Genomic DNA, 144179 nt, shown 5'->3' on the forward strand with positions numbered 1-144179 from the left:
ATGCCCCCAAACTTATCTTTCAATTTCACTCTTACACAGATTTTTTGAAGCACCCTCATGTGTGTGTGTGTATGTTAATTCAGTTTGACAGAATGGTCTGTCATGACTGTGTTTATAATCTTACACATAGTCAATATTTATTCTTTGTGCCAAGGACATCTGCCAATCCTACAGATTTTAGTGGTAAGATTAGCATCCAGGTTTTGTTCTTTAATTTCCTCATTTAGAGCCTGCCCACACTCACAAGATTTGTACGGTGTAATAACTGGGGAACTGCATGGCCAGTGGTTTCAGGGCATGTCAAATTTTGAGACTTGCAATGGAAAAAAACCAGACACCAATCTCTCTGGAAAGTGAATTTGAAAAAGACCCTGTGGGTAGCAGGGAGGGAGGGAAGGAGGAAGGGAGGGGTTTGAGGAATGTTATTGTGTTTTTATGCTTGTATCTGTAAATTATATTGAATTTGTTTAAAAAATTTGCTCAAAAATTAAAATGAAAATGAAAAAAATAGAGACCATGTAACAAGAAATTAGTAGACCAAAGCCCCATGTGCAAGAGACAGCATAAAGATGTTAATTTTTTGATAATTCTTTTACATGTGTCATGTTGTTTTCCATTGTCTCATGAATAAAAATCATGGCAGTTTACCTTTGGATTTAAGTTAAATATAGTCTCTTAACTGAAGGAAAAGTAATATGCAAAACTGATTCATCTTCTATAGGATTCTAAAACTGCATAAGTTATATCATTTTGCCTCATCTGTCTCCATGAAGGCTTTTATTATGTGCAAATGGCCAGATTCCAATATCAGAAGCTTATGGAATATGTGCCAAACCAATGGCTGAGGGATTCTTGGTGCATTGCCTTCTTTTTCTGGAACTTTGCTGAATACTGGTTTCAGTGAGATTCACAACTATCACATATGCTTGGCAACACTGTGGTTATGCCCTGCATAGATTCACATTCTTCATCCTATGTGTTTAGAGCAGCAGTAAATATCATTAGGATATAATAGAGGTTCATTCTATAGTGCACAGTATGATCTTTGCACTACAATCTAACTTCAGCTAATTCTAGCCCACAAAAATGGCAAATGTTAAGCTTGCATAATTCCGTGTATACTACATGTTAATATATAATCTATTTACTGAGAAATGAATATATGAAGTTTTTGATTCTTTATGGATCATCTAGTATTTTTTAAAGTTCCACAGATCATTCTGATGGGTGAACTATCGTTTAACCAAGCAGACTAGCCATATATCTAAAGTGATTTAAACCTACAGAGAAAGCTCATGTTGTTGCTTTCATCTGCCAGCATATTTTCACAATTATATCCACTCAGTAAGAGCCTTCTTGAGATATTTGTGTATTGTAAGCAGATTAAGTTGCTTTTTATTTAAGAGAAGTAACATATAACCTGTTTTTTATACCCTTTTAATTGATTAGCATATCAGTAGTAAATTTCTCCTAAGGACCACAGAGACCTGAGAGGGTAACAGGAAGCTTAAATTTGTTTGATTTTACTTTATTATTTATGGAGCAACTATTCTGGGTTAGATGCCATACTGGGCTTTTGGAAGGAAATAGCTAAGATTAAACAACATGACTTTTCCTCATAGAGGTGCTCACAATCTAGCGAGGGAGACCCGCTTGCCTAAAAATTGTTTTGACAGGCAGAGGAAGAAGGATTTCTGGAGCCAGGATTACTGCTGGCAGAAATTGGTTCATTACCATTTTCTCGCAATAAACAATGGAAGAAAATCATCGTCAAAATAAAGACATCGTATCAGAGCCAAGAGAAATGAGACATCTATTTCTGATATGAAGGCACACATCACTTTCATCAGATTGCAGTAAACTTTCTCACATTTTCTAAAGTAAAAAAATACATTTATTTTCTTCTTCCTTCCTTAATTTCATTGAGAAATATCCAACTGAAGAAAAACAGATGACAATGTCATGATGCTGATAGGAACTGAAGGTATTGGACCTTGACGAATATTCAATATAACCATTTGTGATGTTATTGCTGCTCCTCCGCGTGCGGAGGAGCCGCACCGGACCGGGCGCTTGTTGTTCCCTTTTTTTACAAGTCCTTTCTATAGTAAAGTAAGAATAAGTAAACAGCAAACTCCCAAAGCAAGAATGAGTAGAGAGAAATGAGAAAGAACGAAGTAACGAACTTCCCCGCGAACTCTCCAACGCACTCTCCAACCAACCCACACCACCATGCCGTCTCTCTCCTCCTATATAGTCCTCTCCACCAATCCCAACTCGGCTGCCCACACGCCGAGCACGCCGCTCTCCTCCAATCAGGAGCAGCTCCTGCAGCTTGTCAAGTTGGTGAGAGGCAGCTGGGTAGAAGCTGTTTACTTCTCTCCCAGCGCCATATTGTGGGAGAGCAGATGCATAGAATAAATCTTAATTCCAGTAACAGTATAGTCCGAATTGCTCCCCACAGTTATATTCACTTCTCTAATTGTTCATGCCTCATATAATTAAATCCATATCAATTTGTTAATTTCATAACTTTACTAGATCCAACTAAAAGTTTATTCTTGCTTTTTTTGTGCTAATGCATTTTGCAGAGTGAATATACCATCAGGCATACTTTGTCTTGACCAATGCCTTTCCTGACCACTCCTATCTAAATGACGTTTTAGATCTATTTAAATTACCTGAGAAATTAAAATCTATAACACTTGAACAATGATTCATTGTATGCTACCTAGTATCATTTTATATTTTTCTGAGTAAAGTGCTTGGCTTCCAAGTAAAACTATAAACTTTTACAAAGCTGTGTTATAGTTATATGTAACCTTTCTACATTGCTTTCAGCATTCAGTTCAGGGTAGATTTATAGCAGAGTCCCTTTCCTCATTTCATATTGGCTAATTAACCTGATTATTTTATATTTTCAAGAAAGAAAGTCAGAATGTACACAGTTCAGTATAATATGAAGTCCTAATCCAACTTTAACTAAATAAGAAATTCCATAGAAGACCAGCACAAGAGACCCAAGTGCTACAGGTTTGAGCCAAAAGTTTCCCTTTCCTCTCTCTACAGATTCCCTCCAGTACAGGAGTAGATCACTGGAAATAATGTTAGGGTAGTTTAATCTTGAGAAGGTAGTTCTGCCTACTGAAAACTACAGATGACAATAGGCTTTATGTGTTACTAGCGCCTCACAAAGACATTTCTAAGAAGAGACAAATTAGTTTGGACTCCTTAAATTCAAAAACAAAACTCCTCGAGTTACTATACTGACATAAATCCTTCCATCACAGGTCCAAAACATCAACCCAAATCCCTCCGTAACCCTCTCACTCTATACTGTGTTGACCAAAGTTTAACCAATGGGAAAAATACACTGTTTCACAAACAATGCTTCTCAAACTGTAATATATGTTTCAGATCAACTGGAGGTCTTGCTACATGCAGGTTTTAATTCACTATGTCTGGGATGTGGCCCAAGATGCAGTGTTTCTAATGTGTGATTAGGTGATATTAATGCTATTTCCCCACCGACCACACATTTTTTTTTTTGTTTTCAACCACATATTTTTAAAGTCAGGTTTATTAAGCTATCATTTACAGTGAATAAAACTTATACTTTTTGTTACACAGTTCTGAGTCTTGACAAATGCATAAGGTAGTGCAAACACTATTTTAATGATCAAGACAGAGAACACTTCCAGTATCTAAAAATTTCCCCCATATCTTTTCTTAGTCAATTCTCCTGATCTCCAGTGCTAGAAGCCATTGATTTTATATAAATACACACACACACTTTAAGACAATTGACACACACATGTCAATTGTCTTAATATTTCATGAAGTCATGTAAATTGAATCACAGATAACAGTATGTAAACTTCAGCATTTGACTGTCATTAGAATAACTGAGATTCAATCATGTTGTTTCATGTACCAAAGGTTTTATTATTGTTTATCACTAAATAGTATTCGATTATATGAATGTACCAGTTTATTCATTCATTGATGATAAAGAATTGAGTTGCTTTATAATTTTGGCAATTATGAATGAAACCAGTATATTCATATCTTTGTTTTCATGTAGACTATATTTTCCTTTCTCTTGATAAATACCTAGTAGTGGGATTGTTGGGACACTGGGTAAGGGTATACTTAAATTTATAAGAAACAGCTTAACTATTTTCCAATGTGATTCTGTCTTTATACATTACCACCAGCAATACATGAGAACTCTATTTGTGCTGCATCCTCTTAAACGGTTGCTATGACAAGGGCTACATGTTTGCTCATTTTGGCCATTCAATACATCTTGTTAGGGGTTTTTTTGTAAATTAATTTTTATATATCCCTAATGGCAAATAATATTGAACACCTTTGTCTGTGCTTATTGTCATAGTTCTATGTCCTTCAGTGAAATATCTGCTCAAATCATTTGCTTACTTTATTACTTTATTAAAACACTAAGTTTATTTCACATGTATATCTGTCTCCCCACCATTTCCACATACAACAATTGCTACTATTGTGTCCTATCATAACATTGCATATATACTTAAGCCAAACAATATTTGGAGCTCCATTTTAAAAACTAAACGGGAATTTTGGACAACACATTCTTGGCAATGGAACCTGGATGATATTTATCAAACTCAATAGGGAGGGGCCAGCCCTGTGGCCTAGCTGGTAAAGCCACCCCCCTGCAGTGCCGGTATCCCATATAGGCACCAGTTCAAATCCCGACTGCTCCTCTTCCAATCCAGCTCTCTGCTATGGCCTGGGAAAGCAGTAGAAGTTGGCCCAAGTCCTTGGGCCCCTGCACCCGTGTAGGAGACCTGGAAGAAGCTCCTGGCTTCAGATCAGCATAGCTCCGGATATTGTAGCCAATTGGGGAGTGAACCCAAGGATGGAAGACCTTTCTCTCTCTCTGTCTCTCTCTCACTCTCTTTCTCTGTGTGTTACTCTGACTTTCAAATTAATAAATAAATCTTTAAAAATACTCAGTAGGGAAAGTTCATTTTGCATTACATAAAAGTTCAGACAGATAAACTGTTTCAACTGTTACAGAATTAAGACAGAAAATTTTAAGAAAGCATTTAAACTATTTTTCTTAAAGAGACTACCTCCTCAGGCATGGAAAGCCAAGAGACTCTGGCAAAAGATCTCTGTGAGTGAGATCCCAGTGGAAAGAACAGGTCTTCAAAGAAGGAGGTACCTTTCTCTGAAGAGAGAGAGAGAACCTCCACTTTGACTATGACCTTGTCTAAACAAGATAAGAGTCGGAGAACTCAGAGGGCTTCCATAGCCTTGGAAACTCATGACTGGAGCATAGGGAGATTACTGATGCCATAGACAGGAGTGTCAATTGGTAAAGTCAACAACAGGAGTCACTGTGCACTTACTCCTCATGTAGGATCTCTGTCCTTAATGTGCTGTGCATTGAGATTTCATGCTATAATGAGTACTCAAACAATATATTTCACTTTGTGTTTCTATGGGGGTGCAAACTGTTGAAATCTTTACTTAATGCATACTAAACTGATCCTCTGTAAAAAAAAAAAAAAAAAAAAAAGAAATTATCAACTCCCAACTTGACTCTCACTGGGATTAAACATGACAATGAGGTCTGATCTGATTTCCTCATCATTTAAAAAAATCATCTATTATTTTTCACTTTATGTTTCTGTGTGGGAGCAAACTGTTGAAATCCTTACTTAATGTATACTAAGCTGATCTTCTGCATATTAAGATAATCGAAAATGAATCTTGATGTGAATGGAAGGGGAGAGGGAGTGGGAAAGGGGAGGGTTGTGGGTGGGAGGGACGGTATGGGGGGGAAGCCATTGTAATCCATAAGTCGTACTTTGGAAATTTATATTCATTAAATAAAAGTTAAAAAAATTTAAAAAAAATTTAAAAAAAAATGTGAAAAAAAAAAGAGACTACCTCCACTGGCAAAGATCTTGAATAGACTCTTGGTCAATTATCTAGAAGCATTTCTCTACATAATTGATGAATTTGGCTTCCACTTTGGGAAGAAAACTACTTTTTCTATACTTTCTTGCATTTTTGCTTTAACTTCTGCAAAACTAGGCCTTTTAGGAGTTTTTTTTTTTCCTCTTTTGTTGAAGGATTCTTGACCTTTTGATCTTGGTGGTGATGGTTTTGAATCTTCCATTCTGGTTTGATTTTTGTGAATTTTTGACTGGGGATTTTCTAAACATCTAACTGCCACTTACTTCTACTTATTTCTCCCTTTGTGATAAAATAATATTCCTTGTGTGATTTCAATTATTTTATGTTTTCAAATGTCTGTTTTAAAATCTACAATATGATATATTTTGATGAATGATCCATGCGCACCTGAAAAGAATGTATTTTCAACTATTGTCTTGTCATTTGTCTAAGAATGTCAGTTAACACAGGTTGGTTGATAATGTTGCTTCCATATCTTTCAAGATTCTCTACCTAAAAGTCCTATCAATGTAGATTTGTCTATGGTATATATTTTCTCATCTTTTTTTATTTTAACCTATGTGTTTATAAATGAAACATTCCTTGTAGACTGTACAGGACTATTTCTGACATTTAACTGGTGTATTAGGCCATTTATATTTTATATATAATTATTTTTGGTCAGATTATTGTTTACTCTCTGTTCTGTCCTTTGCTTGTTTTCCTTATTATGTTTTCATTTCTTATTTTCCATAAATATATTTTGCCTCTACCACAAAAAGAGGCATTTTTCAGATATCCCAATTTATCATGAATATTCATTGGTCATTCATGGAAAAAGCTTATAGGTGTATGAAAACTATCCTTCTATCTGTGAATCTCAAGGGTTCTACTCTTTCAAATTAGCCCAGACTAGGCCTTTGGCAAGCCCTTAAAAATTTTATTTTTCTACTCACTGGTATGACATCCAACATATTTTTTCCATTGATTCCATACTTACATTCCATATCTCCTATGAATACATTTTCTTAAGTTCCAGGTTGTTTTTCTTTCTTAAACCACAGTTATATGATTGATTCAAGTAAATTTATGATTTAGTAACTTAGCTATTTTTTTTAATTTTTAGGTTACAAGCAAAACTCTTCTGGCTTTCTACATTCTGCACATAAGCAGAACTCTTCAAAGTCCACCTTTTGAATAGTAAGCTCATAGAGAAATTCTCCATCCTGGAAGTAAATATTCATAATAGTTTTTCCCCAAGATACTTCTCTACCAATATTTAATCTTAGTTCATATAGATATCTATATGATTTTCCTACTACAAGTTAATTTAAAATGAATTTTGAGGATATGACAATTCTCTGATAAGGTCATTGTTCATCTCTGACAAAAAGAAGCTAGGAGAGCTGCCTCCTTACCATGGCAAATTGTGACTTCTGTTGAATGAATGAATACAAAACATGACACCGGTCCTAAAGTGAGCTAATCAAAATGAAATCATATCCTTAGTTTAAGCTAACTTTTCCCATTACCATAGGACATGTTAATACTACACTTGATTGCATTTCTGACAATAGCTTTGATGATGGAATACACACACACACACACACACACACACACACACACCATGCTGCTGACTGATAAATCCAGCTCAAACATGGGTACACTGAATGTTTAAGATTGATAATAGGCTGGCGCCACGGCTCACTAGGCTAATCCTCCGCCTGTGGCACTGGCACCCTGGGTTCTAGTCCCGGTCGGCACGCCGGATTCTATCCTGGTTGCTCCTCTTCCAGTCCAGCTCTCTGCTGTGGCTCAGGAGTGCAGGGGAGGATGGCCCGGGTCCTTGGGCCCTGCACCCACATGGGAGACCAGGAGAAGCACCTGGCTCCTGGCTTTGGATCAGCGTGGTGCGCCGGCCACAGCGCACCAGCCACAGCGGCCATTGGGGGGGGTGAACCAGTGGAAAAGGAAGACCTTTCTCTCTGTCTCTCTCTCACTGTCCACTCTGCCTGTCAAAAAAAAAAAAAAAAAAAAAAAAAGATTGAAAATAGCTTCTGATCTGGTCTGTCCAAGGAAATCCTTTTGACTGCTTCTCCATGTAACATTCTTAGTAGACACTCCATAGATACAAAGCATTAGTTAAATGGTACTCACGCTTTTGAAGGTAAAATTTAAAAAAAAAATGTTCTATTCAAATATTTTTGAGCTTCACTGACAAGCTAGTACTTTGTTCAGGCTCTTTCAGTCAGACTAGCTCAGTAAGGCTCCACTTTAACTGGGTCATGGGATGAAAGTGCAGACAGTATGACCTACTTTGTATATCAATAAAAAAGTGACATTTTCACATGTTCAAGAATACTTCCACAACCTGTTCTAACTATCAAGTTTCTCCCAATCTTAGAATTATTTTAAAAAGATAAAGATTAAATTATTATCTTGATACCTTGGGTAGTAAAAATTTAGGGAAAAATGATAAGTAGGAACTACTAGTCTGTAATGAAGAATATTCTCATTTATTCAACCCAGGAAATTCATGCAATCTTTCTAAAATCAGTAATCAGTCAATGAATGCCTTGTTCTCAATAATGTCCTAATTATCAGTTATATATATAAAACAAAGACTGGAACCTGATCTGAGGTAATGTATCTACTTGTGAAAAAACAAGACATGTACACAGGAAACAAGAAAAGGTAAAATATAATTAAGATTGTATTTCAGAGGTAGCAGGTACCATGAGGATCGAAAAATATAAATAATACTATAAGGACTAATCTGATGCCACAATATAGTTCATGGGCAAATCTGGCCAAAAATCTATTTTGTTTAGTAAAAACAGTGTCATTTCTATTTGACTAGTTTTATTGCCTTGGTTGTATTATACCATTTTTTTAAATTCTCTAGCCTATGTAAGTTTTAACGATATTAAAATTAATTTCTGGGGCTGGCGCTGTGGCGCAGTGGGTTAAAGCCATGGCCTGAAGCACTGGAATCCCATATGGGCACTAGTTCGAGTCCCAGCTGCTCCACTTCTGATCCAGCTCCCCACTGTGGCCTGGGAAAGCAGTAGAAGATGGCCCAAGTCCTTGGGCCCCTGCACCTGTGTGGGAGACCCAGATGAAGCTCCTGGCTTCAGATCAGCTCAGCTCTGGCAGTTGCGGTCATTTGGGGAGTGAACCAGTGGATGGAAGACCTCTCTCTGGCTCTACCTTGCTCTGTAACTCTGTCTTTCAAATAAATAATTCAAATCTTTAAAAAAATTAATTTTTAAAATTTACTAAATGTTAACATTTCATGTCACCAGCCTAAATGAACTCATGAGCTCACACACATTCATTTCCTCTCTCTCCCTCTCTCCTCCTCTCTTTCCCTATCTCCCCCTGCCTCCTTTTCCTTCCTTTTCCCTCTGCACTTATTACTTAGGAACAAATTGGAGACATGATGGACATGTTACCTGAAACACTATAGTATATATCTCCCCAAAACAAAGACAGCTTTATACAAAATCATGTAAAGTTATCAAACTTAATTTAACTTGATACACTATAATCATTTAACATAAACCATATATTAAATATTGTCAATATTCTTCTTTATGGATTCTTCTCCCGATAAAATATTTATCCTAAAATTATGGATTTCATTTAGCTGTCATGTATCTTTAATGCATTTTAATATGAAATAGTTGCCCAATTTCAGATAGTCTTTAATGACACTTATGTATATAAAGTGTTCAGGTCTATTATTTCTTTTTAATAAATTTGAATGTCTAGTTTCAACATATAAATGCCAGTTTGCCACACATCTCCATAATGAGTGATGCAGTGCCAACATCAGTCTATATGTATGATACCACATAAATTAATCTTGGAAAGTCCCACTCTTCAATTAACTTTCTGGTTAATGGGAGAATTTGAGTGTGAAGCCCAGTTATGGAAGGATTCCTGGATGAAGTTGGAAGATCTGCAGAAAATGACAAGAACATGCAAGGCGCAAGGAGACGTGTTAGTATATATGAGCATGGCATAAGCCTGAAGTAGTTAAATGAAGAGCCCAACTGTGGTAAATCAGTCTAATGGAGTAAGTAATTTGGAAATGACACTTTTTAAAAAAAGATTTATTTATTTGAAAGGCAGAGTTATAGAGAGGGAGGGAGGGAGGGAGAGAGAGAGAGAGAAAGAGAGAGAGAAAGAGAGAGAGAGTGAGTCAGTCTTCCATCCACTAGTTCCTCCAAATGGCAGTAACAGCCAGAGCTGGTCCAATCAGAACCAAGGAGACTGGAGCTTCTTCCAGGTCTCCCACACGGGTACAGGGGCCCAAGGACTTGGGCCATCTTCTACTGCTTTCCCAGGCCACAGCAGAGAGCTGGATTGGAAGTGGAGCAGCTGGGACTTGAACCAGAGCCCTTATAGGATGCTGGCACTGCAGGAAGCAGCTTTATTCTCTATGCCAAGTGCCAGCCCCATGGAAATGGTACTTTAATCCTGATAATTAATCCTTAAATAACAGAATATCTGCAGTTAATATTGAAGAATCCTCAGACAGAGAATTGTTAGTAACTGTACCATCCATTTCAGACACAAAATATAATAATAAACATGAATCTATTAACTGATATCTATTTCAGACTGTGTTGTGTTAAAAAGAATCAGACTTAATTCACAAACATAAACCATAAGAAAACTGGATCACATTGATAGAATTGTTTGTTCACATTAGACAAGCAACAGCATAAGCCTGGAATTCCTGAGAGAAGCAACAAAAGTACAATAAGCCCCACAAGAACTCCAGGTTTCAACTTGGAGGTAATATCCTAATTGAGCTGGGTGGTTTTCCTTAGTTAAAGAGGTAGTCAGAGTTCAAAGGTCCTAATAATTCTAGAAGTGGTAACACAGGATTCTGGATAAATTTTCATAAATCATAAATCTATGCAGGAATCCCTGATATATCAGAATGCAAAGCTCGTCAAGATTGGGCAATAAGTGATCAGAAAATTGCAAGCTAAGAAATTACCAGAGCTCATATAAGTGGGGGAATAATTTGAGTTCCAACTAGCAGGAGCAAAGAAACCTTAAATCTCAGGTTGTCCAGGGAGATGGTACAGCTGCAATGTTTCTAGATTAAAGGCTAACTGTAAACTCGCTTAGTGTGAAACAGAATCACTGCGCTGGTTATCACTCTACTTACATGAATGTGGTAACAAATACTTACATAATAAGTTAATTGAAACAATTTATTACTTACATACAGGCAACACGGGTACCAGAACCTAGGATTTACAGCAAGGAAGTCCCATGAAGTTCAGGAAAGCTGTCAAGGGAAGATGGAGTCTCATCTCTGCATGCCCCATGTTAAACTGCAGCTGTGAAAAACCAAAAGAGGTCTGAACTGTATTTTATATCCCAAGAGTCATCTTGGATCACTGAGCTAAAGTGCTGCAGGACATCCTATTCTAGGAAGGAAAGGAACAGAGCCCAAGCTGATCTGGACAGCTTCTAATTATCTCAGGATGCTGCATTCCCAGAATATTTTACAATTATTCTAAGAATAAGTGAGAAAGAGTGGACAAGCTGAGTCAATCAAGGTCATTCAGGAATCTATCTAGAATCTAGGAAAATGTTTAATACAGGTATTGAGAGGATCAACTTGATCTGAAAGTAACTTATTTTTGATCAAGACAAAATCCTACACATTTCAAGGAAAATGAAAAAAGTCAAACTATCAACAATTTAACACTCAATGTCCAATATGCCAATAAAATTGTTAGATATATCAATATTCAAGAAGACCCACATAGCCAAGATATAGAGAAATTTGAAGAAATTTGATGTTTAATGAGATCGTAATCAATATCTTCACAGAACTTCTGGAGGTACAGATAAGTAGACACTAAAATTCAGTTGGAAATGCTAAGGAACAATAACAGTAAGTGAAATTTTGAAAAACTAAAATAAGAGAACTCACTGCACTTGATTTTAAGATTTACAAAAATATAACAATCAAGTCAGTACAGTACTAAATGAATAAACCTAATAATCAATGAGATAGAATAGAGTCTAGAAATAGATTCACATGAATATGGTCAACTGATTTGTGACAAAAGTACAAAAGCAATTCAATTAATAGGGGACAGTCTTTTTAAAATCAATTATTGTATACATTAATGATGTACAACGTGGTGTTTATACATATACCTTATAGAATAACTAAATCAGAACTGTCATTTGTATGTCTCACTTCCCTTTTTGTGGTGAGAAGACTAAAAATCTACTCACAACCTACACTCTTGCCAGTTTTCAAGTACTCAATGCATTATTTGTAACCACAGGCACCCTGTTGTATAATAGATCTCGAACTTGTATCTCTTTTCTAACTGAAATTTTGTATCCTCTGAACAATGTTTCCCTAATATCTCCCCCCTCAACCCCTGGCCACCACCATTATAATCTCTGCTTCTATGAATTCAATTGCTATAGCTTCCACATATAAGTGAGATCATGCAGTATTTATCTTTCTGTGTCTGGCTTATTTAACTTAACATAATTTCTTCCAGGTTTACCCAGAGTATTCTTTTTATTAGGTTGAGTAGCATTCCACGATCTACATATACATATTTTCTTTCCCATTCATGCACTGATAGATACAAAAGTTGATTCTATATCTTAGATATTGTAAATAATGCTGAAATGAACATGGGATGCATAACTATCAAAATAATAGCTACAATAATTTGTTAAGAGCTCAGCAATATTAAAATTGTAAACTGTGATATCAAAAAATCCAAAATGGCAGAATAGAGTTGAAATGTAATTTTTCTTCTTTTGCAATGTAAGTTAATGGTTTAATATAACTTATAACTATGAAATGGTCTTGGTAGGCCTCATGGAAATCACAAATCAAAATCTATAATAGTTACACTAACAATGAAAATCAAGGAATAAAATTATACTACTAGAGAAAATCACTGGACAATGAAGGAAGACAGAAGAAAAAGTTTAGAAAATGAGTAACAAAATGACTGCACTGAGTCATTATCAATAATTACTGGAATATAAAGGGATAAATACTCCAATTAAAATAAATGGAGTAGTTGATTATATATATTTTTAATTTTTGGTTCTTTTTGCTCATTTGACAGAGACAGAAATAGAGACAGATGGACAAAGATTTTCCATCTGTTTGTTCAATCCTGACATGCCCCCAACAGTCCAGGCTGACTCAGGCTGAAGCCAGGAGCAAGTCTTTAAAATTGGTGGCAGGCAACAAATTACTTGAGCCATCACCTAATGCCTTCCAGGATGCACAGGTAGCAGGGGCTAGAATGTGAAACAGAATCAGAATAACCCAAACACTCCAATATGGAATGTGGCTTTCCCAATTGGCATCTTAACTGCTGTGCCAAATGGCCACGACGGATTTTTTTTTGAAAAAAATTAAATGTTACATACAAGAGATTTACTTTACTTATAAGGACACACACAGGCTTGAAAGTAAAAGCACAGAAAAAGATATTCTATTAAAACAAGTATAGCTACTAGAAGTAGCTGTATTTAAATCAGATAAAATAGACTTTAAGTCACAAGACATAAAAGAAGACAAAATGGCCATTATATAATTATGAAGGTGTCAATACCACAGAGGATATAACAACTGTAAATATATATGTACCCAACATTGAGGAACATAAATATATAAAGCAAATATTAATAGATCTGAAGGGAGAAGTAGATTGAAATACAATAATAGTAGGAGACTTCAACTCCCTACTTTCAGCAATGAAAGATCATCCAGACAGAAAATCAAAAAAGATGCATTTGATTTAAACTACACTCTAGGGCAAATAGACCTAACAGATATCTCTAGAAATTTCCATTCAACAGCAACAGAATATACTTTCTTCAAAAACAGCACATAAAAAACTTGCCATGATAAATAATTTGTCAAACAACACACACAAATCAAGTCTTAATCAATTCAAACAAATTAAGATCATATCAAATATATTTTCTGACCACTATGGAATAAAATCAGAATCAATAACACAAAAAACTTGTAAAATGTACAAATACAAGAAAATTAATTATTATGCTCATGAATAGCCAAATAGGTAAATTAATAAACTTTATTGGAAATTTAAAAACATTCTTATCACAAATGAAAATAGTTAACAACATGTCAAAACATATGAGATATAGCAAAATCAATTCTAATATGAAGTTTATAGCAATCAATATCTACATCAAAAAGAAGAAAAATTTCAAATAAGCAATCTAATATTGTACCCTAAGAAATGAAGAAGAATAAACTAAACCCAAAATACCAGAAGGAATGAAAAGTTAAAGATTTGAGCAAAAGTAAACCAAATAAATTAAAAAATATAAATGTCAATGAGAACAGATGTTTTCTGGAAGTATCAACAAAAACGATAAAACTTCTGCTGGCCTAATTGAGAAAAAAAAAAGAGATAAATAAAATCAGAGATGAAAAAGGAGCCATTATAACTTAAAACAGAAAAATACAAAGGAGCATAAGAATTATTATGGACAACTATATAGCAATAAATTGGAATTCTTCAAAGATACAGAAAATTATCCTGATACATATAACTTACCAAGGTTCAATCATGAATAAATAGAAAATATAAACATATCATAATAAATAACAGGACTAAATCAATAGCAAATGTCTCCCATCAAATAAAAACCCAGGACCTGATCATGTTACCATGTTTCTCTTAAACATTCGAAGAAAATTAAGACCAATCCTGCACAAATCATTAGTAAAACTGAATAAGTGGTAATTCTTCCAAACTCATTCTATGAACATTGCATCATCCCAAAACCCAAACCAAATATGGATATAACAAAAAATGAAAACTGCAGGCAAATCTCCTTGAAGAACATTGATGGATAAATCCTCAATAAAATACAAGCCAACGGGCTGGCATTGTGGCACAGTGAGTTAAGCCACCAGCTGTAACGTTGGTATCCAATATAAATGTCTGTTCAAGTCCTGGCCATTCCTCTTCCAATTCAGCTTCCAAATAATGTGCCAGAGAAAGCAGCAGAAGATTGCCCAAGTGCTTAGACTCCTACCACCCACATGGGAGATCCAAACAGAGTTCCTGGTTCCTGGCCTTGGCCTGGCCCAGCCCTGGCCATTGCAGCCATTTGTGGAGTGAACCGGGGGGGGGGGGGGGCTCTCTCTCTCTCTGTATTCCCTCAGTCTTTGTAACATTGTCTTTCAAAGAAACATATAAATCTTTAAAAAAAAAAAAAAAACACAAGCCAAGCAAATTCAATAACACATTAAATAGATCATTCACCATGATCAAGTGGGATTCATCCCAGAGATGCAAGAATGTTTCAACAAACGTAAATCATTAAACCTGATAGGCACTAGCAAACTGAAGGACAAAACATATTTGATCACTTCAATAGATGCAGAAAAGGCATTTGACAAAATTCAACATACATCACGACATAAAGTCAACAAATTAGATATGGAAGGAATGTACCTCAGTACAATAAATGCCATATTTGACAAACCTACATCTGACATCACTCCCAATGGTTAAAAGTGAAAACATTTCCTCTGAGTTAGGGAACAAGCCAAGGATGCAACTGTAAGTACTCTTATTTAACACGGCACTGGAAATTGTAGCCCATAGCAACCAATAAAAACAAAGAAATAAAAGGCATCCAGGACTGGTATTTTGGCACAGTTGGTTAAGCCACTGCATGTGATACCAGCATCTCATATAGGAACATGGGTTTGAGTACTGGTTACTCCACTTCCAATCCAACTGCCTGTTAATATGCCTGGGAATGCAGAACATGACAGAGGTGCTTGGGCCCCTGTCACCAACAAGGGAGCCCAGAATGAAATTCCAGGCTCCTGGCTTTGGCCTGGCCCAGCCTTCACCATTACAGACATTTGGGGAGCCAACCAGTAGATGGAGGATCTCTTTCTCTCTGATTCTCCCTTTCCTCTCTTTGTAATTTTGCCTTTTAAATAAATAAACCTTTATAAAAAGGCATCCAAACTGGAAAAGAGAAATCAATTTGTAGTCAAATATATGTATTTATAGAAAATCCTAAAGACTCCACCAAAAACTCTCATAACTAATAAAAAAATCATTAAAGTAGCAGGATATAAAAGCAACATACAAAATATCATAACATTTCTCTGAATTTTTCTCTGAAAAATAAATTTAAAAAATAATGCCACTTAAAATAGCCATCAAAAGAAAATCCCTAGGAATAAATTTAACCAAAAATGTAAAAGGTCTCTACAGGGGCCATTGTGGCATAGTGGATTAAGCTACCACCTGCAGTGCTGGCATCCCATATAGACACCTTTTCGAATCCCAGCTACTTCTCTTTCAATCCAGCTCCCTGATAATGTTCCTGAGAATGCACCAGAGGATGGCCCAAGTGTTTGGTCCCCAGCACCCACATGAGAGACCTGCAAGAAGTTCCTGGATCCTGGCCTCAGCTTGGCCCAGCACTGGCCATTGTGGCTATTTAGGGAGTGAACCAGTGGATGGAAGACCTGTTTCTCTCCCTCTCTCTCTGTTAACTCTGCCTTTCAAATAAATAAAATTAATCTTTAAAAAACAAAAATATCTCTACAATGAAAAATAAAATACTGATGAGATAATTTGAAGAGGGTACAAATAAATAGAAAGATAACTTGTGTTCATGAATAGAAAACAGTAATTATTTATGTTTAAGATTTATTTATTCAAAAGGCAAATGACAGAGAGAAAGGGAGAGAGTGAGAGAAAGAGAGATGTTCCATCCACTGGTTCACTCCCCAAATGTCTGCAACAAGCAGAGTTTGGCCAGGCCAAAGCCAGGAGCCATCTGAGTCTCCTACATGGATGACAGGGACCCAAGTACTTGGGCCATCATCTTCATTCCCAAGAGCATTAGCAGGACGCTGGATCAGAAGCAGAGTAGCTAGCACTTGAATGGGCACTCCAATATGGGATGGTGATATCACAAGTTGTGGCTTAACCCACTGCACCAGAATGCTGACCCAAAAGTCATATTTAAAATGCCCCTGCTACCCAAAGTGATCCACATATTCATTACAATCCCTATCAAAATATTGATGATGCTTTTCACAGAAATAGATTTTTAAAAAGCTAAAATCCATGTGGAATCACAAAGGACTCTTAATGGGCAAAGTAATCTTGAGCAAAAAGAACAAAGATGGAGGTTTCACACAACTTGACTTCAAAATATTCTACACAGCTGCAGTAACCAAAACAGTATTGTAAGAATAGACACATAGACTAGTGGATTTAATAGAAAGCCCATGGAAAAAAACATATAGGGACTACTTCAAGACATTGAAATGATTTTTTGAATTGGACCCAAAAAGCACAGAAAACAAAAGCAAAAATAGACAAATAGGATTATATGAAGCAAAAAAGCTTCCACACAGTAAAGAAAACAATCAATGGAGTGAATAGAAAGCTAACAGAATGGGAGAAAGTATTTGTGAATTATCCATCTGACAAAGGATTACTATCCAGAATGTATAAGGTATTCAAAAAACTCAGCAACAAACAATCCAGTTAAAAAATGGGAGTAAGATCGGAACAGAAATTTCTCAAAAAAATGAATAAACAGCCAACAAATATCAATATCACTAACCATCAGGGAAATGCAAATCCAAACAACAACAAGGTCTCATCTCACTCCAGTTAAAACAGCTATCATCAAAAAGACAAAAAAAATTACAAACGCTAACAAGGATGCATAAAAAAAGAAACCCTTATACAACGTTAGTAATAATGCAAATTAGTACAGCCAATATGGAGAATAGTATAGAAAGTTCTCAAAAATTTTAAAGTGGATCTACCCTATGGTCTGGCTATGCAATTTCTGGATATATATCTGAAGCAAATTAAATCAGCCTATGAAAGAGATCTCAGCACTCCATGATCATTATAGCACTAGTCACAACAGCTAAGATATGGAATCAACCTAAGTGTCCACTGATGGATGAACTGATATCAATAAAGTGGTTCATATGAACAGTGGAATATTATTCAGCAATAAAATAACACAATCCTGACATTCACAACACAATAGATGAAACTGGAGATCACTATATTAATGAAATAAGCCAAACACAAAATGACAAGTACCACATAATTTCATTCATTTGTAGAAGTTAATCATATATATATATATATATATATATATATATATATAATTTGATTTCTAAAGGCTGGGAAGGTTGGAGGTAGTAGGCAAGAAGAGATTAAACAATGTGTATGAAAATATAGTACAGTGAACATAACAGCACAATAGAGTAACTGTGGTTCACAATGAAGTATAATGTTCTATTTAAAGAAATGGAAAAGATGGGGCCAGCATTGTGACATAGTAGATTAAGCCAATAGCTGCAATGCTGGCAATCCCATATGGGCCCTGGTTAGGTCCCAGCTGTTTCTCTTCCAAACCAGCTTCCTGCTAACACCCCTGGAAAAGCAGCAGAGGGTGGACCAAGTGCTTGGGCCCCTGTACCCACATGGGTACACATGGAAGACCCAGATGAAGCACCTAGCTACTGTCTTTGACTTGGGGCAGCCCACACCCATTGTGGCAATTTGAGGGGTGAACTAGCAGCTGAAAGATCTTCCTCTCTATCACCCTCTCCCTGCGACTCTGTTTCAAATAAAATAAATCTAAAAAAACAGAAATTTTTAAAAGATGAATTGGCAGGCTCTCAACACAAAGATAAGGAAATGGAAAGGCTAGTTACCTAGTGTACATGGTCTAAACTATGCAAATATGTTTAAACATTTAACTGTACCCCTTTAAAATGTACAAGTATTAAGTATTAATAAAATGTTAAAATAAATTAAATAACTAAAAACAAATCCATGTACTCATAGACAGTTGATTTTTGACAAAATTGTTAAGAACATACACTGCCAATAGAACAGTATCTATAATAAATGGTGTTTGGATATTGAATATTCACATACAACTAGATCTCTCTCTCTCTCTCTGCCTTTCAAATAAGTAAATATAAACCTTTAAAACAAGGGAAAAAATGAGCAAAAGTCCTGAGTAGATATTTTTCTAAAGAAAATACTACAGTTCTCCAACTGGCACATGAAAAATTGCTCAACAGCACAAACCATCAGGGAAATGCAAATCAAAACCACAATGAGGCACCAACTCACCAGTTAGAATGATAATTATAAAAATGATAAGTGGTAATAAATGTTAGCAATGATGTGGATAACTCTTATACATTTTGATGGTGATGTAGATTAGTACAGCCATTATAGAAAACATTAAGGAAGTCCCTCTAAAAATTAAAAATAGAATTACCATGTAATCCAGACATTGCACCACTAGATACATTTCCAAAGGAGAGGGAACCAACACGTTGAAAAGGCATCTATACCCTCATCTCTATTGCAGTCATACTCAGAAAAGTCAAGATATGGAATCACCCAACAAGTCTACGGAGTAGACAAATGGATAAAGAAGGTGTGGATTATTATTCAGGCATAAAAAAGAAATCTTGCCATTTGAAACAGCATGACTAAACCTGGGGAACATGTTATTAAATAAAATAATCCAGGCACAGGAAGACAAAAACCTCATGATCTTCATATGTGGAATCTAGAAAATTGCTCTCATGTAAGTGAAGAGTATAATGCTAGTTACCAGAGAGTAGAGTGGGGGGGTGTAGAATGGGGAGATTTTGATGAAAGGATACATAATTACTTAGATAGGAGGAATAAATTTCAGTTGACTACAGTAAATGATGACATACTGTGTCTTGAAAAAATCTGAAGAAGGTGGTTGCTTCTTAATCTCATAAAAAACAGATAATTATATGAGGCATTGCATTTTTAATTAGTTATATTTAACCATTCCTCAGTGTGTATATACTTTAAAATTTCATGTTTCACATGATACAATATAATAATTATATAATGTTGAATGTCAATTTGACTTTATTTTTCTTTTTGAATGTTTTAAGGAATTTATTAATACATTGCATTCTCAGGGTCACAGCAAATGCATGATAATTACTACAACACAATTCAATTCTCATGTTAATGTGATATTAATGCAAAGAGAACAGATTCTATGTAGTCCACAGATACAATTTTAAGAATATAATTCTTTTTTCCCATCCTCTCTGCCTCCCTTCCCCTTTCTTTCTTCATTCCTATTTTAATTTTTGAGATAACATATTTTAATTTACATTATAGTCATAGGCTTAAGGCTCCACTAATAGAGTTCAACAAGTAAAAAGTAAAAAAGACCCTAATTCAGCAGGAATATAGGCAAGGGCTAATAAATAATAATAAAATAAAAAGATGCCAATTTCACTCATACACAGTAAATTTTAACATAATCACAGATCATTAAAACTACAGCACTATATCTTTTAAGATTTATCTATTTTGAAAGTCAGAGTTAAGAGAGAGAGGGAGATACAAAGAGATCTTTCACCTGCTGGTTCACTCCCACAGATGTATGCAGTGATCAGCACTGGGTCAAGCCAAAGCCAGGAGCTTCATTCGGATCTCCCACATGAGTGACAGGGACCCAAACACTTGGGCTATCTCTCATCGCTTTTTCCAGGCCATTGGCAGGAACTGAATAGTGGAGCATCTGGGACACAAACCGGTGCCCATAAGGGATTCCAGCATCACAGGTAGTAGCTTCATGTGCTGCACTGCAGTGTCAGCCCCAGTATATCATCCTCAAACAATGGTTTGAGAAACATAAAACACAGTTGGACAAAAGCTATATTTTCAGCAATTCTGATACACATAGGCATTTCTTTCATTTTTTATCTTAAAAAAAATTAACTCCCAAACATAAGGGAAGAAATGTGGTATTTGTCTTTCTGTCTCCAGCTTATTTCACTCAACATGTCTTCCACTTAGATCCATTTCAATGCAAATGATAGATTTTTGTAAGTGAATAATATCACACTGTGTGTATATATAATAAACATAAAATAATATATAATAAATATATAATGTATATATATAGCATGTGTGAGAGAGAGAGAGAGAGAGAGAGAGAGAAACATATTTTTTTAATTCATTCATCTGATGATGGACACCTTGGTTCATCCCAAATTTTGGCTACTGTGAACAGTGCTGCTATAAACATAGTGGTATGGTATCTCTTTGATACAACATGTTCTTGTCTTTTGAGTATATAACAAGTAGCGGGAGTCCTGTATCATATGGCAAGCCTACTCTTACTTTTTTAAGAAATCTACATACTGTTTTCCAGAGTGGCTGTGCTCATTTACATCCCCATCAATAGTATATGACAGTTCCCTTTTCTCTACATCCTTACCAGCATTTGTTACTGTCTGTCCTTTGGTTAACAGCCATTCTGACAAGGGTAAAGTGATAATTCATTGTGATTTTAATTTAACCCTAACAGCTAGCGATACTGAGCTTTTTTCTATATATTTGTTGGTCATTTGTATTTCTTCTTTGAGAACTCTCTGTTGAGGTCCTTTGTCCATTTATTAACTGGACTGGCTGCTCTTTTGAGTTGAATTTTTTGAATTGCTGATGTATTTGTGATGTTAGAGAGCTAGTATGCAAGTGCATTTTGCCAATACTTTGGATGTCTCCTCACTCCATTGATCATTCCCTGTGCAAAACCTTTGAATTTGATATAATCCAATATGTCTAGTTTCGTTTTTGTGCTTTGGGGGTCTTATTTAAAAGGCCTGTGCTTTGAGGGTCTTATTTAAAAAGTAATCACCCATATGAATGTCTTGAAGTTTTTTCCGCTACACTTTCTTCCAAAAACTACATAGTCTCAAGTTTTAAATTTAGGTCTTCAACCCACATTGAGTTGCTTTTTATGTATGGTGAGAGGTATGGATCTAATTTCATTTTTCTGCATATATGCAACTGGTTTTGCCAGCACCATTTATGAAGAGATTATCCTTTCCCCACTGTATGGTCTGGGCACTTTTTTCAAAAATCAGTTGGTTAAACATGGGAAGTGGGATACACAGCAGACTCACAGAATGGCAGATGTCCGGAACAGCACTCTGGCCTCAGAATCAGCCCTTAAGGCATGTGGATCTGGCTGAAGAGCCCATGAGAGTATTTCAGGCATGGAAAGCCAAGACACTCTGGGAAAAAAAAAAAAAAAAAAAAAAAAAAAAAAAAAAAAAAAAAAAAAAAACTAAATGAAAGATCTCTGCAAGTGAGATCCCAGGAGAAAGAACGGGCCATCAAAGAAGGAGGTACCTTTCCCTGAAGGGAGGAGAGAACTTCCACTTTGACTATGACCTTGTCTAAATAAGATCGGAGTTGCCGAACTCAAAAGGCTTCCATAGCCTTGGCAACTCATGACAAGAGCCTCCGGTAATTACTGATGCCATAAACAAGAGTGTCAAATTGTTAAGTCAACAACAGGAGTCACTGTGCACTTACTCCTCATGTAGGATCTCTGTCCTTAATGTGTTGTTCAATGTGAATTAATGCTATAACTAGTACTCAAACAGTACTTTACACTTTATGTTTCTCTGTGGGTGCAAACTGTTGACATCTTTACTTAATATATACTAAATTGATCTTCTGTATATAAAGATAATTGAAAATGAATCTTAATGCGAATGAAATGGGAGAGGGAGCGGGAAATGGGAGGGTTGTGGGTGGGAGGGAAGTTATGGGGGGAAAAGGCACTGTAATCCAAAAGCTTTATCTTAGAAATTTATATTTATTAAATAAAAGCAAAAAAAAGAAAGTCAGTTGGTTACATGCCTGTAGATTAATTTCTGGGCTCTCGGTTCTATTCCATTTATTTATATGTCAGTTTTTATGACATTACCATGCTCTTTTAGTGGTTATAGCTTTGTAGTGTACTTTGAAGTCAGATATTGTGATGCCTTCAGTTTATTTATTTATTAAGGCTCAGGATAACTTTGGCTATTCTGAGTCTTTTATGACTGTGTGCATTTTAGGATTGCTTTTTCTAACTCATTGGTGTTATATAGGGATTACATGCAATCTGTATATTGCCTTAGGTACTACAGACATTTTAATATTAATTTTTCCAAACTATGAATAAGATGTAATTTTAATTTTGTGTGTCCTTGATGATTTTTCATCAATGTTTTATAATCTTTATTATAGATATATTTTAATTATTTGGTTAAATTTATTCCTAAATATTTGGGGTTTTGTGGCCGGCCATTTTGAATGAGCTTTCTTTCTTGTTATCTTGTTCAGTGAGTTCATCAGCAGCATATAAAAAAGCTACTGATTTTCATATGTCTATTTTATAACCTTCAACTTCACTGACTTGGTTTATCAGTTCTAATAACTTTTAGGTGGAATGTTTAGGCTTTTCCATGTACATCATGTCATCTGAAAACATGGATACTTTGACCTCTTTTCCAATTTTGATGCCCTTTATTTATTTCTCCTCCTTAACTGCTCTTGATAATATGTCCAGTACTTTGTGCAATAGCAGTGGTGGAAGTGGACATCCCTATCCTGTTCCAACTACGAGGGAAAATGCTTTCAGCTTTTCCCTATTCAGTATGATGCTGGCTATTTTTCATACATAATCTTTATGATTTGGGGGTATCTTCCTTCTATACTTAATTTGTGGAGGGTTTTATCATGTTAGGGGTGTTAAATCTTATGAAATTCTTTCTCTACATCTATTTAGATGACCATATGTTTTTGCTCTTCATTCTGCTGATATGATTTATGGCATTGATTGATTTGTGAATGTTGATCCACCCTTGCATCTCTGGTATTAATTGCTACTTGATAATAATGTTACTTTGAAATTGAGAGTGGGTGGGGGAAGGGATTCTTCTGGGATGTTAGGAATGTTCTGTTTCTTGATCTGAGTACTGGTTACCTACAGGACTGATTCAAAAGCCCTTGAATCTCTACATTTAAGTTTTGTATACTATTCTGCTTTATGCTGTACTTCAATAAAATTGCTTCTTAAATATCAATCATCTGGGTTCTGAACATTCGCAAATATTTTCTGAATATTATCTTTTATCTATCCAATCATATACAAGAACCAAGGAGGCATTCTAGAATTCTTTCCTCAATGGAAATTGTTGAAGTAGGCCAAAGGAAAAAAAATCACTCGAAAATCATTATTTTTTCCTTTTCTTTCTTAAAAGCAAGTAGCAGACTTTGTATATTTGTAGGTTTACCCACTCACAGTGGACCCTAAGAAGTATTGTGAGGACATCTGCTCTCAGTAGGCAATAAATTAACAAATTCATATGCAAACAATTTGTGATAGAACTAAATTCAGCCACAAATTAAATTGGGGTGTGTGTTTGTGTGTGTGTTTTGGAACTACCTTAAACCTCCAAGTCATAGCAAAGTTTTGAAAACCCCCTAAGGATGATCAAGAAACAGCAATTTTGCATAATAGGAATAAGTTATTCAAACCTAACCCAATTTAACTTATTTTGCTTTCTATAAGCAAAAGTTTGTATGTAAAATTACATATGTTTTTCTTTAAAATTCATGGCTTGGTATTTCAGAGCTATCCTGATCTTCAGTTAAAATAAATGATCACAGGGTCTTCATCTCAGCCTCAAGTCTCTTGAGTAATTAAGTAAAATTAAATTGAAAGAAGAGTAGAGAGAACAAAGACAAAAAGGAGGGGAGGTAGAAAAATTAACAGAGTAAAAGATGGAAATACATGCAAAGCCAATGAATAGAAGAAGTCAGAAGAAAGAGAAGAGAAAGGAGGAGGGGGAAAGAAAGAAGTGGAAGTTGCATGAAAATAAATAAAGAAAAGGGTTGATATCAGCAAGATAGAGGAATAGGAGTTTTCTACCAGCAAATATCCACAGAGTACCAATTTCGACAATGACCCTCAGGTTAGAATCCAGTGGAAAAATTCCAGCACCACACTGGAGCAAAAATCTAATATGTCATTGATCAGGGTGAGAATGACAAATTCACTTCACCCATATCTCACCCAGCCCAAGCAGCACAATTCAGAGCCTAGAGAGATTCTCTCTGCTTATAATTCATCCCACAAAGAAAAGTGAGAGCACAGTGGGTAAGTGCTTGGCTTCTCCAGCTTGGACACTGTCCAAATGACCCACCTCTTAGTTGCCCCACCTAGAATACTGAGGAAATCAGCATCACTGAGCAGCAGGGAAAGGCTAGGAGCACACATCAAAAGAGGCAGACACAGTAATTAGGGCTCAAAACTCAACAAGTTAGTCCAACTGTTTCACCAACTCCTTCAGGAGAACTGCCCATGAGCTACTTTGAATATCTTATTTGAATACCTGTAACTACTATCACCTTTCTCACAAGGGCACTCCATGTTCTGCATGCACCCTCCCATGGTAGCTGGCTTTCTCCGGACATTACTTGGACAGTGAGTGAGTGTCTTTGCAAAGAGCTCCTAAGCATATGTAGTTCAGCTTACTCGACTCTGTGGGATTGGGATAAGGCAAAGAAACTTGAGCACTTGAGGGAACTTCCCTATTGGAACTCTCAGCAACCAGAATGAATGAGCATGCATTATAACCAATACCACAGGAACACAAAGGAGAAGACACTGTTAAGGTAAAAACACCAGAAAATTTAAATTCATAGAGTTTAACTGATCAGAAAAAAATGTTTCTTGAATTTCCTGACAATGTGGAACAAAAGCCACTAAGAAAGCTTAATACCACAACAGGTACAGATGATATTTATGGTCAGAGAAATGGAAAGTACATACATAAATACCTTGATTGGTGACAGTTGAATGTTTGCCTTATTTGGACATTTTTGGTAGCTATTAGGCTATGTTTCGCTAAAGGTCCAGCTACTATGATTGGCTAAGACTTGGATATCTGTTATAAGAGTATATATTGCAGGCCAAGCATCATGGTGCAGAGGGTTAAGTCACCACCCGTGAGGCCAGTATCCCATATCTGAGTACTGGTTCAAGTTCTGGCTGCTTTACTTCTGATCCAGCTCTCTGCTGATGCACCTGAAAAGGCAGCGAAGGATGGCCCAAGTATTTGGGTCCCTGCCACCCATGTGGGAGATCCAGATAGACTTAAGTAGCAAATAGTTACCAATATAACATGTTAACAAACTGCAGTCTAATCTGAAAGTATACTTTTTGTTAAATAATATATATTTGTTTGAAAGGCAGAGTGACAGGGAGAGAAACAGTGAGAATTTTTTTTCCTCCACTGGTTCACTCCCCAAATTTCCATCCACAATTACTGGGGCTGGACTGAAGGTCACAAATGCCAAATATAGGAACCTGGAAGTCTATCTGGACTTATGAACAATTACATGGCAACAAATCAGATAACCAAGAAGAAGTGGATAAATTCCCAGAAACATATACTCTAACAAGACTGAGTCATGAAGTTAAAGAAAATCTGAAGAGACTCATAACAAGCCAATAGATTGATTCAGTAATCTAAATTTTCCCAATAAACAGGAATCCACGATCAGATGATTTCATTCACAAATTATACAAAACATTCAGAAGTGGATTAATGCCAATCTTTTTCAAAATCTTCCGAAGTATTTAAGTGGAAGGAATTCTTCCAAACTCATTTTATAAAGCCAGTATTATCCAGATAGCACAGCCAGATAAAGACACTGAAAGAAAAGAAAGTTATAGCACAGACCAGCACTGTGGCACAGCAGGTTAAGCTGCCACCTGTGATGCAGTCATCCCATGTCTAAGAGCTGACTTGAGTCTCAGCTGCTGCACTTCTGATCCAGCTCCCTGCTAATGTGCCAGGAAAGGGAACAGACTGCCATCTCCATGGGTTACCCTGGATGAAATTCCAGGCTCCTGACTTTGGTCTGGCCCCAAACTGGCCCTTGCAGTCATTTGGAAAGTGACCCAGCAGACTGAAGACTTGTGTGTGTGTTTGTGTGTCTGTCCCTGCCTCTGTCTCTCCATCTCTTTGTAACTCTATCATTCAAATAAACAAATCTTTTAAGAAAATGTTTGTTTGACAAAAAAGAAAGTTATAGCCTGATAATTGACATAGTTGCAAAATTCTCAACAAAGAGCTATCAAATTGAATTGAATAGCACATTAAAAAGATTACACATCACGATTTGGGGGCTTAATGCATGGAATGAAAGAATGGCCAACCTAAGCAAATCAATAAATGTGGTCCATCACATTAAGAGATTGAAGGATAAAAATCACATAATCAATTAAACCCATGGAGAAAAAGCATATGGCAAAATTTAATGTCCTCTAAGGATAAAAAAGTTACCAACAATTAGACATATGATGGGGTAGCCATTTTGTGCAGCAGTTAAGATGTGGCTTGGGATATCAACATCCTATACTGAAGTTCCTGTTTCCAGTCCCCACTCTACTTATGCAGCTTCCTGCTGATGTGCACACTGAAAGGAAGCAGATGACGACCTAGGTATTTGCATCCCTACCACCCACCTGGGAGGCCCAGAACCCACTCTGGGTTCCTGATTTTGACCTGGCCCAGTCATGGCTATTGTGAGCATTTGAGGAGTAAACTCATCAAGGAAATATAAATCAAACCCAAAATAAGATATCACCTCATACCTGTTACATCAGGATAGTCTCTATTATCAAAAAAAAATCAAAAGATAAAAGTCAGTGAAGATGTAGAGGAAATGGATCCTTAATATTCCAGTAGTGGGAAAGTAAATTGGAACTGCTGTTATGAAAATAGTATGGAAGTTCCTCAAAAAGTTAAAAACTTTTGGATATATATAAAAAGGAACTGAAGTCAGGAACTGGAAGACATATCTGTACTCCCATGTTCACCACATCATTACTCACAACAGGCAAGATATGGAAGTTTGTTAACAGATAAATGGATAAATATAATGTATAATCAATATAGGTCAAATATTTTTGTACCCTCTAAAAATATGTATGCCCTGCCATTTGCAGCTACATGGATGAACTTCAGGGGACATGCTAAGTGAAATAAATCAGAATTAGAAAGACAAATACAGCCTGATGTTACTCACATGTGGAATGTGAAATCTAAAAAGGCTGAACTCATAAAAATACACAGTAGAATGGTGATTACCAGAGGCTAGGAAAGGATACAATAGGAAGATATTGGCCAAAGGGTATAATGTTTAAGTTATAAGATTAAAAGAAAAAAAGGACAAAAATAAAGAGAAATAATCAAAGCACTGAACAAAGGAAAAATTTTAAATTGGAGACTATAGAGGAAATACCCAGAAATTCAAAATATTAAAGAAAACACAATCCAAACTACAAAGCAAAAACTCCAAACCAAATCACTTTCTAAAATCTTTCATACTTCATGAAATAATTGTCCTTAAAAAATTAGCATTTCCAATACCTACAGCCCTGTCAAAGAATACCAAACTCAGTACCCACTACATGCTTTTCAACCTACGAAAACACTTTAAATTGAGAGGACTTTGGGATAACACAAAGTCAGAACCTTGTCAGGCAATCAAGAGATAGAAACAAGTAACTGTCACAGTCTGAGCTCACAACTTACTCTAAGGATATCTGGGATAAAACAAAGCAAACAAAACCAACAATCACAAACCTTCTGAAACCAGCAAATTCACAAAACTACTATAAAAGTATTGGTAAAATAAGCAATAACAAAAACATTTTAGCAGGAAGTTTCCCTCCACAAGAGCTTCAATTTGTGAAAAGAAAGCAGAAAGGAGTTGCAATTTTTACCCTTTGATTTGTATTCTGCTATACTATCTCAACTTGTATTAACACAACTCAATTACAATCTAAAGTCCCAAATCATGAACATAGATAAAGAAGTTATGACTGGCATTGCAAAGGTGATTTTCCCTTCTCAAATTAATTCATAGAAAGGTTGTTAAAATTATGCATTTAAATGTTGGTTTATAGATCATTAATTCCTTTGCAGAAAGAATAAGAATTAAACCTCAGAACCACTATCCTCTGAAGACCAATTCAAAATGAGGATCAATAATTGCAGAAATAACAATGAAAATAAATAGAAAACTAAAACTGGATTTATAAGGGATGCTATATGACTAATCACTAAAGAAGGAGAGAAAGAAATAGAGAAGGAAAAGGAGAGAAGAATGAAAAGCCCAGGTTTTGAGGAACCTGAGAGGTTGCTCTTCATTTTCCTGATCTCAGAGTTTATAACATTTGTAAGCACCAAAAGAATTTAACCAGTATTAGTACTATAGATTTCCTTATTAGGTAAGTGAAATTAAGTGAATGAGGAAATAATTCAGAGAAGTTCAAGTGATACTACAAAATAGCATCAGTTTGTCCTAATATATAAGACATTTCTTATGTACCACTTCAGGCACTCAGCTTCACCTATTTCTAAGAGTTTGGGCCATTAGGTACAGCCCCAGCTACCATTAGAAAAAAACTATTCTGCATGGGATCTAAGCTAATTCATATGGGCAAAACTGACTACACCTTGATTCTTTTCCTGGAAATTCCATATTTTTGCCATGGCACAGGAACAGGGGGACTTTCTTACAGCCCAATCATGTACAACACCTAAGTGTAATAGGTCACATTATGTTAACTTAAAAGATGGAAGATGGGTGAGGAAAAATAAATCACTTCCCTTTCCTTCCCTGAATCCACTGTAAAGTAATTGTTTACATAGTGGCCTATAGTAGTTGTTCGCATAGACTCTCAGAAAGCAGACACATTGGGGCCAGCATTGTGGCATAGTGGGTAAAGCTACCAGCTGCAATGCCAGCATCCCATACGGGCACTGGTTCGTTTCCTGGCTGTGCTCCCAGCTAGTGGCTTGGAAAAGCAGAAGATGGCCCAAGTGTCTGGGCCCCTGTACCCACATGGGAGACTCAGATGAAGTTCCTAGCTTTGGCCTAGCTGGGCCCTGGCTGTTGCGGCCACTTGGGGAGTGAAACAGTGGACAGAAGATCTCTATCTCTCTTTCTCTCTCTGTAACACTTTCAAATAAATCTTTTTTAAAAAAACAGAAGAGATGAACAACTTAAGCAGTCAGTCACTCTTGATACCAAGTGGTAACCATTTTTATAATACATTGTTGTGCTGACTCTCCAACCTTCCTTACTGTGCTGTTCCCTGATTCCTTCTCCCTAAAATTGCACTCCTTAATAAAGAATTTGCCTCAGATTTTGTATCCTGAGGAACCCTTTCTAAGACAATGACCTTCAAAATGCTAATTCACTCTGCAATTCAATATGTGTATGTTTAGGAAGCACAAAAAATGGCTCAATTTAAGGAGACCCAAACAGTTCCAGAGCAGGTCACCATGAAGCCAACCTAGGACTCCTTTTACTGGTAGCCCTCTCTTACAACCAAATGCCACAGAATTTGTTTCAATTAAGAACTTCTGCTTGAAAACTTTACACGGACCGCCTATTGAGTTAATTCATCCATATGTACTTCCCAGCGAGTAAAATAGTGCTTATTCAACTGAGCAACTGAAACACTGTTGTTAAAAGCATATCGTTTCCATTTTCCCCCATTATCCACTCTGCATTGCTAAGGCCATTTGAATCCCTACCCTACCACATTCTTACTTTGTCCTGAGTGACTTTATCTCCATCTTTACCAGTTTTAGCAGCCTCAATGCAAGGGATTGTCTTGTGTTCACCACTCTATAGAAAAAGAAACCTTGCTTCAGAACCATAAACTTCAGTCTTATGGCTCTGCTACCAGAGTCCCCAGATCCCTCCTTGCTTGGATGAACCTCTGATCATCAGTTGCTTTCAATTCTTTGATACAATGCTCCATCTACTTTCAGACTACCTGTATTACTTCATGTCACAGCTTGCCTATGATTGTGATTTGTGTGTGCTCGCTCTCTCTCTCGCCTTTCTCTCTCTAACTCTGCATTTCAAATCAATTTTTAAAAAATACTAATATATTGTATATTTCTGTAGAAAAAGAAAATGGCATTTTGAACGTTTTCACCTTTAAAAATGCTAAATGCTTGAGGAGATACATTTACCCTGTTTGAACATTACATAATGTGTACATGTAGTAAAACATAACACCGTAACCCACAAATATGTACAATTTTACATGTCTTTTTGAAAAATTACTTGACTCTTTAATAACAATCCACATAGGTTTTTAGATCTCTGTTGTTCACATTTCCAAGTTTGTGATATAAAAACTACAAGGGAAAATGAGAAGGGTAAAGTCAATATCATTTTACCAAGCACAGACTTCCATTATTTCTATCACCTTTTCCTTGTAATATAACAATCTTTACAGCAAGTGGAAGTTGCAAAGCTGTACTTTTATTTTCCCTCATCCTTTATCTCGCTTTTCTTTTCATGAGTTCAGTAAGGGCATGTTTAGTAATAGTGTCAAATTAGTAGAAAACCTGAGATCTAGCAATTTGACAATGATATAACTGTCACAAAGGGTCTACTTTCAGCATGTATCATGCATAATTAGAATCAAATATCTATCTCTTAGTGTTTCTCTTGGGTTCACACAACTCTGAAAGTTCTCAGGTCATTAAGGCATATCAATTAGTAATGATTTTTCCCAGCCCCCAGAAGCCAATGACGCATACATTAAAGTTGCTATCTGCAGTCAAAAATTTAAAGTGTACTATTTGAAAATACCTACTTTGATGCACAGAGCAGTATTATCTAAGAAACTCATTTGCTTAAAATTTTGTACTATAGCCATTAAAAATATTTCACTTCCTTGGATGAATGCCTTATGAACATTTCCATACCTATTAAGTAATATTAATTGTATAAAGATTTGAAAAAATATGAATCATTAAAAGTAAAAATGGCATGTACAAGAGCCAGCAAAAGCAAATGTTATCACTTTTGTGGCCAGTTTAATACCTTATTCTTAACTAAGTCATCATGACTGAGGGAAAATTACTTCCATTGGGTACAAAAGGATAGGAACAAAGATACAGGGGAGACAAGCAGAAAATATCTGAAGCTCAGCATATTTTAAGTATTAACATTAGATGTCAGGGGGCTGGCACTGTTGTGCAGTAGGTTAATCCTTCGCCTGCGGTGCCAGCATCCCATATGGGCGCCAGTTCTCATCCTGGCTGTTCCTCCTCTGATCCAGCTCTCTGCTATGGCCCAAGTTCTTGGACCCCTGCACCCATTTGGGAGACTGGGAGGAAGCACCTGGCTCCTGGCTTCAGATCAGTGCAGCTCCAGCCGTTGCGGCCATCTGGGAAGTGAACCAACGGAAGGAAGACCTTTCTCTCTGTCTCTCCCTCTGACTGCCTGTAACTCTACCTCTCAAATAGATAAATAAAATATTTAAAAAAACATTAGATACCAGTCAGATTTTCATCCACTTGATTAAATATACCCTCATAGACACTATCTGCAGATACAATCGTTACAGATTTCATTGCTTGATAGCCCTGTTGTTTCTTGGTCAGATGATAGCATAAAAAATGAGTTTGGTCTTTTACCCAAAGCAAAAATAAATAAGTAAATAAATAAAAAAGAAAGACCATACTAATGTTAGTATTCATGGTCTTAAATATACTTTGCCTTTGATACAAATATACACAAATGATATTAATCTTTGCTATTAAGTCGAAAGTATGTTTAATGTCTAACAGAGATTTGTTAGTAGTATTGGTGGTAAGCAGAAACATCTCTCCTTATAAGAAATTCTATGTTAGAGCCAGCAAAGAATCTTCCTCATTGGATTGTTTTAGTGCTTGAAATTATCCAAAATTTTAATGCATGAAATGATTAATCTGGAGTTTTAACTCATGGTATAAATATTGCATATGAATGGAGGCATACTGAGCTCACATAAGCAATATTATTAAAGAAAACTATTATCCTAATTTGCTAAGAAACAAAGTGAATAGTCTCATAATGACAGAATATTAGGAAAGATAGAGTATTGACTTTTTTTTATATTCTTACATTTTGTACCAGCTTTAGGCAAGGCTACATCTGGGAAACTGAACTTGAGATATGTGATTACAGAGAAGGTCATGTGGTACTTCTTCCCAGGAATGCTTTGTATTAGGTTCTCAAGAGAAACAGAGCCTATACAGAAACATGCACACACAGAAGGGTACTTCAAAAAGTTCATGTAAAAATAGACTTAAAAGGAGGCCAGCAATGTGGCATAGCAGGTAAAGCCACCACCTGAGAAACAGGCATCCCTGTGCAACAGTTCAAGTCCCTGCTGCTCCACTTCCTATCCAGATCCCTACAAATTCATATGGGAAAGCAGCAGAAGATGGCCCAAGTCCTTGGGCCCCTGCACCCACATGGGAGACCTGGAAGAAGCAGCTCCTGGTTTCAGACAGGTCCAGCTCCAGTCATTGTGGCCATTTGAGGAATGAACCAGCAGATGGAAGCTCTCTCTCTCACTCTGCCTTTCAAATAAATATAAGTATAGATATATATTTTTAAGTTTTGTATCTGTGTGCATATATGTATACATATATATATATATATATATATATATATATGTGTGTGTGTGTGTGGTTATTTATTTCAAGCAATTGGTTCATGCAATTATGGAGGTGGGCACATCCCAAGATCTGCATAATATCAGCATGCTGAAGATCCTAGAGAAGTTAATGGTTTAGTTTTAGTCAAAGTCCAAAAACCTGAGAAGGCTGGCAGGATAAAGACCCAGAAAGATCCAACATTTCAGTTCAAGGTAAAAGACAGGAAAAAAGGCTGATGTCCCAATTCAAAGAATATCAAGAAGAAATAATTCTCTCAAGGGTCAGCGTTTTTGTTTGATTATGGCCTTCAACTGATTGAATGAGGCCCATCTACATTATGGAGCAAATTCTGCTTTCACCTACCACTTTCATCTTATCTAACAACACAATAATACAAAGATTCGAAACAATGTTTGACCAAATAGCTGGGCACCCTATAGTCCACTCAATTTGACACATAAAATTAACCATCATATCCCTCTTTTCTCATGGACTTAGCTGATATCAAACAAGGAAAATTAATACTGAGGAAGTTAGTAGGAAACTGATGCTGAGTGAATACAAATGCATGGTTGAAAAATGGTAGAGAAGCACATTTACGTGGAAAAGTAATCATGGCAGTGTTTTCTGAGTGAGCAGCAGAAATAGGACAGACTGCAGACTCCAGGCTAGTCAGAGCTGTGTCTTCTTTTTAATCACTGTAGTCTCAGTTCCAAGTAATACACAGCATTAAATAATTTTTTTAGCTCAAACAGATGAATGAAAGTGCAAAAACTTTAAAGCTAGAAGGGTATGAAAACTTTAATATATGAGAAGACAAAGTGTTGAGACCAAACAAAAAATTTGAATATAATTAATGATAGAAAATTCCAACTTGGTAAAAAGGAAATATCTGGAGAATTTGGGACAGGGTCTCTGCTGAATAAAAATTTTGCTTTTTATATACTATAATTCATAAAGTTAATTGAAAATAACTGAATAAATGACTATAAGACAAAAATCTGTGCCCTCCATCTAAGTGTTCTTGTTGTTATTGATGTTATTTTTTTCTCCCCATTTAGGTTACCTCTTTTGATACTGTATTAACCAGCTTCTTTGTTATTACAATGAAATACTTGACACAAATAATTTTATAAAGAGAGAAACTGTAATTACTTCATAATTTTGGAGGTTGAAGTTCATGATCAGAGAGCCCCAATGGTTTTGTGTCTTGTAAGGGCAGCAGACTGCAATGGCAGAATGCATGCAGAGAAAGGATCACATGGTGAGCTAGAAAACAGAGACTGGGCCCCAAACTCAGGCTTTTATAATACCCTTCTGAGGATAGCTCTACCTTCCAAGGGCATTCCCCCAGAGACCTAATGACCTCCCACCTTTTGAAGTTTCCACCACCTCCCACTGACACCACCCTGGCGACCACGCCTTTAACATATGGATCTTTAGAGGGCACTCAAACTAATATCAAAACATATCAGATATTGCTTGTCTTCCTAGAGTGCTACTTACTGCCTTTTATGATACTGTCAGAATATTCAGCTAAAGTTTATTCCATAATGGAAAATTGGATTTATCTTTAAGCACCTTAGTCTACGCAAATGGATGTGTCTGGACCCCAGTTATCATAGCTTTCCATTCTAGCAAATTTTGTTGCCATTGAGACTCGTGTCTCATTTCATTGCATATCTTGAGTTTCTGACATTAAATATTTTCAGACTAACAGGCTCAGAATGTTGCTTAGAAATGGTTCAAGCAATTGATGGCCAAAGCTTTTCTCTCATTCAGTAATGGAAGTTAGAGTATGCATTCTTCTCTTAAACATAAGGATTGTTTCCATTCAACTACTCATTCTAAAAAATATTAAAAATCTTAGTAACTTAGAATGTGCCAGGTTGTCTTCTAAGCACTAGCTACCAAGAAAATACCTGCTCCAGAGAATCTCAAATTCTAATATTTATTAAATATTGAAGCAAATTTATTTTCTATGCCAGAGGACTGGTTTGTGTACACTTACCTACCCAACTATGAGGACACATTTATCCAGCAGACCCAGTTAAAACAGCCAACAATATTTAATAGCTTTATTACCATTCCAATGTTCCAATTCTCCTAATTTTTTCATAAATTATGGTTTTTAATTTATCTTTACCAATCTATATTTTACCACAACCACCAGCAGATATACTATAGGTTTTCTACACCTTTATATAAATTTGTAACTGGAACATAAATTGATTTCATTCTGTCCTTTTCAAATGCTTTTGGCCCCACCTACTGCAAAGATGTCATATTTCTATATTGAGTAACATAAGGAAGACAGAATAAATAGAGATGGATTAAAAGAGACAAAATCCATAGAAATAAGTGGTTTAAATAAAATATATGGTGATGGTGTGGGGTGCTATAAAGTTTTTATTGCCACTTACTTTGGAAGACCAGCATAACTCACGGCTACTGCTGCCACTTATAAGTAATGTGGTCACTGAAAACTCACTGCAGTGAAAACTTCTAACATCTTCACCACCACATATTATACACATACACATACACCAGCAATTTAGTAACATTTCTAGTTGCCTTTAGCCTTGATAGACTCTATTTCTTGCTGCCCCTTCTTAATGGGACAAATTCATTTTTAGCACAGTGTGTGGCTGATTAAACAGAGAGCTCCAATCATTTTTTTTAAAAAATAGGGCTGCAACAATTAATACACCACATCTGAAATTGAATGTTTAATGTGGTAGAAAATAAATACTTTGGATGAATCTTCTGTATGTTCAGCTCTGCTAAATAAGCTGCCAGTTTCTCCTGTACTGGTGAATAAAGATAAGGTTTACCTTAAATTGGGTCATTGGGACCTGTTGACTCAACACTGCAAAGTCAAGAGACCATGGAAGATCAGAGTGACAAGGGGCCTTAAATCCAGACTGGTGACTTTTCAACTGTGTTCCAATGAACCTAAGGACTAACACATGATTGAGAGAGGTTTGATGAAGTAGAGGCAGTTTTAGAATAGTTCTATTTTAATCTCTTCTAAATGTGGTAATTCTATATTAAATTTTATTTGAATAAAAATTATGCTCAGAAAATGTATACATATAAACATATTACAGAAAATTACTAATCTTTACCAATATTCCCAATCTCATTTTCAAAATAAGTAAATCAATTCCTAGTCAAGTTAAGTAATGCATTTCATACAGTCATTTGGAGGCAAAGCTGGTGCCACTGAGGTTAGATCTCCTTAATTTCAGTTTGTTGCTAACTCTATGGCATCCCCAATGAATTATGCATTTATCCTCAATACTGTTTATAGTATAAGGAGGGTCAGAGTTGGCCCAGCAACACACGTGAGACAAAATACAAAACAAAGCCCATTTTGGTGACTGTTCTTAATGAATAAGGAGAGTATATGCTAAAGAAGCCGTCCTCATACATCTCTCTCAGGAAAACGTGCCATCCCTGAAGTGAAAGAACAATTTTAAACTATGACCTATCTAAATATATCATTACCCAGTAACCCAGATATTCTCAACATGGCCAGCTTAAAAAGAAGTCATTTCACAGAATCCTTAATACCACATACACCACTTGTTAAGAGAAGAACCTATCCTTCACATATTTACCTTAGTCTTTCTTGTGGAGCCCCAATTAAAATAAGGCTACAGAATCTTCTTTATCTCACTGGAACATGTATAAGGACTCATATTTAGATACTCAAGATCACTGTATGTGGTCAGGAAAGAGATAATAGTTCTATACTTCACAGAAACCATTCCTCAGATAAAAGGTAGATCTGACTCTGAAGGGGAATTTTACTCTTAAAAAATGAATTTTTATAAAAGGATACTTAGATTGATATGAACTATAACACTATATATTCATTATATTAGAACACCTAAATCCCTTTACATATAAAAGTGAGATATAGCATATGAAAGAAAGCATTTTGATAAAGGAATTCAGCAGAAGTATAGTTGAATGTGGGCTGTGTTAAACAATGGTCACATTCTATTAAAGATTTATTTATTTATTTGAAAGAGAGGGAGGGAGAAAAAGATGAGGGAGGGAAGGAGAGAGAGAGAGAGAGATAGAGAGAGAGACAGAGAGAATGAATATGAATCTTCCATCCACTAGCTCACTCCCCAGATGGCTTTAACAGCCAGATTTGGGTCAGTCCGAAGCCAGAAATCAGGAGCTTTTTCCAGGTCTCCTATGTGGTTGGCAGGAGCCCAAGTACTTGAGCCATCTCAGGCTGCTTTCTTCCCAGGCCATTAGCAGGGAGCTGAATTGGAAATGGTGCAGCCTAGACACAAACTGGTACCTATCTCGGATGCCAGCATCACAGGCAGTAGCTTTACAATCTCTGCCACAATGCTGGCACCAATGCTGGTCACATTTTAATTGGTTTCTCAAACAATACCTAGTTGTGTGGATATGGTAAAAAAAAAAAAAAAAAGATATGAGGGGGCTGGTGCTGCAGCTCACTTGGCTAATCCTCCGCCTGTGCGCCGGCACCCCGGGTTCTAGTCCCAGTTGGGGCGCCGGATTCTGTCCCGGTTGCTCCTCTTCCAGTCCAGCTCTCTGCTGTGGCACCGGGAGTACAGTGGAGGACGGCCCAAGTGCTTGGGCCCCTGCACCCGTATGGGAGACCAGGGGGAGGCACCTGGCTCCTGGCTTCGGATGGGCATAGCGCACCGGCCATAGCAGCCACTTGGGGGGACGAACCAACAGAAAAGGAAGACCTTTCTCTCTAACTCTGCCTGTCCAAAACAAACAAACAAACAAACAAACAAAAAAGATATGAGGGTACAAAGGCCAGGCCAGGACTTTTAAAGAAATCTTGAGGATAATTCCCTTATAAAATTTACTATCAGGGCTAGCACTGTGGCATAGAAAGTAAAGCTGCCATCTTCAGTGCCGGCATCCCATATAGGAGCCAGTTCTAGTCCTGGATGCTCCACTTCCAATCCAGCTCTCTGCTATGGCCTGGGAAAGCAGTAGAAGAGGGCCCAAGAGATGCTGGGTCCAAAGGAAAACAAATATGTTATCCTGCTTTATTGCAAATGCTAGCATGCTTCCCGTGGGTGACTTGGGCTGCACACCTTGGAGACTTCCGAAACTGGAGAAAGGGAGCTGTAAGAGCAATGGTGGCTCTTTACCATGGAGGGACAAGCTGTTGTCAGAGTCACGTTATCCAGTTCCCTTCTCAGCCACACACTTAACAGTGAAAGGAGCCTCTACCTACATAGCAGACCTGGAATCCAACCTCAGAAGGTAATGCTGTCGGTGGAAAACGTAGAAGGATCAGCAGGCTTTAAATTTTTGGACAAGAGAGCATGTTGGTGCCCCCATGGAAGATGTCCTTGAGATCTCTGAGAGGAAGACCTTCTGTTCATTTTTGGTCCCACCACTAGAACGGTCTTGGGCTGGATGGGTTATAGAGCTGGGCTCCTGTAATGGTGGTTCTGAACGTTAGTAAAAATAAAAATTTGAAAAACCATGTTGGAGACCCAGAAAAACCTCCTGGCTTCAAAGCAGCCTAGCTCCAGCTGTTACAGCTACTTGGGGAGTGAACCAGAGGATGGAAGACCTCTCTCTCTCTCTCTCTCTCTCTCTCTCTCTCTCTCTCTCTCTGACTGTACCTCTCAAGTAAATCAATAAATCTCTAAAATAGTTTACCTTCCCTCCATCCTAGCTCCAAAGGTTTTCTTCATTGTTGCTCTGCCTTTGACACCTCGTTGCTCCTAAATCACTGGTGGCATTGTCCAATTACACAAACATCTTCCCCAACACCAAAACAAGCACTCCTGTCTCAATACTTCCTTTTCATCAACTCTTTCGCCACTTCTACCTTTAAAATGAACTGATTCCTCTGCTCTGTGCTTCTTGAATTATCCCAATATCTTTACTCACTAGCTACAAGGGATATGGATATGTTGGATTTAAATGAACTATCTATTTCTACTGTCCACATTGATCAAAATAACAGCTGACAGATATCTACATCTCTTAGACTGCCCAAAGTGTATGCCATAAGGCACTGATTACAATTCCTGTACATAAAGCTACTTGTTCAGTCTCTACAAGATATAGGTTTTTTTTAGTTTACACAACAGGGAATGAGCATATGGTACACATTAAAAAAAGAATTGAAGGTTTCGAAATATTTGTGTACAGTAGAACTATGGATCACTTAAGGAGGTCAGAATAGTTAGGGGATAGCCTGGCTTCCTGATCTTTCAAGATACAGGGGGCTGACATAATGCTTTACTTTAAGCTGTCTCTAGGTATTTCTATCAGAGATATAGCCTGAATTAGACAAGGGGGGAGAACAGTTAGACATTGTTCATTTTTTGTTTAATACGGGTAGAATTCTGAGAGGATTTTCACCTTTTTTGGCAAAACCACATCAACTAAAAGATTTCTTTTCTTTAAACATCTAAGAATGAGGAAAATGTTAGAAGCTTAACAGATATAGTCATGATGCTAAATAGCATTCCCCAAACTTATCAAACAGACCAAGATTTCACCCTTACAAATGTTCTGAAGGATATATGAAATTTACCCAACAAGCTAAAAAATGTTGGCCTATATTAGTGAGTGTGTGAGTGGAAACCTTGGCTGTGAAAGCCTCTGGTTCAATCTGCCAGTTGGAAAGAATGTGCACACGAGGCACTTTATCATCCATACAATAGGCTGTAAATTATTTGCATGATATCTTCTTTGCATTAGATGCCATGGGCCTGTAACAGGTTGGTCTAATATATAGACCATTTAAGTGACAATAGTCATAAGTTACAGATGGAAAGCTCTATTTTGGCCAGCCATTGTGTTCCCTTTTTGCCCAATTTTTAATACAAAAAAATCACCTCTGAATATCAAAAATGGCTTCTTAGAACATCAGATCTGATCTATAGGGTTTGTCATGCTGTAGCTCATCCATTTCAAGAGCACTTCATTCATTTGTTCCATATTACCAAGACTGAGGTTTCACTGAATAATTGATGAGAAGAGAAAACTATAAGCTACCTTGCAGCCAGTCATTATGGTTGTGATACTACCTTTGCGGAAAGTAACTACAGTGTTAGCCAACAAAACCTAAATGATAAAAGAGGCAATTTCTCAAAATAACTGTCCATAGGTCCAATAATATTTAAGGATCAAAGCACTGGCCTTTCAGCTTTGACTATTACAGTAGCTTTTAGTTATACAAATGTGGGAAAAGCAATGGATTTTCAAAGTGATGTGTTTGTGTGTGTGTGTGTGTGTGTGTGTGTGAGTATATCAAAGTACCTTAGAATGTTTCTGATCTTGTTTTTTTAACAAAAAAAATGACCAAATATTAAACAGCATTTATTGTGTGCTTATTATCACATGCCAATCACTATGTATAGGGTCACTCTGAAGAGTCATATTAATCCTGAAGAATAAATATAATCACAATATCCTTCCTTGAGATCTACATTGGTCATTTCCAAGCTAGCATTTAATCTTCCATTATAGAGATTAACTAAAGATGTACAATTGACCACTTCAGCATCTGTCCCTTGAGGTGTAAGGAATAAAAACATGTAGCTAGTCTAGAGATATTAGCACTGCATATTTGGTTAAATAAGTGGGAGATTAATAATAAATTTAGACAGGCAAGAACGGGATTATGCCTAGGTAAATTGGCTAAGGTATGAAGCAGCAAGCAAATCACTAAATGGCGAGTGATCAGACAAGATTCAGAATCCAGAAGATGAAGAGTCAACAAAATCAGCATTAACAAGTGCATTTGAACTTTAACCCTAGGACAGACATGATTTGTTCTCTGTCCTATTTTATACTTCCTAATGTATATTAGGAACCTCTGCCCATAACTCACATTGCTAGAAAGAAATCAAATCAACTTAGTTGACTTCTTCCCTTGATAAAGACTGTAGCCAATATACTAAATCTTGCTTCTCCAAGTAAATGTGCTTTTTTCCCAGAATGCCTAAGACTAACATTATTTTACTTAAAAATTTTGAATAGCATTTAACAGTTGTACATTTTCATAGGGTTTAGTACAATACTTCAATGCACATACACACACACACACACATACACACAGTCAAACAATTAAGTCAGGCAACCATCCTTTCATTCTCCCATACTTTTCCTGAGTTTAGAGCCTACCAGCAATTCTTCTCTACTTCTTTCCACAGCATGTAGTACATTATTGTGAACTATTATAGTATTGTAACTATAATACATTATTGTGCTGTGAATGCTAGAGTTTCCTACTTCTGTGTTCGGGAACCTATTATCCAGCTTCCCTCTACACCAATCCTTCCAAGCCTGTATTAATCACTATTCTAATTGCAGCTAGACGATTTTTTAACTTGCATATGTGAGAGAGAACATGTTGAATTTGTCTTTCTGCACCTTTTATCACCACTTGTTCATCCCCCACCCCTTGCTTTGGCTAGCACATTGTGATTCAGCAGAAGCTTCAATCTTATCTTCTTTTCTCACTATCCCTGCATTCCTTTTGTGATCTAATTAATCAAGGCATTCAGCAGAAGTAGAAAAGTTATCGCCTGAGTTCAAGGACTTTACAATTTAGATGAGGAAAACAAATATGAGCAAATAAAACGGCTAGTTGAAAACTATGAAGAAACACAAAGTGTCATATAATATAAGTGTACATGATCATTGATTTACAAAAGCAGTAATAGCAGGTGCCTGTTGCAAACCTTATCATAACATAAGGCAAGGTTTGGATACTGCGATTTCCTAAATTTCCGAAATGTATTCAATACCTATCTCTACTCTGCAAGTAGGTGTCAGGTGTACATAGTAAACTGTTAAAACCAACAAGTTTATCTTTTCAACATGAGCGCTTGGTCAATCAAAATTTCAGAGTAATCAGTGATGTTCATAAAAATAATCTTTTAGACAGGAAACAAGAAGAGGGGTTAAGAGAAAGGATAATGTGTCTTCAAAATTGTGAGGACATCTACTTATCCAGAAATATCCTGTACACTTTGCAGTACAAATGGCCATTAGTATTTTTGCCCCATGGTGTTCTTGATAGGCTTCCATCTATCATCCTGAACTCCTGACAGTCTAATCAATTCAAGCTCAGTTCACTTTCACTCTTGGTTGCCTGGAGGTTGAGGTCTCCTACCCAGATGATCCATATTGGATTGTCATCATCATCTTTTTCAGGGACAGGGATGAACCTCCCCTTGAGTTGATTGACCTGAAGTTACTGAGGCTCACCAATATGAAAGTCACATCACAAAATTGTATCAGACTGTTAAACCAATATAATCATTTTCACACTGATTTCCACAAACATAGGTTTTATCAGTGCTGAATTATACCCTCTTCTTCCTGAGAGCTAAAATAGCTACATGATTTTATGGAATTAATTGAACTCATTCCTTTGTGTTTGTTTTGCCTCATAGAGGCAGTTAGACTTAGGTGCTTCAGGATACAATTATTTCAACATACTCGCTGAATTTTTAGTCACACTCAAAATAGTGCATTTAGTTACTACTTACAAACATGACATTAGATGAGTTTATCAATTTTATATATTGCACATTTTAATGTTACTAGCACATATATATGTGCATTTATATACACATACACATGTGTGTATGCAAATTATATATATATAAATTTTATACGTGCATATATGTACATACACACATAAAATTTTTAACAATCTTGCCTGGGCATCGAAGTGATCATTTCTATTCCAATGATAAGGTATTCAACTATGCTAACTGAAGAAGATAGTTTTAGAGAACATAAATACATGCTCTTAAGCACCTCTGTTACACAGATAGAGAATAAAACTATATACACTGCTTAAAAGAGAAAATTATTGCTCCAGAAATTTTTATCTGTGGGATACATGTGTGTATGTGTATGTGTGTGTGTACACAAAATGAAATTTTCAGAGAGATTTACCACCTAATCTGTATATCCAAGGCTAGTTTTCAGCCAATCAATCAACTTTGACCTTCAGTTCAGGTCTAAACTTTTTCTTTCTGTTCATCTCAGCTGAAAAACACCAAGCGAAAATCTAGTCTCTAGGGAAGAAAAAGAGCGTATCTGCAAACAGCTATCTCTTTGTAGGTGTGCAAGAACTGTCGATGTAACAAATTGCTACTGTTCAAGCTCATCAATTCAAAACAAGCATTTTGAAAAGCTGCCAAGATGACTCAAATGACCCATATGGTCAGATACCTAAAGAAAGAAAAAAAGGATACCATCACACATATTAGTGCTGCAGTCCCACTTGCTTTGGATATGAGCTCAGTTCTTGTCTAATGGTTGGAATTAAACTGTTTCTTTAGTCATCAGTTTATCACCCCAGCAGAGGGCTTAAAAAGAGAGAAGAAAAAAATTCAGAATTTTAAAGGAAAATTCACGAAACACTCCAAGTGCCAGGAAATGACTTATTTTCCTTAGATAGTAGTTGGATTATATGTGACCCATCTCATTGCTAAAAATGCACTTCTACCAAATCCCCACACAACTCTACTTGCCTTACGGGCTTCATATTGACAAAGGCCAAATCATGAATTCTGTTTGGTCAGACATGAACTCTTGCCTTGACCAGTTGGCTTGCTGAATAATTACGGCTCTGGAAAGATAGATAATACTGTAGAGACTTTGTAAAGGAGTAACTGCTAAAAATTCCAAGTTAACCAATCTAATTTATCATTGAGTGGCTAAAGAGTAAGAAACAAGAGTACCTCTGTGACTACCTTTTCTGGAACCAACACAGTTCAGACCAGAAAAAAAATGGATTGGAGAAAATGCCTGTGCTTCTCTGAGATTTCACACACAAAGAAAGAGGGCTATGTATACGGCCAAGTGTGAATGAATACATGTAAACAAAAGCAAAATGAGCTACTGGTTATGATGACAGAGACCAGTGTGTAATACCTTGGCACAGGCACAGTTGATCTTTTCCTACCATATATAGTTTATATCTATTTGAAGTTCTTTGGGATGCTTTATGTAATGGTTAATTTTAGTTGCCAAGTAGGCTGCAACAAGGAATATCTAGAAACCAGGAAAAGCATTATTTTGGAAGTGTCTGTGAAGAGGTTTCTAAATGATATTATCATGTGACCCTGAGCGGACTAGGTGGGGAAGATATTGTCTCAAAGTGAGCAGACACCATCAATTGGCTGGAGATCTGCAGAGAGGAAATACAGGTAAATTGGCATCACGCTGAGAGAGCTGGGACACACTGGACTCCCGCTTTGGCCATCAGTTGCTAGCCTCTGGATTCTATGATTCCACACAGCACTGGCTACCCTTTCTGGTACTCAGATGTTTAGCCTTGAGATGAGAGTTACACCCTCAGCTTCCCTGCTTAGGAGGCCCTCTAACTTGGACTGAGCCAGGTTACTGGCATCTCTGGATCTCCAGCCTGAAGATAACCTGTCTTGAAACAATTCCCCTAACAAATTCCACTTCATATGCCTATACATATACCCTATTAATTTTGTCACTCTACAGAACCCTGGCTAATATCTTGCATCAAGCACTAAAACTTGAACAATCTTAGGATATTTGCATTTTCTCACTAAGGAGAAACTTGCATTGCTGACTAAGCAGACAACCTGGAACAATGTATTTTTCAGACTAAATTATATCAAAATTAATTCATTACATCTTAATTTACCATATCTAGTACTTCTATTTTATTTGAAATTTAGAGTTATAGGTGCGCACACACACATACACACAGAGAGAGAGAGAGAGAGGGAGGGAGAGAGAGAGAGTTCTTTCATCTATTGGTTTACTTCCAAAATGGCCACAGTGGTAGGAGCTAGTCCAGGCTGAACAAGTCTCTCACATGGGTGGCAGGAACCCAAGCACTTAGGCCATTTTATGCTGCTTTCCCAGACATGTCAGCAGGGAGCTAGATCAGAAGCAGAGCAACTGGAACTCCAACTGGTATTCCAATTTGGGATGCCAGTGTTGAAAGTGGTGGCTTATCGCACTATGCCACACTACCGGCCCCCATATCTAGTATTTCTAGTTGTAGGTACTAAGAAATAGAAGTCATTGTTACTGCCCTAGAAAGTCTTACAGAATAATTAAAGACTGTGGGCTTGAGAACAGGAAGCAGATCTTACCCATATCTGTATCCTCAGTGCCTATATAGGAGATTGAAGTAAAATAAGTATTTAATAAACAGACTTTCAGTAAATAAATAACTGAAGGAGGAATTACCTAATGTGAAAATACCACTAATAATTAGGTACTAGTATTTAAGGAATATAAAAAAGGGTCAGAAGAATGAGACCACTAATTGAGATCAAAGATGGTGTTATCAACAGAGTGTTCTAAGTATAGGCATTGGTTCACTCCTAGAACATATCAGATCGAGAAGCTAAATTCATCTAGAACCCACATTGAGCTCAAAAAATAACCTCAGACAATGATTTTCACCTTCTTATTAAAGCAGTGTGAACTATTCAAATGTAACTTTTTTAAAAAATAATTCTTTCATCTCTGTCTCAGTATAGAATCAAGGCGGGGCAAAGAGTGAGAAAAGAGAGAGTGTCAACTCTGTTTGGACAACATGTCTGGAATTTATTTGGTCCCCCTCAGCCCAAGAAAACCAATTCTGTTTCCCTTGCATTTCAAAAAAAACCCTAAAATTTGGTGATTTTAGTATTTTGCTCTACTCTGACTTCCTTCCAACACCATTTTAAAAGATTCTCAATTTCGCAGTAAGACACAAGCACAGCCAGCATCGAGAACCTGATAGCCCATTACAAACTTCCAAAGTCATTAGTTTGGTCAGGATATTGAGCTTATTCACATATTAGTAATATAAATTCTTATCTGCTGAAATCACTCCTTTTATAAAGAAAACTTTTATTTAATGACTACAAATTTCAAAAGTACAACTTTAGAAATATAGTGGTTCTTCCCCCCATACATGCCCTCCCACACCCACGCCCATCCCATTCTTCATTAATATTTGTTTTTAATTAACTTTATATACAGAAGACCAACATTATACTAAGTAAAGATTTCAACAACTTACACACATACACACATAAAGTATAAAGAACTGAGAACAAGTTTTACAGTTAATTCTCATAGTACACTCATTAAGTAGAGAGGTACTACATTGGGAATAACTGCACAGTGACTCCTGTTGTTGATTTAACAATTAACACTCTTATTTATGATGTCACCGATCATGAGCTTGTCATGAGCTGCCAAGGCTATGGAAGCCTTTTGAGTCCATAAACTCCATCAGTATTTAGACAGGGCCATAAGCAAAGTGGAAGTTCTCTCCTCCCTTCAGAGAAACATACATCCTTCTTTGATGGCCCCTTCTTTCCGCTGGGATCTCACTCACAGAGATCCTTCATGTAGGACCCTTCTTTCTTGGCACAGTGTATTGGCTTTCCATGCCTGAAATGCTCTCATGAGCTTTTCAGCCAGATCTGAATGCCTTAAGGGCTGATTCTGAGGCCAGAGTGCTGTTTATGGCATTTGTCTTTCTCTAAGTCACCTGTGTGGACTGCTTCCCATGTTGGATCATTCTCTTCTTTTTAATTCTATTATTGTTTCCAGACACTTGATCTTATTTATGTGATCTCTTTGATACTTAATCCTTTATATATGATCAATTAAACACTTAACTATGATCACTTTAACATATAAGATGGCATTATTACCACCTAGCTTAATGGGATTTGGAGTCCCATGGCAAGTTTTTAGCTTCACTGTTAGAAGTAAGTTCATGGGAACGTATGCAGAACTATACAGCTCTTCCCTCTCTTATTCCCATTCTTATTTTTTACTGGGATCTATTTTCAATTGTCTTTATACACATATGATTAACTCTATGTTAAATAAAGTGTTCAACAAATGGTATTAGGTAGGAAAAATTAAAATTAAAATAAAATAAAAAACTGTTCCTCAACAGTCAAGATGATGAATGTTCAAGTCATTGCTTCTCATGGTGTCAATCTCATTTCTACAGGTTTCCTTTTAGGTGCTCTGATAGTTACCACAGATCAGGAGGAACGTATGGTATTTGTCCCTTTGGAACTGGTTTATTTCACTCAGTATGGTGTTTTCCAGATTCATCCATTTTGTTGCAAATGACCATATTTCACTTTTTTTTTAACTGATATGTAGTATTCCATAGAGGACATATCCCATAATTTCTTTATCCAGTCTTTAGCTGACAGACATTTAGATTGATTCCATGTATTACCTCTTGTGATTTGAGCTTCAATAAGCATGGGGGTATAGATAACTCTCTTATTTACTGACTTCATTTCCCTAGGGTAAATTCAAAGGAGTGAGATGTCTGAGTAGGATGGAAGGACTATATTCAGATTTCTGAGGTATCCCCAAACTGTCTTCAATAGTAAAATAGGTTTTACCAATTTACATTCCCACCAACAGATTAGGGTACCTTTTTCCCCACATCCTTGCCAGCATTTGTTGTTTGTTGATTTTTGTATGAAAGCCATTCTAATTGGGGTGAGGTGAAAATTCACTGTGGTTTTGATTTGCATTTCCCTGATGGCTAGTGATCCTGAACATTTTTTCACATGTCTGCTGGCCATTTGAATTTCCTCTTTTGAAAACCCTTTAAGTCCTTGGCCCAACTCTTAACTGGGATGTTTGTTTTGTTGTGGAGTTTCTTAATCTCTTTGTATATTCTGGTCATTAACCCTTTATTAGTCGCATAGTTTTCAAATAATTTCTCCCATTCTGTTGGTTGCCTCTTCACTTTCCTATTTCTTTTGTAGTACAGAAGCTTCTCAAGTTGATGTAATCCCATTTGTTAATTTGGTTCTTATTGCCTCTGCCTCTGGGGTCTTTTCCAGGAGCTTTGCTTGTGCCAAAGCTTTGCAGGCTTTCCTCAATGGTCTCTAACAATTTGATGTTATCAGGTCATAGAATTAGGTCTTTAATCTATTGTGAATGGATTTTGGTGTAGGGTTAGGGGTCTTGCTCCACACTTCTGCATCTACAAATCTAGTTTTCCCAGGACCATTTCCTTAAGAGACTGTCATTGCTCCAGGGATTGGTTTTAGATCCTCAAATGTAAGTTGACTGTAGATGCATAGACTGATTTCTGGCATTTCTATTCTGTTCCATTGGTCTATCCGTTTGTTTTTGTACACAGTACCAGGCTGTTTTGATTATAACTGCCTTGTAATATATCTTCAAATCTGGTATTGCAATGTCTCCAGCTTGGTTTTTGTTGTAGAAGACTGCTTTTGCTATTTGGTGACTCCTGCATTTCCAAATGAATTTCAGCATCATTTTTTTCTAGACCTGAGAATAATGTCTTTGGTATTTTGATTGATATTGCATTGAATCTGTAAATTGCTTTTGCAAGAATGGACATTTGATGATATTGATTCTTCCAATCCATGAACATGGAAGTTTTTTTCCATTTTTTGTTTCTTCTTCTATTTATTTATTTAATGTTTTATAATTCTCTTCATAGAGATCTTTGACATCCTTGGATAAGTTTATTCCAAGGTATTTGATTTTTTTGTAGCTATTGTGAATGGGATTGATCTTAGAAGTCCCTTCTCAGCCGTGATATTGTCTGTGTATATAAAGGCTATTGTTTTTTTGTGTGTTGATTTTATATCCTGCCATTTTACCAAACTCTTCTATGAGTTCCAATGTACTCACTCATTTTGAATTCAAAAGGCCCCATAAAAATCTCAACAGATTTGTTCAGGGCCAACCATTCCTAGAAACATACATACTATTCTTTCTTCTGTTGCCTCAGCAGCTCTTACAAGTTTTCTCCTTTGACTAAACATGCTGCTCCTTTATTTCTAGGACAGTTTGAAAGAATTTGGCAATATCATTCATGGAGTATAAATGGACAATTACTTGGCTGCCATCATAAGCAAATAAAATCAGTTGTTCCTGTGACATACCCATCATACATGTGATCACTTAAATCATTGATTTAGTTCCTTTTCCTCCATGATAAAAATGAATAAAAATCTAAGGTAATAGGTTTGGTCTTCTATAGCCCAGTTAGTTTTCTTTTTTGAAAATCTTATCCTTAAGCTCTACCTAGACCCTCACCATATGTGTCAAGTTTAAGTGGTACTAAACTCAAAGAGTTCTAAGTCCATAGCGGTCCATTCTCTCTATGACAGAAAGAGCACATTTTCATAAACAAAGAATGATACATCTGTATTTCAAAAGGAACTTATCAAAGAAAGGAAATATATTTACTGGCATGCTATATACCAGACTCTGTCCTAGATGCATTCATCTCTCATCTTAATTATTACCTCCAAAAGCTATCTACTTCTATTATATATTTATCTCTATTTTATAAGAAAATTAAGATTTGGAGAGGCGATAAGAGTTATAAACATGTAAGTTACATTCAAAGGGTATTGGATGAATTAGTTACAAGATTTGACAAAGAGTGGATCCTTTAAATGTTTAATTTCATTGAATGATTATGAATATTCAAGGGCAAAAAGCAGCTATATTTGGGTGAATAATAGAAAAGGGAGTACATTCTGGATGTGTCTGAATAAACTAATTTGTAGGGGGAGCAGAAGATTAAAAACACACAAGTTATTGTCATTCAAAGTATGAGAGCATCTTGGCAAACCATAAAGAATTGATTCTCATTTTATACATGAGGTAACAGGCTCACAATAGTAAACTGACTTGACCAAGGTCACATAACAGCTAATAAGACTCAGAATCAAACGTTCTGCAGGGTTGGCTTACTCTAAAGGAACTTACTTACTCTTAAACCACTGTGCATTCAGTTGTCTGTGAATGTTCAACTGAACTTGAGTCATCAAGGAACCAAAATAACTAATGTTAGCTTAGTTCCAGTTTCTGCTGGGCTATGATAGTTAGTTAACACTGCCATTTTCTAATCTACTCTCAGAGTATTTCTACTCTGCCTTCTCACGTTTTCTTCCTTTTCTATGGCACAGGTCATATGGATCTGTCCCACTGTCTGGGCTGGAATGATAAGCAAAAGTTAATCCAGTGTTCATTTCCACCCATATCTACTTGGCACCTTAAGTGAATCTCTTTGCTTTCATCCCAGAAATTGGATGAAAGCAGATTTCAGCTGCTGGAAAGGGAAAAAGATCTCCTAGAAAAGATTTGCCTTTTAGCTGGTGAAAAGTAAATGATTGATATAAGGCATAATTCTCATTCTTCTGAAACATATCAGTATCTGAAACAGAGTATTTGAAAGAAAGGAGATGAAGAATGGATAGATGGAAACATGGACAGATGGGAGGAAGAATGGAAGAAAGGAAGGGATGAAGGAATCATTTTAACAGGAAGGGGTAAAGTCTGTTTCAGAAGTAAAAGCTATCTTATACCTACAAGACATGAAAGATTCCAAAACAAGCAGACACTAAATATATCACTCACACTTTTGTGTTCCTCCCAAAATTTAGGAGCTCTAGAATTCTACTCCAAATTAAATGTTGTGCATTTTAAAACCAGACTCTTGACATTTTAAAGTACATTTTATGGTTCATTAATATGTATTTGGGGTATTTTAAATGCAGCTTCTGATAGTGAGTGTAAATCTGTATTTGGGGACTTTTTGAGGGAAAAAAGTTGAGGTTGCTATTCAACCAGGTATGCCCTCTTGCCTCATATTCCAAGTTGCAATAGGTATTTAGGGATTTGAACATTCACCCAGTATTCAGATGTTGCATTTCATAGTTTACTCCACCTGCTAAAACTGACATTTTGTTGAAAACAACTTGTGCACTTAGGGAAATACTTCACTTCTCTCAACTCCCTGATTCCCTCTGCTCCATCAGGAAGCTGGAAGAAAGTGCAGAGGGAATAATATGCCAAAAACACATGCCAAGCATGGGAGAAGTGGGAATTTGACCTCTAAAAAGAGTGAGATGGTGGTGACTAAGGCGGTTCAAAAAATAGATTCTTCCTGCAAAATGCCCTACCAATGTGACCAGTAAGAAGCGAGCAAGCCCCAAGTCATGTTGGCTAGATAAGCCTGCTCAGATTCACTAGCACTCTCTAGTACTACATAGCAACCTCTACAGAGTGTCTTATTTCATACATAAACTCAAAATGCACAAATTATAAATAGCTAGTATATACACTGGATTTATTCATTCATTTATTGTGTCCATGCTATATGTCAGAAATTTTAGATGAATGAGGCACTTCTTGTGACTTTAACAGGTATCTGACCTGCTTAGAATTCTTCAATGGCATGGATATGATGATATAATTGTGGATAACTTCACAACAAATTATACCACAATTATATAGCTTAAGACAACAACTATTATATCATACTTCATGATATTATAGGTCAGGATCTCATGGAGGGTTAGGCTGGATGACTCCTCTGTTCCATCTGAGATCAAGTCAGGTCATTCAGCACAACTCATCAGATGAATAGACTTCTCTGGACATTGCAAAATGGCTTCTCTTGCAGAGCTGGTTCTTTGGCAGGTATGCATAGAATGTTGAATTCAGCTGGGACAATCAACTATCAGACCTACATGTGGGATCTCCAGCATGATAATGTCAAGACAGACGGACCATGAACATGGTGGCTCCGGGTTTACAGAGAGAATGTTTCAACAGAGAAAAAATGGGACCTGACAGTTTTCTTATGGTCTAGACTCAGAAACCAGCAAAACATCTCTTTCTCTATATTCTTTTTTTTTATTTATTTTTTTGACAGGCAGAGTGGACAGTGAGAGAGAGAGAGACAGAGTGAAAGGTCTTCCTTTGCCTTTGGTTCACCCTCCAATGGCCGCCGCGGTCGGTGTGCTGCGGCCAGCGCACCGTGCTGATCCGATGGCAGGAGCCAGGTACTTATCCTGGTCTCCCATGGGGTGCAGGGCCCAAGGACTTGGGCCATCCTCCACTGCACTCCCTGGCCACAGCAGAGAGCTGGCCTGGAAGAGAGGCAACCTGGACAGAATCTGGTGCCCTGACCAGGACTAGAACCCGGTGTGCAGGCGCCGCAAGGTGGAGGATTAGCCTAGTGAGCCGCGGCGCCGGCTTCTCTATATTCTTTTTGTTAAAGCAATTGTGAAATTCAGTATAGTATCTCAGTGGGAGAAGTATCACAGACTTTGTGGCCATCTTTAACTTACCATAGTTTCTTCAAGGCTCTCAGTTTTAAAAGAGATTACAGAATTTATTGGGTAAGCAGAAGAGTTCTAGAATAAACTGCTTGTATTTGAATCCCAGATCTGTGGCTTAATGACTGTGGGCAATTATGTAGTCTCTTTGAACAACAGTTTCCGAGACATAAAATTGTGATAATGGTATATTGTGCTGTGTGATCACAAGAATTAAATAATGCTTATAAAGTCTATATAATACCTAGTAGCACATAGTAAGCCTAGCTATCATTAATAAAATTAAAACCTCTTATCTTAACAAATAAGACCATTCATTATTTGATTTTGCTTTCCTCTCAAGCCTTATATTCTTCAACCTTTCACAGGCACTCTTAACTCCAACCATACTCAAGCTCTTATACTTCCATGTAGCCATGTCTGTCTAGAAGAATGATTTTTCAATACTCTATCACCTAGCTAACGCCTACTGTCCATTTAAAACCTAGCTTATAATTACTGCCACCATTAAGCCATAGCTAAATCTCCAGTCTGGGTTAGGTGTGTTTACTCTGTGTTCCTGTAGCATTCCATTCATATCTTTTTTATAGTTTGAATTTCTTATTTATTGATTTACTTTATTTAAAAGACAGAAAGTGTGGGTGTTCCCATGTGCTGCTTCACTCCCCAGTTGTCTGCAACAACCAAGACTTGGACTCAATTCTTGGTACTCCAATATGGGATGGAGGTATCCCAAACAATGTCTTAACCATTGTACCAACCACCCACCCATGCATAGGTTGTTTTAAAGGACTGGACTCCATATTATGCGTCTGTTTGTAATCTAATACATTAGACTAGAATGTATATTCCTACAGGCAAACACTGTGTCTTACTTTTCCTTGACTTTTGAGATTTTAGCAAAGTACCTAATAACTAGTATGGACTCAATAAATGTGGGGGTGGAGGGCAGAAATACAGAATGATGATTATATGTATAAGTAAATCAAGATAAATACAACATTTTCCCATAACCCAGCATTCAGCAACACAACAGTTATAGGAAATGAAGTGCACATGAAAGGAGAATTAGACTTCATTTACTTTTATCATTAAGAATTCAATAGCCTTGAAGGGACATTGTCTAGGTAACTGAATATAGAGTACTCACATAGAGCTGTAGGAGGGAAGACATAACTGCATTTCTGAAAAAGTCAGTCTATTTCATTTCAATTATTTTCCAAAATGTATCCATGAAGTAACTCATCATTCTAGATTAATGATCTATCAAATTTCTATAAAGCCTAATGGCTCCCTCATTAAGAGTCCTATTGTTTTTCTAGAAAACAAGCCTCAATTTAGGAAGAGGAACAGAGTTAAATGGAAAGCAATGTGATTCTGGCAAAATGTCACATGAACCAACAGGTCTCTCTGTGGCTGTGTCTCATAGGGAGCTTTCTTTTTTTTCTTTCCAGGAACAAACCAGCTTTTTACATCATTGTTATCAAAATTAATTATTTGCTATGCATTGCTTCTTGGTGAGGCTTTTTTAAAAACTGAAGTCAAAAGTACTCTAATCAATTAAATATTCTCTTTTTTGATACCCTATAGCTAATTAAACAAAAAAAAAAGTTTTTCCTTGAAAATATCAGAATATGACCCCTCACTAACTCCATGTCTATCATGCTAGGCAAACCATTATCACCTCTCACCTGAATTACTGCAGCAATCTAACAATACTCTGGTTCTGCATTGACCCTCTAAAAGTCTACCCATCATTTTATTCCATCTTCACATTTGCAAAGTATTTAGGGTAGGGGTCATTCTCTTTGTTTACCAACAAGACACATTCAGAGGTGAAAATTTGTCCAAAGTCACCAATATATAAATATCAGAGTAATAAGTGAAAGGTAGATCTTTTGACACCTAGTAATACCTTTTTTCACTTTTTTTTAAAAAAGAAAGTGATTATTTAATGAATACAAATTTCATAGGTACATGAGCTGATGCCGTGGTTCACTTGGTTAATCCTCCACCTGCGGAGCCAGCATCTCATACGGGTGCCGGGTTCTAGACCCGGTTTATCCTCTTCCAGTCCAGCTCTCTGTTGTGGCCCGGTAGGGCAGTGGAGGATAGCCCAAGTGCTTGGGCCCCTGCACCTGCGTGGGAGAGCAGGAAGCAGCACCTGGCTCCTGGCTTCAGATCGGCACAGCGCCAGCCATAGCAGCCATTTGGGGGGTGAACCAATGGAAGGAAGACATTTCTGTCTCTCTTTCACACTATCTCTGTCAAAAAAAAATTTCTTAGATACAGTTTTAGGAGTATAGGTGTTCTTCCCCCATCTGCTGTCCCACCTCCTACTCCTCTCCCATCCCATTCTTCGTTAAGATTCATTTTTAATTAATTTTATATAGAGAAGACTAACTCTACACTAAGTGAAGATTTCCACAATTTATACCCACGCAGACACACAAAGTATAAAGCACTGTTTGAAGTCGTTTTACCGTTAATTTTCATAGTGCAACACATTAAGGACAGAGGTCCTACATATGGAGCAAGTGCACAGCGACTCCTGTTGTTGATTTAACAATTGACACTCTTACGTATGACATCAGTGATCACCCGATGCTCTTGTCATGAGCTGCCAAGGCTATGGAAGCCTTTTGAGTCCATAAACTCCATCAGTATTTAGATAAGGCCATAAGCAAAGTGGAAGTTCTCTCCTCCCTTCAGAGAAAAGTACTTCCTTCTTTGATGGCCCCTTTCTTTCCACTGGGATCTCACTCACAGAGATCCTTCATGTACATCATTTTTTTAACCACAGTGTTTTGTCTTTCCAAGCCTGAAATGCTCTCATGGGCTCTTCAGCCAGATCCAATGCTTTAGGGGCTGATTCTGAGGTCATAGTGCTGTTTAGGGCATTTGTCATTCTGTGAATCTGCTGTGGCTAGTAGCAAACCATAGCCAAATCATACTTCTCACTTTATGAAATCTTTCTTCCTATGGATACACTCACTGGGAAATTTGAAGTTTAATCAGGGAATCCTCACATCAGTACCCAGATAGCTCAAAGATACCTACCGAAATATTTCTGTGCCTGAGGTACTTTTTCTTATAAACTGACCAGATTAAATGACCTTCACCTTTAGAAATACTAGTATTTTATTACTTTTGTCATTTGTTTGCATTTTAGCAACTAAATCCTAATTTATTGCTTAAAAATATTCTACAAGGCTGCATTATATTAAGCAAAAATTGTAGACTATATTTAAAAGAGAAAAAAAAAAGAATGAGAGAATGAAAACCCAGGGTTTCATGTCCCCACTACCAATGTACCCATTTATACAATCTTAAGCTTCATGAAATCCAGTTTTTGAACACCTTCTGTAGAAGTCTTTTTCTATTCAATGTATTCCACAGACTAGCAGCATCTGTGTAATGTAGCTGGTTAAAAATGCAGAATCACAGACCCCAATTACACTTGCAGAGTCTAAATTTGCATTTTTAATAAGATACCCCAGGCAATTCATAACTGCATTCAAGTTTGAGAAGCATTAATTCTTAGACTTTATCTGAAAAGGTCTTTTAAATAATGCTTAAATGTAGTTGCATAGATATAAGGTCAAACTCCTGGATACATGAAATAGGTATCCAGATACTTAACCCAATGCTCCATGCTTTTTCTCCAAGTTTTGCAGCTTCCTATGCCTCTGGATTCATCACTATGCAGAGACAGGTTAGGAAGTAATTTCTGTTGCATGAGTTAATGGGTCCTAGAAAAACATGCTTGACTTTAAGCTTCTTTCCTACTAGTTCTACTGTAATAACATCATGACTTAAGCTCACTTTAGTCATTCTTATCAATGAACAATTGTGTAAATGTATTTTTAGGAAAGGTTATTACACTAAGTGATTATGGATTATTAATAAGCCTACTTCAAAAAGTTTCAAACCAAATCAGGCCTTAGAGGGATGAGTCCCTAAGCAAAAATGAAAGTGAGCACAGTATAACTAACTGAAATGTTCCTGGACATCGAAATGTTCCTGGGAAAAGCAAAACAAGGGGAAAGGGGGCACAGCACCAAAAACACACTTGATCATGTTGCCCACAATAAGTTCTCACTATGTCTTGTACTTATGACTTAGTCAGTGCACTGCACCTTACAAAATGAGGAAGTAGGATCATCAACATGCCTAATGATAGGTATTGCGGACTGGTCAAGTCACTTCTCCCCATTTGCACCTAGGGGAAATAGATATTTCTATTTCTATTCATATTTTTTATTTTTTTAAGATTTTTTTTATTTATTTGATAGGTAGTTACAGACAGTGAGAGAGAGAGAGAGAGAGAGAGACAGAGAAAAAGGTCTTCCTTCCGTTGGTTCACTCCCAAATGGCCACTGCAGCTGGCGCTGCACCAGACCGAAGCCAGGAGCCAGGTGCTTCTTCCTGGTCTCCCATGTGGGTGCAGGTGCCCAAGCACTTGGGCCATCCTCCACTGCCCTACCACTGCCCTACCGGGCCACAGCAGAGAGCTGGACTGGAGCAACTGGGACTAGAACCCGGCGCCCATATGGGATACCAGCGCCACAGGTGGAGGATTAACCAAGTGACCCATGGCGCAGCCCCAATATTCATATTTTTTATTAATATCATCTTTTCTGATGCCTGGGGACCAATATGTCTCCTAGTGTTTGCCAAAAGTGTGTGTGTGTGTGTGTGTGTGTGCGCGCGCGCGAGCACGCACGCACACATTGGGGCATGCTTTCAACACTCAGCCAAGCAATTTGCAACTCTTTTTTTTAAAAAAATTATTTATTTATTTGAAAGTCAGAGTTACACAGAGAGAAGGAGAGGCAGAAAGAGTGAGAGGTCTTTCATCCACTGGTTCACTCCCCAGTTGGCCTCAATAGCCAGAGTTGTGCTGATCCAAAGCCAGGAGCCAGAAGCTTCTTTCAAGTCTTTCCATGTGGGTTCAGGGGCCCAAGAACTTGGGCCATCTTCTACTGCTTTCCTAGGCCATAGCAGAGAGCTGGATTGGAAGAGGAGCAGCCGGGACTTGAACTAGCTCCCATATGGAATGCTGGCACTACAGGCGGCAGCTTTACCTGCTATGCCACAGCACCGGCCCCTCCATTCATTGCTATTCTGTGAACCTTTCATCTTTATTAGAGGCATCATTCTTCCCTTCTCAGTAAATGTTGCTGTGTTTTAATATTATGACATTTCAACATGGCACTATAAAGAGGTTTGATAAAGCAATGTAGGGCCAAGTCCCAGAAGCGTTTTTTCCATTATTGTGTCTTGTGACAAATGTAATGCTTACTGGGCCCAAAGCCCTAAGGGCTCCATTGTCAGAGAGAAATGTTAAACTGAGGAATTTATTCAAATAATTCAAGCCAAAATAGGCTTTCACCTGAGTGGTTCAGGAAATGCAAGCAATTAAAATTTATTGGCTTGGATAGTCCAGATAATTAACTCGGTTCATCACCTTCATTTCACTAGTGTAGACCTGGTCTGATTAATCCAACTATCTGTAAAATGATGAAATATCTAGATTAAGTCTATGATCCTTCTTGAATAAGTTTTTTGGTAATTGTATCAAAATACCTAATGGTACATAGGCCTTGTATGATTTAAGACGACTTTCACATCTTGACATCAGTGTCCAAATATCCCAGAGATATCTATCTAAATGTTTCACTGATAAAGGCAATTTAATTTCTACAGATTTGTCCAATTGAATGACCTTTACCTTCGCAAATACTTAAGATGGCAGTTCTTATAATACATGGCAGATTTAGAACAGATGCAATACTTTTTAGCTTAATAATAGCACACTTTTTAACTAGGAAAAAGACCTGCTGTTAGAAGAAATATAATTTTTAGGTACAATAATCTTTTGGCACAGGTGTCTGGTCTGGCAGTTAAGCATACCATATTGTACCTGCCTGGGTTCAAGTCCAATCTCTGCCCCCTGTTCCAGGACCCTGAAGAGGCACACCCTAGGAAGCAAGCAGACAACAGGAAAAGTCCTAGAGTTCAAAACCCAGCAAGTCTCGAATTCTGAAAACCAAGGCAGGAGTTGAGCAAGTTAAACCTGTTCTAGCTCTCAGAGTGAGAGATCAATTTGACTTCTTTATTCTTTCCAGACCTTCCATCAGTTAATGGTGTCCACCTCCATTGAGGTTATGTCATCTTCACCTAGTCTATTCAGACTTACAGACTAATTTTGTTTGCAAATAGCTTCACAGTTATACCCAAGATAACATATTAATTAATGCAGTCAAGTTGAAAGCAATAACTTATCATCATGATGGGTGGGGGGAGTGGAGTAAGACATGAAGGGGATAACATCTCAAAGGATGGTGGAATGGAAGAGGACATGAGTGCCAAGTAAAGAGGTGGACAGAACATGAACACTCTCATCTTAAGGCCCAAAGATACAGAGACTCCCCCCTTGTTTGGTACAAGAATGGCTATGGTGAAGTTCCAATCTCTGTGCCTTCAACGGCTACTATTATTCTAAGAGCTACTCAATTCTCCATTAAGAAATTTGTCAATTTATAACTTGTTCTTGGGAATCTAATGCAGCAAGTAGTACTTGGGAGAGGATTTCACCACTGGAAAATAATCTAGCAGGGGCTCTTCTGTGAGGGTTGATCTACCATCAAACCCCATGTAGATTATTCAACACAGTCACCATTAGTAAACTGACATGGATAGGTCCACTGGCAAGCAATGGCAGAGGAGCTTCCTCAGTCCTGGGCAGGAAAGAGAGGAGCAAGACTGATTTTCCCACTAATAGAATATTTTTCAAAAAATAGAAAAGGGGTTCTGTTTATCTTGAATATGCTGTATACAAAGTAAACCTTATAGAAATCTTATTGTAAGCTTCTTACTAGTCTAAGTACTTGACAAGTAATAATTCAAGCTTCATTAAAATATTACAATAGGTATTATAGCAATCTTCCAATCTTATCAATATGGAAAGTAAGACACAGGTTATATAAATTTATCAAGATCATAGTTTATGGTACAGCTATAATTTGAACCAAGGCAGTCTAGTTCCACACATCTCTGATTATAACCACTAGACTGAACTGCATCACAGAGCGAATATCAAAATAGGGATATTTTTCCTAACTTGCATGCCTGCTTTCTATAGCTCAGTATCCTGGGAACACACAGACTCACCCAGAAGAGTACAGAGTCCGTCAGTAAAGAAAGTATTCAACATCCATACTTGGCAATAGGAGAACTAATTAAAAGCACTGACTCCTTTAAACAAGGTTAAAAAAAATAGATTCACAATATTCATGACACTAAACAATGGAGCAGAGTATCTCTTTCCCAAATGAAACTATCGCCTTCACATAATGTACTAGGAATCATAAAATTGGTTGTGACTGGAGCTGGCATTGTGTTGCAGCAGATTATGCCACCACCTGCATGACCAGCAACCCATATCAGAGTGCCAGCTTGAGTCCTGGCTACTCTGCTTCCAATCTATCTCCCTGCTTGTGTGCAGGAAGGCAGCAGAAGACTGCCCAAGTACTTGGGCTCCTGCCACCCACATGGGAGACCAGGATAGAGTTCTATGCTCTTGGCTTCAGCTTGGCCCAGAACTAGCTATTGCACAGATTTGGGAAGTAAACTACAATGGAAGATTCATTCTCATTCTTTCATTCTCTCTAAGTAAATACATCTTTTGAAAAACATTTATTGTGACCAGGCCCTCAGAATAGTTCTAACCCTTAGAGCTCATATCCAAAAGTATATGTCAATCTTCTAAAGGGGATGTTAGTTGTTTCAAGAATTTGTATGCCATAAGGGGACATCTTCAAGTTCTCAAGGGAGCTGGATGAGAGTGCACATACACACACATACACAAACACAGTCACACACATAGAAGTAATGAGGTAGAGGGATAGAGAGACAGCGATCATTCACTTGCTGATTCACTTCCTGAATGTCCTGCACAATAGCTGGAATTGGGCTAGGCCAAAGCTACAAGCCCAGAATGCCACCCCAGTATCCTACATGCATGGTAGGGACACAATCCCTGAAGTTATAACCTGTTGCCTTGCAGGATTACATTAGCATGGAGCTGTATCAGAAATAGAGTAGCCAAGACTTGAACCAGGCAATCTGATATAGGATATGGCTGCCCCAAGTTGGCAGCTTAATCTGCTGCTCAACATGCCTGCCCCAAAAGATAATTTAGAAAAACATAGAACTTTCTCTTTTTCCACCTAAGTTGAGCTATATTAGCACTTGTTCCAATTATATTTTCACTTTAGATCAGCCTGATTTGCAAAACTCCTATGTTATATACACCTTTTTTAGAAAACTTTTATTTAATAAATTTTAAAAGTACAACTTTTGAATTATAGTTGTTCCCCCCCCAACAACCCTCCCACCCACAAACCATCCCATCTCCTACTCCCTCTCCCATCCCATTCCTCATTAAGATTCATTTTCAATTACCTTTATATACAGAAGATCAACTTAGTATATACTAAGTAAAGATTTCAACAGTTTGCACCCACACGGAAACACAAAGTATAAAGTACTGTTTGAAGACTATTTTTACCATTGATTCTCATAGTACAATACATTAAGGACAGAGGACCTACATGTGGAACAAGTGCACAGCGACTCCTGTTGTTGATTTAACAATTGACACTCTTATTTACGATGGCAGTAATCACCCGAGGCTCTTGTCATGAGCAGCCAGGGCTATAGAAGCCTCTTGAGTTCACAAACTCTGGCCTTATTTAGACAAGGCCATAGTCAAAGTAGAAGTTCTCTCCTCCCTTCAGAGAAAAGTACCTCCTCCTTTGATGGCACTTTCTTTCAGCTGGGATATCTCTCACAGAGATCTTTCATTTAGGTCATTTTTTTGTCACATTGTCTTGACATTCCATGCCTGAAATACTCTCATGGGCTTTTTAGCCAGATCTGAATGCCTTAAGGGCTGATTCTGAGGCTAGAATGCTGTTTAGGGCATTTGCCATTCTACGAGTCTGCTGTGTTATATACGACTTCTTGTATAGGGCACTGCCCTATCCTCTGCCCACACAGTAATCTTAGAAGACTTCAAAATCTCTAGGCCACAAACTACTTTTTTATGTTGCAGTTCTAACATATATCATCTATGTGATCTTAGATAAGTCATTTACCTGCTGAGTTTCATTGTATCTATATGAGAAAGGAGGACTCATGCAGGTAACTCAATGAGATCATGTGCACAAAATTATTAGAACACTGTGTAGCTTGTTGTAGATTCTCAATAAATATGTACTGAATTTAAAAACCTGGATATAACCCTACCATACAACCCAGCCATCTCACTCCTTGGAATTTACCCAAAGAAAATTAAATTGGCAAATAAAAGTATGGTCTACACCTCAATGTTCACTGCAGCTCAATTCACAATAGCCAAGACATGGACTCAACCTAAATGCCCATCAACAGAAGACTGGATAAAGAAATTATGGGATATGTACTCTATATAATACTATACAGCAGTCAAAAACAATGAAATCCAGTCATTTGCAACAAAATGGAGGAATCTGGAAAACATCATGCTGAGTGAAATAAGCCAGTCCCAAAGGGACAAATATCATATGTTCTCCCTGACTGGGGACAAATAACTGTGTACCTAAAAGGAAACCTGCTGAAGTGAAATGCACACCATGAGAAACAATGACTTGATCAGCCCTTGTCCTGACTGTCAAGGAACAACTTACTATTTTATTCCTTTTAGTATTTTTTGTTCTTCTTATACCATTGGTTTAACTGTTTAATTAACAAACAATTATTCTTAGGTGTTTAAATGTAACTGAAAAGTGATCCCTGTTAAATATAAGAATGGGAATACGAGAGGGAGGAGATGTAATGTTCAGCACATGCTCACTCAGACTTACCCCTAAAGGTAGAGTTAGAAACGTGCCAGGGGATTCCAATTCAATCCCATCAAGGTGACATGTACCAATGTCATCTCACTAGTCAAAGTGATTAGTTTCAGTTCATAATTGATCATAATGACAGGATTAAGTGTCAAAGGGATCACATAAACAAGACTAGTGTCTGCTAATACTAACTGATAGAATTAAAAAGGAGAACATGATCCAATATGGGAAGCGGGATACACAGCAGACTCATAGAATGGCAGATGTCCTAAACAGCACTCTGGCCTCAGAATCAGCCCTTAAGGCATTCAGATCTGGCTAAAAAGCCCATGAGGGTATTTCAGGCATGCAAAACCAAGACACTGACCAAAACAAACAAACAAACAAACAAAAGACCTAAATGAAAGATCTCTGTGAGTGAGATCCCAGCGGAAAGAACAGGCCATCAAAGAAGGAGATACATTTCTCTGAATGGAGGAGAGAACTTCTACTTTGACTATGGCCTTGTCTAAATAAGATCAGAGTTGGCAAACTCAAGATTCTTCTATAACCTTGGCAGCTCATGACAAGAGCCTCGGGTGATTACTGACGTCATAAATAAGAGTGTCAATTGTTAAATCAACAACAGGAGTCGCTGTGCACTTGTTCCACATGTAGGTCCTCTGTCCTTAATGTATTGTACTATGAGAATCAATGGTAAAAATAGTCTTCAAACAGTACTTTATACTTTGTGTTTCCGTGTGGGTGCAAACTGTTGAAATCTTTACTTAGTATATACTAAGTTGATCTTCTGTATATAAAGGTAATTGAAAATGAATCTTAATGAGGAATGGGATGGGAGAGGGAGTAGGAGATGGGATGGTTTGTGGGTGGGAGGGTGGTTATGGGGGGAAAAAGCTGCTATAATCCAATAATTTTACTTTGGAAATTTACATTTATTAAATAAATTTAAAAAATAAAAATTTAAAGGTGAATGAACAAAATAATTCTGGAAGACAGTATTAATCATAGGATAACAAAACTTGAACTTAATTGATTTCCTTTGTACCCACAACAAAAATGACCCCCACTATATATTATAACTGGTCTATTATATAGAGCTAAGCCTTTCAGTGACAGGGAATCAGGTCTTGATTATCCAGGATCAATAATAATACAGTCTTAGCCACCTAGTATTTTTTTTTTAAAGAATGGCCTTAGTCATACTCTGATCCACAAAGTCCAGGTTCTTAAGCCTGCTATAAATATACAGACTTGAAAAGATATCCAGTATCTACCAGTCTAAGTTTCTTTGATCTCCTCCCCTCATTCGATCTGCTTTTGTAATTCTAGTACTGCAATCTATGTCATATCTGAAAATAAGAGGTTGATTAAATTCATTAGAACATATGAGGCACAAGAGGGGATATATGATGAAGATTATAGTAAAAATTATTTTGTTGTATTCCATGGATTGCAAACTGTGACCTATGGGTCAAATTTGGCCTGACACATCTTGATGTGTGTTTTGCAAGTTAAGAAGGTTTTTTATGGGTGAAAAAATGAAATAATAATACTTCATGACATACAAAATATATGAAATTTAAATTTTCTTGTCTATAAAGTTTTATTGGAACAGAGACATGAATTCATTTAAGTACAGTATATCACTGCTTTCATGCTGTAATACCACAACCAAGTATTTGTAGCTGAGATCATATGTCTCATAAAGCCTAGTACTTATTAGTTCATCTTTTACAGAAAATGTTTTTAACCCTTGGTCTATTCTCCTGAAAAAACTTTCAGAAGCAATCATTCCAAGGTTCACAATTGCAAAAAATCAATTCATTTGTCTTTGGCCAAAAATGGCTTTTATCAAAGGGCTTGTTGCATCTACTATTTCTGTGTTAAAATACAAAATCAGGCATAATAAACAATCTATCAGGATCCTATCCCTCATCTGAAAGAGTACAAAGCAGGTACTCTGCTATGCTCTTTTATTTTCTTCTAATTTAAGCAGAGCATGGAAACTTCCAGAATTGGCTCACAAACAAGTACCATTTTCAGAAAGGAGCAACACGCCAGAATTAATCTTTGAGAGGAACCTATGATCTCTGGTGGTGTTAAACATCAAAGCTCTCTGCCCACCTACTTCCTATCTTGCCTCGATCCCACTGTTTAAATCTCACAGCTACAGCAAAGCGCTGCTTCCTAAAAGAAAATACTAAGCAAATATTTAGAAGCAATAGTGTTTACCACAGTGGGGAAAAATAGCAAAGGTGAAAACTTCTCCCCCTGTGAAGTAGATGCATGACTTAGATGTAGCCTGCAAGACGCAATTCTATACAAAGGCTTATTTTTTCATTGTCATTGCAAAATTGATTATGTGCTTCTCTGAAAGACAATTTGGTTCCAGGAATAATCAAAATATTCTTTATAAAAGTACCTTTTTTAAATTTTTACAGGCAGAGTTACACAGTGAGAGAGACAGAAGGAAAGGTCTTCCTTCCATTGGTTCACCCCCCAAATGGCCACTACGGCCAGTGCACTGCACCGATCCGAAGCCAGGAGCCAGGTGCTTCTTCCTGGTCTCCCGTGCAGGTGCGGGGCCCAAGAACTTGGGCCATCCTCTACTGCCTTCCCGGGCCACAGCAGAGAGCTGGACTTGAAGAGAAGCAACCCGGACTAGAACCCAGCGCCCATATGGGATGCTGACACCACAGTTGGAGGATTAACCAGGTGAGCCACGGCACCAGCCCCAGTACCATTTTTGTCTACTGAATAATTGATGGGAATGACACATCTTTTTAATAAATTGTCAGTAATAAATTTTACATAAAATAACTAACTACAAATAAATAGAGTAATTATGAATTTTGCAGTTTCTCAGTGATTTACATGGAAAACTGTAGTGATTCAACAAAAAGGACAAGTAAACTGAAAGCTTTCTCAGCTTAAAGCTAGACTGAGCAGTATTGCATCCCAGCTTCTCTAATTGTAATCTGAGACCTTGGGCAAGTCAGTTAACACCTTTGTGTTATAGTCTCTTTATCTGTGACCTGGTGATTTTAATGATAACCACCACTTCACAGGTCAATTGCATGGATTAAATGAAAAACATGGGACCAGCCCCATGGCTCACTTGGTTATTCCTCTGCCTGCAGCACCAGCATCTCTTATGGGCGCCAGGTTCTAGTCCTGGTTGCTTCTCTTCCAGTCCAGCTCTCTGCTATGGCCTGGGAAGGCAGTGGAGGATGGCCCAAGTGCTTGGTCCCTGCACCTGCATGGGAGACCAGGAGGAAGCACCTGACTCCTGGCTTCAGATTGGTGCAGCACTGGCCATAGTGGCCATTTGGGGAATGAACCAACGGAAGGAAGACCTTTCTGTCTCTCTCTCTTACTGTCTATAACTCTGTCAAATAAATAAATAAATAACAAATATAAAACATACAACATAGTATTTGCATGTGGTAGGAATTCTATAAATGTTAGCTGCTGCTGCTTCTCTTCATCATGGTCATCCTCTTCTTTTTCTTCCTACTTTTCCTTACACTATGACATTCCATCATCATCCTCATCATTACCAATATAAATTCCTGAAACATTTGTGCTTCAGCATGAATTCTTACCTTTGCCTAGCACACATCTTCAATGTAGTATACCCTCATTTGGATTTTCTAGGAAACCTAGGATGCCCCAGAACATGCCTATGCTCCAAGGGATTTCTTAAAGACACTAATCACTCCTTTCCTGCTATTGAATGAATATTTTCATTCCTCTAGAAGTCAGATCTTGAAATCGTAACTTAACTGTGACATTAGGAGGTGGGACCTTTAAGAGGATGATTACTTGAGGAGAATGGAGCCCTCATACATAGGATTAATGATCTTATAAAAGAGACCCCAGGGCGTTCTCCCACCCACTTCCATCATATAAGAATATAGTAGTGGGGCTGGCGCTATGACATAGTGGGTAAAGTCACCACCTGCAGTGGCAGCCTCCCACATGGGTGCCAGTTCTAGTCCCGGCAGCTCCAGTTCTGATCCAGCTTTCTGCTATAGCCTGGGACAGCAGTAGAAGATGGGCCAGGTCCCTGGGCCCCTGCACACACGTGGGAGACCCAGAAAAAATTTCTGGCTTTGGATCAGCCCAACTGTGGCCTTTGTGAACATTTGGGGAGTGAACCAGTGGGTGGTAGACCTCTCTCTCTCTCTCCCCTCTGTAACTCTGCCCTTCAAATAAATAAATAAATCTTAAAAAAAAATAAAAGAACACAGAGGTAAGACAACTATCTGTTAATCAAGAACTGGACTTTTTCACCAGATACAAAATCTTCCATTGCCTTGATCTTGGGCTCCCTAGCCTCCATAACTAGAGAGAAAAAAAAACTTTGTGTTGCTTAAGTCCCCCAGTTTAAGGCAATTTATTACAGTAGCCCAAATTCAGTAAGACAAGCCCTCATTACACAAGCAGTACTGAAAGTTCCTGGAGTTCTATGGTTGTGAATTCAAAAACCATCCAGACCCCACATTCAAACACGTAACTATCAATAAGTTTCTGAAACAATCCTACAGATGATAACTGTAACAGGTCAGAAGCCAATAAACTTTCAGGAGCTATCCTGTGTATCCTCTAGGCACTGATCACCAGTCTACATATGCAGAGTGTAATTTTTTATTCATTTAGGAGATATTTGTTTGACCCCTTCCATATATACATTGGAGATGAAACTGACCCAAATAAATGTATTCAAGAAGCTAAGCAAGAATCATTAGCTCTGTCATTTGAGATATAACTGATTACTCATTTTTTTCTAAATGGCAAAATTGACACCTTTGGAGGTCATGTGACTTATTCTAGTGACTCTTGTTATTCTAAATGACTACATACTACATTAGTAACATATTGGATTTATAAATCTGGCCTCATTTCAGGTTCCAAGAACGCTGAGCTCAGACAATAACCCAAATTGAACATTCATAATCTCACTTCTACAATCTGATAACATTCTATCAAATCTATTTCTTATTACCTGAAATCAATTTAGTCTACCTCCAGCATGAAATTAATTTATTCTTTTAAATAAATTCATGTTTTTTTAAAATTTACATTAGACTACAATGGAATTTTTCTATGTTCTATTATTAATGCTGTATAAAAAGGAGTAATTATGTTATTATAGTATGTTTTCCTTTATTTCTCAACAGTTACAGTATTTTGACACTTGGGAAGTCATGCATTCAAGTAATTGTACTAGAGAAAAAAATATTTAAAACTTGAAATTGAGGGGGCAAATAGCTGAATAGCATATCAGTGGCACCTATTTCAAATCCATATTGCATGGTATATATTACCAGACAAGTCATAGTTTTCAAGAATGAATTTCAGTAGCACTTTCCAAGTAGTCTCCCTGTCTTCTCATCTCTCTCATGTTCCAATCTATTCTGCACTCTACTGCCAGACTAAAATATCACTTCCATATTATTATTCTCCATCCTTACAAAGTATGGTGGCAGTCCAGCACCCAAAAATACTAAATATTGACTCCTGAGTAGGAATTTACACTCCTCCATTACTTGATTCTGTTTTTTTACTAGTCCCCTACCAGAAGCTGGATTGCACATTATTTTTGTTGTTTTGTTGTTATTAAATTAATGTCTTTGATGATAGAATATGGGCAAAAAGCAAGAGGAATGCACCCCTGCTCCTAACATATTTTTTCCTGATTTGGAGATACATATTTATATAAAATGCACAGTTTACTATTTATATGGTCTAGTAATAGAAATGCAGCTGCTCAAAGCTTGTAGCTTTGATTTTATTGTGCAGCAGGCAAGAGACAACAAATAAAATTGTCTAGATTAGCTGTGGAATCTTTTCCCGTAGATATTCCTATGTCCATGTCATGCAATGGGTAATTTTCCACTAAGTTCAAATAGGTTTTCCAGGTGACCAGCACAAATTTTACAATATATAGTAACCAATCCTATAAGTTGCAGAGGAAAAGAACAGAGTATTAAAGTCACATTAGGCTCTCTGGGAATTTCAGAATGACTGCACCTTTAGACAACAATATAGGATATAAATTATACCATTGTTTGCTTCCGAGTCTCTGATTTCAGTCATTCTATTCATTACATAAAATAAATTACAATAAATATTTAAGATATAAGACTTCAGTACTCATAGCCCACCAATCTGTTGCAATGACTTTAATTTATTTGATTTTATCACCCAAGTGTTCATAAAATAAAAACAACTGGGAATATCATCATAGTACTTCAAAGGGACCAGTGGTACTTATTCTTCAGTAGGAAAGTTGCAGGTAATGATAGTGTTTTACAGTAACAAAACGTGAGCTACAGTAAATTGGGGAAATTAGAAGACTAGTGAGAAAGATACCACCACTCACTGACAACCACAGTCTGTTTAGATGTATTTGTTATAGATATGAATTATATTCCACAGTATTTGCATTTAAGTACCATCTTACTTCACTACATTTCTAATTTGTGCAGTCTACTCAAAATATGCACCAACTTTCATATTTGTCATTTTGGGGACATTTCCCTCAACTCTCTCCAGGATTTAAAAAAAAATCCTAGCCTTAAGTACTGCCTTTAGGACTGAGGAGTGATGCAAACCCTTAGTTTATACCAGTTATCTTTCATGCTGTCTTTTAGGCAATACAATCCTGCTATCAAGCAGATGTTCCAAGTCCATTTAAGCATTCTGTTTGCATGGAATTCAGAGTGCTACTTAAGATAATCTGCCTTACTGACCCAAGATTCACTCACAGGAGACTCACCATTGTGTTGATATCAATGATATATACAGCCTCGGCTCTACAGCCACTCCTTAGTAATTCCCCATCAGGAGCCCTCTGAGAAAGTGAGTTCCATTTTTGTCTACTCCAGGACACCTTAGAAAATCTGTCCCCAAATGGTCTTCTCCCCAGGATGCTTTGTTCCCCTTATTCCACATTTTGGAACTTCTCTTGAAGAATTCCCACAGAAGATTATGTTTTTAAAAATCAAAACAACTGGGTAGGGGATTACTGTCTGAGTTTCTGGAAACTACTGCTCTCAATGACTCAGAACTTTGACAGTGCTCTAGTCCCACCCATGCCATGGCAGAGAAACAAAATCTTGGCTACATTTTTCTAAATGGAGAAGGAAAAAAAAATACCCACCCCAGTGAGAATGATGTAAACATTAGTAGCACAATATATTATTCTATCACATAGAAGTCCATATAAGTCATGAACAAAAAATATAGTTCATTTTAATCTCTGTTACATAAAAAAACTTTCAAATTCAAAAATTATGGTTTAGTTTTTGCTACTGTTCCTAATGCTGCTTTTATTATTGTTGTTATTGGTTTAAGTAAGAAAAATCCTGACATGATTGGAGTAATTATTATAAAAAATGTGTTTGCTTTTCCACAAATAGTTTTGAATTTTATATCAAAGAGGTCAAGATCAACAAATACATATATTTGCTAATTCCCGATAAAGTCTGTAGATATTAGTTGCACAAATATATAATTAGTTTTAGGAATAGATGTATAATCAGGAGCTTTTATTTGCTGTGGATTTCTTGCATGCATCAGTGCTTGATCTTTAAAGTTTAAACAGCTGTGTACATATATGCATATCTATTCACGTACTGGAATCAGAGAATATGGCAAGGGTAGTCATATTTGTAAGTCAGATTTGAAAAACTAAGTGCTCACTGTCTCAGAGCTCCATTCTCATTACTTAAGATTTTTTGAACATTAAAATTATATCCCTTTAAGTTGCTTGACTATGATGAAAGCAGCTCTTTGAACAATTTTTATCACACACAATAGTCTTTTCAGCTAAATTATGACCCTCAGGACAGATGCAAACCAAAGCAGCATTACAACTGAATGTTGATTACAGAAGAGAGCTTCCAAGAAGGCAGAGTAGAGAAGGAACTTAGTGTTCTAGTCTAGAAGACAGGTTAAAAAAAGTGGAGAGAGTGCAGTCTCAGGGAAGAGTTAGGGAGAAAATGGCAGAGGAAACTATCCCCAAATTAGAGGGACACAGTAAATCTACATGGAAGGCGTGGACTCCCACAGCTCAGGACTCCAGCAGCTGAGAGCTTCCATATCAGCATTGGAGAGTGAGGTAAGACCAGACTGCAGCCCAAGCCACTAGCAAAAAAGTTTCAGAAAGAGCCTAGAGGAAACTCAGCTTGGAGCTCCACCGGGATAGTTTCTCTGCCAAAGTATAGGAGAAAAAAAAAGAGGGAAACATTTCACTCTCCCAGATCACCTAAAATGGCATTCTGAAACAAATGATTGAGAGGGCACAATTTTGGACATACCTAACAGCTGCACCACCTGATATCTGCACCCAGCAACCAGCAGAGCAGAGATTCCTGACAATGGTCGGGAGAACAGGGGACTGGGAACTCGTGACTGTGGGAGGCTTGTGTTCCAGGACTGTGAATAAAACAGAGGCTATGTGTAAGAAGACTCACCATGTGGCTGGGACTTTGAGCAGTCAGTATGGGAGACTCCACATGCTCAGGGCTTCCTGGTTACCTGGTGAGGGACATTGCTGGGGAATCTGAGCTTACATTGAGGATGGCACAGGTCCTTTGTGTGGTCCTTGGGGCAGAGCAGATGAATATTATACCCACTGAGGCTATTAATCAGGAACTGGACTCCTTTGAGGAAAGGAGCTTAGCTGAGCAAAATAAACTTCCCTTCTGATTAAAAAAAATTAGATTTACCATGTCAAACTGGGTGTGTCACCTTAGACATGCCCTACAACCTGGAGAACCGAACAGAGCTCCCTTGGCACACCAACCACATGCCTCTAGATATTCCCTGAAGGCAGACACTTCATTTATCTACAGAGGCATAGTATAAAAATAAAAGCCACAACAGAAGAAAGCAAAGAAGAAACCAATGAATATTTATGCAAATGTCGGGGGCGGAGCCAAGATGGCGGAATAGTGAGGGCGCACACCGATAGTCCGGGAAAATTTAGTTTAATAAAAGGGGAGTTACGGTAGCCGCAGAAAATAGAACCAAAAAAAAATTGCAGGGGAAACCCTTCTGGATGGAGCAGCCGTGAATCGGAGGACCTACTGGGAGAACAAGGTCGCCCACCGCGTGGAAGCCAAGTCACGGGACCGAGCCGCAGAAGCCCCAGGGTCTGCGCGACAGTGCTCCAAGGGGAGTGCATGCCACACAGACAACAGCGGGGAGACTTGGGACGCTCAGGGCTCCGAGTCCACACATCGGTGCTGGAAGGGGAGGTGAGCTCAATAACCCAAGACATTGGTGGGGAAACGGGGGTCAGAATCTAGAGGGGGGCCGGAAAGTGCAGCAAACTCACTACCGGAAAGAAGGAAAAAAAAAAAGCTTCGGGGTTTCTCTTCCCCCTAACCTTGCAAAGGTTACAAGGCTGCAAGGCTTGAAGAATTCCCAAGAGACAAAGAGCAGGCCTCCTCTCTGGATTTACATATCAATGGGGGAGAGTTAAGGAACTGAGTCACTACAATTCAGTAGCCTAGGCAACCCAGTGGGAGTCCAGAGGAGCCAAAGACTGGAAGCTAAATACCATCAATTCTGCACAGCCCTGCCCTGCGGTGTTACTTACCCCCTGAATAAATAAAATAAATAAATAAATAAATAAAAAGAGAGAGATTTACCACGCATAACCTGAGGGTGTCACCTTTGCACACCCTTAACCAGGAAGAAACAGGCAGAGCTCTCAGGCCGCACCCATCTCAAGCCTCCAAGGCTCCTCCAACAGCAGGCAGTCCACTTAACACGGACACAGTATAAAAAAAAAAAAAAGAAAAAAAAAAGCGCACAGTGACGCAAGAAGAATTAACTATGCCGAGTAACAAACACAGAAATAGAGGGAGCAAGATCAACGATGACACTATGATGCCTCCAAATAAGCAAAACACCCCAAGCCAAGAGTATGAAGATGATGAGATAGAAGAAATGCAAGATACGGATTTCAAAAAATTTATGATAAGAACATTTAGAAGTTTTCAAAAGCAAATCCTTGAACTACAGAAATCCTTAATGGACAAGATTGAAAATCTCTCTCGTGAAAATGAAATTTTAAGGAAGAGTCAAAATGAAACTCAGAAACTAGTAGAACAGGAAAGTGTAATAGTGAAGAGAAATCAAAATGAAATGAAGAGCTCAATAGATCAAATGACAAACACATTAGAAAGCCTTAAAAACAGAATGGGTGAAGCAGAAGAGAGAATATCGGACTTAGAAGATAGAGCACAGGAAAACATACAGTCAAACCAAAGAAAAGAAGAGGAAATTAGAAATCTAAAAAATATTGTTGGGAATCTACAGGATACTATTAAAAAAACCAACATTCGAGTTCTAGGAGTTCCTGAAGGCATGGAGAGAGAGAAAGGATTGGAAGGCCTTTTTAGTGAGATACTAGCAGAGAACTTTCCAGGTTTGGAGAAGGACAGAGATATCCTAGTACAGGAAGCTCATAGAACCCCCAATAAACATGACCAAAAGAGATCCTCACCACGACACGTGGTAATTAAACTTACCACAGTGAAACATAAAGAAAAGATCCTAAAATGTGCAAGAGAGAAACGTCAGATTACTCTCAGAGGATCTCCAATCAGACTCACAGCTGACTTCTCATCAGAAACCCTACAAGCTAGGAGGGAATGGCGAGACATAGCACAGGTGCTAAGAGAGAAAAATTGCCAGCCCAGAATATTATATCCTGCCAAGCTCTCATTTGTGAATGAAGGTGAAATAAAGACCTTTCATAGCAAACAGAAATTGAAAGACTTTGTGGCCACTCGTCCGGCCCTGCAAAAGATACTTAAAGATGTGCTACACTCAGAAACACAGAAACACGGCCATCAATATGAAAGAAGGGAAAGGAAGAACACCTACCAGTAAAAGAACATGGGAAGCTCAAAGCATATACTAGAAAATATTTCCGGGAAAATGGCAGGGCAAAGTCACTACGTATCAATTGTCACATTGAACATTAATGGTCTGAATTCTTCAGTTAAAAGACACCGTTTGGCTGACTGGCTCACAGAACACAACCCAACTATTTGTTGCCTACAAGAAACACATCTCTCTTACAAAGAGGCATGCAGACTGAAAGTGAAAGGTTGGAAAAAGATATTCCATGCCAACAGAAACCAAAAAAAAGCAGGTGTAGCCATATTAATATCAGACAAAATAAACTTTAATACAAAAACTGTTAAGAGAGACAAAGAGGGACACTATATAATGATTAAGGGTTCAATTCAACAGGAAGATGTAACTATTATAAATGTATATGCACCTAATTACAGGGCACCGGTCTATTTAAAAGATATGTTAAGGGACTTAAAGGGAGATTTAGATTCCAATACAATAGTACTGGGGGACTTCAATACTCCACTCTCAGAAATAGACAGATCATCCGGACAGAAGATCAACAAGGAAACAGCAGATTTAATTGACACTATTGCCCAAATGGATCTAACAGATATCTACAGAACTTTCAACCCTACATCTACAGACTTCACATTCTTCTCAGCAGCGCATGGAACCTTCTCTAGGATTGACCACATACTAGGCCATAAAGCAAGTCTCAGCAAATTTAAAAGAATTAGAATCATACCATGCAGCTTCTCAGACCACAGCGGGATGAAGCTGGAAATTAGCAACTCAGGAAACCCCAGAAAGTATGCAAACACATGGAGACTGAACAACATGCTCCTGAATGAACACTGGGTCATTCAAGAAATCAAAAGAGAAATAAAAAACTTTCTGGAAGTAAATGAAGACAACAACACAACATATCAAAACTTATGGGATACAGCAAAAGCAGTATTGAGAGGCAAATTTATAGCAATAGGTGTCTATATCAAGAAATTGGAAAGGTACCAAATAAATGAGCTTTCAGCGCACCTCAAGGACCTAGAAAAACTGCAGCAAACCAAACCCAAATCTAGTAGGAGAAGAGAAATAATTAAAACCAGAGAAGAAATTAACAGGATTGAATCCAAAAAAAATTACAAAAAATCAGCCAAGCGAGAAGCTGGTTTTTTGAAAAAATAAACAAAATTGACACCCCATTGGCCCAACTAACTAAAAAAAGAAGAGAAAAGACCCAAATCAATAAAATCAGAGATGAAAAAGGAAACGTAACAACCGACACCACAGAAATAAAAAGAATCATCAGAAATTACTACAAGGACCTGTATGCCAGCAAACAGGAAAACCTATCAGAAATGGATAGATTCCTGGACACATGCAATCTACCTAAATTGAACCATGAAGACATCGAAAACCTAAATAGACCCATAACTGAGACAGAAATTGAAACAGTAATAAAGGCCCTCCCAACAAAGAAAAGCCCAGGACCAGATGGATTCACTGCTGAATTCTACCAGACATTTAAAGAAGAACTAATCCCATTTCTTCTCAAACTATTCAGAACAATCGAAGAAGAGGGAATCCTCCCAAATTCTTTCTATGAAGCCAGCATCACCTTAATCCCTAAGCCAGAGAAAGATGCAGCACTGAAAGAAAATTACAGACCAATATCCCTGATGAACATAGATGCAAAAATCCTCAATAAAATTCTGGCCAATAGAATACAACAACACATCAGGAAAATCATCCACCCAGACCAAGTGGGATTCATCCCTGGTATGCAGGGATGGTTCAACATTCGCAAATCAATCAATGTGATTCACCACATTAACAGACTGCAGAAGAAAAACCATATGGTTATCTCAATTGATGCAGAGAAAGCATTTGATAAAATTCAACACCCTTTCATGATGAAAACTCTAAGCAAATTGGGTATAGAAGGAACATTCCTCAATATAATCAAAGCAATTTATAAAAAACCCACAGCCAGCATCCTATTGAATGGGGAAAAGTTGCAAGCATTTCCACTGAAATCTGGCACCAGGCAGGGATGCCCACTCTCACCACTGCTATTTAACATAGATCTGGAAGTTTTAGCCAGAGCCATCAGACAAGAAAAAGAAATCAAAGGAATACAAATCAAGAAGGAAGAAGTCAAACTATCCCTCTTTGCAGACGATATGATTCTGTACTTAGAGGATCCAAAGAACTCTACTAAGAGACTATTGGAACTCATAGAGGAGTTTGGCAAAGTGGCAGGATATAAAATCAATGCACAAAAATCAACAGCCTTTGTATACACAAGCAATGCCATGACTGAGAAAGAACTGCTAAGATCAATCCCATTCACAATAGCTACAAAAACAATCAAATACCTTGGAATAAACTTAACCAAGGACGTTAAAGATCTCTACGATGAAAATTACAAAACCTTAAAGAAAGAAATAGAAGAGGATACCAAAAAATGGAAAAATCTTCCATGCTCATGGATTGGAAGAATCAACATCATCAAAATGTCCATTCTCCCAAAAGCAATTTATAGATTCAATGCAATCCCAATCAAGATACCAAAGACATTCTTCGCAGATCTAGAAAAAATGATGCTGAAATTCATATGGAGGCACAAGAGACCTCGAATAGCTAAAGCAATCTTGTACAACAAAAACAAAGCCGGAGGCATCACAATACCAGACTTCAGGACATACTACAGGGCAGTTGTAATCAAAACAGCATGGTACTGGTACAGAAACAGATGGATAGACCAATGGAACAGAATTGAAACACCAGAAATCAATCCAAACATCTACAGCCAACTTATATTTGATCAAGGATCTAAAACTAATTCCTGGAGCAAGGACACTCTATTCAATAAATGGTGCTGGGAAAACTGGATTTCCACGTGCAGAAGCATGAAGCAAGACCCCTACCTTACACCTTACACAAAAATCCACTCAACGTGGATTAAAGACCTAAATCTACGTCCTGACACCATTAAGTTATTAGAGAACATTGGAGAAACCCTTCAAGATATTGGCACAGGCAAAGAATTTCTGGAAAAGACCCAGGAGGCACAGGCAGTCAAAGCCAAAATCAACTATTGGGATTGCATCAAATTGAGAAGTTTCTGTACTGCAAAAGAAACAGTCAGGAGAGTGAAGAGACAACCAACAGAATGGGAAAAAATATTTGCAAACTATGCAACAGATGAAGGGTTAATAACCAGAATCTACAAAGAGATCAAGAAACTCCACAAAAACAAAACCAACAACCCACTTAAGAGATGGGCCAAGGACTTCAATAGACATTTTTCAAAAGAGGAAATCCAAATGGCCAACAGGCACAGGAAAAAATGTTCAAGGTCACTAGCAATCAGGGAAATGCAAATCAAAACCACAATGAGGTTTCACCTCACCCCGGTTAGAATGGCTCACATACAGAAATCTACCAACAACAGATGCTGGCGAGGATGTGGGGAAAAAGGGACACTAACCCACTGTTGGTGGGAATGCAAACTGGTCAAGCCACTATGGAAATCAGTCTGGAGATTCCTCAGAAACCTGAAGATAACCCTACCGTTCGACCCAGCCATCCCACTCCTTGGAATTTACCCAAAGGAGTTTAAATTGATAAACAAAAAAGCGGTCTGCACCCTAATGTTTATTGCAGCACAATTCACAATAGCCAAGACCTGGAACCAACCTAAATGCCCATCAATGGTAGACTGGATAAAGAAATTATGGGATATGTATTCTTTAGAATACTATACCGCAGTCAGAAACAACGAAATCCAGTCATTTGCAACAAAATGGAGGAATCTGGAACACATCATGCTGAGTGAAGTAAGCCAGTCCCAAAGGGACAAATACCGTATGTTCTCCCTGATCGGTGACAACTGACTGAACACCAAAAAGGAAACCTGCTGAAGTGAAATGGACACTATGAGAAATGGTGACTTGATCAGCATAGCCCTGACTGCTAATGGACAACTTAATACATTATCCCTCATAGTATTTTTTTTGTCTGTTCTACTTAATATGACTGGTTTAATTCTGTAATTATCACACAGTTATTCTTAAGTGTTGAAAATTAACTGAAATGTGATCCCTGTTAAACATAAGAGTGGGAATAAGAGAGGGAAGAGATGTATAATTTGGGGCATGCTCGGGCTGACTTGCCCCAATTGGTAGAGTTGGAAACATACCAGGGGATTCCAATTCAATCCCATCAAGGTGGCATGTGCCAATGCCATCTCACTATTCCAAGTGATCAATTTCAGTTCACAATTGATCATAATGAAAGGACTAAGAGTCAAAGGGATCACATAAACAAGTCTAGTATCTGCTAACACTAACCGATAGAATAAATAAAGGGGAGAGTGATCCAACATGGGAAGTGAGATACTCAGCAGACTCATAGAATGGCGGATGTCCTAAATAGCACTCTGGCCTCAGAATCAGCCCTAAAGGCACTCGGATCTGGCTGAAAAGCCCATGAGAGTATTTCAGGCATGGAAAGCCAAGACACTCTGGCAAAAAGATCTCTGTGAGTGAGATCCCAGTGGAAAGAACAGGTCTTCAAAGAGGGAGGTGCCTTTCTCTGAAGGGAGGAGAGAACCTCCACTTTGACTATGACCGTGTCTAAACAAGATAAGAGTCGGAGAACTCAAGGGGCTTCCATAGCCTTGGAAACTCATGACTGGTACATAGGGAGATTACTGAGGCCATAAACAGGAGTGTCAATTTGTAAAGTCAACAACAGGAGTCACTGTGCACTTACTCCTCATGTAGGATCTCTGTCCTTAATGTGCTGTACACTGAGGCTTAATGCTATAACGAGTACTCAAACAGTATATTTCACTTTGTGTTTCTATGGGGGTGCAAACGATTGAAATCTTTACTTAATGTACACTAAACTGATCTTCTGTAAAAAAAAAAAAAAAAAGAGAAATTATCAATTCCCAACTTGACTCTCACTGGGATTAAACATGACAATAGGTCTGATCTGATTTCATCATCATTTAAAAAAAATCATCTATTATTTTTCACTTTATGTTTCTGTGTGGGAGCAAACTGTTGAAATCCTTACTTAAGGTATACTAAGCTGATCTTCTGTATATTAAGATAATCGAAAATGAATCTTGATGTGAATGGAAGGGGAGAGGGAGTGGGAAAGGGGAGGGTTGTGGGTGGGAGGGACAGTATGGTGGGGAAGCCATTGTAACCCATGAGTCGTACTTTGGAAATTTATATTCATTAAATAAAAGATAAAAAAAATATTTATGCAAATGTCAAATAACAAATGCATCAACACACGAAACAAGAATAAGGAAGACAACAGGATGCCCCCAAAAGAACACAACACTTCAAGATTGTGAAAATGATGAGATTTAAGAAATGGAATGAAGTGGAATTCAAAATAGTGATCATAACATTACATAGAAGGAATCAGAAGCAAATGCATGAACTACTGAAGACATTAAACAAAATTTCTCCAATGAAATTGAGATGTTAAAGAGAAATAAAAATGAGATGAAGAATTCAATAGAATAAAAAATGCAGCAGAAACCCTTAACAACATATCAGTGAAGCAAAACAAAGAATATCCAATGCAGAAGACAAGTCAAAGGAAATTATACTGTAAAACAGAAAAAGAAAAAGAAGAAATTAGAAAACTAAAAAATACTGTTGGGAATCTACAAGATACTATCAAGTGACCCAACATAAGGGTTCTAGGAGTTCCTGAAGGTGTGGAAAGAGAGAAAGGATTAGAAGGTGTTTTTAGTGAAATAACCTCCATAATTTGGAGAAAGAAAGGGACATCCAAGTACAGGAAGCACATAGAACTCTTATTAAACATGAACAGAAAAGATCTTCACCATGGAGCCGGCGCTGTGGCTCAATAGGCTAATCATCCACCTTGCGGCGCCGGCACACCGGGTTCTAGTCCCGGTCGGGGCACTGGATTCTGTCCCGGTTGCCCCTTTTCCAGGCCACCACGACACATTGTAATCAAACTCTCAACAGTGAAACATAAAGAAAAGATTCTAAAATGTGCACAAGAAAAATGCCAGACTGCTTTCAGAGGACCATCAATTAGACTCACAGCGGACTTCTCATCAGAAACCCTACAGGCTAGGAGAGAATGACACGATATATTTCAAGTAGTAAGAGAAAAAAAAAAACTGTCAGCCCAAAATACACTTACCTGCAAAGCTCTCATTTATGAATGGAAGTAAAATAAAGACCTTCCATAGCAAACAGAAATTGAAAGAATTTGTCACCACCTGTCCAGCCCTACAAAAGATGCTTAAGGATGTGCTGCACACAGAAACATATAAACATGGTCATCACTATGAAAGAAGGTAAAGGAAGAAAATCTCTCAGTGAAACGTCAAAGGAAATTCAAAGTAAACAATAGGAATACTTTTGGAAAAAATGGCAGGGCAAATTCATTATTTATTGATAGTCACTTAGAATGTAAATGGCCTCAACTCTCCATTTAAAAGACACAGACTGGCTGAATGGATTAAAAAACAAAACACATCTATTTGCTGCCTATAAGAAACACATCTCACCAACAAAGATACACGCAGACTGAAAGTGAAAGGTTGGAAAAATATAATCCATGAAGACAGAAACCAAAAAAGAGCTTCTGTATCCATCCTATACCAGACAAAATAGACTTTAACACAAAAACTGTTTAAAGAGATAAAGAAGAGCACTGTGTAATGATTAAGGGATCAATTCAACAGGAAGATGTAACTATTATAAATGTATATGAACCTAATCACAGCACTCCTGGCTATTTAAATACATGTTAAGGGATCTAAAGGGAGACATAGGCTCAAATACGATAGTAATGGGAGACTTCAATACCCGACTTTCAGGAGCGGACAGATCAACCAGACAGAAAATCAGCACGGGAATAGCAGAGATAATCAACACTATAGGTCAGATGGACCTAACAGATATCTACAAAAGTTTTCATCCTATGGTTGCAGAGTATACATTCTTCTCACCAGTACATGGATCTTTCTCTAGGATTGACCACATACTAGGCCATAAAGCAAGTCTCAGCAAATTCAAAAAAAATGAAAGCATATCATGTATCTTCTCAGACCACAATAGATTGAAGCTGGAAATCACCAACTCAGGAATTTCCAGAACATATCCAAACACCTGGAAACTGAACAATATTCTCCTGAATAAACAGTGGGTCATAGGATAAACCAAAAGAGAAATCAAAAACTTTCTAGAAACAACTGAAGATGACAATACAACATATCAAAACTAGTGGGATACAGCAAAAGCAGTGTTAAGAGGAAAGTTTATAGTAATTGGTACCTACATAAAGAAAATGGAAAGAAAACAAATAAATGAGCTATCAATACATCTCAAGGACCAAGAAAAGCAACAGCAAACAAACCCAAGACTAGTAGGAGAAAAGAAATAATTAAAATTAGAGAAGAAATAAACAAATTGAAACAAAAAATAACAATACAAAAGATCAGCAAATGAAGCGCTGGTTTTCTGAAAAAAAAAAAAATAAACAAAATTGACACACCATTGGCCCAACTAACCACAAAAAGGAAACAAAAGACTCAAATCAATAAAATTAGAGATGAAAAAGGAAATGTCACACAGACACTACAGAAATAAAAAGAATCATCAGAAATTACTACATAAAGCTCTATGCTAAGAAACTGGGAAACCTAGAAGAAATGGAAAGATTCCTGGACACATACAACCTACCTAAGTTGAGCTATGAAGACATATAAAACCTAAACAGACCCATAACCAAGACAGAAATTGAATCAGTAATAAAGACACTCCCAACAAAGAAAAGCCCAGGACCAGATGGTTTCACTGGTGCATTCTACCAGATATTTAAAGAAAAATTAACTCCAGTTTTTCTCCAGTTATTCAAAACAATGGAAAGGGAGTGAACCCTCCCAAATTCTTTATATGAAGCCAGCATCACCTTAATTCCTAAATCTGAAAAAGATGCAATAAAGAGAACTACAGACTAATATCCCTGATGAACATAGATGCGAAAATCCTCAACAAAATTATAGCCAATCAAATCCAACAACACATCAGAAAGACCATCCACACAGACCAAGTAGGATTATCCCTGGTATGCAAAGATGGTTCAACATTCACAAATCAATCAATGTGATACATCACATTAACGAACTGAAAAACCATATGAATATCTAGGCAGGTGAATAGAAAGCATTTGATGAAATACAACACTCTTTCATCATGAAAACTTTAAGCAAACTGGGTATAGAAGGAACATTCTTCAACAAAATCAACTTATATTTGACCAAGGATCTAAAACCAATCCCTGGAGCAAGGGCAGTCTCTTTAGCAAATGGTGCTGGGAAAACTGGATTTCTACATGCAAAAGTGTGAAGCAAGACCCCTACCTTACACATTACACAAAAATCCACTCAACATGGATTAAAGATCTAAGCCTATGACCTGACACCATCAAATTATTAGAGAACATTGGGGAAAGCCTGCAAGACATTGGCACAGGCAAAGAGTTCCTGGAAAAGAACGCAGAGGCACAGGAAATAAAAGCCAAAATTAACAAATGGGATTACAACAAATTAAGAAGTTTCTGTACTGCCAAAGAAACAGTCAGCAAAGTGAAGAGGCAACCAACAGAATGGGAGAAATTATTTTCAAACTATGCAACTGATAAAGGATTAATAACCAGAATATACAAAGAGATTAAGAAATTCCACAGCTGGCACCGTGGCTCACTTGGCTAATCCTCCCCCTGCAGTGCTGGCACCCCAGGTTCTAGTCCCGGATGGGGCGGTGGGTACTAGTCCTGGTTTCTCCTCTTCCAGTCCAGCTCTCTGGTGTGGCCCGGGAGGGCAACAGAGGATGGCCCAAGTGCTTGGGTCCCTGCACCCACATGGGAGACCAGGATGAAGTACCCAGCTCCTGATTTCGGATCGGTACAGCACCAGCCATGGTGGCCATTAGGGGAGTAAACCAACAGAAGGAAGATCTTTCTCTGTGTCTCTCTCTATGTCTACAACTCTCTCTCTGTCTTGCTCTCTCACTGTCTAACTTTGCCTGGCAAAAAAAAATAATAAACTGCACAACAACAAAACAAACATCCCAGTTAAGAGATGGGCCAAGGACTTAGACAGTTTTCAAAAGAGGAAATCCAAATGTCCAGCAGACACATGAAAAAATGTTCAGGATCACTAGCCATCAGGTAAATGCAAATCTAAACCACAATGAGATTTCACCTCACTCCAGCTAGAATGGCTTTCATACAGAAATCAACAAACAAATAATGCTGGTGAGAATGTTTGGAAAAACTACCCTAATCCACTGTTGGTGGGGATGTAAACTGGCACAGCCACTATGAAAGACAGTATGGAAATACCTCAAAAATCTGAAAATAGACCTACCATATGACCTAGCCATCCCACTCCTGGGAATTTCCCCAAAGGAAATGAAATCAGTAAACAAAAGAGTTATCTGTACCCCCATGTTTATTGAAGTTCAATTCTGAAGGGAGGAGAGAACTTCCACTTTGCTTATGGCCTTGTCTAAATACTGATGGAGTTTGTAGATTCAAAAGTCTTCTATAGTGCAGGCAATTCATGTCAAGAGCTTTCGGTGGTCAATGACATCATACATAAGAGTGCTAATTGTTAAATTAACAACAGGAGTCACTGTGCACTAACTTGCCGTGCAGGATCTCTGTCTTCAATGAGTTGTATTATGAGATTTACTGTAAAACAAGTTCTTGGGTTTTTTGTGTATATGCATATGTGTGCAAATTTTTGAAATCTTTACTTAGTATAGTGTTGGTCTTCTGTGTATAAGGTTAATTGAAAATGAATCTTAACGGAGAATGGGACTGGGAAAGAGAGAGGAGGTGGAGGGGCGGGAGTATGGATGAGAGGGCGGGTGTGGTATGAAGAATAACTATTTCTAAAACTGCACTTATGAAATTTGTATTCCTTTAAAAATAAATAAATAATTAGATAAATAAATAAATAACTTTAAAACATAAAGGAAGTCTGTTTCACTGAAGTGTCATACTGCTATGTGAGCATTTAGGGCAGAAAATTTTGCTTAGCACTACCCAGCTGTCTTGGAAACCAATAGTAATCTATAATTGTCTGGGAAGTGATAAAACCTGAGCCCTCAAAATTGAAGCATATGGCCTAAAGGATAAGGTGAACAGGTCAACAAGAAATGCAAATAAAACCAATGCAGTCTTTTCTCACCTGGGAAGATTTTAAGCCTGAAAGTTTATGCTCTGCAAGTTTCGTGTACATTTTAGTAAGACATGACAATGAGGCATCAAGAATTCCTCAGCGGGGCTTGAAGCCAGGCAGCCAAACTGCAGGATATCTGGAGACAGAGGGAGAGAGAGAGGTGTCAAAGCAACTGTGTCCTAGTTACTAAGATCCGATTGTTGGGAAAGTGAGAATACATAAGGGATGCTTGTACTCACTCTCAAACTTCTTTTCCTATTTTCTCTACTACTCATGTTTAATATTTTTTATTTGCTTTGTCTAACATACCCAATGTATCATTCCCCAAGGAAAGGAATCCAGGGTATTCAACTCAGATATGCCAAATGAGATTAATTTATACTCTGACTTTACCAAACCTGGTAATCATCAGCTGGGAGGGCAGGTACAGTGGGAAGAACCACTATGTTCCTAAAGATGTATTTATGAAATGCATGAAGTTTGTATACCTTAAATAAAACAGTTCTGGGTAAAAATAATAATAATAATAAAAGCAAGAAAAAAATAATTCCAGAGGCAAATATGGGGCTAAAATGCTTTAGTTGAGAACAGAAAGCTAACGGGACAAATAGCATGATTATTTAACTATGGGGAAACACTACAGGGACACCTTAACATTGTCAGAAACTTAGAGGATGGCATGTCTGACCAATTTTGGCTTTCGCAACGTAGCAGGCAGAGACATGGTCTAAATGGGTTCAAAATAAAGAAAATAAAAAATAATTAAGGAGATGGAAATGGAAGATAGGAGATAAGAAATGAGTGTACAAAAAGAAAGGTTTATCAATTTATCCTTTGGATAGAACAGACAAAAAATAAATCAATGAAACAGTAACGTTTGCTAATTAAGTTAATTTGTTGTTTTAGGCAAATGTATATTTCATTTTCACATTACAGTAGTGAAAGTGAAGGTATCTCTCATATTATGCTGCATTTTGCTAATGTGTTCCATAGGCCACATTTCTCAAAAATCCCTTGGGGTACTAGCTAAAAATAAACATTACTGGACCCTTTCATAAATTTCAATTGGAATTTCTGGAAGTATGCTCTCACGTTAGGGACAAAAAACAGCATTTTTAAGAGCATCTGTAGTTCAAAAGTTCTCAAACAGCAATCTGCAGACACCTGGGGTTTTTAGGGAGTTCCCTGAATTCAAAAAGATTTTTATAGTAATTATTAGTATAATCCTGTGCTGACATTTGCTTTAATATCACAAAAACAATGGAGGATAAAATTACTGGTGGCTTGGTATGCATCAAGGCAACCACACTCTTTATTACTAATAATTATATTCTTCACTCCCATGCATTCACAGTAAACGCACAACAAAAGGAGCCAGTTTCACTTTAAAATGTTCTTGAAGAATTAACTTGAAGAATTTTAGTAAGTCTTGATCTAGGGAGTATGTGTCTTTTTAATATTCTGTATGACAAAATGCAAAATCTGTATAAAGCACTTCTAACACAAACTGAAGTAGACTGATTATCTCAAGGAAAAAACACTTGTGTGGTTTGAGTTGCAAACTGAACTTTTTCTCAGAGAACACTATTTTAATTTTAAAGAACTGACAAATTATAGTTTTCATATGTGAGTATTTCTTGATACGTTCTTCAGAAATTAATGAAATAATCCTGTCACTTCAAGGAAATCAACTGACACTATTGGTTACCAATGATAAAATTTCAAACATTCAAGTGAAAAATTAGAACTTGTCCTTAGTGTGCTGTACATTGAGATTTAATACTATAACTAGTACTCAAACAGTATTTTTCACTTTATGTTTCTGTGTGGGAGCAAACTGTTGAAATCTTTACTTAATGTATGCTAAACTGATCTTCTGTATATAAAGAGAATCGAAAATGAATCTTGATGTGAATGGAAGGGGAGAGGGAGTGGGAAAGGGGAGGGTTGCGGGTGGGAGGGACGTTATGGGGGGGAAGCCATTGTAATCCATAAGCTGTACTTTGGAAATTTATATTCATTAAATAAAAGTTTTAAAAAAAAAAACCTTTATCTCCAACCAAAATCATGACATTTTCCACCCATAAAGGATCATTAATTAATTAGCAATGTTAGTAATATGAGTATTTCTAGTAATATTAATGTTTTTTATTTGTATAAAAATATGTCAACATTTCAAAGATATCTATAACTCAATGAATTAAAATGTTCCAAATAATAAATGCATGATGTTAAAAACTCATTTATGATTAAAAATATCCATTCAGAAATGCCAGGTAAATTGATGGATGTTAAGGAAACAGAGTATGAAAAGTTGATCACTATAGTTTTGAATGCAATATTGCAACTAACCTCTAAAAAACTACTACTTGTTGAATTTGGGTGTAATATCAAAGAAAACTGTTCCTAATTACCTGGAAAAGCTATTAAACTTCTCAATTACAAATCTAAATAAGACTGGATTTTCTTCTTGTATCTCAAACAAAAACACATACTGCAACAGATTGAATGCAAAATAAATGATGTGATAATACAGCTCATCTTGGAGGTCGCTGCCCTCTGCACCCTCTCCCCGTCCCTTGCCCGCTCTTCTCTTCCCGTTTGAGGTGGCGGCTGGGCTTGCCTCCTCGTCAGCTCCATTTTTTTTCTAGCCTCCCGCCTTCCCTTTTCCCTTAACCTGAGAGCGGTCTGAGCTCCTCTCCGCCTCCTTAGAGAGGCCGCAAGGTCTTTTAGCTTTTCTCCTTTCTCGAGTCGTCCGCCTCGCCCTACCCCGCCATGAATGAGGAGTACGACGTGATCGTGCTGGGCACCGGCCTGACGGAATGTATCGTCAAGTATCATGTCAGTGAATGGAAAGAAAGTTCTTCACATGAATCAAAACCCATACTATGGAGGAGAAAGTGCATCTATAACACCTCTGGAAGATTTATACAAAAGATTTAAAATACCAGGATCATCACCATCATCAATGGGGAGAGGAAGAGACTGGAATGTTGACTTAATTCCCAAGTTCCTTATGGCTAATGGTCAGCTGGTTAAGATGCTGCTTTATACAGAAGTCACTCGTTATCTGGATTTCAAAATGACAGAAGGAAGCTTTGTCCATAAAGGAGGGAAAATCTACGAGGTTGCTTCCACTGAAGCAGAAGCCCTTGCATCTAGCTCAATGGGACTATTTGAAAAACGTCGCTTTAGAAAATTCCTGGTGTATGTTGCCAATTTTGATGAAAACGATGCTAGAACTTTTGAAGGTGTTGATCCCAAGAAGACTGCAATGCAAGATGTGTATAAGAAATTTGATTTGGGTCAAGATGTTATCGATTTTACAGGTCATGCTCTTGCACTCTACAGAACTGATGACTACTTAGATCAACCATGTTGTGAAACCATTAATAGAATTAAACTTTACAGTGAGTCTCTGGCGTGATATGGCAAAAGCCCATACCTTTATCCACTCTATGGCCTTGGAGAACTCCCACAAGGATTTGCAAGGCTAAGTGCTATTTATGGTGGTACCTACATGCTGAATAAACCTATTAAAGAAATCATTGTGCAGAATGGGAAGGTGGTTGGTGTAAAATCTGAAGGAGAGATTGCTCGCTGTAAGCAGCTCATCTGTGACCCCAGCTATGTAAAAGATCGGGTGGAGAAAGTGGGCCAGGTGATAAGAGTTATCTACATTCTTAGCCATCCCATCAAGAATACCAACAATGCCAACTCCTGCCAGATCATTATTCCACAAAACCAAGTCAATCGAAAGTCAGATATCTATGTTTGCATGATTTCCTCTGCACACAATGTGGCAGCACAAGGGAAGTACATTGCCATAGTCAGTACAACTGTGGAAACCAAGGAACCTGAGAAAGAAATCAGACCAGCTTTGGAGCTGTTGGAACCAATTGAACAGAAATTTGTTAGCATCAGTGACCTCCTTGTACCAAAAGATTTGGGAAAAGAAAGCCAGATCTTTATTTCCCGCACATGTGATGCTACGACTCACTTTGAGACAACTTGTGATGACAGTAAAGACATCTATGAGAGGATGACAGGATCAGAGTTTGACTTTGAGGAAATGAAGCGCAAGAAAAATGACATCTATGGGGAAGACTAACAATAGTACATGTTATTAAATTGGGACAAATTTAAAATTTGGCAAATAATGCATATTGTATGAAACCAGTATTGTAAGGCCTGATTTTGTAATCAAAATGGAGGGATTGAAGAGCACTATACCAGTAAATATTCCTCCCCCTTCATCTTTCTAATATCATGTATTAACTTCTGTTCTTGGAGTGGCTATTCAGAATTGGCAGGTTACCACATTCTGTTCCAATTCAACCAAACTACCCAACACCCTGCGAAGGATCAGTTTTAAACAAACATTGTGATACTGATACAGAGAACTTGATACAGTATTTTTATCTTTTAATCAGCATAGCCTTGGCAGTTGTGCCTCTGCTGCTCAAGAACTGTATCTGTATGTCTGTGCCATCTGTCCTTATGACACTGAGATCCTACACTGAATATTCCATAATTTGAAACAGCACCCCCAAGTTGTCCCTCTAATTTTGTTTTGTGTTTTATCACATATTATGGCAGGTCCCAAATAGTATAGCCACAGATTTGGTTTATGTGGGCATAAAATTCTAACCAAACTCCAGAGATAGGGAGTCATTTGGAGGAAGCCACTTTGTGGTGTTTTAACTAATGAAATTGGTGAGACCAAGGGGAAAGGAATCAGTCATAAAGCAGGTAAAATGTAGAAGTATCTTTTATATCACAGGTGTGGCTTCTCCAGTGGACCAAGCTGCAATGCAGTATTGATTTGACAGAGCCTCTACTTGAGTCTGTCTGAAATGGCTCCAAATGATTTCTGTACTGCAAAATAAAGCCAAATTCTGGATACCAAAAAAAAAAAAAAATACAGCTAATCTTCTGTTATGCCAGATATTAGAGATTTGCAAAAATATAAACAATTCCATTCTTTTCACGAAATTAGATTAGCTTTCACAAAACTGTGTTACGTAATTACATAATTGGTTCATTATTACTTTTTAAAAGACTTATTATTTGAAAGAGAGAGACAGAGAGACAGAGACAGAGAGAGAGAGAGAGAGAGAGAGAGAGAGATTCCACTAGATGGTTCACTACCCAAATGCCACAATAGCCAGGACTGGGCCAGGTCCAAACAGGAGCCAGGAACTCCATCCAGTCTCCCATGTGGGTGGCAGGAATCCAAGTACTTGAGAGATTACCTGCTGTCTTCTCAGGTACATTAGCAGGGAGCTGGTAAGAAAGAAGAGTAGCTAGAACTGGAACCGGCACTCTGGTGTGGGATGCAGGAGTCCCAAGCAGCTGCTTAATCTGCTATACCACAACACCTGTACCCATCATTATTTTTAAATAAATCAATAAACACATAATTTTAATTTCTCATTTTAATTACTGATATAGCAAATTATCAATAAATATAACCCACATTTTAAAAAATAAAAAATGAGGGCCAGTGCTGTGGTGTGGTAGGCTAAGCCTTCACCTGCTGCACCGGCACTCCATATGGGCGCTGGTTTAAGTCCCAGCTACTCCTCTTCCAATCCAGCTCTCTGATGATGGCCTGGAAAAGCACAGGTGCTTGGGCCCGTACACCTGTGTGGGAGACCCAGAAGAAGCTCCTGGCTCTTGGCTTGGGTTCAGCTCAGCTCCAGCCTTCACAGCCATCTGGGGAGTGAACAGGTAGATGGAAGACCTCTCCCTCTCTGCCTCTCTCTGTAACTCTATTGGTTCAAATACTAGCTCCTGCATTTTTTTTAAGATTTATTTATTTGAAAGACAGAGTTAGAGAGGTAAAGACAGAGACAGAGGTCTTCCATCTGCTGGTTCACTCCCAAGATGGCCGCAATGGCCAGAGCTGTGCCGATCTGAAGCCAGGGGCCAGAAGCTTCTTCCAGGTCTCCCACGAGGGTGCAGGGGCCCAAGGACTTGTGTCATCTTCTACTGCTTTCCCAGGCCATAGCAGAGAGCTCGATCGGAAGAAGAGCAGCCGGGACTAGAACCGGCACCCATATGGGATGCCAGTGCTCAGGCCAGGGCTTTTTAGCCTGCTGTGCCAGAGTGCTGACCCCAGCTGCTGCTATTAAATCCAGCTTCCTGGGGCTGGCACTCTGGCACAGAGTAAGGTTAAGCAAGCATCTGCAGTACCAACATCCCATATGGGTACCAGTTGAGTCCTGCCTGTTTCACCTCCAATCCAGCTCTCTGTGAATGGCCTAGAAAGGCAGCAGAAGATGGTCCAAGTTCTTGGGACCTTGTACCCACATGGGAGACCCAGAAGAAGTTCCTGGCTTCTGGATTCGGCCTGGCCCACTGATGGCCATTGTGGCCATCTGGGGAGTGAACCAGCAGGGAGATACCACGCTCTTGCTCTCTATCTCTCTTTCTCTCAACTCTGCCTTCCAAATAAATAATCTTTTTTTAAAAAATCCAGCTTCCTGCTAATGGGTACTATTAGCAGGTGATAGCTAATATATTTGTGTACCCAATACCCATGTAGGAGACCTAGATTGAGCTTCTTTCCAGCCTGCAGCTTCACCTCTACCTCCCCAGGCATTGTAGGCATTTGGGGTGGTGAACCAGTAGATGGAAGCACTCACTCTTGATCTTTCTTTTTCTCAAATAAATAGAAAAATAAGTAAAAACATTGTCAGTCTGCAATTTTTTAAAAAAAAAATCTTCATAGGTCCTCATAATTTTTAGGAGCAAAAAATGATGCTAAATCCGAAAAAATTGAGATTTGTTGCTGTAGATTTTTTCTGATTCTCAATCACATTTGAAAATCATTACCCTAACAATGAAGGGAAGCATTCATGGAAATGTTTTAATAAGAAGATGGGCATAATACCTTTGTAACTAGTTGTAACTATCATGTAATTCTTCAGAGATTTGTATAAAGTTTAGGCAGAGATATTCAAAGGTAAAGTTGGGGGTGACTCTTCATAATTCATTACACTTGTCTCATCTAAATTATTTCATCTTAAAATTATTTAAACTAAATTTAGGTTTAATGTAATCCACATTACATTTGCTAAACATTTATCAACCACGGATTTTTTCAAAGTAAATTATCTATCTTGGTCATGCTTCACAATTGATCGAATATAATTCTGCTTGTGTACAGAAACTTTAAGAACTGCTTGGTAGACACAAACACTACATTTGAATCTCATTTTATGCTGCTTTCTGCAGAGCTTCTTAATTATGCAGCTAGCCACAGTCAACAGGGGTTCCGGGAAGATAAAAGCTCTGCTGAGAAATAAGAGAGAAGAATTCAGTCTAATTCAACAAATACTCGGATACCAACTTTGTGCCAGCCTCTTTGCCAGGCATATGTTCTCTACCTTCCAATACTTTAAAGTCAAGTGATCCAAAGTTATTTCAAGAGTTTTCTGAGTATCTCTTTTGGACTGTGTTAAATCTGCTACTATAGTTTATGTGGAAACCAGGGAACAAGGTAACTTCTAAAATTTAGGAACATTATCCCCACTAGATCTTTCTCTCGCTTCCCCCATGTACAGTAGAAACTGGTACCACCAATTAGATTGTCTTTCAGCAATATAGCTGCAGGATAAATTGTGCCAAGTTAAAATGAAACAAGTTTAAATCAAGATTATGAAACCCAATCACACTGTGGCTAAATAATGGAGTTTTCAATATGCCCAAATTTAAGTCCCCTCTCTTTCCCACTTACTATCTGGATGAACTGAAGCAAGTCTCAGCTCTAAAATTCACTTAAAACCCAACTCAATGTTGTGATCATCAAATGAGATAATTAACCTAAATGCACAGAGAACAGCATTTGGCATATAGAAAGTACCCAACTAAAGGTAGTTCTCCTGGTTTTATTTCAGTAAAAAAAAAAGTTTCTGTAAACATCTGTGTTTAATACATACATAAATCCTGCCAGATCACCAAACATTATTCACTGTATCTTTCAGAGAGTATCAGCAAACCTTTTTATTTCCCCTCATGCTTACTAAATATGCACCCAGAGTACCAAATATGTATGTCCAGTGTTTGGAATTGACAACATGCTTCCCAAACTTGAAAATCATATCAAGCTCAAGATTAAAGCAGAGTGTGAGTGATCATATATTTTACAGGTGAGAAAACAGGGAGTTCTGACAAATTAAGTGACTTAGCTAAGGTCACACAGCTAGTAAGTGATGGAATCACGAGTCAAACCCACCTTTGTCTGACCCTGCTGCCATGTTCTTTCAATCCTTAACTGACAAGGATCAATAAAGCTCAGAATAATGGCAGTAGTCCTGAAAAGACCATTCATCAAAAGAAATATCAAAGGTCAACTGCATTTGATTCACTTGCACACATTGTGGCAATAATGTAGATTCAGGTAATCTAAGATTATCAGTAAAAAGAAACAAATGAGACCCACTAGTTTCTAGACAGGTAACTAAAATATCTCACCCACATGATTTCTGTTTACCCCAGGATATTCTCCACCAAGTTGCTTCCTAGATTGAAAAGAATCTCTAAGGAAAGATGGGGGAAGTACAGAAGTAAATGCAGAGCAACAATCACTGAAGCACTTTAATCAGGAGACACTTTAAACTTTCATCTTGAGAGCTGAGAAAAAGTGTAGAGTTGTGTGATTGGGGCAAACAATCCTTGATTTTGTAGGGCCTTAAGAAGCCATTTGAGATCCTTTCATGAAGGATGAAGTAAGAGTTAGGCAGTAATTGCTTTGGCATCTTTCAGGAAAAATCAATAATGAATATGAGTGAAGGGTCAAGGAAAAAATAACAGATTCATTTCAGAGGTAACAGAGAATGTGAAAAATCAAACTAAAGAGATTTTGTACCATTGTTAAAAAGGAGGATTGCTTCTTATCTCCTTGACAGTAGTGATTAGGGAAATGTGATATATTTTAAAAATAATGAAAAGGCCAAAGAAACAGTAATGTCTTAGAATATTTGAGTTTAAGACAGATTTACTTTCTAAGAAATATGAATCCTTAATAAGTGAGATGCTCAGGGAATGGTGGGTTTGGGCTAATTACATTTCTGTGCAACTGAAGCTTAATCTTAAACTTTCTTTAATCAATCTGGACTATAGAACATATTTGTATCTCTCTTTGCTAAGTTAGGCTGCTGTAAAATCTTAATACTACTGGCCAAGTTCAAGACCTAGGAAAATGTGATTTTTTTTTTCACCTCCAACTGTTTTTGTCACGTGCATCTTTCCCACATCCTGTTCTCTGCTTCCATCTTTGTTCATGCATACATACAACCCCTCCCTCAATTCCCAACTCCAGGAAATGACCATGTGTTATCCATTCAATCTCATAAATATTTCTATTTTAATATCTGCCACCTCCCTTCCACTCCATGTCTTCATTGCTTACCTGGTAAAATATAACCTAGTACTAATTGTTTTAGTAGTTGTTCATAATGCCTTCTATGTTAACTTCTCCAAGCCAGCCTCCATACTGCAACCAGGCGCCTCTATAAACTGCAAATACAACCATGACCTTCTGCACCTGAGAACCCTGCAGTGACTCTTTATTGCCTTTAAAGTCCAATTTAAATGTCTTAACTTTAATACTCTGGCTTCTGTCTACTAGACCAGCTTCTTTTCTGCCATATTCCATGTCTTACTGCCTGCTACAGCCACAATGAACTACTTCTAGTTCATACTATGTGCCTCTTTCCCTTAAGTTTCCTATTTTGTCTGGAGTGCCCTTTGCCCTTTCTCTAGCACTCCACTAAGTCTAATTCTATTCATCCTTCAAAATTAACTTCATATGTCATCTTCTCATGAATGCTTTCCTGATATCACTGTAACTGTCTATCCTACATAGTCTATAACATGGTGCTTATGTTCATGCTTATAATATTTCATTGTAACCATTCATTAGTCCCTTTGTTTCTGTTTGAATCCAATGAATGAATAGTGTCCTTTGTCACTCTATCCAATGTCTACTGCTGAATAATTATTCAACAGATGCTTGATGTGAGTGTTTTTTGCTATCCTTTTCTCTTCTAATTAAGCATCATTTAAATATCCCGGTTAATTGAGGAGCAAAATTCTAGTTTCTTTTTTTCAGGTTTTAAGTCCTGTTCCATGCAAATATCCTCTTCTTCTAGTGATAGGGACATTTGTTAATCTAGTCCTGACCCTTTGCCTAAAAAAATAACTACTGTGGCTACTAAACAAATGAAAGAAATCTTCAAAAAATATATTAACTTCAGCCTCCCAGCACAGGCACCAGCGTGGGCCATGGCTGGGGCTTCTCTCCTTTCCTTGTTGGCCACCTGGCTACTCCAGCCTGCACAGAGCTGCCATCTCTACCAGCACTCCTTCCACCTCGCAGCTGTTGAAAATGAAGCTGTGGTCATTTCAGGAAGAAATCTGGCCTGGAAGATCAAGCTGGAAGTACAAAAGTGAGGCAGAAGGTGGAGCGCAGGTGGCCTCAGTTAATAAGCAACCACACCTGAGCATGGTCTTGATGGGTAAGAATCCCCCCAGTCACTGCTATGTCCTCATCAAAACCAGGGCAGCTGCTGATGAAGAAACCAACAGTGAGACAATCGTGAAGCCAGCTTCAATTTGAGAGGAAGAAGTCACCAAGCTCACGAACGACAATAATGTAGATGGCCTCCTAGTTCAGCTATCTCTTCCAGAACACATTGACGAGAGGAAGATTTGCAACACTGTCCTCCACTGTATCCTCCAACAAGGATACAGAGGATTCCATGTGGTCAACATAATATGCATGTGTTTGGACGGGCCATCCCATAGGAAGTGTGGGAAATAATTAAGCCAACAGCATCCCAACCCTAGGAAAGAACGTGGTTGTGACTGGAAGGCCATAAAATGGTGGCATGCCAATTGCAATGTCACTGCACACAGATGGGGCATATGAACATCTGGAGGTGGTGCCACTGTTACATTGATACACTCCCAAAGAGCAGCTGAAGAAACACACCATTCTTGCAGATATTGTAGTGTCTGCTGCAGGCATCCCAAACCTCATTACCACAGATATGATTAAGGATGGAGTAGCAGTGATTGATGTGCCAATAAACAAAGCGCAAGATGCCATAACTGCTAAACCCAAGTTAATTGTAGACATGGGTTTGAAGGCATCAGGAAGAAAGCCAGTTACATCACTCCAGTCCCAGAGGGTATTAGTCCCATGACAGTGGCAATGCTAATGAAGAACACCATTATTGCTGTGAAAAAAAGTACTGAGGTCTGAGCATGAGATGGCCACCAATTAACTGTTAAGTCTATAGGTGGGGCAAAGCACTCCAAGCCAACTCAAGAAGCAAGTGGGCCAATAAAAAATGCATTTTTAAAATTTATTCTCCTAATATGATTTAAAATGACTGAAAACTCAAATGGGTGGGTGTTTGCCCACATGGCTCTGCAGTATCTCACCAGGGAGCATTCCAGTGTCACACTGGGTTATGTGCTCTCTCCAAGAGAAGCCAGTTACCTAGTGATTAGCATGGGAAACACTGTCACATTGAGAATGGATGCCTAAATTTGTCAAGCCACTTCAGCTGAAAATTTGCCTTTTATAGAGTTGTATTTACTAAGTGCTATTCCACTAAGAGTTGATCTCATTATAGGTTCCAAACCTTTTGAGTTCAGTCAGTCAAACCAAAGGGGAAAAAAATGTTGCTACAAAGAATTAGGGAAAAGGTAAAAAGGAAATCATGATAATTAATAAAAAAAAAAAACAAGTGTCTGTATGTGTTGATTGATAGCCAGATTTGTGTAAAGAGAACTGAACTGGATGAGAAAGAAGATTCTATAAGTCAGCAGTATCCCTGAGATGCCTTTGTGGCTTAGTCACTAGGGAAATGTTTACATTCCCTAGTGCTTGCTATTAGTTTTCCTTTTACGTATGTTACCCTTTCAGTGAGGCCTCCCATTTCAGTTTTCTAGAACCCTGGGAAGGTCTGTTTTACAAATTAGTCATGTTTATGTCATATTTGGCTTTTGCTATGTCCTAAAACTTCATTGTTAAATTTTTGTATGTGAGGGCAAGAGTTTCTATGATCTCTTTGGTAATTTCTTGAAACCTATTTTTGGGAAACAAAACTGGGGCCTGATAATCATGAGGGCAGCTTACACAAGTATGTAACTTCCTTTTCCACCAGAGACCTGCCAGCAGCTGCCTGCCCTCCTCTCATGTACTGTGCTGGCTTTCCCAAGAGATTTTTAAGAACTTGAGCTAATACTGAATTTAATAACACTTTCTGATTAAAGGTTGTGTGTGTGTGTGTGTGTGTGTGTGTGTTTAAAAAAAAAACACTTATGTGCTGTGAAAAAAAATGTATTACCTTCAGTCTCAGTTACAAATGACACCATAGTTAAGAAATATATCTAAGTAGAAAACATGCTGCCTCTCCTGGTATACTGGCCTTTCTCTAAGTGTCAATCTGGAATTATAGATCAAGAAGGTAAAATCATGTCCAGTGTTATATGTCACTGAGATGAAGCTTAGTCTACGTCACAGAAGGAATCATACAATAAAATTCTGAACTTCCATGGCTGGGGCAACTGTTTAATACCATTAAATAGAAAACACTTTGGCATCCAAGCTTCAGCCATTACAATTCAGAACCAACCTGGAAGTTAGTTTCTCCAACAAGATACAAATTTAAAACACTGTTTCCATCTTCACTGTGTGGAGAAAAGCAGTTGCCCAAAAACATAGAATATTCACAGAAGAGAGAAATGGGAAGTTAAGGGGCCAAATAAAGATGCAAAAAAAAAATCATTCCCAATGTAATAAGCTACACACAGCAGGCATTTCAGAGATAATACAGGGTTCTTTGGAAATAAAATTGATAAACACTCTGAACTGAAAATGATTTTTGAGAAAGAATTTAATGAGATCCTGAAATAAAGAGTGCTAGCATAGAGCACCCCCAGAGCAGAGTGACACGGGGCAAAAACAGCTCAGAGCACTTTAACAAGGATCAGAAGAACTTGGACAACTTCAAAATTAAAGAATCATGGATCAGATAAGAATAGAGACATGTTCTTACCATCAAGTGGTTAAAACCTTTAAAAAAAAATCCCTTGTGTAGGCATATTAGATACTGGTATCAGAGCACTACCGTGGATAATTTACACTGTTTTATGTACCTATGATTAATCACTTAGTAAACTGTCATTCTATCGTGTTTGGTAAATAAGCCCTTATTAACATTTTTCTTGTCTCCATAAAGTTAAAGAAATCCTATGGCATTTTTTTAATTGAGAGTTATCTGAGTCAGCGCAAACCCACTTAATAATTGCAGTCAAGATTCCGGTGCCCCAAGTGGTAGACAATAAACACAATATCACACACACACACACACAGCCTTAACACTGATTTTCCCAGACTAGTATGCTATCCCTTTCATAAATGTGTTACTGACACTCAAGCCACAGTACAAAAACATAAAAAGACTAATTTTATCTGAGAGGAAAACTTTCCTAATACTTGCACTAAATAAGAATTTTTTTCTTCACTTGTAGTAAAATTGCTTTGGAGAGAATTTGAGAAGTCTGTAGGATAAAGAAGAGAAAAAAAACTAAATTTCTTGGGACTCTAGCTGATGAAAGAAATGGCTTGTCATCTCTGTGACAGTAATACAGACTTCTCAGAGAAGACATTTGTTTTTAATTCCAAACCATTTAAGTGACTCCAGACCTTTATGCAATACCATAATAATCATCGCATGTAATCATGTCTTGCTTTCATACCCTACTAGCACCATCTAAGGGAAGGAAATAAGATTCATCTAAAGGTGTTATACAATCTGTACACAATTGTGAGTTCCTTTCAATATGTTGCGACAGATGATGCACAATGCATCTCAGCTCTATCCAACCTCATTTTCAGGAAAATGGTTGTGAAATTAAACATGACAGAGAGAAAGGAAAAAACAAAAGGCAGATAATTACCAAGCAGCTCTTGGATTTCTGTGTTTACAGAAAAATCAAGAGAAGTAAAAAGCTGAGTTTTACAGTGACTATGAAAAACATCTATTTTGAAGTGAAATGCATCCAGACCATAAGATGGGGTTGCAAGGGTGAGGAATAAGCAATCTTTCCATTTGCATGCTCCTCCGAAGATTCTGACCTTTGACACATCACTTTTTCCGAACCAGCATATGAACATAATAAAAGATATGACAAAGATGTCCAACATGAATCACGAAGTCTTGAGTTTCTTCAAATTCTCCAGACATAATATTGGATACCATACAAAAGGAAATAACTAGTAAATGTACAAGTATTTGCATATTCTTGGTCCTATCCATATTTGTCTTAGTAGATGTCTCACTCTCTAAGTATTAAGTCTTCTCTTCAAAGCTCTTGTCAGTTTGCAATAATCTTGGTATGGTTGTCCACTCCATTATTCTAAAACTTTTCATATCCCAACAGACGGTTCTATCATCTTGACTATTCTTCCACTTCACTGACAACCAATCCTTTCAGGTATGGTTTTATGTGCTTATCTCTGTTATTGTCAATCTCGTTTGCCTACTCAGAATTGACACTTTGAAGACAGCTTTGACTCTTCCCTCTTATCCATCTTCCATACAGTTATTCACTTAATCCTAAGAATAATTCCTAGAGGATACTCTTCTTCACAGTTCATTCCTTTTTCTCCATTTCACTGCCTCAGTTAGGCATTTGCCCTTCATAGTGTTCTCTGATTATTAGAACAGTCTTCAACATGATTTTTATTATTTTACAGAAGAGATTAGAGTCGAAACCCCACTCCCCCGGTTTTTGCAAATAAGAATTCTGAACTGCAAAGAGAATAAAGGCCCAAGATCGCAAAGCTAATAATAATCAGAGTAGGTAGTGAAAGCCAGATTTTGTGACTTAATCAAGATCTTTATCATTGTACCATGCTTCTCTGGCCCTGTCCTCACTGCAAAGCATGTGGATGACACTAACAAATTAACAATTCATAGATATTCATTTCCACTAAATTACTCTGCCATAAAACTTCATATGTAGGGCAAACACATGCAGGGCAAGCATTGTGGTATAGCAGGTCAAACTGTTGCTTGAAATGCCCACATCCCATATCAGAGTACTGGTCCAAGTTCTGGCTGTTCCATTTTCAATACAACTCACTAAACAATGTGCCTGGGAGGCAACAGAAGATGGATCAACTTTTTGGGCACCAGCAAGTCATATGGGAGTCCCAGATGGAGTTCCATTCTCCTAGTCAGCCTATGCCAACCACTGCTGTTGCAGACACTTGGGGAGTAACCCAGTAGATGGAAGATTTCTCTCTCTCTCTCTCTCTCTCTCTCTCGGTCTTTGTCCCCTTCAAATAGAAAAAGACAATTTTAAAATTTGCTATATTACCCTACTTCTCATTAAACCTTCTAGGGATGACTGCATCCCCTATTATAGTATCTGAAGTCTAGTTTCACCTTCATTTCTTTTTTTTTTCTTTTATTTGACAGGCAGAGTTAGACAGTGAGAGACAGAGAGAAAGGTTTTCCTTCCATTGGTTCACCCCTCAAATGGCCGTTACGGCCAGGGCTACGCTGATCTGAAGCCAGGAGCGAGGTGCTTCTTCCTGGTCTCTGACGTGGGTGCAGGCGCCCAAGCAATTGGGCCATCCTCCACTGCCTTCCCGGGCCACAGCAGAGAGCTGGACTAGAAGAGAAGCAATCGAGACTAGAACCCAGCTCCCACATGGGATGCTGGCACTGCAGGCAGAGGATTAACCAAGTGAGCCACAGGGCCGACCCCTCACCTTCATTTCTAATTGATCTTCCTACAAATCTGCATCCTGAGAAGCAGCAGATGATAGCCCAAGTTCTTGGGTCTCTGCCACCCATGTCAGAGACCAGATGGAGTTATTGGCCCAGTCCTGGTAGTTATGGTTGCAGGCATTTGGTGAGTGAAACAGAATATAGATGAATCCCCCCCAACCCCGCTACCTTGCTCCTTCTATCACGATGCCTTTCAATAAATTAATAAATGAATCATTTTAAAAAATCGAAGCATTTTCTGTGAACTCTTTCAATGCCTTGGTTCAGTGACTCATAGGAGGGAATTATACACTTATGAGCAAGACAAAGGATGATGATATTCATAGATAGAAACAAACTCCTATCGTACTCCTTTCACTATGCTTTCACATAAGCCTAGATCTGTTTCGGTTTCATTAGAATGTGCAGTCATTTGTATGTTGCTGTTTTCCAAGAAGGTAATATGAGTGTTCTGTAAGTCTGAGTCTGTACTTAAAGGATCACCATAATGAAACAGTGAGAGAAAATAGACTTGGGATCAACTATACCACTGAAAAGAATGTCAATTCCCCGTACTTGCAAAACAACCATTACTTCCTAAATCAACAAAATGAATCAATTAAGAAAAGTTTGTAAAAATATATGAGATAGCTACTCACAGAACATGCCAACAGGCAGTAAAATTACAAATACTTCCAAACTCAGTCTAACCTAGCCAAGAAGCCTTTGAGGAGGGATAGGGAAGAAAGAGTGCAAGTGCAGCAATAACAAAGAAGTGTGAGGAATAAAGGGAGCTGAGGAGAAGTGACCAGGGATAGAGACCATAAGAGAGTTCTAAACCTAAATGGACTATCAACTTCTCAAACAATTAGATGCATGTGAAGTGCAGTAATACCAGCAGCAGCACATTTAAAGAGCGATTTTCGGTCAAGCATCTCATTTTATCAACACAACAATTCTACAAGGCATTTTTTTATTAGAAGTGAAGAAAAACCTGAGGTTATAAGAAGGTAAGTTACCTGGCCGGCGCCGCGGCTCACTAGGCTAATTCTCCACCTGCGGCGCCAGCACACCGGGTTCTGGTCCCGGTCGGGGCGCCGGATTCTGTCCCGGTTGCCCCTCTTTCAGGCCAGCTCTCTGCTATGGCCCGGGAGTATAGTGGAGGATGGCCCAAGTGCTTGGGCCCTGCACCCCATGGGAGACAAGGAGAAGCACCTGGCTCCTGCCTTCGGATCAGTGGGGTGCACCAGCCGCAGCGGCCATTGGAGGGTGAACCAACGGCAAAGGAAGACCTTTCTCTCTGTCTCTCTCTCACACTGTCCACTCTGCCTTCAAAAAAGAAAAAAGAAAGAAAAAAAAAAAGAAGGTAAGTTGCCTAAGAACAAAGAGCTGATTATGTGACCTGAGCACAAGCTTAAACCTCATCTTGAAATTAATTGCTCCATGATTGTCTTCCTACTAGACTTTACGTCCCATGACAGTAGGAACCACATCTGTCTTTTTCACCCTAATATCTCCTGTGCTTAGTGTAATTCTTGTCCCAATGAAAGTAGCTTTAAAATATCTGCTGATCATGGGTTAGCTATCATTGCACATAGCACACAGCATGCATTTCAATTCCAGCTTGAAACCTCCACCTAAAATGTGAGATGACTTTATGTTAGTTGAAGAACTAAATTTGAAATCCATTAATGTAGAGTTATTCATAGTCCTGACTTTCTCAAATCTTGAAAGAAAATTAAATTTTAAAAAATAATTAAATTTAAAAGTCACATATCATCTCTGACTCAAAACAAATATCATTTGGTTTGTAAAACAATACTGGCATGAGATTCAGATTTATTTCCTGTCTCTGAAATAAGTGATGCCACTCAGATAATTGTCCCAATAATTAATATTTGCTGTGTGCAAGTTCTATTTCCTTGGGTTATGAATACATTTTAGTCTATATTATCTTCCTCTACTATGATTTAAGTCCACATTTTGTGTTATATAATACCATTGTTATTTCTTTTGTGATGATCACAAAAATTTATAATGTAATTAAGAATCATAACAAATATCTAGCCCTGAAAAATGCAAGTTATCTGACAACAATGAAAATAAATTAATTTTTATTAAACTAAGGATTGGAGGAGCCAACTTTAAGCTCACAAAGAAAATGCTTCATGGGTTGTAAATGCAAGTGATGTAGAAAAAAATGAAGACAGGGCTCAGATTTATTTTTCTTTTACCCAGAACTCTTTTGCAATTCTTCTGTTCAAATCAGCCTGGGATTTAGCAACACCAAAGAACTGGGCAGATTGGACCACATACTGAAATACTACTCTCACTCCACAGCCCCATGGTGCTTGAAATAGTGAGTATTAAAGAAAAAAGAATTAGAATTTCAGTTCCACTTGCTACCCTGAAGGCCAAAATATAAATCAGTTACAAAAGGGCTTAGATAAATTCATGAATGAAATGTCCATAGAGGGAAATGGGAAACCAAAGAGGAAAGATTACGATCCTAGACCTTAAATTGGGAAGAGCTCTCAGGAGAGTGTCTGCTCTAGCTACTTGCCTCAGGCAGGCAAAAATCAATTCCCAGTTTGTCGATGAGAAAACTAAAATTCAAAGAATCACTTGCCCAAGCTACATAGCCAATCAAAATGAAACAGACTTACAAACCAGGATTGTTGCCTCATGGAACAACATTTGAGGATACTTCAAGAAGTTCATGGAATAAAGAACTAAAAACAAATTTCACACACACAAAAATCAAAATCTATGCAGCTTTTTTTTCATAATATACATTTTCATGAAATTTTTGAAGACCTCTCAATGCACAGATTTCAAAAATATTTTAAACCAATACAAACTTGGTTTTTAACTCCATTTTCTATGAACTTTTAAAGTATACTCATCCCTTCCATCAACCTGCCTTACTACTTCTCCTTCATTGCACTCCAAAATGTGCCCTGATCTGGGACTAAGTTATCTAATGTTTTCAGCCCTAGGAAGGTTCCTTTGTGTTGGACCCTTATATGAGTGTTCCCTGTGTCCATGTACCATGGAAGCCTACAGACAGCAGGAGAAGTGTTTTTCACAATTACCTTATTTTAACTAATTCCATTTGATCTGCACTCTAAATCTCATTTCTTTTGACAGATATCTTTCCATCAAAAAATAAAAGTGAAAGGCTGGCATAATTAAAAGGCTTTCAAGATCCATGTAATGCTTCAACATTTCTGCATTACAAGCTCTAAATTAAATCTGGACAACCATTTGGAGTTTTTTATATAATGATCTATGAAGACCAATTCAGTTCAAATTAGCAGAGAGAAAAATACACATTAGCATTGTCTATACAGAGTATTTTGTTTTGTATATATTCTATATGAATGCACATTGACATCTACAAACAATAAACAGCTTTGAGCCTCAAAGGCACTGTGGCAGGAAGTCAAGAGTGATGGAGTTTGAGGCTAATTCTTCCAATTTAATCTAGTATATGGTTTGAGGAAATTCATTTCACTCTTTTGATCTGTTCCCTCATGAGAAAATATGAACGGATTATAACATTTACTTCATTCCTAGCATGAAAATATCTTTAATAAATCATGAAATACTATTCAAAATATGAGGAAATACTAGTTTCAAGAAAATAGCTCTCAAAACTTTCTAAAGCAACTACCCATATTTCCAATTATCAATTGAGAGTTGCTGCAAAATATGAATATATACTGCTAGACCTCAAGAAGTAATAAGTTGGTTAACCTTGATTTTGCAAAACTAAGACATCTAGTACTCTTCTGCTGTTTCTGATAACTAAGAGTCATTTCCTGAGATAACTACTTGCAGCTAACTTTCTTAATTACCCTCTTGCCATGCTTCAGATTTCTTTCTTCTCTATCATAAGCATTTTCATTTTATGTCCTATTATCCAGGGCCATTATCTCTGCTTTTCAGAGATGATAGAGAGGTATCATATAAAGATACCTGTTTTGGGTTGGCAATGGCTAATAATGAGTACAAACCTCCAATACAGAGTATGCTCCATGCCAAAGCACTGACTCAGATAAAAGGAGTTTTAGTCACTAAGGTGGAACTGCTAGGAGATATCTTGTAACTGGGAACATTTTATGGTATCCCCTATCATAGCTCAAGTGTACCCAGGACAAAGACTATTTCTATAAAGACTTCAGGTTTCCATGCAACATTACAGGCATCAAAGCATGTTAACTCTCTATTACTCAAATCAAGAGTCATTTTAGAAGGAATATTGAGGACATGCTTGGGTATCACTTTATTTGGTCTCTCATATATGAAGAAAATTTCTATTAACTGCATAATAGCAAACTTCATGTTTCAACTACTATTGCTGTATAAACAACTATCTTAAGACTTAATAACATAAAATATGCAAATCCTATTATATCTCATGAATTCTAGACATCCAGATTTCAGTGGAGACTTGACATGATTCTTTGCTCTATGTGACATTAACTGAGGTCACTCAGTGGTACTCAGTAGGAGGATGGGGCAGTCCAGAGAAACCACAATGATGCCAACTCAACATATCTTACATTTTGGCAGAGTCTGGAGGTTATGCTTAGCTGAGAATCTAACATTCATTAGCATGATGGCTTCAGGTGGTGGAATTTCTTATGTGGCAGCTGCCTTACGACAGAGTAAATCTCCCAGGAGAACCATGAGGAAGCTATATCACCTCTTAAGATTTAGCCTCAGAAGTCATGAAGAGTCACTTACTCCTGATGTAAGTGGTTAAAATTATAAGCCCTCTGAATTCAAAGGAAGAAATATTGATCCCTCCTGTCCAGGAGAGAAATAGCAAATTATTTAAACCATTTTTTTAAAACAGTCACAGTGCACTCTCTGCCTAAAAAATATTTACATTCTTCAAACATGCGAAATGTGCTCAGTCCTTCCCAGTGTTGTGCAAGAGTTGTATTCAATTAGTGCATTAGACCTAGGTGTGAGATTTAGGACTTCGTCATCTTAATTAGGTCATAGTAAATTTAAGGCTCCATAGATTCAGTACCTGGGATATGGATCCTTTCCATCAGATGACCTCTGAAATGAGACAAGTTATTTCCACTCAACATATGATGGTGGGCAGAGATAAGCTAACAATAGATATTGTCATTTAAAGAGATTAGGAAACACATAGTAGTCCTGGATCCAGAATAATGTGGAAATCAGAATTTCCCACAGTTCATTTATTAGAATCCTACCCATTGGATCTACTTTCTGGTCTACTGATTCTGCTGAGTCACTCTTCTTTTTTCAAAAAACAAGTAGTCTGTTTCTAGTTGAATAGTTTTCTCAACCTGCTTCCTGATCATAGAAGTATGGTATTCAAGACCCTTAATTTTGTAGTTTTTCTGCTTTTCAGTCCCAGCTGACATAATTGCTTTTAAAACTTTGTGACCTACTTATATATCAGTTTATTCATTTCATTAAACCAAAATCTCAGATAGTTTCAGATGATGTTTTCTATAAGTTGTGCTGTATGTGGGGCTGAATCCTCGGAAAGCATATTGTCTGTCTGAAAGTGTCTCTGAGGCACCTTCTTTTAAAAGTCTTAACCAAGGCTTTTATGTCCACACCCTTTCTTTCTTTTTCCTCTTCCTCTTTTTCTTCCACCTCATCTTCCTCTTCTTATTCTTTAAAAAAAAAAAAAAAAAAAAAAACTGGGATCATATTTATTGAACCTGGCCTTTGTATTGAAGACATTTCCTATTTTGAGAATCATCTTTTCATATTGACTTGAAATGAGAAATAATTTTTGAGTTCACTAAGTCCTGGCTCCTTCATATTGCCTCAAGATTCTTCTAAAGAACTAAAGAGCTCTTTCTGTAGCTCATCTCCACCCACACTGCATAGTATGAATGGAAAGAAACCAACTGATACCTTCCGCATTCTTTGTGGAAAGCTGTTGGCCAGATCTATCAGTCCAGGTACATTACATATCTATATATACCTAGATACATAGTATAGTGGAAATAGGCTGCAACCAGAGACAAAGAAAGAGAAGCAGACCTCTCCTCCCAAAACAGACCTTGAAAAGTGGCTGTTCGCAATTAACTAGTGAAGCAGCTGCCCCCTATTATCTTGTTTAGGGAGGGAAGATGTCCTAAGTTCTGCTTCTGTAAACTCTAGTCATAAATCTGTCCTAATAAATCTGCCCCTGGTATCTCTTCTACAAACATACCAGGCCCACCGACCATTGGAAGTGTGGTCCTAAGTCACGTAGGCTACAATTTAAACCCACCAATGCTGTAACGGCTAAGGTATGATGCTGATGAACCTATAAATATTGTAAGAAACTTGGAATTGCTGCTCAGTTCATGGGAAATGGTTCCAGCTGAGCCCACTGGCATAATAGACTGCTTCCATCCTCCACTGTCTCTGGTGCCTGTTTGAACAAAGGGAGTCTTCCCACCTCGGATTTCTGTAACAATAGCAACTATTTATCTATATACATATATAAAGTAAAAATTATAAACATATTCACTATTAACACATGCACATATGCATACATATGGTGACAAATTTGTTAAATTTTCTGCCACTGCACACAAAACATTTCTACTGTATCTCAATATTTTCTTGGCCCTCCTTTAAGTACTCACAGCCTCTTTGAAACAACAAAGCTTCCCTGAACAGTCTCCTCAAGGTCTTTCTATCTTCCATCTGCTGCCTATCCCACAAAGCCATGGCAAGTGTTTTACAGCAGATCCCTCCACCCCAATACATTTACTGATAATAAAATTTATTTCCATTATTATTATTGCATAACAAACTATTTAAATCAATGCATTTTAAAACAACCATCATTTTGTTAAATCTTATGTGTCCTGTATGCCAGGAATTTGGACAAGGTTATCTGGGCAATTCTATTCCCCATGGCATCACCTGGAATTATTCAGCAGTGTTATGCTAAAGAATATGATGGGTTGGAAGGCCTGAGATAGCTTGACTCACATATCTAGTATTTAATGGGGATGGCTAAGTACTTAATATGCATAATCTCATTTAATCTACAAAAAAGGTCTACAAGGTAGTAATTCCTTTCAGATGAGGAAACTTAAGGGCAAAGAGGTTGAGTAACTTGTTCAAGATTCTGCAGTTTTCAGGTGACAATGTCAATCAGTAAGCTATACCCATATATACACGAATCAATCTGAACAGCTTATATTTTTCTTCATGTATTTTTCATACCTAGAAAAGATCATTTATACACAATGTTCCTGCAAATTAAATCAAAATGTAAATGTATCAGGGGAGAAAATTTAATAACTTTTCCTCATAACCAAAGCAATATTCTTTTATTGTAACAAATGAGAAAATGAAGACAAAAATAAAATAAATGCTACCCATAGTGATTGGAAAGAAATATAAGGAATTTATTATTTTGTATGCTTCAGGATGAAAAGGGTTGGAGAAGAAAACAGGGATATTAATATTATTAGTGTCATTTTATTTATAAAAAGACTTTAAATAAAATAACAGAATGTTAGTAATTATAAGTTCCAAGGGATTTTTTAAAGAGTAGTTGATATAGTTTTAACTTCTCATTAATTTAGAAAAATCAAATCTCCCATTAGCCCCAATGCCCAGAGAATATCACTTTAAATATTTTAGCATGCATCTATCCAATCATTATGCACTACACTACACTCACACTCACACACACACACACACACAAAGCTCACACTATATCCTGTTTGTAACCTATGTTTTTCACCTAACCATATGCATGAACATCCCCATTTTAACATGATTTTCCAAGGGTTCAGAGTATTTTTATATGAGGGCCTTTACCTTTGCACCTTCAAAATTTTTCTGGATTTTTCAGTTGTAAACAGTGCCAACATAAATATCGTTTAACTAACTCTTTTTCCATGTATCTAGACATGGTTATTTCAATAGCATAAATCCCTGAAAGTAAAATAACATGGATAAAATGAATGCACATTTAAAACCTTTTATATCATGTTGAAGCAAATGATAGTGTAAAATTAAACCATGCGTATACACAGCATATATTTTACATATATATGGAGAAAGGGAATAGGGGGAATGGGAGGGGGGTGTTTGGGAGGGAGGGGGGGAATGAGATGAAAGGGCAATTCCCTTATGAAAATTTCTGTTTTGTCTTTGGAAGTTCTCAAAATATTCATAAGTGAGGTGGTTTCAAGTCAGGTACATGCAGGGCTGACCTCTGACTCTCATGAACAGCTGTTCCATGGGAAAGGCAAGCCCTGAAGAAAAGAGGCCTTAATAAAATAAAACCCCAAAGTTATATAGCTATGTGCCCAGATATACTGACTTGTCCTGAAATAATTGGCTCATTAGCTAGCCAGCCTGGATTAGTCCCATTATCAAACACAAATAGGAGAATAGGCTGCGGGCTTGCATACTCTCCTGACATACCAATTATTCCTTGGACACAAGGCTGTGGATATGGTGTAGTTTGATACCAGGAGAAAGTTAAGTGGGCTTTAGTCTGGAAGCTGTGATCTAGGCACATACAGACAGTGGGATGAGAAACAGGATTTGATCAAGGGAGAAGATAGCATGGAAAAGGGAGAGCAGTAAGAGCTTATTAAAGACAGAGCAGAGGTTTGGCTCCTCTCTTCATATCTGTGAAGTTTTGGAGTTCATTGCAGTGGGTTTTGAAAGACAAGGTCATTGGAGATATCAATGGTCACAAGTTCTGTACTTAGAGACAAAAGTCATCTCGAACATCAGCCCTGTCACCTTACCCTCCCAAAGTAGGACTAGAAAAATGCTGACAAGAAATTATTTTAAAGCAACTATTCTGCTGAGTTGTATAGCTAAAGAAGTATTCCTCTGACAGCTACAGAGCCAGTATGCTGAGGCACATGTAAGGTGGAAGACAGAATCAGATTAAGGGACAGACTAGCTGGGCAACTGCTATTGTGTCATCATAGGAGATGTATAAATGGAATAAACTGACTTAATGCAAATTGGTCTTATTTATACCAAAAGATTAATAGATAAAGATTTCAGGTAGCTCATAGAAAACAAAATGAGGGCCAGCATTGTGGCACAACCATTAAACCTCAGCCATTAAATCCTCATATATTAGAGGGTTGATTTGAGCAATTTTTGTTCTGCTTCCAGTCCATGTTCTTGCTAATGAGTTTGGGAAGGCAGTGAATTATGGCCAAAGTATTTGGGCCCTTGCCACCCACAAGAGAGACCCAGATGGAGTTCCAGGCTCCTGGCTTTGACCTATCCCAGCCCTGGCCTTTGTGACCATTTGGGAGCAAACCAGAAGATGGAAGATCTCTCTCTCTCCCTCTGTTTCACTCTTCCTCTCAAATAAAAATAAATCTTTAAAAAAGAAAACAAAGTCGGTTCTGGTGGAAAATGAAGAAAGGGAAGTCCTTCAAACAGGGTACAAAATGCTTGCTTCCCCCAAAGGTTATCTTTGGCAAAATCAAAGTGCTGAATCCCTACAAAGCTACCTTTAGCAAGACAAAAGAGCCTATCCCACCCTTCAGAGTTTCTAGTTTAATCAGGAGAATAGAAAAAAGTTAACTATCCCACCCTTCTAATGCTCCTTTTGTTTTATCCTGAGCAAGCTAGACAGGACAGACAAGATTACAAATCCAGCCTTTTGATGGGTTTTGTCCGGCCTTCTGGGCCTTCTGTTAGCTGATTGTTAGTTATTTCCCAAAATTGTGCTTACAAACCTCATTTCCACCTGCCTCTGCTCTACCTCTCTTGGAGCCCCCTTCCTGGCTGCTGTGGCAAGAAGTTTCTGACTTAACAACAACAGGAGTCACTGTGCACTTACTCCTCATGTAGGATCTCTGTCCTTAATGTGCTGTGCATTGAGATTTAATGCTATTACGAGTACTCAAACAATATATTTCACTTTGTGTTTCTATGGGGGTGCAAACTGTTGAAATCTTTACTTAATGCATACTAAACTGATCCTCTGTAAAAAAAAAAAAAAAAAAAAAAAGAAATTATCAACTCCCAACTTGACTCACTGGGATTAAACATGACAATAGGTCTGATCTGATTTCATCATCATTTAAAAAAAATCATCTATTATTTTTCACTTTATGTTTCTGTGTGGGAGCAAACTGTTGAAATCCTTACTTAATGTATACTAAGCTGATCTTCTGTATATTAAGATAATCGAAAATGAATCTTGATGTGAATGGAGGGGAGAGGGAGTGGGAAAGGGGAGGGTTGTGGGTGGGAGGGACGGTATGGGGGGGAAGCCATTGTAATCCATAAGTCGTACTTTGGAAATTTATATTCATTAAATAAAAGTTAAAAAAAAAACACTAAAAAAAAAAGAAGTTTCTGACTTAAATAAATCTTGTTTTTCCCTCAAATAAATAAATAAATAAATGGTAAACCTTCACTACTACTTTTGTACAGATCTATCTCTGCTAATATGCCTATTGGGTCACACAAGTAGTATGCAGCTCAGTTAAAAGAGAAATGCTGCTCTTTGGACTCTTATTCCAGTGCTCTTTCATTCTACCATGTGGGTTCCCCAAAATAAGGTGCATTTGTTATTGATGGAATAAAGACATAAACCTAAGCCATTCTCATTGCCCAAAAGATTAACATTGGAATGTATTCCTTGCCCTTGAATCTCAGTTGGGTCTCAAACCCTACTGCCTTCAAACCCCACTCCCTACAGAGAACTTGAAAGATTAGTTCCAGGAATTCCCCTCCACTTGCTGCCCCCTACCCCCAACCTCACCCTTAACCCCCCCTAAAATATAAAAAGGCATGCAAGCAGAGGTCACTCACCTCTAAGAATTTATTTTCTCTGAATAAATTCAGTCTGGTTGTAAATTCACACACTGCCTCCCCTCTATTCTGAGCCTCTTTTCTTAACATTTATGGTGCCCTATGTGAGGAGGCACCAATCTGCAACTCTTTTCCTACAGTAATCAAGTTTTCAAACTACCACGTGGGTGGGTTACATATGGAAAAGCTGTTTTTCCTTTTGTTGTTTTGTTTTTCATTCTTGGTCATTTTTGTTAGTAAAATGATGCTGTCTTACTTGTGGAAGTATCTATGCCCCAGACACCATCTTAGGCCCTGGCCCCTGTCACCACATTGCATGGTAGGCTTTGGCCCTAAACCTCATGGTCCAGCCACCATTGTCAGCTCCACCCCCACCTCAATGGGATTCGCTACTCCTACTTTCCTGCCCACCCCCTGACAAAGGGATATTAGGGCTTGTTTCTCAGAAACATGCTCTCTCTGTTTCCTTCTTTGCCCCTTCCCTCCAGTCTGTCAGGTTTCCCCCAGTAAAGCCTTTCCCTTACTAAGGTGTTTGGTATGTTTTGTGGGAGCCTTACAACTTTCTTTTATTTTTATACATCACTATTAATTTTCAAAGACACATAATTGCATGACATGTCTCCAAGTTAACTGATCACTTTACATTATCCACCCGAACAGTATAAGTAATCTTAGACATGCCCTTCTCATTTTACATGATAATCTATTCATTTTAGTTATATTTCATTTTATTATTTGTAGGGGGAAATGGAGACTTTTAAAAATATTTATGTATTTATTTAAAGAGTTGCAGAGAGGGAGACAGAGATTTTCCATCTGGTTGTTCTCTCCCCAAATGGTCACAATGGCCAGGGCTGACAGGTGAATACCAGCAGCCTAGAGCAAAACTGGGGTCTCCCACCTGGGTTTAGAGGCCCAAGCACTTAGTATACCTTTAACTGCTTTCCCAGGCCATTAGCAGGGAGCTGGATTGGAAGTAGAGCAGCCAGGACTGTGAACCAATGCCTATATGGGATACAGGCATTGCAGCAGTCAGCTTTACCACTTATGCCACAATGCAGACCCTGGAAAATGTAAATTTTAGTATTATGGTAGAGGACTTTCTTTTAATTAAATTTGTTTCTAACTAACATGATCAGAGTTGTGGTAGAGACCTTTCCAAGGTCGGAAGAAGAAAAAGAGAGGAACCAGTCCTGGGAATAAAATGTACCTGTCTGCTTGCCTGTGTGGTTATTAACTGCTTGTGTTCCCACTTGTTAGTACCTAGGGATGGTACAGTATACAGCTCAATATATGTGTGGGGGAAAAAATCATCAGTAACTAGGTACACCTGTGCAGTATTGTATCAATTCCTGTGGCTGCCATGTAGCATTAGAATATCCAATCAAATGTGTGCATGTAGCTATATAGAAAAGAAAAAAAGATAAAACCATATATAAGAAAATACCCCTCTTTGTTCAGGGCTCAGGCTTTTGGATAAAAGTCCACCTGGGCCTTATGCCAGCACAAATAAGAATAAAAGACAGCTTCCTATTAGAGGCCTTCGTGTCTCATCTCTGTACTTGAATCCTGCTACAGGATCAGAAGTAGAGCAGCTAGGTCTTGAACCAGCACCCATATGGGATGCTAGCACTGCAGGTGGCAGCTTTACCTGCTATGCCACAGCATCAGTACCTATATTTCATATATTTGCAGAGGAAAATGTCTGAATGAACAGATACCAAAATAGGAATAGTAATCACCTCTGAACAATGGTAGCAGTGGAACTCTTAATTAATTTTTCTTCTTCTATGTCTATTTTCTATATTTTTCTGTCTGATGATCCCAATATATTTACATAATTGTCTTAATTCTGAAAGTGTTTAAAAATGGTCAATGCCAACATGATCATAAAAATACAATTCCTGAGGCTGGTGTTGTGGTGTAGTGGGTAAAGCTGCTGCTGGAAGTGCCAGCATCCCATATGGGTGCCAGTTCGAGCCCTGGCTGCTCCATTTCCAATACAGCTCCCTCCTAATGGCTTGGGAAAGCAGTGGAAAATTGCATGAGCCTCTGCACCCATGTGGAAGACCCAGATGAAGCCCCTGGCCCCTGGCTTCAAAATGGCCCGGTTCTGGCCATTGCAGCCATTTGAGGAATGAACCAGAAGATGGAAATTCTCTCTCTCACTCTCTCTCTGTAACTCTGCCTTTTTTAAAGATTTATTTATTTATTTGAAAGTCAGAGTTACACAGAGATAGGAGAGGGAGAGAGGGAGAGAGGGAGAGAGGGAGAGAGGGAGAGAGGGAGAGAGGGAGAGAGGGAGAGAGGGAGAGAGGGAGGTCTTCCATCTGATGGTTCACTCCCCAAATGACCACAAGGCCAGAGCTGCACCAATCTGAAGCCAGGAGCCTCCTCCAGGTCTCCCAAGTGGGTGCAGGGGCCCAAGGACTTGGGCCATCTTCTACTGCTTTCCCAGGCCATAGCAGAGAGCTTGATCGGAAGTAGAGCAGCCGGGTCTCGAACCGGTACCCATATGGGATGCCAGCGCTTCATGCCAGGGCGTTATCCCACTGAACCACAGTGCCAGCCCCAGCTCTGCCTTTCAAATAAATAAATAATTTTTTTAAATATGGCTTTTAAACAACGGGTTCCCATCAGAGATTATAACCATGCAGTTTCGTGAGTCCTGGATGAGATTATTAGGCACAGTATTCTTAACTGAAGGCAGACACTTTCAAGATAATTAAAACATTCCTCGGATCTCAATATGAAATATTTCTTGTCTGTTAGATGGACAACTTCTCATCAAGATATAAGGGTTGGGTGCTGGACAGGATTCTGGCACAGCTGGTAAAGCTGCTGCCTGTGATGCCACCATCCCACATGGGTGCCAGTTTGTGCCCCAACTGCTCCACTTCCAATCCAGCTCCTTACTAATGGCCTGGCAAAAGCAGAGAAAGATGGCCCAAGTGCTTGGGCCCAGCCACCCACGTGGGAGACCCAGAAGAAGCTCCTGGCTCTGGCCTGACCCAGCCATGGTGATTGCAGCTATCTGTGGAGTGAACCAGCAAATGGAAGACCGCTCTCTCTCTCTGCCTTTCCCTCTCTTTCTGTAAGTCTGACTTTCAAATAAATTAGTTTTTTAAAAAAAGATATATATGGGTTGGAATCCTCCTTTGGTTTCTTATTCTCCATCTTATTGTCTAATATTTTATCATTTTTCTAAACTATAGCCAGGATATAAGCTCAATTATACCTACTTTATATTTTCAATGATTTCTGCCCATGTTTTTGGTATGACTCTTTCCTCCTACCCCACTTTGCTGTACATGCTTACACCAGACACCTTTGAATATCACTTGTCTCCTCAGCATTCCATTTGCTGGGGCAGAAAGATCAATTTCTTTCTGAGTGTGGGTATGATTTCATCTTAAAGACTTTGGCCTCTGGCCTTCTAGATGCAGAATGGTTGTGCAGGCCACTAACATGGGACTATTCTGGTGACTTCAGATGCATTGCACATTTTACAGCTCCCATAAAAAAAAAATCCCACTCCTACCCCACCCCCTGATGTCCTTTCCAGGTTACAGATTTCCCCTCATATCCCAAGTGGCTCCAGTGTCTCTCAGCAGAGCAGTGACATTTTCCAATCCGCATAGTGTTCCTGGTTTTATAAGCAGTCCCCATGGCAGATTGTTTGTCTCACTGAACTCCAGGCAAAGCAGACTTCTGCGCTAATGCAGTGAATAATGGAGTTCTCTGCGGTCTGTCTCTCTCTGCCTATGTTTCCCTCAGTCTCTCTCTAACTCAATCTGTCTCTCTTAGTTTGACTATTTTTTCTTTCTTTTCGGTCTGTGACTGTACAAGTGTGTGTGTGTGTGTGTGTGTGTGTGTGTGCATGTGTTTTTTCCCTTTCTCTCCGTTTCTATCTTTCCCTCAAGCACAAAAACTAAGACTGTGTCTCAAAGGATGCAGGAGTTTTTCTGGGAAATACTCTCTAAGAAATTGAGCTCTAACAGTGTTCAGAGACGGATTGATTTCATTCCTTCACCCTGGTTTTCACTGTGCCATCCATTTCTCCTGCCCAGAACCCTGTTTGCACACAGTGGGTGAGCTTGCCTCCTGATGGATGCTGCACAGGGAATGCGGTTTCCATTGCTAGTTCACAACTGCAATCTCTAGTACCCCTACAAAAGCAATAAGGCCAGGCTGGACCCAGCATGTGGCACTTCAATATCAACAGCTCTCTATATCATCCAAATGGACACTCACAGATGTGAAATCATCAACATAAACAGACATTATCTTCTCTCCAGATAAAAGGTCTTAGCTTCTAAAAGGTCAGAAAAGTCCATCTCTAAAAGCAGAAACATAATAGTGCCCTTTAAAGAGATCCTCTCAACAAATGCCCTGCATCTGTTTCCTAAAAGAACGGAGTAAGTGGTTGCAGAAATAGTCATTTACAAAGATATGGCTACTAGCCTTGGATTTTGAAGCAGTGTTATAAACAGAATGATTCTACATAGAGAAAGCAACAGGAAATGAGATGTCTTTTTATTTCTAAGCTAGCAATTGCTTTTAAATGATGATAATGAAAATAAGTAGCCCTTTTTAAAAATAAAGTTATTGGCAATAATAGACACAGAGAAGGCATCTGCCTCACCAGGTTTACATAGGGAAAGAATAAGAATGTATATTATCACACTGCATATTTAGTGATGTATAATACAAATGCAAAGGCTTCTTATACAGACTAAAAGCTACACAATTGAGCATCTACTATGTAGCAAGTGGTATACTGGATGCTTTAATGCACTTTCTACTTTAGACATCATAGTCAGCGATAGAGTTACCACCTGTTTTAAAGATAAGGACACTTAGGCTAAGATAGGTCAAGTAGTTTGCTCAGTGGTACATATCTAATTAAGTAGTAGAGTGTCTGGCACATGGACTTAAAGATAAAATAATAATTGCATCTCTGTCACAAGATAGAAACAAAAATGTGGACAACAGAGAATGCTACTCACGTTTCTTCATTCCTTCTTTTGTTATCTCTTCCTGAAATCAGGACTCACCAATTTCTTAAACTCTTTTTGCCTTCTAGCATCTACTTTGTATGTATTCGCCCTAGATACAAAACAACCCCCCAATTCCTTCCCTCTCTCAGCACCCACAAACCTCTAATCTTTTTTTCACATAGGCATTTGAAGATTGCCTAACAAAGAGCATTTCTTAATATCTGTGGTATGGAGGTCAACTATGGGCCTGGTAGGTCTAAGGTAATTATATTGCTTTTTAGTGAAACAAATATCACTTTGTAAAAACTTGGTTATTTTGCTCTAACCAAGGTTATCTTGTACTGTAACCATGAATTCTACTAAAACATAAAACAAAACCAGACGTAAATAACACTAACTTTTGCCCCCAAGATTTTGAGAAGTCTTCCCTCTTCTTCATCTAAAATACAAGCTATTCCCTCTTTCAGTTCAAACCTTTTATATCCTCTCATTCATCAAAACATCTCTCTTTTAAGAAGAATCCCATAGTAACCATACTCATTCTTACCATTCTTCTCCCCTTCAGGATGCAGCTTTCATAATGTTATTTTGTCCTCATTTCATTGAGTTTTAAAGCTGATCTCAATTTGTTTTATTTCCTTATGATGAGTGGTATATGTCACCCTACCTGAAGTTAAGGGTCACTGACAATGAAAATGACACTAAAGTTGATAGCTGGACTACAGTGGAATGTTCAAGGTGCTGCTAAGAAACCATGGGGCCTTTTGCGTATTAATTTCATCATGTGTCAAATAAAGAACTCAGTGTGCTGTGGGGTGTTCCAAGCTTCTTTTTACTTGAATTTGTTTTTTTTTTTCTTTTTTTGCTTTTAGCTTTTCTATCACCTCTATGATGCTGCCCACGAAAGGGCACTAAAGCTACTACTCCTTTCCTAGTAGGTAGTCAATCACATTCTACATTTTGATGCTGTAAATTTCCTCCCATTAACTATAGCTGTAAACACTTTTTTCCCCCTGAAAATGGAAAAAGGTATCAGGATCACTAGTGAAAATATCAAAGCCCAGGGTGTTTACTATCTAATAGCTGCAAGTACTATGGAATATTTTTGGACAACCTGAAGGGGATAGTTTAAATATTATTAATTCAGCAAATACTTATTAAGCACCTGCATGTTCAGGCTCTGATCTACTATAGAATTGGACATACAAACCACTTGAAGTCAAGGAATTCTTAATCTAATGAGGAAGGGTGGAGACAACTATTTTTAAATAAAGGAAACCAGCCTTTGTATACAAAGACAATGCCATAGCTGAGATAGTACTTCTAAAATCAAACTCATGCACAATAGCTATAAAAAATTTTAAAAACCTTGGAATAAATTTAATCAATGATGTCAAAGGCCTCTACAATGAAAATTACAAAACATTAAAGAAATAAATAGAAGAAGATATTAAAAAGTGGGAAAGTCTTCCATGCTCATGGATTGGAAGAATCAACATCTTCAAAATGTCCATACAAACTAAAGCAATTTCTAGATTCAATGTAATACCAATCAAAATACCAAAAACTTTCTTCTCAGATCTAGAAAAAATGATGCTAAAATTCATATGGAAATACAAGAGACCCCAAATAGCTAAAGCAATCTTAACAAAAACAAAACTGGAGGCACCAAAATACCAGACCTCAAAACATAGTACAGGGCAGTTATAATCAAAACAGCCTTGTACTCGCACAGAAACAGACATATAGACCAATGGAGCAGAACAGAAACTCCAGAAATAAATTCACATATCTGCAACCAACTTATCGTTGACAAAGGGCAAAAATCACCTACTGGAGCTAAGACAGTCTCTTCAACAAACAGTACTGAATCTCCACATGCAGGAGTATGAAACCAGACCCCTACCTCACACCTTACACAAAAATTCACTCAAAATGGATCAGAGACATAAATCTATGATGTGATACAATCAAATTACTAGAGAACATTGGGGAAACCCTACAAGACATTAGCATAGGAAAAGACCCCAGAAGCACAAGCAATCAAAGCCAAAATTAACAAGCAGAATTACATCAAAACAAAAACTCAGTTAAGAAATGGTCAAAGGACCTGAACAGACATTTTTCCAGACAGGAAATTCAAATGGCCAATAGACACATGAAAAAAATGCTCAGGATCACTAGCCATCAGGGAAATGCAAATCAAAACCACAATGAGATCTCACCTCACTCGTGTTACAATGACTCTCGTGCAGAAATCGATAAACAACTAATGTTGGCAAGGATGTGGGGAGAAGGGAACATTAACCCACTGTTGGTGAGAATGTAAACTGGTATAGCCACAGTGGAAAATGGAATGGAGATATTTCAGAAAGCTGACTATAGACCTACCATATGACCCAGACATCTTACTCCTCAGAATTTATCCAAAGGAAATGAAATCAGCATATGAAAGAGTGATCTGTGGCCCCATATTCATTTCAGCTCAATTTACAAAAGCTAAGATATGGAATCAACTCAGATGTCCATCAACTGAAGACTGGATAAAGAAATTATGGTGTATGTGTATGTGTGTGTGTGTGTGTATACATTTTCTATATATATACATTTATATGCGTATAATATATATGCACATATATGCATATATATTATATGTGTGTATATATACATATATATTTTTTCGTTCTTTACTTTTTTTCATACTAATCAGTGAACTTTCTACTTAGTGTAGGGTTAATCTTATGAGTACAAAATTAACTGAAAATTGATCCCTAAAATAAAATAAGAATGGAAAACAAAGAGGGAGGAGGAAGAAAGGCGGAAGTACGGGTGGGAGGGAGGTAGGGGGGAAGAATCATCATGTTCCCAAATCCGTATGTATTAAATGCATGAAGTCGCATTTCTTAAACTAACTAAATAAATAATAAAGCATTAAGAAAAAGTAAAAAAATGAATGAAACCGCTTGAGGGCATTTCAAAAAGACTGGAAAAAAAGGAATTAAATAATAAGTTTAATTCAGTGTAAAAATTTTGAAATTAATGTAGCTTTTTTAAGATTTATTTACATATTTATTTGGAAGGCAGAGTGACAGAGAGAGAGAAGGAGGAGAGGAATGAGGAGTAGAGGAAGAGAGACGGAGAGTGAGAGAATATGAATCTTCCATCTGCTAGTTCACTCATCAAATGATTACAATAGCCAGGTCTTGGCCATGCTGAAGCCAGAATCCAAGAACTATATCCTGGTCAGCCACATGGGTGTCAGGAGCAGAAGTATTTGGGCCATCTTCCACTGCCTTCTCAGACACATTAGCAGGAAGCTGGATTGGAAACAGTGTAGTTGGGACTTGAACTGGTACTCATATGGGACGCTGGTGTTGCTGTGGCTTAACCCAGTACAACACAACCCCAAACCCTCATGCATGGATTTAAAGAATACTCATCTTCCATGAATTTTCTAAAGACCTTTCAAATGTTGTACCTGATGGTGTTCAATGCTTCAAAGAAAAAATTAACAGGGTCTGGAGGCAAATAAGCTAATTTCAGAGGAGGTGAAGTTGTAAACATAAGGTCAGGAAAGCTTTCACTGAGAAAATGTGATTTGAGCAAAGATCTGGAGACAATAATAGAGTGAGCCATGTGTACATCAGAGAGAAGAGTTTCCAGGCACAGTAAACAGCAAATGCAAAGGCCCTGACAAGCATGGCTGACATATTTGAGAAATTGAAAGAATAGCTGGAGTGGCATGATTAAGAAAGACACTTAGGCCGGCGCCGCGGCTCACTAGGCTAATCCTCCGCCTAGCGGCGCCAGCACACCGGGTTCTAGTCCCGGTCGGGGCACCGGATTCTGTCCCGGTTGCCCCTCTTCCAGGCCAGCTCTCTGCTGTGGCCAGGGAGTGCAGTGGAGGATGGCCCAGGTGCTTGGGCCCTGCACCCCAGGGGAGACCAGGAAAAGCACCTGGCTCCTGGCTCCTGCCACGGGATCGGCGCGGTGCACCGGCCGCGGCGGCCATTGGAGGGTGAACCAACGGCAAAGGAAGACCTTTCTCTCTGTCTCTCTCTCTCACTGTCCACTCTGCCTGTCAAAAAAAAAAAAAAAAAAAAAGAAGAAGAAGAAAAGAAAGACACTTAAGAACTGAGGTCACAGACGTCACAGGGGCCAGATCATGAAGACCATGTAAGGGCTTTAAGGTTTCCTCTGAAACAAAATTCAATGGAATGTGTTCAACATTGCAAAGTCATGATCAAAAGTAGGTTTAATTAAGCACTTTGGTTACTGTGTTGAGAACAATGGGGTCATGAGTCAAGGTGAAAATAAGAGCTATTTAAATCTGTTCCATTAGGGGTCAGCATTGTGGCACAGAGGGCTAAGCTGTTATTTGTGATGCTGTTATCCCATATCAGAGGATTTCCTAATGGATTAGGATGTCAATTACAGGCCTCATACCCATTAACAGATTTGGAAAACACAGCAGGACAGTAATAATAGAGTTAAAGCTAAAATTATAGTAGTACCAGAATTAGAATTATAGCTAGCACATAGTACTTACTACCTACCAGACACCATTCTAAGTGATTAAACTCAGTTAATCCTCATAACAATCCTATGAGGCATGTACTCTTTTTATCCCCCTTTTTAAAAAGTTTTAAATATTCTTATTTATTCGAGAGGGATAGAGACAGAGTTCCCATCTGCTGGTTCACTTCCCAAATGTTCTCAGCAACCAGGGATGGGCTGGAACTGAAGCCAAGAGCCAAGAACTCAATTCAGTGTTTCCTACATGGGTGGCAGGGATCCAATTACTAAGCCATCATTGCTGCCTCTCAGGATCTGCATTGTAGGAAACTGGAATCAGGAGACAGAGCAGGAAATCAAACTTAGGTATTCCAATATTGAGTGTAGACATTTGAACCGGTAGGCTACATGCCCACCCTTATTCCACTTTACTGATATGGAAACTAAAGTGCAAAGAAGTTAAGTAAACTGCCTAAGGCCATGCAGCTAGAGCCAGTATCCAGTCTGAATTCAGAGTCCATGCTCTTAAATTCTGTGACATATTTTTTGTTGTTCATAGTGCAACACTAACACAAGAACAAAGAGGGACAGAAATTCCCCATTGCCCACTATTTTGTAAAATATATTCAATTGGGAGTTCAACTTTTCATTGCCCTTGCCATGGATTTAATTTGTTTCTTAGTAATGTATTTTTTCAGGGTACAAGATCAAGTGTTATCAATACAACCAGCCAGGGCAAGCCTAATGGTATGTTGAATAAATAATGCCCTTCGGAAGCATCAGAACTGTTTCAGTTTGTATTTAGAGAAAGTAATGAAATGTAACTCACCATTCCGGAAGAAAATTACTATTTCATGTAACAGATTTCCTTCACATCCTATAGGAAATCTCCAAGGACTTTTCCAACTTATCAACCATTTGGACACCTTTCTGGGATAGATATTGCCCATTATACAATTAGGAAGCTGAATGTTCTAGATTTAATTCACTGGTCTAAGGCTAGAAAGTAAGTAGACAAGATTCATAGCACAAAAAGTCCTGAATTTTTGCTAAAGAGATAACATACACTGTGGGGAGCAGCCCGGACTGGACTGAGTTACTGGAATTAAGACTTATTCTATGCATCTGCTCTCCCACAATATGGCGCTGGGAGAGAAGTAAACAGCTTCCACACAGCTGCCTCCAGTTCAGCTAATAAACTGTAGGACTTGCTCCTGATTGGAGGAGAGCAGCATACTCGGCGTGTGGGCAGCCGAGTTGGGATTGGCGGAGGAGGACTATAAAGGAGGAGAGAGACGGCATGCACCAGGAACATCTAAGGGGAACATCTGAGGGAATACCTGTGCAGCCCCCGAGAGAGAGCCGGCCGGCGGAGTGCCGCTCCCCTGCGGAAGTGGGGAAAGTGGCCAGGGGGAACCGCCCTTCCACGGAGGTGGAAGGGACAGTAGCCAACCCGGGAAGAACCAGCAGCAAACCCGGGGAGGGCCGAGCAGACGAAAGAACAGCGCAGGGTCCTGTGTCGTTCCTCCACGAAGAGGGGGAGCGACAATACACAAAGAGAAGGATAGGGAGAATATAATTTAATATCATATATGATAGTCCTCCAAATAAGCTCAGTAAGACTCAGCATTGATCAATGGCTACCAGAAGGTTATTACAGTCAAATTGCAGAAATAATACTAACTTTACAGTATTTAAAGGAGACAATAGAATCGGTTATTTATTCTCAAGTCTGACCACCCTAAGTGTGTTGTATTAACTTCTGACCACTGCTCCTTCAGAATGCTGTGAAGGACATCTTGAAAAGAGCTCATGAAAGGGGGATCAAAATAGAAGCCCTTGAGATTTTTCCAGATAATCCTAGCAGCTTCCACTTACTAAGTACTTAGCATGTACTATGCTTAATGATTCACATGCATGAGCTCATTCAGTTGACACATCAAGAGCAAGGCTACCCTCTGAGTCTCAGAGATGCTAAGTACTATATCAAAATTCAAACAATTAATAAGAGGTAGTACTGACATTTGAACCAATGTCTGAATGATTCCATATACTGTGAGGGCCTTTTGAGGGGAAATAAATCATCTTCCATGCTTCAATACTTTACACAGATTATCTCATTCAATTCTCACAACTCTATGAGGCATCACTGTTACTATCACTATTTTGTAGGTAAGAAAACAAAAGAGTGATTTAGCATGTAACCAAGGACGCAGAGATGGCAAGTGGCAAAATGAAACATAATCTGTAGGATATTTACAAACTCTAGAGATGTTTATACAGAAGAAGGAAATTCTAGAATATCACTGAAAGATGGAAATTTGAATAAATGAGCTGGAATAATTTACACATTTCAACTTTGAAACTCTCAGATCAACCCATGGTGCTCTGTACATAACTCATCTCAATTACCATGTATTTATACATACATTCATTTATCAATTTCTTTTGCTGTTACTGTATGTCAGAAATTTTGCCATGCACTGAGTATGTAGAATGAACAAGACAAGTAATGTACACATTCTTGGGAACTCTGTGATTTAGCTTTATCTTACTTCAACCCTTGCCATCCTATATTTTTCATCTCCTTCAAAACTCAGGTTCACTCAAAAGTACCTTTTCTATACCTCAGAAATCTTCAAGATCAGATTCACGGCTCTTACATGCCCCTCCACACACATACTGCTAACACATAGTACTGACATTCCTTGATTCTTCTTGTATTCTACCACTTTGCTGTTGTTATTAATCATGAATTATTTCCCTTCATTAGCTCATCCACTTAGTTATTCCCTAATTATTGAGCACCTATTATATGTCATAGGGGTTGGAGATGCCATGGTAGTCAAGAGTAACACTACAAGGAGTGGGTATTTAGCTAGTAGTTAGGATACCCATGTCTCACATCACAGTAGGTGGTTTGGATTCCCTGTGCCAGTTCCTGACTCCAGCTTCACATGAGTGCAGACTGTGGGAGCTAGCAGTAATGGTGCCAGTGATTGAGTTCCTGCCAACAATGTGGGAGACAGAGATTGTGTTCTCAGCTCCCAGCTTCAGCCCCAGCCCATCCCAGGTGTTGCAAGAATTTGAGGAGTAAACTAGCAGATAGCAACACGCATTTTTTTTTCTCTCTCTTCCTCTGTGTCTCTCTCAAGTAAATCAAGTAAATTTTGTAAATGAAAAAATTATGACATTACAATATTCTTCTTCCTTCCCAGATTTATTGTAAATTTACTTTCATTATTTTGGCCCACCCCCCTCTCCTCCTACTCCTTACCTAGCTAGCTGCTTCTGATACATTGCATTGGAATACTTTTGGGACTCTCTTAGCACAATTTGAAATGTGTTGATCCAGGTGAACCTCCCATCCAGTAAAGAAATCCCTTGTGCTATATTCCAGAAAGTTGGCCATCCTGGCTTAACTAGGATATATACAATAAAATGAATTTACTACTTCTCACAATAGTCTTTTCTAATGTCATAAAGTACTTTCTCTATTTTAATTGAACACTGTCTCATTCTCGTTTTCATCCACTGGTCCTAGTCTTCCCAACCTAGACACAGATTTCCAGGACTGGAGGCAGGTAAGCAACAGAAATTGGTTCAAGAAGAGTTTCAATAAATTCAGTGAATGTCAGCTGTCTGATGGTTTCTAAAGGGCAACAGGGATTGATTAGGAGGTCCCTAAGCTTAGAAGATAATGTCAGGAAGGACGTGAAGATCTGCCCACAAGATAGCCTTTGGTTTCAGGTCCCAGTTTTTCTAACTCTAGACTGGATGAAACACAATTGGGAATTTCCATGCTCTTATATAAGAATAGTCACTAGACTGAAAAGCTTCACAGCTAACAGAATCTGGTTAAATTTTCAGTTCTGCAACAAGGGTAAAATCCTATAAGGCCCACTCCAGGCCCAAAATTGTATGATTCCAGTATTCATTCTCCTTTTGCATTCACTTTAAGGAATTTCTTATATCAACAGCAAGCCATGAGGCTACAATACAATCAGGAAACACAACTGAGAGACTAGTTCTCTGCACACCCCTCTTCTCCTTAGGAAGTGCCAGGCACATGGCTAAACCATTACTAAGCTGCCTTGTTGCTTTTTCCCCTTCCATCTAAAGCACTTGAAGAATGTAAGGGATTATATAAATTCAAGATCCAAATTCATTAAGTCACTGACTGTAGCCCATATCAGAGGCAACTTGGTTGTGAGCTATTTACTTTTGGAGAACACAGATTCCTTTCACTTCAAATCCCTCATCTTCCAATGCTAGTCCCAAATGTATCTATTTCCTAATTGAATAAATCACAGACATATCATTTCTGACTATGATCTACCCATTTAGGCTGAGTGAATAACTATCATTGGTGGGAGAAGGAGGTAGAAAGCACATTAATGACTTTCTTAAAAAAGGAAAACTTTGTTGAGGAGTAATTATATTTTTTCCCTCCCAGCTATTACTTTTCTGCTTTTAAATCTTAATGTCTCATCTGGATGAGCACCTTATCACTAGCCAACAGGGGAAGGTGGTGTTTCTATTTGTATTTGCATTTATATGGCATTTTCATACAGTGTATCTCACGCTGCTGACAGAGCAATGAATCACAGGCCTGTAGCACCCTCTCTACATGCATCATGGGAGCAGCCATCTTCCACATGCTCTACAGCAGCAAACTAATTAATCTTTCTTAATTTTAATTCATAAAGAAGATGCTGTAGCCAGGGAAGCATAGAATACTGTGACTGTCTGGTTATCTGTTTCTCCCAACTTTCAGGAAGTAAGAAATCGTAGGAGGGCATCACATAGCTAAGCATGGTCCCTCACCATCCTTTGTTGCCCCTGCTACTGTCAGAATCGTAGGCTGCATGGGTCATTGGAGCCCTTATGTTACTTAAGATGCTTTCCTCTCATAAGCAGGTAGCAGAAGAGGGGCATGAGCATGGAAACACATAGATCTGATATAAAATTTCTAGAGAACTGCCTAAAGGAATAGAGCTTGAGTCTCATTATCTGCTCCACTTCAGAAAAACCTCTCATTCAATAGATCTGCATGCTTTTTTCTTAAACCAGCTTCAAGGCTCTGTGTCATTAATATGATGCTATGATGATAGAAAGCCATCTGTGTTATGGGCTTTAAGGAAATCTGGGTCCACTTAGGTACTCTGAGGTGAACATTAGTAACTTGTTGCTCAAAATAGAGGGGTCTACACTATGAGATCACCTTCCCTTACCTCAGAAAGCACCACCCTTCCACAACTATTTCAAAAGCCCTGCCAGAGGTTAAACATCGAGCTGTATTTTGCAGGCAAACTTTTTAAGACTGCTTTATTGATGTATAATTGACATATATATCTCCAAGGTGTACAACAGCACGTTTGATATCTTTTGATGGAGCCTCTACAATGATTTTATGTGAGGATACTTCAAAAAGTTTATGGAAATAGTGGATTAAAAGATACATTTTGGTGCAAAAAAATTTTTTAAACCCATAAGTGTTTTTCATAATACACATTTTCCATAAATTTTTAAAAGATTCTCCATATGCATGTATTTGAAAAGTCTTTGAAGCAAAATAAGTTTATCATTTAATTTCATTTTCTATGAACTTTTTAAAAATATTTGTTTGGGATTTAAAAACCTTTTTGTTTGAGGTTGGCATTATGGTACAGCACAAAGTGGGGACACTGGCATCCCATATCTGAGCATCAGTTGGGAGTCCTGTCTGTTCTGCTTCATGTTTGGAAAAGAAGCAAGCAATAGCCCAAGTGCTTGGCCCCCTGCCACACATGTGGGAATGCCAGATGGAGTTCCTGGTTCCTGGCTCTGGTCTGGCCCAGCCTTTACCATTGCAGCCATTTGAGGAGTGAACCAACAGATGGAAAATAACTCCCTTTCTGTCTTTGCTTTTTTCTCCATCACTCTTTGAAAATAATAAATTTTATAAAAATAAAAAAAAAATCCTTTCATTTATTTTGTTATTTAAAAGGAAGACAAAGACATCCCATCCATTGGTTCATACCTCCTAATACCAACAACAGCCAGATCAGGTGGAACTTAATCTGTGTCTCCCAGATGCATGGAGGGAATCCAAGTACTTAAGCCATCACCTGCTGCCTCCCATTAACAGGAAATATGAGTCCAGCTTCCTGCACATTGCTGATAACGTGCAGGAAGCTGAATTCAGTTGTAGAGCCAGAACTTGAACGCAAATACTCCAATACAGAATGCAGGCGGCCCAAGTGGCATCTGAACTGCAGCACCAAACTCCTGCCCTTTCATGAACTTTTTGAAGTCATGAAGCTAAATGGTCAGCAACCTGTACCCTCAAGATGCGTGTACATGCAGAAGTCCCTTTCCACACAATGTAAAGATTCTCTCCTGAGCTTTAGAGGGGAGGTGGCCTGGGAATTCTTTTGCTTGGCCAACAGAGGCAGCCTCACAGTAATTAAAGAACCACTGATCTCAATCTTTAGGGCAAGTCCCAGAGGTTTTCAGAACCTAGAAAGGGCATAATATTGCTGGGTTTGCTAAAATGAAAAATTATCTGCACACTGTGTAGACATCGAGCCCACTACTAACCTCTCCTACTCACCCCATCATCTTGCTGCAGATGACCTGGTTAGAGGCTCTAGTAAAATTGCTGAAGTAAAACATGACCAAGGTACAAGTCCTGTAGTGTGAGGCCAAGAAATAGCTCTGGCTGGGTACATTTGTAACACTCAGGCCCAGTGTAAAGATTATAAAATGATCTCCAGAGTCTGTAGATGTCATATAAATTAGTGTCCATGATAGAAAAACAAATGGTTGGGTGAGATAATAGGGGCTTCTGTGATGTTCTGAGTTTCTCAGTCTTTACTTTTAGCCAATTAAAATTAATTCCTCCAGCCTCACAGCCTAGAAATCCCAAGTTCCCAGACATGTCAAGTTGTGGTTCAATTTTGAGACAGAGGCAATTCCTCAAGAAACCCCAGCCTGACACAATCAAATAAGCCTTGTCAAAGTCCACCTAATCAAAAGCCCCACACTTAATCACATCAGCTTCTTTAGCTCAAACTAGACAGACTCCCATCAGGGGATGGGAGCTCTCAGTCAATGCTGTCTGTTACTCAAATGATGTGAGTTGCAGTGCTCCAAAACTGCACTCAGGTTACAGGAAATCAGCTGCAGCTAATTAAAAGCAGTGTAGTGTCTCCTGCACTCTGGTCCCAACCACTCCTCACTCCCAGGTCCAGATTGTACTGCTTCTCCTATCAAGCACTGCATCAGGGACCTGAGCCAGACAATTAATGAGATGGTGAAATTTGGAAAGCAAAGGTAACATTTGTGATAGGGGTAGGGAGCTCAAGGAAGGCATGGTTTCATGAGGGAACTTGGAGAAACATTATCCAGATTCACAGGCCAGTTATCACATCAGCAGACTCAGCCTCAACAGCACTGGGGGCCCCCTTCATCTCTAACATCTGCCACTCCATCAAAACAGTAGGCTTAGTGAGCTAAGGCCTTGGCCTGCAGTAGTATTATATTAGATATTGGCTTGTTAGAACTCCAATTCAAACTGAAAACTCAAGAGTGTTTTACCATAGCTTGTTAAAATATAGAGGTAAAGAAGCCTAGGTCATGTTTTCAATGTCAGTTGGGCCAGACCCAGTGGTGTGAGAGTCTCCGCCTAACAGGTTTTGGAGGAAGGCAAGCAATCAAATCACATCTCTACCATTTACAAGATTTGTGCTCTTTTTTTAAAGATGTATTTATTTATTTCAAAGTCAGAGTTATGCAGAGTGAGAGAGGCAGAGAGAGAGAGAGAGAGAGAGAGAGAGAGATCTACCATCCAATGGTTCACTCCCCTGTTGGCCACAATGGCCAGAGATGCGCCGATCCGGAGCCAGGAGCTTCTTCCGGGTCTCCCACGTGGATGCAGGGGCCCAAACACTTGGGCCATCTTCTACTGCTTCCCCAGGTCATAGCAGAGAGCTGGATCGGAAGTGGAGCAGCCGGGTCTCAAGAACTGGCGCCCATATGGGATGCCGGCACTTCAGGCCAGGGTGTTAACCCACTGCGCCATGGCGCTGGCCTCAAGATTTGTGTTCTTATACAGTCCCCCTACATCTCTGAGCCTGTTTCTGCGTGTGTAAGATGTGGATAATAATAGAAGCCAATGCATGCAAATGCCCTGTAATTGTATCTCCACATAGTAAATGGTGCACATGCCAGGGTACTTCAAAACACTTATGGAAAATTGAATTATAAGTTTATTTGGATGCAAAAATCATTTTTAAATCCATGCGAAATTTTCTTTTCACAGTATGCATTTTCCATGTACTTTTTGAAGACTCCCTCATATTCTAGGTAGAAAGAAAAAATAAAAGAAAAGGAGGGAACTGAAGGGCATTATGTTAAGTGAAATAAGCCAGGCATGGAAAGATCAACACAGGGGTAGCCCTTGTGGTGCATAAGATTAAGCTCTATCTTGGAACACCCACACCCCATATGGTAGTGCTTCATTCACAAGCCAGCTACTCTGTGCTTGTAATCCAGCATCCTGCTAATGTGCCTGGGAGACACTTGATGAGGGCCCAGATACTTGGGTTCCTGCACTCATGTGCGAGATGCAGATGGGTTTCCTGGCTTCTGGCTTTGGTCTGGACTAACCCTGGCTATTGTGGGCATTTGAGGAATGAACTAGCAGGTAGAAGATCTCTTTCTCCCTTTCTCTGTCACTCTGCCTTTCAAGTAAATAACTTTTTTAAACAAAGAAAAGACTGCATGTTCCCACTCATGTGGAAGTCTAAAAAGTTTCTGATAGAAGTAGAGAGTAGAACAGTGGTTATCAGGGTCTAGAAAGAGTGGGCAGGGAGTAGAGGGTTGGTGAAAGTGATGATTAATGATATAAAATTACAGTCAGATATGAGAAAAAATTTCCAGAGCTCCACTGCACAAGAGGGTGACTATGGTTAACAGTATTGCATTGAATATTTCAGAATAGCTAGAAGACAGCATTTCTATTGTTCTCTTTACAAAGGAATTATAAATGCATGAGATGATAGATATACTAAATGCCCTGATTTGATTATTACACAATGTATACATGTATTGAAACATCACACTGTACTCCATAAGTATGTACAACAACAACAAAAAAAAAAACACAAAATAGGAAGAAAGGAATATAGGAAAGAAAGAAGGGGAGGAGAGTAGAAAGGAAGAAAGAAGGGGAGGAGAGTAGAAAGGGAGAAAGGAGGAAGGAAAAGAGTATCCAGCACCATGCTTGGCACATGGATTTCATTCCACAAATGCTAGTTTTTCTACTTGATCAAATAACCACCCTTGGAAGAACCAAACCGAATGGAAGACTAAGAACATGGATATCTCAGTGAAAACCCATTTAACTGGGAATATTACGCAAAGCTTAAATCCTATTAATATTAGGTAAACAATCTCACTTCCTTATAGAAAGTACCAAATTGCTTGAGAACCCATAGTGCTCCTTTTTATTGTCTGTCTCCCCTAAACACACTATACCACTGCCGACAAGAAGGGTCTTGGTTTGGTTCACTGCTGTATCCCCTTTCTCCAGAGCAGGGTGTGAAAGTTAAAAATGCTCAATATGTTGAACAAATGATAAATACAAATTCTGGCATCCTTCTCTACACAAAACCTGTCTTCATGAAAAACTATCTTCAAATAAAACTGTCTGAAGTTTTCCTTAATATTTTGGAGGCTTCCTGTGGCAAAGTCTTTCATTTTACTTGTTCATTAGGCAAGTATTTATCAGGCACCTGTGATGTACCAGGCACTGTGCTAGGCATGGGAACTAATAGATGAAAAGACATGTGTATTTCTTGCCCTTATGAGTTTAAAATGTAGTGGTAAACTTATAGTTACCTTTTTTAAAAAGGAATCCCTCTGAGCAGTAGCAGTATTTAAATCATTGTATAGGCCGGTGCTGCGGCTCACTAGGCTAATCCTCCGCCTTGCGGCGCAGGCACACCGGGTTCTAGTCCCTGTTGGGGTGCCGGATTCTGTCCTGGTTGCCCCTCTTCTAGGCCAGCTCTCTGCTGTGGCCCAGGAGTGCAGTGGAGGATGGCCCAAGTGCTTGGGCCCTGCACCCCATGGGAGACCAGGAGAAGCACCTGGCTCCTGGCTTCCGATCAGCACGATGAGCCGGCCGCAGCGCGCTGGCCGCGGCGGCCATTGGAGGGTGAACCAACGGCAAAAGGAAGACCTTTCTCTCTGTCTCTCTCTCTCACTGTCCACTCTGCCTGTAAAAAAAAAATCATTGTATAAATACGTGTTTGTGTATTATGCAATCATTGTATATTATGTATACAAAATACAATCAATCACATTAAAATGATCACAGCCACTGATACATAATGTCTACCTTTGTATCTGAGTTAACTAGTCCTGATTCATTATTCAGTGGGCTAATGTTATTGAGGCTATAGGTACAGCTTCAAGAATTTCCTGAAGATACACATAAATTCTCACTGCATCTGTACTCTCCACATTTGAAAATGATTCAGTTGCATTATTTCACTCTCCTGTGTTTTCTCCACTCTCACAAGAAGACGTAAGCGTCCTTTAGAAGGCATATAGCTTCAATGGTGACTGTATTTGTTCCTTATTGCTGCCACAATATGTTGGTATAAATGTAATGATTTAAGCACTACTAAATTATTCTCTTGCAGTTCTGGAGGTCAGAAGTGTAACACCAGCCCCAGTGGGTTGAAATCAAGGTGTCAGAGGGTGTATTCTAAAGTCACTAGGTGAAAAATCAGTTTTGTTTTTGTTTGTGCTTCCTTTTGCTTCCATTTTGTCCTTTGCACCTCCTACAAGCCATCTGTATGCTTTGGATCATGGCTGTCCTTCCCCATTTTCAAAGCTGGCTGTGCAGAATCTTCACATCTCTCTCTCTAATGCTGATGCTCTGCTTTCCTCATCACATCTCCTCTCCTTGCTCTCTATAGGTGCCTTGTGATAATATTGGATCCATCCAGATAATACAGGATAATCTTCTTACCTCAAGGTCCTCGACTTAATCTCATCTGCAAAACTTTTTGTCAGGCATTACAGACCACTCAGGATGCTATAGCAAAATACCATAAACTGGGTATCTCACAGCAGTAATTCATTTCTCACAGTTGTGCAGCCTGGGAAGACCAAACCAAAGCACCAATGCATTTGGTGTCTGTAATGAGCCTGTTTCCTGGCTCATACACAGTGTCTTCTTGTTGTGTTATTACATGGTAGAGAGGTAAAACAAGCTCCCCTAGGCCTATATTACAAGGACACTAATCCCCTTCATGAGGGCTCCAGCTTTACGCCCTAAACACATTCCCCAAAATTTCATCTCTTAATATAGGGATACTTAAAAAACTCATGGAAAATGAAATTAAAAGATAACTTTAGGGGCCGACATTGTGGCATAGTGGGTAAAGCCATTGCCTGCATTGCCGGCATCCCCCTGTGGGCAGCAATTCATGTCCCGGCTGCTCCACTACCCATTTTGCTCCCTGTTAATGGCCTAGGGAAAAGCAGCAAAAGATGTCCCAGATACTTGGACCCCTGCAACCCACATGGGAGACCTGGTTGAAACTCCTGCCTCCTGGCTATGACCTGGCCCAGTGTTGGCTGTTGCAAACATCTGGGGAGTGAGCCAGTGGATGAAAGAATGCTCAATCTCTTTCTCTATGTTTCCCTCTCCCTAATTCTGACTTTCAAGATAAATAAGTAATGAAAAAATTGTTTATTTCTATCTAAAAAGTTTTTGAGAACCATGCATAATTTTTTATTATATGTATTTTCCATGAACTTTCTGAAGACTCCCTGTACTATCACTGCAGTGTTTAGAATTTCAATATACAAACTTTAGGGAGACATAAACATTCAGATCACAGTATCTGGTAAGGTAACACATTCACAAATTCCAGGGATTAGGATGTGGACATCTTGGAGAGCATTATTCTGCTAACTACAGTACCCATGACATCTCCTATCTAAGTTACTTCTGCCATCTAACCCTTTCTTCTCTTGGTCCTTGAATATTCTCTGTAACTTTTGAATATAAAAAAAATCCCCTAAATTTACTCTCCATGGGCCATTATATTCCTTCATTATTATTTCTAATATATGTCAAACCACTAAACATCTTGAGAAAGAAATCTATACTGGCTGCTTCCAAGTCTTCAACCCGAATTAATTTTCTCTTCTCCACAGTTCTCATCTCCTTTTTGATATTTTTTCTTCAGCTTTTCCATTGGCTTTCTCCTTCTATAAACATGAGCAGAGCTCCAGGCTAAGTCGTAGTTCTTCCTTACATATGTGCACACATTATTTAGTGAATGGCAAGAATTCACCTACATACCTTGATTCACTTGCTCATCTAATATTTGTTGAACACCTACTTGCCATCACCATTTTTTATAGCTATTTGGTGGAGATGATTCCAAATCTATACTTCAGTTCTATATATTATTTTTTCCCAAATAAATCTTCTATTTAAGGAATACAAACTTAAGAATGGAGTGATTTTTCCCACCATACCCACCCTCCCACCCACACTCCCACCCCTCCTCCTCTCTCTCCCATTCCCAGTCCCATTCTCCACTAAGATCCATTTTCAATTAACTTTATACATAGAAGACCAACTCTATACTAAGTAAAGAGGTCAACAATGTGCATGCTCACACAAAAACTGTTCCTCAACAGTCGAGACAAGGGCTGTTCAAAGTCATTGCATCTGATATATTATTAATCAATTTATTTATCTTCATCTCATGACCACCACCATCAATTGAACAATTAAGCAGCCTTCTACCTAACTTTCCAACCTCTACACTTGCACCAATAAGCTCCATTCCATACCTAGCACCCAAAGTGACTTTGATAAAATGAAATTTTCATAGCCCTTTCCTGCTTTGAAACTCTTCAACAGTCCCCACTTTTTTCATGATAATGTTTTATGCCCTAGAATGTCATAAAAAGCCCTTTACATTCTACACCCTGGTAGTCTTTACTCTAGTCATACTAAACTAATTTCTAGTCCCCCAAAGAGAAGCACTCAAAGCCTTTGTACATTCCCTTCACCCTAACTCAAGCAGTTCAGTTTCTCCCTCTCTGTATCTCTTTCACACAGATGTAAACACATATACATATAAACACATACATGTATAACCTGAGTAATTCCTATTCACCTTAGAGCATATCTTAGAGACCACTTTGTTCAGAAGTCTTCCCTGAAGACCCAGGTCTAGATTAAATCTTTGTCTATTTTTTCCCACCAATAAAAACAACATGGTAACATGACAATGTTCATTTCTCTCTCCTTTCTTAGCCTTATAGTACTTGAGGTAGAAGTATACATTTTAGCCATTATTATATGCACAGTAGCTGGCATCATGCTTTGCAATACAGGGTAGATACTCAGCAAAGATTAAGTGAATTAAATTATAACACAGAATAAACACAATTGAATGCCACAGCAGAGAAAATTTCCACTCTTCTATCTCTGTTCTTCTTCCTGTACCACTATGATGTTACTTCTTTGCCTCCCAGAGTTAACTCTAGAATTTAAAATGTAAGAGAGCCCTCTACCATGTAATGTGTGAAATCCTACAGGAACACACCTTGGCCCACTTCATACCCCAAATCCCCAAGTTATCATGACCATTTATTTCCATAGCGTTAAGTCATTGCATGCCAAACAAAACAAGGGTTTAATTTCAATTGCACAGGGGTATAGAATCTGTCAAGTTATCAACAGTTGTGGTCATCATCATGAGAATTGATTTATCATAGAAGAATAGCAGAAAGAACAGAGCTTTAACAGGATGAAACTTTTATCACCACAATTTTTCATGAGAAATTGGGACTGAAAGTGGCAAATATTAAGACCTGAGAGGAGGGAAGAGTATAGAAAAGACAAAACCTACAGTAGTCAATAGCAGCCAGAAGGCATCAGCTACTTTGGATGGACCTGAAAAGTGAAATGTTGCTCCAACGGAGTGAATTGGGCACCAAAGCCAAATGTGACTTAGGTTTTGGTTCTTAGGACCAAGATATTTAAGCCAATATAAAGATAGTAGGGCAGAAAGAAAGGATACTAATCAAAATATTCCTTGAAGATTTCTAAGAATATTACTTAATGAAGGGTTTCTTTGAGCAAAATAGAATATTTGTAGTTCAATTTAGCCCTCATGATTAATAAATCCACCGCTCTAAAGATTAAATAATTACTTGAATTCAGCTTTATTAAATAATACAAATTCAGCTCATTGGCAATGAAAATAATCATAAGTCACTGAAGGAAGATGAGAGATGTGACCTTTTAATTAAAGATCAGCAGTCTCTAGCAACAGTGCGCTAAAATCATAAAGGCAACATGACCTTTAAATATCTTCACTGAGGATGTAAATGGGACAACTTGTATGAGAGTGTGTTTGTATATGTATCTTTATTTGCATGTATATGTATGTATGTGTGTATATGTGTATATATGTATGTCATATTATATTTATGCTCCCACAGAATTTAAATTTGATACACTCATATCACAAAATGTGGAAAAATCAATATAATTCTCAATAATGTAAGTAAAAAAGGAAATTGAACATTAACAGTTTCTATATTATAGCCCATCCATAAAAATCAGTTATTTATTTATATCATTTTATCTTTGTAAACACTAGGAAAATTTTCAATACAAAATCTCCACATAGTGTTTCAGTGTTCTTTTTGTTTTTGCTTTTGTTTTTTCCATGTAAACAAAGATGAAAATCAAGCAGCTAGCCTATTTAGAATTCCTATAGGAGTAGTGAGCAAAGAACAAAAACTCAAACTATCTAAGACAAACAAGGGTGGTGGGAAGTATTGGAAGAATACAGGAGTTATGTCATAGATCCTAGGTCAGAGATCATAAGTCAAGTCTCATGAGGGCCTGGACCAGGAACTGCAAAACTGGTCAGAGCAAAAAGTTACTCCTTATATTTCTCTTTTTCTTTATGGTCAAATTGTCTTTCATCCCTTAGTCTCTTACTTTCTGGGTATCTGTGCCCCCTCCCCCAACTCTTCAATTCCCCTGTGCCATGTTCAGAAAGCCAGAACAAAGCAAGCCCAGCCTCGACCACATATGCTACCTCAGTTTGAATGTCCAAACCAACTGGAACCCCTGGGCCTAATTCCAATTCCCTGAGACAGAAAATCTATTTGACTCAATCTGTTATAGGCAGGCATATAGGATAAAATTGATCAGGTTTGTGAGCTGGAAGACCAGGCCTTCATCATGCCCTTGTGTGACCTCATGCCCCTACGTGACCACACCTGTGTGCTCACCAGCCAATCAGGTTAATTAACCACCACCAGCACCTCCCCTTTGAAAGTGGATTAAAGGCCTGGGACTTGGGGGGCCAAGCCCTTCTTTTTGGCCTTTTGCCATTGCAGGCCATGCTGCCCTGCGCCTCCAGGGCATGTGGCCTTTGGGCCACCTGCCCCATGCTGCCTGGCCCACATGCTCCTCCACATGGCTGACCCCTGGTACTCGGTATGAATCCAGATTGCTCTCTCTTTAGATCGGGCCCTCACTCTCCTATGCAGTTCTCACACTGAATAAAAAGCTTAAAAACATATCATGCCACCTCATTCATTTATGCCGGTATTCAGAATTCTTCTCTGAATATTAGGCAAGAACACACACAGGCTGATTAATATTGGGAATTTAGTAATAAGCACATGGTGATATCATACAGCACCCCAGATGGGACTTTTAGGGGGTCAGCCTCTGGTTACAAAACTGCCTATATTATGGATCCCTCTGTAGATATCATATGGGCTGTCAGCCCAGTGCAGACCTCATTCTCTAAGAACTGCTCTCCCAGATATGAAACCTGCAGTTCAGTTTATATTATCTCCTTAGGCTCTACTGCTTGGTCAAAAACTGTACCTGGAGCCAAGGGACATACTGTACCACTAATGCTATAGTTGTCATGCATAAGTACTAGTGTCTACAAGAAAATAACCTCCTCAGGGCCGGCGCCGTGGCGCACTAGGTTAATCCTTCACCTGTGGCACCAGCATCCCATATGGGCGCCGGTTCCAGTCCCAGTTGCTCCTCTTCCAATCCAGCTCTCTGCTGTGGCCTGGGAAAAAAGCAGAAAATGGCCCAGGTCCTTGGGCCCTGCACCCACATGGGAGACCAGGAAGAAGCTCCTGGCTCCTGGCTTAGGATCGGCGCAACTCCGGCTGTTGAGGCCATTTGGGGAGTGAACCAACAGAGGGAAGACCTTTCTGTCTGTCTCTCTCTCTCTCTCTCACTGTCTGTAACTCTACCTGTCAAATAAATAAATAAAATCTTTAAAAAAAGAAAATAACCTCATCAAAAGTGGAGTCATATTCTCTTAAATAAGAAGTATGCATTTCACTTCAAGATACAACATAACATAATGCCAGAAACATAGCTTAGAGAAAGCACATGCTGCAAGACACTGTTTCAAAAATTCTGTATCCAACTGAAGCAAGAGATGATCAATCCTAAGAAAATCCTAGGAGGAAAAATATCTGTATCGCATAGATAAAAACTGTTAGATTCTTTACAGTGTTGACCAGAAGGGAAAAGTGGTGCCTGCCTCACTTGGTGACATTACACTGATCTGGCACCTTTCTCAGAAAGGCCAAAGGTGTGATTCAGGTATCATTTAATTAATCCTTAAAATAACTCTTTCTGAAGGAGAAGTAATAGCATCTAGATTCCTAACATTAAAGACAGAAATCAGAGTTGGCATGCTATTTAAATTCTATGCAATAATCCAATTACTGTCATCAGACCTGTTGAAAGAAATCTGTTATATGGCATGTTCAAGGGATAGGGTTAATCAAAGATTCTACCTGATAATTAGCATTCTGCACGAAGAAACATTCAAAGAATGAGAAGATTAATATTTTCTATACTGAAACAACATTGAATAGAGCTTGAACTTTCTTTTGAGGATCTTGAAGACACTTCATGAAGCCACAGGCTCTCAGGGCTCATGTTATGAACATCAGTCCTCTTTGTAGAGTGACTATAGAAAGGCACCAGTTAATTTAGAGTTAACGGTGATAGGAATCCAGATAAACAGCTTTTACATAGACAATGATATATAGCCACAGAAATACTATATATGCATTTTAACTTGTTTTGCAAAAGGCTACATTCTTTGAGTTTTGTTCCAAACTACACAGTATATGAAAATTCAGAAATCTCCAGAGGTTAGAGAACAAAAGGCTATAAAGAAAAATGTGTGCCTTGTAAGCAGTGTTCCCAGTAATTTGTTTAAGTTGTAAACAGGCAGCCATGCTATATCAGCAACAAACTATGAAGATGAGCAAACATATAGAGAGACCACTGCTATAATCCAATAAAAACTTCCAACAAAGTTGTCATCCAATGCATATTAAATGGCCTACATAATTATTGTCATGTTGTATACAAACTTGGGTTTTTAAACCCAGACTTACTGAGTGTGAACTCTGTGCTAAATGTCAGGTTAAATATGAGTATTAATACAAATAAGACACCATCCTGGTCCTCCAGGAGCTTTAAGTCCAGAGGGAAAAGAAAAACTGATCAAATTATTTAGAAGTATAGTGTTGCAAATATGCACAATATGTTTTGAGGGCCTAATTCAGTCTGGGGGATGGGGAGTAGAAAGCAGGTTAGTCTCTCTGGAAGTGACACATGACTTGATTTTTAATGGCAAAACAGGACTGCACCAGAAAAAGGAGTGCAGTCAGTACAGAGTATATGAGCAAAGATGAAGTTGTAGCACAAATGGTGTGGAGTATGTGTGAGGCAAAGTCATGCATCACTGCTGGAATATAAAGTGGGACACAGGAATAAGGCTGGAAAGTAAGGGAGGAGGCAGATCAAGAAAGGACTCAAAAGCACAGTGATGGCAATGCTTTTGTCACTTTCTGATCACAATTTTAGTCCTTTAACATCACAGGGGACAATTTGTAACTACCCCATTTAGTCATCATCCTCACTACATTCTCAGATAACCCTATTACATGAGATTACATTACAACCAATTATACTTCCTTCCCAGTGTTCCAGAGCCAAGCTTCCTTGTAACAGCCAAAATTTCTGCTTTCTCTCAACTCTACCCTCAAATCGCCACAGCTCTGTTCAGGTAACCTTGGGTTTAGGGTGTCCTGAGGCACCTAATATTCTGGACAGATTTTGAATTGCTTCCCAGGACTTGAGAATTGATCACAATTCTTAAAGGAAAACTCCCGGAATGTAAGAATGCTGGAACACAGCAATGGAAAGGATACAGTCAGTATGAACAAAGAAGGCAGGAAATAACAGAATGATTAGAGACAGTTTTGTTTAATAATAGCATTTAGTGAGCTCACTACTACTGATTGATATTCTCTTGCTTCCTGCCATGAGGTGGTAATTATCTCCACTTCACAGGAAAGGAAACCAAGTCCTTGGGCCTTATAGAAGTCATTCCAGTTTTCACAGTATGTAGTGAGATTCAAATCCAGGTCTTTTGACTTGGAAGTTGAAGTACTCTAAAACCAAACACTTCAGCAAGTGGAAGGCAAAAGAAAAAAAAAATAGATAAATAAAAAGAATCTGAGAAACTTTTGAAAAACTTACATTATCTGTAAACTGAATGCTGTAACAACAACCTTATCTTCCACGTATATCATGATTTTTAAAATTGAACATGCAGGAAAACATCTACTATGATATGTTTGGCCTAGAAGATGCTCAAAAAAGTAGAAAAGTATATTTGATTATGTTCTTTCTCACAAATACCGCCCATTTCCCCCACTCATTTGTCTTTCAAATATGGTACATTTACCAACCCCCAAAATTATATTGTATACGAAGATAATTCAAATGCTCCTTAATTCTTTCCCTAACTTGACAGTGCTGTACATTGCTAGGAGAAGTTATGTATCATGATAAGGTCTTTTACATGAACCCTTGTTGTCCAAGCAGAACGGGGTTTTCAGGGTCAGTCCAGCTGGCTTGGGGTAATTTTCAAGGTAACCCTATGAAAGATACTTTTCTCAAGGATCCCAACCCTTAAGCTTCACTGCACTGAAGGAAAAAAAATAAAACATTTAATATAACTCTAACTGATCCAACTTCAAATGTTCTCTATATTTTTACCTTCCTTTTTTTACCTTTCTCTCCTTTCATTCACACTTTTTGTTTCAGAGGAAAAAATGTCCACTCTCTAAGGTAAATCTTTGCATCTCCTCTGTCCCTTTCAGCTCTTCTGGCGTCTTCCAATATCTTAGTCAGTTCAGGCCTTAATGTCTCTTACATATTCAGTCCTTTTTATTTACATTAGTTCCTTCTCTTTAGCTTACAAACCTATTCACATCTTCCTTTAATTAAAACATTCCAGCATCCTGAAAAGTGTTTGGGAAATAGCAATCAATGCATATTTATTAAATGTGTGAAACTTCTTGTGAAAAATCTTCTGTGTGAGAAAAAAGCATTCGATATATCTCATTGTGTTCACTCCAAATCTTTGTTGAATGAGAAGTTTATAACTCAGTTCTGCTTCTTCATGTCCAATTCCAATTCACTGCTCAAATTAATCTGGTTTCTGCTCTTAACTCTGCACAGATACTGCTCTGAGCAGATTACCAATGAAGGACTTCTTTATCACAAAATCCCAAGTGCAGTTCTATTCAACTTCAGACTAGGTTTGACAATTTTATCCCCTGTGGCAAGTAAAGTCTTCCCTATTGACTTCTGTGACTTTCATTCATTTATTTGACAAATATATCTTAAACTATCACTCTGCCAGACAGAATAACAAATACAACAGAGGTCCTGACCTCAACAAGCATATGAGCTTACAAGTATACATTTATCTCATTGCCTATTTGCTTTGATTACCCTTGATTGATATCTTTCATGAGCTTTTCTCCTTCCTCCTATTTCCTGAATATAGGAGTTCTTCAAGGACACATCTTCCATCTTCTCATGCTGAGACCATAGTTTCTAGTGATATCGCTGATCCTGCAGAGTAATGGGTCACATCTATGAAAATATGTCTCATTTCTATATTTTTCACTGAGTTTCCTCCTGACAATCATACCGCATGTCCAGTTGCTTTCTGGATACCTGGTTGAGACTACCCAGGCAATAACTAAGCTCAACACGCTCTAATCTGATCTCATCACCTATGTCCTCTAATAAACTGCTCCAGTGATTCCCAACTTTGTTATGTGTTATCATCCTCCTGGTTGATCAGGATTAACATCATGGTATCATTGGTAAAGCCTCCCACTCCTTCATCTATCACTTCTAATAAGTTACTAATATCTATAGATCTTTTCCCTCCCGTCTTATTGCCTGTATCACCTTTCCATCTTCTCTGTCAGTAGACTGGTTTAGGATATCATCATATGTTATCTAAACAATTGCAGTATCTTCTTACCTGTTTCACATTATTCAGTTTCCTAACCTTCCATTCAACATTCTTAATCTCATCAGAGGAGCCTTCTTAAAATAGATCTCCCCATCTTTAAAAATGATCAATGAATTCTTTTCCATAAAGACTAAAATCTAAACTATTCATATAAACAGTTAAAGTTCCTTGTTACCACCTCTCGTAGCACACCCCTTATATACTCCACAATCCAGCCACATGAAACTCACTCTTCTTGAAGCACGTCCTGCATTTTGCTTTTAGTGAACCTTCCCCTGCTGTTCCTCCTACTCAGAATGCGCTTCTCCAGCATCCCTATTTGATTGGCAATAAGCTTTCAAGTCTCAGTCCAAGCATAACCCACTTCTAAGACTTCTTCTAAGAACAATTACTTCTCACATACTCATGTTTTGTGGAGGTTTTATTGCAGAATAGTTTACAGTCTTTTTTTTTGTTTGTTTGTTCTACTTAATTCTTTTGGTTGACTACTGTAATCAATACACAATTATTCTTAAGTGCTAACACTTAACTGAAAAGTGATCGTTGTTAAATATAAGAGTGGGAATAAGAGAGGGAAGAGATGTGCAATTCGGGACATGCTCAAGCTGACTTACCTCAAACGGTAGAGTTAGAAACATACCAGGGGATTTGAATTCAATCCCATCAAGGTGGCATGTACCAATGCCATCTCACTAGTTCCAGTGATCAATTTCTGTTCACAATTGATCATAATGATAGGACTAAGAACCAAAGGGATCACATAAACAAGAATAGTGTCTGCAAATACTAACTGATCGAATTAAAAAGGGAGAGAATGATCCAACATGGGAAGTGGGATACACAGCAGACCCATAGAATGGCAGATGTCCTAAACAGCACTCTGGCCTCAGAATCAGCCCTTAAGGCATGCGGATCCGGCTGAAACGCCCTTGAGAGTATTTCAGGCATGGAAAGCCAAGACACTCTGGAAAAAAAAAAAAAAAAAAAAAAAAAAAAAAACTACATGAAAGATCTCCACTAGTGAGATCCCAGTGGAAAGAACGGGTCATCAAAGAAGGAGGTACCTTTCTCTGAAGGAAGAATTTCCACTTTGACCATGGCCTTGTCTAAATATGATCAGAGTCGGTGAACTCAGGGGGGCTTCCATAGCCTTGACAGCTCATGACAAGAGCCTAGGATGATTACTGATGCCATAAACAAGAGTGTCAATTTGTTAAGTCAAGAACAGGAGTCACTGTGCACTTACTCCTCATGTAGGATCTCTGTCCTTAATGTGCTGTACATTGAGATTTAATACTATAACTAGTACTCAAACAGTATTTTTCATTTTATGTTTCTGTGTGGGAGCAAACTGTTGAAATCTTTACTTAATGTATGCTAAACTGATCTTCTGTATATAAAGAGAATTGAAAATGAATCTTGATGTGAATGGAAGGGGAGAGGGAGTAGGAAAGGGGAGGGTTGCGGGTGGGAGGGACGTTATGGTGGGGAAGCCATTGTAATCCATAAGCTGTACTTTGGAAATTTATATTCATTAAATAAAAGTTAAAAATAAAAAAAGAATAGTTTACAGTCTTTGAATTATCCAAGAGCATTTCTTTCCTCTCTCTTATTGAAATATTAATTTCCTAATTTCTTAAGTATGGGACTGGGACTGATTAGCCTTTACATCTGCCACATCTAGCACAGTCAGTGGCTTGCACACAGTATATGCTCAGTGGCCATTGGTTTGAATTGAAGGGAACTGAAAACAACACCTGGCAGAAAAGTCACTCTCACATAAACATAGTAAGTATAAAGTGACAAAACTATTTCCTGGTTCATTAAGTGAGGCAGGTATAAAGCAGCAGGGTATTGAGAACTTGAAGGAGAAGTGTACGTCATGAACAAAGGGAAGACTGATGTTTCTGAGAAAAACATGGCTTTTACAACCTCTATCTCAGCTTATTTTGACTTCAAAAGAAAAAAGAAGCAGTGTGCCACATTTTCCTGCCATCCTAAATGACAAGAAAATGCATACCTTAATAAATTTTTATTTATTTTGTTTAAGAGACAGACACAAACACACATAAACACACACATGGATAAACAGACACACAAAGATCTCCTATTCACCGATTCATTGTCCCAAATACCCTCAACATCTAGGGCTAGGCCAGGCCAAAGCCAAGAGATTAGATCTTTATCTGGGTCTCCCAGGTGGGCAGCAGGAACCAAAGGACATGAGCATCACCTGTTGTCTCCCAGGGTATATATTAGGAAGAAGCTAGAATTGGGAATCGAGCCAAGACTTAAATGCAGGCACTCTGATATGGGATGTGGGCATCCCAAACAGAGACTTAAATGTTGTGCCAAATGTCTGCCCCAACATGCATATCTTAGACTGATAAGTCCGTCCAACTTGAACCCTTATCCCTTGGATCTTCCAAATCCCTTGGTTCTTCCAATTCAACAAGGTGAATCGTTAAGATACAGTCATTATCTAGGCTGGCACTGTGGTGTAGTGGGTAAAGCTGCCGTCTGCAGTGCCAGCATCCCATATGGGCGCCAACTTGAGTCCCTGCTGCTCCACTTCTGATCCAGCTCTCTGCTATGGCCTGGGAAAGCAGTAGAAGATGGCCCAGGTTCTTGAGCCCCTGCAACCACATGGGAGATCTGGAGGAAGTTCCTGGCACCTGGCTTCGAATCAGCACAGGTCCAGCCATTGCAGGCATCTGAGTGGTGAACCAGTGGATGGAAGACCTCTTTCTGTCTCTGCCTTTCTGTAACTCTGCCTTTCAAATAAATAAATGAAAAAGAAGATATAATCATTATCATAAAGGTGCTTCAATCCCTTGAAACATGTCTATGATTTCATTTCCATTTGTATGTATTTTATAACACAGCCTCATTTTTAAGTGCCCTGTGCTAATCAAAGTTACATAAATCCAATTACACTTTATTGTACTCACCACTGCCACAACACTCTCTCTGCCATCTTCAAAAGCTGTTGTATGCTATAGAATTTAGAGACAGTACAATTCTATACTCTGCCCAGGAAAACAGGCTCTCTTCTCTGCCCAGACAAAATACATGCCATTTTCATCCTCTAACATGCAAGTTAGATAACCCTTGTGGTCCTTCTTGTCACCCTATCTCTTTGTCAGAATGTCAGAAAAGATCAAGAACTACACTTGATCAAAATACTACACTTTAACTGCTGCAAGTTGGGCCTGAGCCCATGGGATCCAACTGAAAATTTTATATGTATTTACATTCAACTATTTTTTTTTTTATTTTTGACAGGCAGAGTGGACAGTGAGAGAGAGAGAGACAGGTCTTCCTTTGCCGTTGGTTCACCCTCCAATGGCCGCCGCTGCAGCCGGCGCACCGCGCTGATCCGATGGCAGGAGCCAGGATCCAGGTGCTTTTCCTGGCCTCCCATGGGGTGCAGGGCCCAAGCACCTGGGCCATCCTCCACTGCACTCCCTGGCCATAGCAGAGAGCTGGCCTGGAAGAGGGGCAACCGGGACAGAATCCGGCACCCCAACCGGGACTAGAACCCGGTGTGCCGGCGCCGCAAGGTGGAGGATTAGCCTATTGAGCCACGGCGCCGGCCCTACATTCAACTATTTAACAAGCTCTACAAGTACCTAACATGAGCCTGGATCTGTGCTAGCGAATAGGGGCAATTGGTAGACATGGTACTTCTCATCACAGACTCAGTTACTTGGAAGTAAAATAATTCCCACAATTCAATCAGGTGAGTATATTCTTAATGTCATTTTTCATAAAATACTTATTCAGCACTCAGTATCTAATATGTATCAAGCACTAGATGAGAAGACAATTTAGGAAGGGAGATAGAATAGGTAGCTCAAGGTCTATAGGAAACTGCCTATCACTCCAGCTTCTCACTACCTAACCATAACCAGTCAGCAGCTTTCAGTTATTTCCATCCCAACACCTAGACCTCGAAAACCAGCTGACTTCCTAGAAAATATATGAAAGTTCTTTGGCTCGTTCAATAA

General features: G+C 38.3%; 1 long non-coding RNA gene and 3 pseudogenes across 1 annotated transcript; 3 read left to right on the top strand and 1 right to left on the bottom strand.

Moving 5' to 3' along the window:
• Positions 1 to 11202: 11202 nt before the first annotated feature.
• Positions 11203 to 83734, bottom strand: LOC127484903 (uncharacterized). The gene is made up of 3 exons (XR_007912128.2): positions 83605 to 83734; positions 70775 to 70892; positions 11203 to 11315 (listed from the first exon to the last, which is right to left on the bottom strand). It is a non-coding gene; the product is annotated as an uncharacterized lncRNA (long non-coding RNA).
• A 2632-nt stretch (positions 83735 to 86366) lies between these two features.
• LOC100339484 (rab GDP dissociation inhibitor beta pseudogene) lies at positions 86367 to 87846 on the top strand (annotated as a pseudogene).
• LOC100359080 (rab GDP dissociation inhibitor beta pseudogene) lies at positions 86371 to 87846 on the top strand (annotated as a pseudogene).
• A 6042-nt stretch (positions 87847 to 93888) lies between these two features.
• On the top strand, positions 93889 to 97258 carry LOC100359332 (bifunctional methylenetetrahydrofolate dehydrogenase/cyclohydrolase, mitochondrial pseudogene; annotated as a pseudogene).
• Positions 97259 to 144179: the final 46921 nt, after the last annotated feature.

The sequence above is a fragment of the Oryctolagus cuniculus genome, chromosome X (assembly GCF_964237555.1).
Source record: "Oryctolagus cuniculus chromosome X, mOryCun1.1, whole genome shotgun sequence".
NCBI lineage: Eukaryota > Metazoa > Chordata > Mammalia > Lagomorpha > Leporidae > Oryctolagus > Oryctolagus cuniculus.